A 103088-nucleotide genomic window follows, 5' to 3' on the forward strand; every position below is an offset into this window, starting at 1 on the left:
TGCCTCCATCAATTTTAGTCGCGTTTGTTGCTCCCCCCAACACTGGGTGACAACTGGGTGACCAGATTTAGGGGTCAAAAATGACCGGAATTCTCCTTTAATTGTCAGTGCAAGCTATTTTTAGAACGGCAGAGCAGAGCCGTGAGCTGCTCAGAGCTACGACGGGAACACGCATCGGCGGTTTTGCATGAATTTCCCTCTAAAACAACTCTGTGTGGTAACGTTGTGTTATTATCTCATAGCGTGGTGAATGTGCAGCTCACAACTTGTCCACCAGAGCGTTGTGGAATTGTTGGATTGTGTATTTGATGAGTTTGATGAGGGACACCAAGAAATCCCATAATGAACCTCTGTAGCGTAGCTCTGAGCAGCTCACGGCTCTGCTCCGCTGTTCTAAAAATAGCTTGCACCGAGAATTAAAGGTAACAAACCTACTGCAATCAATAAACATTGTTAAGATAAATTAAGAAAGGAGGAGGAAAGAGAAGCTACACTGAGATGGTTTTTCTCATGGGTCGACCCTTCAAAATAAAAGACCCACCACCAGTCTCCACTGTGCTGCCTCTGATCTGTGTGTGTGTGTGGATGTGTGAGTGTTTCTGAACTCTGCTGTTGAAGGTTGAACTCTCGTCTGTCTCCAGTTTTCTGTAGGTGGTCACATGACGAAACCCCGAGTCTGAACGTCTCGACCTGAACCTCGACCTGTGAGTAATGTAAAGGAAAGAGAAACGCTTCTTTCACCTCTTCACACGAAAGGTGACGGTGTTCTCAGATTTACACTCCCACTCTATATCACACACACACACACACACACACACCGACGGACCACGCTTCGTCTCCCACACTCTCGTAATTCACCGGCTGCTCTCTGAAACCTTCCTGGAACAAAAAAACAAGAAAGAAAAAAAAAGAGGCAGAAATCGCAGGTTGAAGGTCAAACAATCCACACTGGATGATGTTTCTTCCCTCTGTGAAAGTCTGAGTGCTTCTTCTCACCACAAAATGCTCTCACCACTTCCATTTGCCTGTTTTTTTCTTCTTTTCTTTTATTTTCTTTCCTTTTCTTTTTTTTAATGATTATCATTATCCCTGCTTTCACTCTACATAACACTTCATCCAGTTTCCAGGAGGGAAAACAAAGCTCCAGCTGAAGAACCTCTCCACTCGTGGATCATCGTCAAAGCTCTGTATGCAAATTACATGTGTTTCCATGTAGACATCATCATCATATCATAACATGACGATATTGATTTGTTTGATATTATAATCAAAATAGTCCAAATGTGTGCAATAATTAAGATTCCAGATATCACAATATGATTTATCATGTGTTGTGCTGCCTTCATTTCTTCTTATATAGTAAATATTTGGTAATTTGCTAATTACGTTATAATTACATTATGATAATGTCAGGAAATAGCCAAGAAATAACGGTCAATTTCGTCATGTTTCGTCATTTCATAAAGGAAAAGATTACACATGCTTTGCATTTTTTGGGAAAGGCCAGAATTTCCACCAAGTCTTTGCGATTGACCGATATTTCTGGGCTACTTCTATGTAATCAATCGTGATTTCTTGTCTATATTTCTCGACATTACTATGAAATTGACCGTTTTTTCTAGGCTATTTCTAGACATTATGACGTAATTACTTGTTATTTCTTGGCTTTATCACGTAATTAGCGACCTGTAAATTAAAGGGTTACCAAATATTTTAACTCTTTCGCGACCATTGACGAGTAAACTCGTCAAAACCGTTTTTTTTACAGATTACAATAATAGACACTCTGAGGTACCCTGTGTGTGAATATGGTAGTCCTCTGATATGTAAAACTGTTTTAAACTAAAATCAAAACATAATGTTTTTTATAAACTGTGTGATCTTGGTTTTGTTTGAGTAGTCGTTCTCCTTGAATGCTGCTCTGGGGACAGCGTGCAGCGCTGTGCAGCTGTCGGCTACAGTGTTGCGACTTTCTCGCTGAATCTGGCGACTTTCCAAACCCTCTTGGCGACTTTTGACAAAAGCGACCGACGACAAATCTGGCGACTTTTTCCGGTGCTGTTACAAACGTTTCTGGTTTGGACACTCGGATCTGAAAGCCCGTTATCACGGCTGTTTTCACGGCGCTGTGCAGCGGAGCGGGCGCTGAACAGCGGGTGCTGTGACCGGCCGCCCCCGCCCCAGAGCACTCATCGCCGGCCAGTCACACAGCAGTGTCACGGAGCTTCTGCGCTGCAGCCAGAGACCCACACCGCTGCACCGCTGCTCTCCAGGCTGCCACACCCCCCAGATATGCCTACAAATATATTTATTTAGCCGTAGAAATGATTTGGGAGACATGTCACACTGCAGAGTAGCGGTAAAATGAGCAGATTGCCACTTGACACAAAAGTGCGTTTTTCTCTGAAACTAGAGCGGGAGCTCCGTTTTTGGAGAAACCCAGCTCTCTTCTTCTACTTCGTCCTCACGAACGAAACGGCGGAAAAACTCGCCGTTTTTTCGAGGAGCACGTTGTAAAGTCACTCTTCAACCACGTGAAAACCGTTTGTTTCTAGGTGATGTACAGAGTTCGGTTCGACGTGAGATAAAAGGTAAACAAGTAGCCAAAAACATGTGGTCCTGAGCGGATGTGCTGAGGAATTAGTGTGGTCGCGAAAGAGTTAAAGGGATAGTTCAACATTTTGGCAAATTGGCCCATTGCCATAATCCCTATAGTCATAGCAGTAGGTTCGTTACCTTTAATTGTCGGTGCAAGCTGTTTTTAGAACGGCGGAGCAGAGCCGTGAGCTGCTCAGAGCTACGCTACGGAGGCTCATGGGGTTTCTTGGTTTCCCTCATCAAACTCATCAAATACACAATCCAACAACTCCACAACACTCTGGTGGACAAGTTGTGACCTGCACATTCACCACGCTATGAGATAATAACACAACGTTACCACACAGAGTTGTTTTAGAGGGAAATACAGAGACTGCTTGATGAAAAACTGTCGGTTTTGCATGTATTTCCCTCTAAAACAAATCTGTCTGGTAACGTTGTGTTATTATCTCATAGCGTGGTGAATGTGCAGGTCACAACTTGTCCACCAGAGCGTTGTGGAGTTGTTGGATTGTGTATTTGATGAGTTTGATGAGGGAAACCAAGAAATCCCATAGTGAGCCTCCGTAGCGTAGCTCTGAGCAGCTCACGGCTCTGCTCCGCCGTTCTAAAAACAGCTTGCACCGTCAATTAAAGGTAACAAACCTACTGCTATGACTATAGGGATTATGGCAATGGGCCAATTTGCCAAAATGTTGAACTATCCCTTTAATATACAGTATATTTTCTTTCTTTTTTTTTAATGATTATCATTATCCCTGCTTTCACTTTACATAACACTTCATCCAGTTTCCAGGAGGGAAAACGAAGCTCCAGCTGAAGAAGCTCTCCACTCGTGGATCATCGTCAAAGCTTTGTATGCAAATTAAATTGAGTGTTTCCATGTGGACGTGTGTGTGTGTGTGTGTGTGTGTGTGTGTGTGTTTGCTCATATAGTCACATGTCACAGTGTTAATGATCATTAGTGAGGTTTTTATATTCTATATCCACCTTGTGTTCCCTAAAGGACGCAGCTGTTCTGATCATTTATTTATGTTATGTGCTCATGATTTTCTTTTCACCTCACGCCTCAGGCTATATATGCAGCTACTTATGTGCTTGTGTGTGTGTGTGTGTGTGTGTGTGCTGACATGGCCATGGCTGCTCAACTAAGCACGACATATCACGGCAGCTTTAATGACATAAACTTGAGAAACGTTCCAGAGGTTTTTTCGTCCCCGACTTCTTCTCCAAACTCTTGAAAAACAGCAACAAAAACGACGATAAACGAAGTCGTATAAATGTAAATTTTTTTGTTCTTTCCACCTATATAAACAAATAAAAAAATCCATCCAATAATAAACTGTGATACAACTTGAGATGATTAAAGAAAAAAAAGTTTCCTCTGAACATAATCGATGGCACCAACACTTGGGTATAATGAAGGTCGGAGTCGTTGTTGTTCACTCCATTATCTCTGATTGATTATCAGTTTATCAGCTGCAGCATCTTCAGGAGAATATCCTCCAATAAAAGCAGCTCATTAACTTCTTTATCCTGATAATGCAGCAGAGGAGGAGGAGGAAGACGAGGAGGAGGAGGAGGAAGACTTTAAGACTTTAGTTTTAGAGCTATAGGTGATGTCTTCAAACCGCCGACAGCCAACAACCTCCAACTAAAGGTGGTCAAACATCCAAACATCCATCAGCAGGTAGAGTTCTTCCCTCAGGTGTCTCAGGTCAGATAGGAAACACTCCATGTCCTGATCCAACCTTCATGTCTCCAACCAGCTGGAAGAACCTCTGACTGAAGACATCCAGGAAGTGTCTTCATCACCTTTTGGGTTGTGTGTTAGACCACCACTTGTCAGGAGTCACTCAGGCTCAAAAGGTTCTTATGAAAGTAAATCAAAGAGTGTGTTTTTTGGCCAGAGTTATCAAGTTTTCTGGATGAAAAAAACATGTAGACTCTAATCCAGCCATATTTTTGATTATGCCTGTGGCTCATGGTACCATGGCCTTACAATGAACCTTAAACACCGACTTCAAACTTTACAAAATAAGGCAATAAGGATTGGATGGTTAAAAGTACAAGATCGAGTCTCTCTGCTACAGCTGTGTAACGTCCACAGGATCGTTCTTGAACATGTTCCTAACTACTTCATTAATTACTTTAATCGGGTTTCTGAGGTCCATACGCACTCTACCGGGGCAGTTTGACAGATTTTGTGCCCCCAAGAGTATGGGGTAATGTGGGAAAAGAATCTTTTCTGTACGTCCATCTTGTGGAATCGCTTACCCAGAACTCTTAAGTCTGTTAGCAGGACAGAAATGTTTAAAAAGGAACTGAAAAAATGGCTCAGACACCAATCATAGTTCATTTACTGTATGTATGTATGTAAATCTCTTGGACACTGTGATTTGTGATACTGTTTGTAGGGACCACAATGGAAATAAGCCCTGTGGCTTTATTGTGTTATCCCGACCTTCTGTTTTAACTATGGTGCAGAAATGTATCATGTTTTATAAGAAAGTGTCAAATAAAATCAACCAATCAAACCTGTGTAAATCACCATAAGTTGGTCCTTTAGAAGTGATCTCATTGGCTCCATCACGACCCAGAGGTGATTAGTCAACGAACTGAGAACTTCACTTTCTGGTACATCCTGGTCACAGAAGATCCGTCTTTCTCCAGATCCTCAGGTGTTCCCAGGTCAGACAGGAAACACTCCATGTCCTGGTCTAACCTCTGAGGCCTCCTACCAGCTGGACACATCCAGAAGACCGCAGATGGAAGGTGTCCAGGTCCTGGTACTCGTCAGCTGTCTGGAGAACTTCATCTTCCATCCATTCGTCCATCCATCCAGCAGTTAAGTTCAAGTAAGTTCTCCTAGATGTTTCTCCTTTTCCATTTTCCACTTTCCACATCCTTTGTCTGACCCACTCCATCTTAAACAAAGGCACCAACCTTTTGAAGCAAATATTCTCTACTCAGAGGTCGTGGTCACAGGACATCTACTCATAAATCGAGAACTTCACCTTCTGGTCCAATCTGAATCCATCTGTCCTGAGGTCAGGTCAAAGTAGATCCTAGATGTCTTTCTCCAGATCCTGATGTGTTTCCCAGGTCAGACAGGAAACACTCCATGTCCTGGTCTAACCTCTGAGGCCTCCTATAAGACTTGGACACATTCAGAAGACCTCAGATGGAAGGTGTCCAGGTCCTGGTACTCGTCAGCTGTCTTGAGTCTGAACCACCTCAACTGGTCATTAAGGTCATTTTCAGTCAAAAGGAAGAGCAACTGGTGGACTGAGAACTTAATCTTCCATCCTTCCAGCCACCTGTCCAACCAGAAGTAGGTTCAAGTAAGTTCTCCCAGATGTTCCTCCTTTTCCTTAACAACATTTTCCAGATCTTGTATCTGAACCGCCTCAATTTCAACAAAGGCACCAACCTCTAGAAGAGATCCTTCTCTACCCAGAGGACGTGGTCACAGGAGAGAACTTCACTTTCTGGTCCAACCTAAATCCATTTATCCATCTAGTCATCGATCTTCTGCTGCTTCTTATCTGAGGTCGAGCTCCATCAGGTCAAGTAAAGTATCTGGACTTCAGTCTACAACCTCCTGCAGCTTCTTCTGAAGGACACTGAGACGTTCCTCAGACCTGACGGGAGATGATGATGAATGTTCTGGTGGTAAAACCTGTTCTGTTCTTCCTTCACTTCCTCCATCTGTGTTGTGTTTACTGTCTGGAATCAGACTGTGAATCAATCAGACAAACATAATGTGGAGCTGCAGCTTGTTCATCTTTTCTGATCCATCGTTTAAAGGGATAGTTCACCCAAAATTGAAATTTCACTCATTATTTACTCACCCTCATGTGGACTAAGGGCTGGGAGAAGTTTTAGAGTCCTCCGTGGCTTCTCTGAGTTATTTAAATTAAATAAGTCTATATTTCAAGCTTGTTCGAGCGGAAGCTCCTCTTCCCAGTTCATCCAAATTTGACGAACCGGGAAGAGGAGCTTCGAGAAGCAATTCCGCTACAAAACAAGCTTGAAATATAGACTTATTTAATTTTTTTCGGGACAATTTCGCATTTCGGGGCTTCAATACAAGATGGACATTACAGACAAGCACTATGGAGGTATGTTTTTTGGTGTGTATCTTTGTTACGAAGACAGTTGGTATCCATTTGCAACCGTTATATGGACATGCACTGCTACGCCGAGACCCCCTGTAACTCAGAGAAGCCACGGAGGACTCTGAAACTTCTCCCAGCCCTTAGTCCACATGAGGGGGAGGAGATAATGAGTGAAATTTCAATTTTGGGTGAACGATCCCTTTAAATGACGTCCTGTTTCTTTCATCTGTCGTTCCTGCACCGATCAGACTAGATGGTCTATTTACCCACAAACACAGTGGTATGAACACACTCAGACAGATGTTCACAGATGTTAAAGCCGAGTGTGTGTGTGTCTGTGTGTGGCCGACTTTTCCTGTGGCCTTGTGTGTTCTCGTGAACGAGGTGAGAAACCACAGAGCTGGTGCTAATGTGCTGCGTGCATGAATAAATGAGACTGAAGAGCAGCTGAATTAATGATGAACAGCAGCGTCCTCACACACACACACACACACACACACACACACACACATACACACGCACACACACACACACACACACACACACCGCTATCATAGAGACATCATCGATCACACGTTACATTGCACTGTAATCAATGAGCAACATGTGATGGCTCATACAGATGTGCAGCCTTTCCTCCATGAACATCTGTCCACTGGTTTCAGTTCGATGAGTCGGGTTCAAACCTGCGATCAGGACCGTGCGAGCGAGTTCCTCTGACTGAAACCAGTTCAGCTCATGAATAAAGCAGCGTGTGAAACGTCCCAGTGTGTGAATCATTGTTCCTTATTAAAACCCAGTGAGTCCCAGTGAGAGAAAGTCGAGTTAATGCAGGTTTTAAGGGTTTGTTGCTATTAGCGACGGTGGCTGCTGGTTGCCATCAGGTGTTGTAACCTCCAGGTGTTGTAACCTCCAGGTGAACCAGATGATGTCACGTGTCACAGATGACATCATCACGGAGGAAACTGAGCCATCTAGTATATTTTTCATTTTTAATGCATGGCCAAATGTGCACAAAACACACACAGTCAGCAGCATCCAATCAGACGGCAGAACAGCTGTGACCTCACACCTCAGCAGACATCACATCCATTATTCAGATTTAATATAAAATCACAACTGGAACCAGAGCTCCATCCCAGTTCACTCCCAGTTCAGATACAACCACATTTCTCACTGTAACTGTTCAACTCTGGACACATTCATTTATAATAAAACTTTAAATTATATCAAATTTTTATTGAAAACACATTCTGAGCAGATTAAACATTAAAACATGTGAATCACTGGAGCTCTGAACTTCAGTGTTACACCTGCACTTTATACATGTGAAATAATAAAATGCTATATGATCATTACATCATCATATCATAAAGAAATATTGATTTGTTTGATATTATAATCAAAACAGTCCAAATTTGTACAATAATTAGGGCTCCAGATCTATCACAATATGATTTATCATGTGTTGTGCTGCCTTCATTTCTTCTTATATGGTAAATATTTGGTAATTTGCTAATTACGTTATAATTACATGATAATGTAAAGAAATAGCCAAGAAATAATGATTTATTGCGTAGTAATGTCAGGAAATAGCCTAGAAATAACGGTCAATTTCGTCATGTTTCGTCATTTCATAAAGGAAAAGATAACACATGCTTTGAATTTTTTGGGAAAGGCCAGAATCTTGCGATTGACCGATATTTCTGGGCTATTTCTATGCAATCAATTGTTATTTCTTGGCTATATTTGTCGACATTACTATGAAATTGACTGTTTTTTCTAGGCTATTGGCTAGGCTATCTAGACATTATGATGCAATTACTTGTTATTTCTTGGCTTTATCACGTAAATAGCGACCTGTAAATTAAAGGGTTACCAAATATTTTATTATCGTTTTCTATTCATAGTGAAGCAAATTATACTTTTCAACATCCAGATGTAACTAAACACAAACCAGTGTTTTCATTTAGTTTCTTTTTAAAACACCAGATTCAGAATAAAGTGACGTCATGTTGATTTTCCAACGACATTGTTTCGGTTTGAGTCGTGTGAATCTGATTCGCTCCGTGTTCACACTCACGTCACAGAGTGTGTGTGACTTCAGTTAACACAACAGAATAAAACCATCAACCTCTTTCTCAGATTATTTCTATAATCTTCAATTTAATATAAAAAAACGATGCGAGAGATGCACTTTGATGATTATGTACATACCTGAAACACATGGCACAGTAAAAAGGCAAAACACACACACACAGACACACAATAGCTGTTGTTAAAAGGGCAGAGGGGACACACACACTCGTACACACACACACACTTATGAGAGCTTTACAATCAGCGTGCGGCCGTAACCAGGATCTATGAAGCTTGTATGTGTGTATGTGTGTGTGAGAGTGTGTAGATCATGTGTGGTCACTGTGCGTCCATTCGCTGCCATCCTCACATATAAAGCTACTTTATGGAGTGTGAGACGCTACACACACACACACACACACACACACACACACACACAGAGACACACTAACGCTGAGGGAGGTTCAGAGCAGTATAACGGCTCTTTCAGACTCATATTCCTGCTGCAGCTGAGAAAAGCAGTGAAATGTGCAAATGCATGACGAAATAAAGCAACGTGAGAAATGATCAGAAATATCCATTCATTACTGAGAGTGCTGACCCAGCGCACACACACACACACACACACACACACACACACACACACACACACACACACACACACACACACACACACACACACACACACACACACACACACACACACACACACACACAGGCGCACACAGTGAGCACAGCCACTGAGGAATAGATTCAATCTCCCTTTATCTCTGCTCAGCCCTCTCCGCCGTTATCTTTCCTCATCTCTACAATCTATTCCTCTCCTCTCCTCCGCTTCGTCTGCCTGAGTTATTCTTTCATCACGACGCTCATTGATAAGGTGCTGCAATATTATAACGTTTCCCTCCTCCTCGTCCTCAGTGTTTCTCATCGGGCTGTTTAACTGTTTAACCAACGATCATCGTGCATGGCCGCGGCTCCAGAGCTGCTACTGCTGCTGCTGAAATCACAGAAACACAGCGCACAACCACCACAGAGACACAAAAGGATGCACACAGACACACAGTTATGTAAAAGTGACCACAAAGAGGAGCTCCACTTATTCAAAAGAGATGCAAAGTGACGACAAAATATGGAAAATGACAACAAAGAGATGCCAGATGATGCAAAGAAGATGCAACGTGACGACTAAAAACTTAACAAAGTGAAGGAAAAAGGAAAAACAAAGAAGCTCAATTACTCAAGGAAAATGCAAAATAACCTGAAAAACTAACAAAATGATTGGAAATGATGCAAAGTCACTACATATCTACAAGAAACACAATAAGGTATACACAATTACAACAAACTGACCACAGAAAGGAGTTACATTATGCAAAAACAATGTAAAAATGATGACAAAACCTCACAAAAATAATGTACAGATGCAAAACATCCATCAAAATGACAAGCCTGCAACACAAAATGTTGATAAAAATCTACATAGTGATTCAAAAAGATGCAAAATGAACTGCCAAATACTCAAAGCACCGACAATACATTAAAAATGACAACAAAGAGATGCCGGGTGACACAATAAAGATGCACATCAATGACAAAACATCACAAAAAAAGTGCAAAAACAGGATGTTAAATGCAGAACGACCAGAAAAACTGACAAAATTATGGAAAATTATGCAAGTCCACATGTTTCTGTGATGATGGAGACACAAAAAGATGCGCACAATTACGCAAATGGAACAAACTGACCAAAAAGACGAGATAAACTTAGCAAAAAAAGATGCAAAAAAGATGACGAAAACTTACAAAACAACCTAAAGAGATGCAAAACATCCACAAAAATATGTGAAATGTTGAGAAAAGATGAAAAATGACAACAGAGAGATGCCAGGTGATACAAAACTAAACAAAATGATGGAAAAAAAGATGTTAAATTGTACAAAGAAAATGTGGAATGAGTAAAATGATGGAAAATTATGCAAAGTAACTACAAATTCATGCATGGACGGACAAACATGATGGACAAACATGCAAAACGATGAAAAATTAGATGTGAAATTGTGCAAGAAAAATGTGAAACACAAAATTAGGGAAAATTACTCAAAGAAGGCCGACGGAAATCTACAAAAGGATGCAAAATGACACCAAACTGACGACAAAAACCGAAAACTACTGAGGAAAAAAAGAAGTTACACAACCACAGAGACAGAAAAATGCCAACAAAACATCTAAAAAAGATGCAAAATAACAACAAACAGAGGAAAAATCACCACAAATCGATGAGAACACAGAGAAAGAGTCAACACTCAGACTCTCTCTGATATCTGAAGGTCCAGTGGACGAGCTGCGTTTCTCTGCAGGATTATATGTTTCATAATAATCTCTTCAAAATGGAAAAAAAAAAGAAAGAAAAAAATTGAAAAATCAATTTTCTGTAGCAGCATAAATTCCCCCCCATGCAGCAGCAGCAGCATCTCCCCTCCTCCTCCCCCTCTCCCTCTACCTCCCTCTCGGCCGTAATGGATGTGAACACAATGCAAAGGAAAATGGAGGGAGCCACAGCGGCGCCGTCGACCATTTCCATTTAATTACCTCTGCGTTTTTTTTTGAGTGAAGGGTACAAGCTGGCATTTTCAGCTGCGGCGCTGCATTCAAAGACAGCTTCATTGTGCTCCGGCTTTTCTCCGTCCGTCCAAAAGGTGAGAGCGTGATGATTAGAGGTTGGAGGCGACCTGCTGTCGGCCGCAGCTGCCTCCACACTCACCGGGGCCTTTGTGTTGCTCCGTGTAAACACTCATCACTGTGATCTGACTGTTCAACCGACCGTCACCCAGGGCGACCGGTACCGATGCTGACTCGCAGGTTTCCTCCAAAACTGTCGCAGTTATTACATCATCCATCACTATCGAGGCGTTTCTGTGAAAACATCTGGATGAAACTATAACAGAAATGTCAGATTTGGTTTGAGGTTTGACTGGTCCTCCTTTAATGACATCATCACATTGCGCCCCCTTCTTCTTCTTACAGTTTTTCTCGATTGCTAAGACACATTTCTTGAAAGCTGCTCTCGTTTTCTCTAAACTGTGAACACAAACCCCAATTTTCAAGCTACATTCACAAAACCTCAGACTCTTCTTGCAAAACCAAACGTTCACCTCAAAACAGTTCAATCTGTGCCAAGTCAATCAAAATTAAAACCACTACTGAGCAGTCACTAAACACTACATAGAAAAATAGAAAACACAACGCTCAGGACATGAAGCTGTAGAGATAAATGTTTATTGTTCACTGTAGCTACAGTAAATGCATGTTGCAAAACCAAAAACCTGTGCATTTAGCACTTCTCTCCTTCCCTTTCTTTCACCGTCCTCCTTCCCTCACCATGTCATTTAATTTCATCCCCTTTTCCTTCCTTCTTTTTTCTTCCCAGTTCATCTCTCCCTCCCTCATCCTCTCTTCCTTCACTCTGTCGTCTCTCACCTTCTCCTCTTCCTCTCCTCCTCCTCTCCCTCCAGAAATGCATGTTGCAAAACAAAAAATCTGTGCATTTAGCACTTGTAGGTACTACTGTAAAGTAAAACCAGAAATCCTGTGCATTTTACATGTAGCACTTGTACAGTACAAAAACAAACCGAAATCTTGTGTTTTAGAGGTAAATTCATGCAAAACTTCTGATGCACGTTGCCTTCAGGGACAGTTTTTCATCAACAGTCTCTGTATTTCCCTCTAAAACAACTCTGTGTGGTAACGTTGTGTTATTATCTCATAGCGTGGTGAATGTGCAGCTCACAACTTGTCCACCAGAGCGTTGTGGAGTTGTTGGATTGTGTATTTGATGAGTTTGATGAGGGAAACCAAGAAATCCCATAATGAGCCTCCGTGGCTCTGAGCAGCTCACGGCTCTGCTCCGCCGTTCTAAAAACAGCTTGCACCGACAATTAAAGGTAACGAACCTACTGCTATGACTATAGGGATTATGGCAATGGGCCAATTTGCCAAAATGTTGAACTATCCCTTTAAGTTGCTATACAAACAAAAAAGGCTAGTCCCAAAAAAAAACTCACGATAGCTCATATCGACGGCCTTTCAGGGATGCAAACAAAACTAGATTCTCCACTTTGTTCATGTTAGCAAAGACGGTTTAGAGCAGTGAAGTAGCTTTGATGCTAGCTCCTAGCGCCGCTGTTTTCTGTCTTCTCCCTCCCACAACAACACAACTTTTCTCTTCTTGGGGTAAATGAAACCAGCCCAAATGGGGTCGTGAAATGACACCTGTCAATCATCTACACTTGGAAAATGAATGTGAGCAGATTTGATGCATAAAATCAGCTCATTCAGAGATATCCTGTGTTTTTCTTATAACTATCTAATACTGTTGCCACTTCAGGTTTCACTAAGACTAACAACCTTTTGTATTTTATTTAGAGAATAATTGTAGCCTATCATCTTTTGTTGTATAAAGCAGGGAGGCCTTAACCTTGCTAGCCTATTTATACCAGCCATCACTTTGTGTGTGTGTTATTAAACTATATTTAGGGTTATACTTTAACAGTGGCATAAAAAAGAAGAAGCAAAAGACAATTAAATCATTAGTGGAGACCTGAACTCTCCTCATTTTCTCCAGCTTCAGTTTCACACACAGAGAAGTTTCTGGTGGAGCAGCAGAATCTGCTGAGACGGAGGTTTTGTCGTCTGTGCACACAGACACACACAGACACACACAGACACACAACAAGCTGCTGGATGAGACTTCAGCATATTTACATTTCCACAATGTAAACCAACTATAATGAAAAGTTGCATCCAGCATCGAAAACTCACTGAAGCCAAAAGACAAACAACTTCTTCTACTTCCTGTTTGTTGAAGAAGTTTAATAAATCTGCTCACACAGACGTTAACTTAGCACCGATGTGGTTCTGTCCTCCGCTCCGTCGGCCAATCAGATGTCTCTATTCTGCGGTCTGAGGACACGATGAAGCTCATGTGTTGTTAAACTGAATTTGTGTTTGTGAAGTTACAGTGTTTTGACCCTTCAAGGCCGCCGTAGTGAACGGTTTGTGGCTGAGCAGCAGTTTGGGAAACAGAACAACAGTTACATGAGTCACAGAGAGAGAGAGAGAGAGAGAGAGGGAGGATCGATAACATGATGCCTGACGGGGAGGAGGAGGAGGAGGAGGAGGAGGAGGAGGAGGAGGAGGAGGAGGAGGAGGAGGAAGAGGAGGAAGAGGAGGAGGAAGAGGAGGAGGAGGAGGAACAGAGAGGAGGAGGAGGAGGAGGAAGAGGAGGAGGAGGAAGAAGAGGAGGAGGTTTGCACACTTCACTCTCACCCTCGGACATGAGTCAGTCATCATTATATTGGTGACGGGTGAGGAGGAAGACTGGAGCACGAAGGTTGGAGAGGAAGAAGAGAAAGGAGGAGGAGGAGGAGGAGGAGGAGGAGGAGAACAGATGAAGGGGAAGGAGGAGGAGAAGATGAAGAGTAAGAAGAGGGAAAAGAAAAAGAGGAAGGAGGAGAAGAACAGAAAAAGAGGAGGAGGAAAAAGAAGAAGAAGGAGAAAGCAGAGGAGGAGAAGGAGGAGGAGAAGAACAGAAAAAAAGAAGGAGAAGGAGAAAGAGGAGGAGGAGGAGAAGGAGGAGAAGATGAAGAGGAAGGAGGAAGAGCAGAAGAACAGAAAAAGAAGAGGAGGAAAAAGGAGAAAGAGGAGGAGGAGAAGAAGGAGGAGGAGGAGAAGAACAGAAAAAGAAGAGGAGGAAAAAGAAGAAGGAGAAGATGAGAAGATGAAGAGTAAGAAAAAGGAGGAGGAGGAGAACAGAAAAAGAAGGAGAAGAAAGATGAGGAGAAGGAGGAGGAGGAGAAGAACAGAAAAAGAAGAGGACGACGAAAGAAGAGAAGAAGAAGAGGAAGAAGGAGGAGGAGGAGATTTTTTATTTTTTATTTTTACAACCACACTTTATTTACCAATCACAGGACATTATCAGCTGTTCCTTCTACCCAACTACAGACTCATCTATTTATTTACAACCCACACCAATAAACACACATACATACATCAACACAAACAACCCCACATCAATCAATCAACCCATAAATAAATAAATAGATACTCTGTCAGTTTTTCAGCACACTGGTAAAAGCAAGTTCATTGTTTGACACAGCACACATGACATTATTGTGGCACCAAATGTCAGAGAAGCTTCCCAGGTCTCCCATCAATCTATAAAATGTGAACTCCAGTCTGATCCTACAGCGGACGTTAGAGCGCCACACTGCGGACGCCTCTACACCTGCCTGGTCTTCCATTTTATTTCTCCTGGAGATGTAGATTGCCATTTTCGCCTCCCCCACGATAAAATTTAACAGCTGCCACATTGCCCTATTTTCTTTTCTATATCCCGCCCCATAAATAAACACTGCAGTTGTAAAAGTCTGACTAAAAAGGCTAAAAACACTTGTCAATAGAGTAAAAAACGCAGAGAGCCGCCCACACTCGCTAAAGATGTGGAACGTCGTCTGCCTCACTCCACAATAAGGGCACTGGTTGGACACAGCAGCATTAATAACAGATGTAAACGAATTAGACGCAATAGCACCATGGAGAACCCTCCACTGTAGGTCTCCAGTCCTCTTTTTCAGGGGGGGCTTGTACAGGACTCTCCACTGTGGCGACGCCCCTCCAAACCTGTCAGCCCATGCACATGGTGCTCTGCCCCCCAGAGTTTTCTTATTTAGAGCTTGCACACAAGCTCTGTAAAGAGTCTTTCTATGGACTGTGTGCAGGCTGAAGGCGGCCCCTCTCACCAGAGGACCCTCCTGATCAGTCTGTGGGCTGAGCTGGATCCCAGGGGGGGGGTCTGTAGGGTCCGGCTCCTCCCCTCTGCCAAATTCCCTAAGGAGCTGTTTCTCTGTCAGTGTCAGTTTTTCCCTCCAGAGCTGCAACAACCTCTGGACCATCCTGCGGGACTGGAGGCCCAACACACGCCCCACGCTCTCCGAGTCCATCAGGGCGGGCCCTGCAGCGTGGACCAAGCTCTGCAGGTCCACCGTCCTGGCCCGGCGCAGCGCCGCCGTCAGCCCAGGCGTAGCTGCACTGGAGATGTCCAGCCTGGCTCCATGAATCAGCGGCTCTTTCAGTAGCCAGAACAGAGAGCTAGAGCTTTCCTTTTCCCTGCTGCTCTTAAAGAAAGCCCACACCTTAAAAATACTCTGATAAAAAGGAGGAACCCCGTTAAAATTTAGAAATTTTAAATCAGTAAAAAACAGAGCAGCATCCAGTCCCAGATTACTCACCCCTCTGAAGATGCCGCTGGCCACTCCCCTCCACACCAAGTCTGCTGGACCAGCTATGTACCTCTGAAGGAACAGCAGCCTAAACGCTGCCGTCCTGCTGGCCAGGTGGATGAGGCCCTGCCCCCCCTCCTCTCTCGGTAAAAACAACACCCCCTGTGGCACCCAATGTAAGCCGTCCCAAAAAAAATTTACAATTTTCTCCTGGATCTTTGTTAAGAGCCCACTGGGTGGGTCCAGGCAGGACAGGCGGTGCCACAGTAGAGATGCACACAGGTTGTTTAAAACCAGGACTCTTCCTCTGTAGGACATCTGTGGCAGTAGCCACTTCCATTTCTTCATCTTGTCACCGATTTTCTCCTCTACTCCCTCCCAATTTTTTTGTTCCATGGCCTTACCTCCAAGGAAGACGCCGAGGTATTTTAAGCCCTCCCTCTTCCAGGCCAGGTTCTGGGGGAGTGTTGGGAGGCCATTAGGCCACTTCCCAACTGCAACTGCCTCGCTTTTAGACCAGTTTACTCTTGCAGCGGACAGGTTTCTGTACTTGTCCGTCAACTCGATTAACATGTTGACATCATCCTGATTTTTAACTGCCACGATAAGGTCATCTGCGTAAGCAGATAAAACAATGTTGCTGCTAAAACCTGGTAAAAACAGTCCTTCAACACTGCTGCGTATCCTTGAGAGGAGGGGTTCGAGGGAGAGTGCATAGAGCATCCCGGACAGGGAACAGCCCTGCCGGACACCTCTATGCACCCTGAAAGGAGCACACAGACTGCCGTTGAACTTCAGTAGACTCTCAATGTCTGTATACAGCACACGGATCATGGCAATGAAACCAGGGCTGAACCCAAACCTCTCCATCACCCTCCAGATGAAGTTGTGTTCAACCCGGTCAAAAGCCTTCTCCTGGTCTAGCGAAATGAGACCAGTATTACAGTCCAATGAGCTGGAGAGCTCCAAAACGTCCCTAATTAGGTAGATGTTATCTACCATAGACCTGCCTGGTACGCAGTAGGTCTGGTCCCGGTGGATGACCTGCTCCATGGCTCCCCTTAGTCTGGAGGCCAAGGCTTTGGACAGAATCTTATAATCCACGCACAACAACGACACAGGGCGCCAATTTTTTATCTCCTGCAGGTTTCCCTTCTTGGGGAGAAGGGTCACCACCGCCCTGCGGCAGGAGAGGGGGAGGGAACCACAGGCCAGACTCTCGTTCAACACGTGCAGCAAATCAGAGCCCAGGATGTCCCAGTACTCTTTGTAGAACTCTACAGTGAGTCCATCAATACCTGGCGCTTTCCTACCCTGCATGCCCTGCAGGGCGGCTGCCAGCTCCTCCAGTTGGAGCGCTGTGCTCAGCTGACCACTAGTGCCCTCCGACACCTGTGGCAGCTCCGCACAAAACTCTCCTTCCAACTCTATGTTTTCCTCGTACTCTGACGAGTAAAGCGAGGAGAAAAACTGCACGGCCCTGTTCCTGATCTGCCCTGGTTCCCTCAACTCCTGCCCTGTGTCAGAATGAAGTGCGTGGATTATCTTCCTCTGTCCTCGCTTCTTCTCCAGACCAAAAAAGAAGCCAGAGGGAGCATCTATCTCGGTGATGTTCTGAACCCGGGACCGGACCAGCGCACCCTGTACCTTAGCATCCAGCAGGTTGGCTAAAGCCATCTTTTTGGTGTTGAGGACCTCAATATGGCCTCGATTTCCTGTGGAATAGCTAAATGCTTCCAATTCCACTATTTCACTCTCCAGGTCCTTAACAGATCTACACATGTGCTGTGTGACATTGAGAGTGTACTGCTGACAAAGAAGCTTTATCTGCACTTTCCCATGGTCCCACCACTGCCTAAGACAATCAAACTCATTTTTTCTCTCTCTAAAACCACACCAAAAATAACTTAACACCTCTTTAAAACCTTTATCTAAAACCAAAGCAGAATCAAAATGCCAGTACGCACTCTTTGGTACAACATCCTTAAAAAACACATCACACAACACCAAAGCATGATCCGTAAAACCGACTGGCACTATCCTACATTCTTTAACCACATTAAAATGGTGCTTAAAACAATACAACCTATCCAGCCTGGCTAGAGAGACCCCCCCCTCTCTCAGGTGGGACCAGGTGTACTGACGACAGTCTGTGTGCATCCTCCTCCACACATCCACCAAGCCATGGGAGTGGACCAGCTGCTTCAGGGTGTGCTGGGAACCTGGATGCGGCTCTGCATGATTGCGATCTAAAAGATCAGCCTCTGTACAGTTAAAATCCCCGCCCAAAAATAAAAAATCCTCCGAGCTGCAGCAGTTAAGTGTGGAATTCACTGTCGTAAAAAAGCTCTTTCTCTCATTTCCATTGTTTGGCGCATAAATATTTATAAAAACCAGGGTAAAAGTATCAAATTTGGCTCTGACTAGAAGGCACCTCCCCTTTACCACCTCCTCCACCTCTACGGAGGAAGGAATGAACCTCCTAGAGAGGAGGATGCCCACACCAGCACTCAGTGTGGTGTGGTGGCTTAGCACCACCTGCCCCTCCCATTCTTTCTCCCAGTGCCCCTCATTACCCTGGTCACTATGAACCTCTTGCAAAAATAACACATCAATACGTTTACTCCTTGCTGTGTCCAACACAAGTGCCCTCTTTCTCACCTCCCGCGCTCCATTCACATTCAGCGTTCCTACTCTAAAACCATTCATATGGGAGATAAAGGAAAAGTAAAAAATACAAAAAATAATAAAAAATGGGAACACAAAACGCATCATCATACTCAAAGATGTAGTTGTTTTCTGACTTTTAACATATGTTTTCTTAACCTAAAGATTTCTTGATCAGTTAAGTCAGATGATGCTCTGTGCTTTATGACGTGCTTGGCCGTCAGGAAAAAGGTAAACTTGTCAGGGAAATGTTGATCAAAGTTGAGGTTTTTAACACCTTTTGTTCTCTGCAGAAAACTCTTAACCATCTGAGATGTGTAAAGTTCTTTCACCTGACCACCAGTGACTGTCTGCGTCTGTGAGAGGGCGAGGTCACTGCCGTCTGACATGGAGGTTTCACTGTCGCTGCTGTCTACATCCGCAGCAGCCGCCACACCAACCTCCAGCCGTACAGCCTTCGCTCCTCCCTCCCCCTGTGCCGTGATTTTACGTTTACTGTTCCTACGAGACGCCACTGGCCTCCAGCCTGATGCTCCTGCACACACCCTCAGGAGGAGAAGAACAGAAAAAGAAGAGGAGGAAAAAGAAGATGAGGAGGAAGAAGAATCTGGATCCAACTGATCTGAGTTCAGTTTCTCTCTGAGTTCACAAAATCATCTGCAATAGAAAAATAATGCAAATTTAAACCAAACACTGTTACAGAAACATGAGAGAAGTGTGTTTACACGACCTGAGTGACCTCACACTGATCAATCTGCTGATTAATCAGTTATTGATTCATTATTTAGCTCATTTTTCATATAAAAACACTAAAAACTCACATTATCATTTATTGCTGCTGCTACAACAACGACTCTTGTACTGTTAATGAAAACATCCCTCAACGCTGCTGCTCACTTTATATTATTAATGTTAGTTTCTAAATGTTTAATTGATTATATCTTCTTTTTTTTTCATTGTTCACACGTCTAGATTAACAAGAAATAATCAATAAATTACATTATTATAACATTATAAACACACCCACACAAAAAAGAGCTCCGGGCAAAACTTCACCTTCAGGGAATAAAGAGACATTTTCAGTTTTTTTTACCTCAGCTGATCGATAATTTAAAGACAGATAAATATTGATCAAAGCCTCAACAGTTCTGCTGATAAAAACATTTTTATTTTATTATTTTGACCTACGACCCACAGTTTGATGTTGGTGAGGCCTTTGAGAGTTTCTGACAATGTTTCTCACTGTTTTTGGTTCAAGTTTAATAAAGTTACGTTTGAATAAAGCAGCAGGTTTATCCATTATTGAACCACAACGGGAACAAATCTCCTCAGAACAAATACAAAATTTACAATCAATGAATTAATAAACTGAATTGAAGTGAAACTTTTAAACCTCCTCTTCCTGAGCCTTAAAACCAGCCGTCAGGACTTCCTGTCACTTTGTGATGTCACAACTAAGCCCCGCCTCCTCACCACCTGGACCCACCATCCATCCAACAACTTGCAGGATTTTTAGTTTCTCTGAGTGTTTTATTCTGAAATATGCTATATATTATTTTTATTGGATCACTTTAGAAAACAGTCAGCCAATCAGAAGAGAGGCTCAGAGCCTCCTCCTCTCTTCTGATTGGCTGACACCGACCTGTTGTTACTAGAGCTCCAGAGAGAAGCTGAGAGAGGAGAGGAGATGGAAAACTACACTGACATGGTTTTTAGATCTTCTCATGGATCAGCCCTTCAAAATAAAAGCATAAGATATGGAGCTTTTGGTTAAACTTGAATTTACAGGCTGTTAACTACGTGACAATTTCAAGAAATTATATGAATGGGAGCGGATTGAAGTTCTGCTGCTTAGGCTGTTTCCATCCCTCAAAGCCACAGACAGCGTCAGATGGAGACTCAAACATGCACCCAGAAGTTTATTTACTTCAAGCAAGTCGACATGTTTGTAAAACTAGATCTAATTCAAAGTCTCGCGCGAGACCCAAGTTGATGCTCGGTGTGTTCAGGTGCAGTGGGAAGCTCCCGTTTGTGTCATAAACACAGGAATATCAACTCTTGACTTGCTTCAAGTGTACATTTTTTCCCACAGACAGCGTCGGATGGCGACTCAAACATGCGCTGAGAAGTTTTTTTTACTTGAAGCAATTCAAGAGTTGATATTCCTGTGTTTATGACACAAACGGGAGCTTCCCACTGCACCTGAACACACCGAGCGTCAACTTGGGTCTCGGCTCCGCCAGACTTTGAATTAGATCTAGTTTTACAAACATGTCGGCTTGTTGAAGTAAATAAACTTCTGGCTGCATGTTTGAGTCGCCACCTGACGCTGTCTGTGGCTTTGAGGGATGGAAACAGCCTAAGCAGCAGAACTTCAATCCGCTCCCATTCATCGCTGCAGTGGCGACGCGGGGACAGACACAACTACCGCAAAACAGGAGAAATTAAACTGAAAATCTTCAGATTCCTTCTTTTAGACCTAAAATGTTAGGAACATACAGCCCAGAGTTGAATTTTCCCGAAATTGTCCTTTAAGACTTTTCTGTTTAGCTGTGCATTTCCATCTATTGCTGTTTACTTTTAATATGTTGTGTATGTTATGATGTCCTATATGTAAAGCACTCCGAACTGCTTCTGCATGATATGGTGCTATACTGTATAAATACATTTGAATTGAACTGAATTGAAATTGAATTTCCCTGGTTTCAGGTTTGTCTTCTGGTCTCAGCAGCAGCAGCAGCAGCTCGTTGGAGATTCAGCTGCTTCCTTCCCTCCTCTGTCCTCCCATGGCTCAGATCAGACCAGGTTTAACGGGGCCTCTCCTGGGGGGGGGGGTGTGGGGGGGCACGGCGAGCGGCCCACTGATTGCTACAGTATTATCTCTGCACTGAAACGTCCTGAACGGGGCCGAGCTGAGCCCTGAGGGAAGCCCCACGCCGTTTTATCATTATACATTTCCTATTAACTCTTCAGCAGCTGAAGTTTAAAGGGATAGTTCACCCAAAATTGAAATTTCCTCATTCCTCATGTGGACTAAGGGCTGGGAGAAGTTTCAGAGTCCTCTGTGGCTTCTCTGAGTTACAGGGGGTCTCAGCGTAGCAGTGAATGTCCATATAACGGTTGCAAATGGATACCAACTGTCTTCGTAACAAAAAGACACACCAAAAAACATCCAAATACCTCCATGCTACTCGTATGTAATGTCCGTCTTGTATTGAAGCCCCAAAATGCGAAATTGTCCCAAAAAAATTTCAATAAGTCTACATTTCAAGCTTGTTTGTAGCGGTTTGCGCAAATCGTGCGAGATTTGGACGAACCAGGAAGAGGAGCTTCGAGAAGCTTCCGCTACAAACAAGCTTGAAAAAGAGACTTATTAAATTTTTTTCGGGACAATTTCTCATGTTGGGGCTTCAATACAAGACGTACATTACGTACGAGCAGCATGGAGGTATTTGGATGTTTGTTGGTGTGTCTTTTTGTTACGAAGACAGTTGGTATCCATTTGCAACCGTCATATGGACATGCACTGCTACGCCGAGACCCCCTGTAACTCAGAGAAGCCACGGAGGACTCTGAAACTTCTCCCAGCCCTTAGTCCACATGAGGGGGAGGAGATCATGAGTGCAATTTCAATTTTGGGTGAACTAATAACTATCCCTTTAAAGCTACGATATATACGTATATATATTATATATATATAAAACACAGGTGACATCTGGTCTCCCCAGGTAACAGCTGCTGAATCATTAATGCTGAGTCGGAGCTGAGGGGTCTCCACAGTCCCACTAGTCACTGATCCCTCTGAATACTGCATGTCCACATCCTCACTTTTATTCTCATTTACCTCATTTATATTCTCCCCTCTGCACTCGTCCTGTCCCACATCCATCCTGCATCTGCACACACCGGATCTACTATAGCTACAGTCGCCATGACAACACAACTAACACACACTAACACACACTAACACAAACCTATAGATATAATATACAGTAGTACTTTGATTTGAGGGTGGAAACTTTTCCCAACTGCACATAAAAAAAAACTTTCCTCACATATACTTTTCCTCCTCTTCCTCCTCCCCTTCTTCTTCCTCCTCCTCTTCCTCCTCCCCTTCTTCTTCCTCCTCCTCTTCCTCCTCCCCTTCTTCTTCCTCCTCCTCTTCTTCCTCCTCCCCCTCCCCGTCTTCCTCTCCCTCCTTTTCCTCTTCCTCCTCCTCCTCTTCTTCCTCCTCCCCTTCTTCCTCCTCTTCTTCTTCCTCCTCCCCCTCTCTCCTCCTCTTCTTCCTCCTCCCCCTCCTCGTCTTCCTCTCCCTCCTTTTCCTCTTCTTCCTCCTCTTCTTCTTCCTCTCTCCTCCTCCTCCTCCTCCTCCTCCTCTTCCTCCTCTTCTTCCTCCTCCTCCTCTTCCTCCTCCTCCTCTTCTTCCTCCTCCACCTCCCCCTCTTCCTCTCCCTCCTTTTCCTCTTCCTCCTCCACCTCCCCCTCTTCCTCTTCCTCTCCCTCCTTTTCCTCTTCCTCCTCCTCCCCTTCTTCCTCCTCTTCTTCTTCCTCCTCCCCCTCTGTCCTCCTCTTCCTCTTCCTCCCACTCTCTCTTCCTCTTCTTCCTCCTTTTCCTCCTCCCCTTCTTCCTCTCTCCTCCTCCTCTTCCTCCTCCCTCCTCCTCCTCTTCCTCTCCCTCCCCCTCCTCCACTCTCCTCCTCCCCCTCTTCCTCCTTTTCCTCCTCTTCTTCTTCCTCCTCCTCTTCCTCCTCCCTCCTCCTCTCCTTCCTCCCCTTCCTCCTCCTCCCCTTCTTCCTCCTCCTCCTCGTCTTCTTCTTCCTCCTCCCCCTCTCTCCTCCTCTTCCTCTTCCTCCTCCCCTTCCTCTCTCCTCCCCTTCTTCCTCCTCCTCCTCTTCTTCCTCCTCCTCCCCCTCTCTCCTCATCTTCCTCCTCTTCCTCCTTTTCCTCCTCCCCTTCCTCTCTACTCCCCTTCTTCCTCCTCTTCTCTCCTCCTCTTCCTCTTCTTCCTCTTCCTCCCCCTCTCTCTTCCTCCTGCTCCTCCCCCTCTCTCCTCCTCTTATTCTTCCTCCCCTTCTTCCTCCTCTTCTTCCTCCTCCCTCCCCTTCTTCCTCCTCCTCTTCATCCTCCTCTTCCTCTCCCTCCTTTACCTCTTCCTCCTCCCCTTCTTCCTTCTACCTCTCTCCTCCTCCCCCTCTCCTCCTCATCCTCCTCCTCTTCCTCTCTCCTCCCCTTCTTCCTCCTCTTCTTCTTCCTCTCTCCTCCTCCTCTTCCTCCTCCTCCTCTTCTGCACTCGTCGTGTCCCACATCCATTCTGCACACACCGGATCTACTATAGCTACAGTCGCCATGGAAACACAACTAACACACACTAACACAAACCTATAGATATAATAATGTAGCACTTTGATTTGACGCTGGAAACTTTTCCCAACTGCACATAAAAAACAAACTTTCCTCACATATTAATATTTATCAAATCTTATATAGCTACAGTACAGTGACTCCTCTTCCATTATCTCCTGCTTTCATTAACCTCGTCTGGGGGGGGGGGGAAAAAAGAGATGCAATGTGACAAAGAGACAATAGGAGAAGTGGTGATGGAGGAGCGGAGTGTAAAACTCTGTCGAAAGCCAAACTTAATAAGCCTCCATTAATATTAATATACGTTGAGCTGCAGCCGACGCCTCCACAGCCACTTATTATTGTATATGAGGAGAGGACAGATGGAGGAACTCAACTCCAGCTGCTTCAGTCTGCCTCCTTCACCTGGACTCTGTGTGTGTCTATCAGTAAAAAAACCAAGTGGCTGCAGTGTTGTGTGTGTGTGTGACAACTGTGCAAACACAATAAAATAAAAAAAACACACATCCAGAGGATCCAAACGCTCCTCAACGAGCTGCGTGTCCTCAACCAGGTTCATCTGCAAACAATAAAACCACCATCATCATCACCATCACACTGCAAAAACTCAAATGAATAAAATACCAAGAATATTTGTCTTATTTCTAGTCAAAATGTCATTTCTAGTCAAAACAAATCTCATTATAAGAAACATCACATAAAAAGTAGCTTGTTTTTAGACAGTTTTTATTTCAGATTTTCACTTGAAATAAGTAGAAAAATCTGATAGTGGAGCAAGTTTTTCTTCCTTATTACAAGCACAAAAAACTTCACTCCTTCACTGGCAGATTTTTCTACTTATTTCAAGTGAAATTTGTTTGAAACAAATGAAAATGATCTAAAAACAAGTTGATTTTTAGGTGATGAGTCTTATTTTAAGTGGAAAGAGATTAGTTTTGACTAGAAATGAGACATTTTGACAAGAAAAAGGACAAATATTCTTGGAAAGATGTTGAGTTTTTGCAGTGCAGCGGACCAATGTCTGATCACAACGATCCTGTTTCATTTCACACTGAACAGAATTAACTTCTCTCTGCAGCAGCTGCTCTCTCTCTCACACACACACATACACACACCCAGAACTGTAATAAATGTGTGTATATATCACTCCATTGGGCCTAAAGCAGGAGTGATGGTGCCGTATATGACGCCTTTATAACCGTATATCACACACACTCGCAGCCTCTGGTGATATGAAGAATGAAGGATGATGATATGCATGAGATATATATTCTACAATTTGAATATGAACCTTATTAAAATGTCTATATGATGATATTTTACATAGATTTTGCCAACTCAAAGTATTAAATATACATTTCTTTATGCTTATGTATTTTTGTATCATTAATTTTTAAACATATCAGTGGATAAAAACTATTTTTATGTAACATATATCCATATGTTACACTTATAATAGGTTTAATGTTATATGTTTTATCCTACATATACCATAAATGTCATATTTAAAAGTATATGTACAACGTAAAAACATCCTCCGGATAAATGACGATACACTGCAAAAACTCAAAATTGTACCACGAATATTTGTCTTATTTCTAGTCAAAACAATCTCATTCTACTTAAAATAAGACTCATCACATCAAAAGTAGCTTGTTTTTAGACACTTTTTACGTCTTACAAGCTGATTTTCACTTAATCTGATAGTGGAGCAAGTTTTTCTTTCTTATTACAAACACAAAAAAACGATTTTTCTACTTATTTCAAGTGAAAATTTGTTTGAAACAAGTGAAAATGATCTAAACACAAGTACATTTTTAGGTGATGAGTCTTATTTTAAGTGGAAAGAGATTAGTTTTGACTAGAAATGAGACATTTTGACGAGAAATAAGACAAATATTCTTGGAAAGATTTTGCAGTGTATGCGTTTATAACATGTATGAAAATTCTAACATTTGTATATATTCACATTAAAATATCTATATGATTATGTTTATATGCATAAGATTATTATTTTTTTCATTTATTAAAACAGCATGCATTTAAAATGTCTATATCCTTCGAACCTTTTAACATATAATATAAACAATATTATACATTTACATATTTGTATGGACTAGATTTAGTGTCATGTTGGTGTCTAAAATTTGTTTTTTATATGCACATACATTATACATTATGATTGATATTCATAGGCCCCTCCCCCTTTCTGCCAGCTGATTTTACTTCCTGGTTCAGGAGCCAATAGGAGACGATGACATCATGAAACACCGGCTCAGTTTTGTCACAAAAAAAAGAAAAAGAAAAAGAAAAGAAAAGAAAAGAAAAGAAAAGGCCAGATTTACTGTTGCAGCAGTGCAGACTCATAACTTCTAGTAAAGTGCGTGAGTAACGTGACAGGAAATAAAAACTATTATTGGAGCGATAATCCAGCTCTCAGTTAAATATTTCCACGGAGGATAAACACGCCGTTTTGAGTCAGATTGACCTCATCATCTTCATCATCATCCTCCTCCTCCTCCTCCTCCTCCTCCTCCTCCTCCTCCTCCTCCTCCTCCTCCTCCTCCTCCTTGGCAGCAGCAGCAGAGTCTTTACACCAGCGTCACTTCTCTCTTTTTATCTGCTTCACATTTTCACAGCGGATGAAAAACAGCAACAATAACTCGTGCAGCTTCAGAGCTCTGGCTCAGATTAAAAGGGATAGTTCACCCAAAATTCAAATTTCTCAACTCATTATCTCCTCCCCCTCATGTGGACTAAGGGCTGGGAGAAGTTTCAGAGTCCTCCGTGGCTTCTCTGAGTTACAGGGGGTCTCGGCGTAGCAGTGCATGTCCATATAACGGTTGCAAATGGATACCAACTGTCTTCGTAACAAAAAGACACACCAAAAAACATCCAAATACCTCCATGCTGCTCGTATGTAATGTCCGTCTTGTATTGAAGCCCCGACATGAGAAATTGTTCCGCCGGGACAGAGGAGAGAGGAGTGAGGAGAGAGGAAAGAGGAGTAAGGACAGAGGAGAGAGGAGTGAGGACAGAGGAAAGAGGAAAGAAGAGAGAGGAAAGAGGAGAGAGGAAAGAGGAGAGAGGAGAGAGGAAAGAGGAGTGAGGAGAGAGGAGAGAGGAGAGAGGAAAGAGGAAAGAGGAGTGAGGAGAGAGGAGAGTTTTGCAGGAAGAGCAGTGAACTGAGACACTGGAAGCTTCCGCTACAAACAAGCTTGAAATATAGACTTACATAATTTTTTTCTGAACAATTTCTCATGTCGGGGCTTCAATACAAGACGGACATTACATACGAGCAGCATGGAGGTATTTGGATGTTTTTTGGTGTGTCTTTTTGTTACGAAGACAGTTGGTATCCATTGACAACCGTCATATGGACATGCACTGCTACGCCGAGACCCCCTGTAACTCAGAGAAGCCACGGAGGACTCTGAAACTTCTCCCAGGCCTTATTAGTCCACATGAGTTTGAGAATTTTCAATTTTGGGTGAACTATCCCCTTTATAACCAGGAGGACGAGGAGCCGTGGTGACGACGCTGGTACAAAAAAAACAATTACAACACCGAAAGAAAAGAAAAGAAACTCCCCTGAGATGCAGCTGAACTCCTGATCCAGGTTCGTCTCTAATTGGCTTCCTGTGTTCTGCAGCTGCTCGACACATGAGCCGAGTGTTTATCAGGTTATTACTGTTTGACTGTTTGACTGTTTGACTGTTTGAGGCCGAAGCTCTAACTCTAACTCACCGCCGGCCGGCCGCTCGCCCCGACCGACTGACTCTCCCCAAACTTGGAGTGAAGGTGTTTAACAGAGGGATGAATAACGAGCTGCAGCTTCTTCAGAGACACTGAGTCTGCTCTGTGCACTGCAAAAAATCTAAAATCTTACCAAGAATATTTGTCTTATTTTTAGTCAAAGTGTCATTTCTAGTCCAAACTAATCTCATTCTATTTAAAATAAGACTCATCACATTAAAAAGCAGCTTGTTTTTAGACACTTTTTCCTTCTTTCAAGCAGATTTTCACTTAAAATAATCTGATAGTGGAGCAAGTTTTTCTTTCTTATTACAAGCACAAAAAACTTGCTTTCACTGGCAGATTTTTCTACTTATTTAAAGTGAAAATGTGTTTGAAACAAGTGAAAATTTTCTAAAAACAAGTTAATTTTTAGGTGATGAGTCTTATTTTAAGTGGAAAGAGATTAGTTTTGACTAGAAATTTGACATTTTGACAAGAATTGACAATATTCTTGGAAAGATTTTGAGTTTTTGCAGTGTGTCAAACCAGCACTTCGCTCATTATCATCATCAGTGTTTCATCTCTAAACGTTTCTCACTCTGTTGTGTCACAAAACATTAACAAAAAGCTCAAGTGGCTGAAATCATGTACATTTAAAGGGATAGTTCAACATTTAGTCAAATTGTGCCCATTGCCCATAATCCCTATAGTCATAGCAGTAGGTTCGTTTTTACCTTTAATTGTCGGTGCAAGCTATTTTTTAGAACGGTGGAGCAGAGCCGTGAGCTGCTCAGAGCTACGCTACGGAGGCTCATTATGGGATTTCTTGGTTTCAAACTCATCAAACTCATCAAATACACAATCCAACAACTCCACAACGCTCTGGTGGACAAGTTGTGAGCTGCACATTCACCACACTATGACATAATAACACAACGTTACCACACAGAGTTGTTTTAGAGGGAAATTCAGAGACTGTTGATGAAAAACTGTCCCTGAAGGCAACGTGCATCAGTGGTTTTGCATGAATTTACCTCTAAAACAACTCTGTCTGGTAACGTTGTGTTATAGGACGAATCTCCTTGTTGTTTACAATTACTTCCGGGTAGAAAACCAGCATGAGAACAATAGAGACGGACGAGAGTTTCGCTATATCTAATTTTTCATGTCACTATATCACCGTTTAGACTAATCTGATGTTTGTAAAGTCTATAAAACCAATGATTGGAAAAACATTACTATTTATGTGTGCACATTCTTGTAATTAGTCATGGTTATCAGAGATTAGCCGGGCTAACGGTTAGCTACCTGTTTAACTTTAATAACTCAGTGACTCAATAAACGCTCCATGAAAAAATATTTTCTCCAGCGGATATCTGAGTTCCAACATGACTTAGCTAACTGAAGTAGTTTCACAGGGCTCTCAAGTCTCACGCATTTGGCGTGTGACACACGCATTCCCACCCGTTCACACGCTCACACGCCACACATTGTATTTCTCACGCATTTAAATTACCACGGTGACGTCCATCAAGTTGCACCGCTTTAACAGTGGAACAGATTTGAGGGCGCACTGATCACACGAGAGAGGTGAAGAGACAACAACACTGTTACCTGTTGTAGCCTACTGTCCTCAGCCGACACTGATCACTGCCTGAAGAGTTTGAAAGCAGCCTCTTAACTTCATGAACGCAGCTCAAACCGCACAGCGACCAAGCTTTGATAAACACACAGATCCGCGCCGATTTACAGTAGGCTATACTCCCGTATTTGAGCCGGTCGCTACCGCAGCTTAATAAAAAAAAAACAAAAAAAAAAACGCTCGGAGCTGAGAATAGCGGAGTTTCCTGATCAGCTGACATGTGGTCAAGACGTCTACAGACCTGTCACAGCGCATCTCATCTCATTATTAGGACTTCACCCTCAGAGCTCTGTCTTCAGACTGTCCTGACCTGTCCCTGAACATCACACAGAGACAACATGGAGCTGTGAGTTTTATTAATGTTTACATCAGGCTGAGTTCAACAAATCAGTTTATGCTACTATCATCATAGTGTAGTGGCAGGAAAGACCATTTAATCTGTATGTATCAAATATTGTGTTGGTCAAGAACAAGTTCAACTTAAAGTCAGAGGAAAATAAGCGTGTTTTTACTGTTCCTAAATGTAAAAATGGGTCACATTGGACCCTCAACATTATTTAAAGGTTAAATAACATGTTACTTAAACATTTTTCATTGTGCTGTGCTCTAAGAATAAACTAACAAATACTAGTATAGAGTCCTGTATAAGTGTCCAAAATAAGTGATTTGAGGGCATCCTCCAAAAAAATTTTGTGCGCGCTGCGCACGCGATAGCACATCCACATTCACTGTGCCCCCTCCAATTTTTGGGTTGCATGGCGCCCCTGGTTAACTTATTCCAGTCATAAATCATAAATCATAAATATTTTTGTTTGAATGAATTTATGCGTCATTTGTCAGACATTCATCCCCACTTCAACCAAATCCCCGCTGCCGCTGGTAAAATCTCACTCTGAACTCACTTCAAAACTTGAGAGCCCTGGTTTCATGTCATGTCCCACAACGGGAGGGTTTTAACAGCTGACGTCCTGCTGTTAGCTAAGTTACCGCTGTTAGCTTAGCTACCGCCGTTAGCTTAGCTACCGTTAGCTGTCCCTGTCAGCTGAGTCACTGATGCTTTCTAGACACCGTGATTCCCCCCAAACTGAATAAATACAACACATAGCAACACAAAACACACACACAGAAATAGTAATGTTTCTTCAATCATTTCAGATTAACAAGTTATCATGACAGTCCTTAGTTGTAATGTTACATAATGTTACATGGTTATCTCATAGCGTGGTGAATGTGCAGGTCACAACTTGTCCACCAGAGCGTTGTGGAGTTGTTGGGTTGTGTATTTGATGATGAGTTTGCCTCATTTGCAGCTTCTGTATCATAACCGACGCCTCATGTGCTCGATCTCCTGCTGCACACACACATAAAAACACATAAAAACACACATTCAGATGCACTAAATCACTGATTTTATCTTTTTATTATCGTGACTCACACCGAGTCGCAGCGTCTGGGGCTCGAGACTGTACCACGACCATCACCACGGCGACGACGTTCACATCCCATAAACTACAGAGGTCAGAGGTCACGGCGCGGTCGGCCATGTCTACAGGTCCAGCATCGATTTAGACATGAACTTAATCACCTGTAAAGAGACCGGTGTGTGTGTGTGTGTGTGTGTGTGTGTGTGTGTGTGTGTGTGTGTGTGTGTGTGTGTGTGTGTGTGTGTGAGTTATTGTGCGTCCTCTGCTCCACTGTGAGATCACCGAGGTCGAATCACCGTCCGGAGACTTCGGATTAAACTCCAGCGTCACCGTCACCGTCTGGCAGCGTGTGTGTGTGTGTGTGTGTGTGTGTGTGTGTGTGTGTGTGTGTGTGTCAGGTCAACATCTACACACACTGATGTGTCTTGTCTCAGTGTCTAAGGGAGTGAAGGAGGCGGAGCCTGGAGCAGCGGAGGCAGCTGATTGGCTGCCTGGAGGCTGCAGTGATCGGCAGGTAGCTCCGCCCCCCCTCACCGTTCACACTGATGATGTCATAGAACTTCACTTCCTGTTGCTGCAGAACAAGTTTCTTGTGTGTTTGCTCCTCCTCTTCCTCCCTGTCTGCCTCCTCCTCATCATCATCTCTCCTTTTCTTCCTTCTCTTCCTCCTTCTTCCTCCTCCTCTTCCCCCTCCTCCTCTTTCTCCTCCTCCACTCTCTTCTTCCTCCTCCTCTTCTTCCTCCTCCTTTTCTTCCTCTTCCTCTCTCTTCTGTTTCCTCCTCCCCCTCTTCCTCCTCCTCCTCTTCTTCCCCATCCTCCCCTTCTTCCTCCTCCTCCTCTCTCCCTCCTTTTCTTCCTCCTCCTCCTCTCTTCCTCCTCCTCCTCTCTCCCTCCTTTTCTTCCTCCTCCTCCTCTCTTCCTCCTCCTCCTCTCTCCTCTTCCTCCCCCCTCTTCCTCCTCTCTCCTCTTCCTCCCCCACTCTCCTCCTCCTCCCCCTCCTCCCTTCTTCCTCCTCTTCTTCTTCCTCTCTCCTCCTCCCCCTCTTCCTCTCCCTCTCTCCTCCTCTTCCTCCGCTTCTTCCTCCTCTCCTCCTTTTCTTCCTCCTCCTCTTCTTCCTCCTCCTCTTTCTCCTCCCCCTCTTCTTCCTCTTCCTCCTCTCTAATCTTCTTCCTCTCTCCTCTTCTTCCTCCTCCCCCTCTTCCTCCTCCTCCTCTTCCCCCTCTTCCTCCTCCTCCTCTCTTTCTCCTTCTCCTCCCCCCTCTTCCTCTCCCTCCTTTTCCTCCCCCTCTCTCCTCCTTTTCTTCCTCCTCCCCCTCTCTCCTCCTTTTCCTCCTCCCCCTTCTTCTTCCTCTTCCTACTCATCTCTCCTCTTCTTCCTCTCTCCTCCTCGTCCTCTCTCCTCCTCTTCCTTCTCCCCCTCTTCCACCTCCTCCCCCTTCCTCCTCTCTCCTCCTCCTCTTCCTCCTCCTTTTCTTCCTCCTCCGCTCTCCTCTCCCTCCTCTTCTTCCTCCTCCTCCTCCTCCTCCTCCTCCTCCTCCTCCCCCTCCTCTTCCTCCTCTTCCATCATGTGTGATTTCCCTCTGTGTGAAAGCTTTCAGAGTCTTTTATTTTGTTACTTCCTGTTGTTTCTGAAAGCTTCTCACTGGGGGGGCAGAAATCCCCTCCCCCCACCCCCCCCAACCCAACTCTGGTTTTCAAAAGGTTGCCAATCAAAAGCCGCCCTGTTTGGAGTTGCCACGGTAACAGATGCCACCAGAGAGAGAGAGAGAGGAGAGAAGACATGAACATGTGTGAACGTTATTGTTCTGTATAGTTTCAAATTAATAAACTTTTTGCATCGCACGCTGTTTTTACTCGTCGACGGCGGTTATCTGCGTTATCGAGGTCATCGACGACACCTCGCTTCCTGTGGATGTTGTGATGCTGCTCAACTCAACTCACTTTAATCTTGTTCATCTTCTCTTCCGAGTGAGATTGATGTCATGGGAACAGCAGATCAATATCCGTGTTCCCCTGGGGAGGGAGATTAATGTGGGACCGGGAGCCGCTTGAAAGCCCGTTAAGTAGAACACTTCCTCCCCCAAGGAGATCATTCACTTCTTAATTAGCCGCTAATGGGACAGAAAGTGACATAATGTGTGCGTGTGTCGTGTGTGTGTGTGTGTGTGTGTGTGTGTGTGTGTGTGTGTGTGTGTGTGTGTGTGTGTGTGTGTGTGTGTGTGTGTGTGTGTGTGTGTGTGTGTGTGTGTGTTTGTGTCATATCAGCGTTTAATAAGATGGAGAATCCGTGTACGGTGTCTCCAGTGGGCCACAAAGCAGCGCCGCTCTCGGAGAACCGTGAATTAATGACGCCGGTTTTTCTTCTTCGCAACTCGACTGGTAAAATGATGATGATGATGATGTTAGCGACATCACAACATCTACTGTTTAACCGACGCTCACAAACTCCTCTAGTCACAATAATCTACCTCATCAACGTCCATCACTGTCTCTGATACCTGACTGTTACAGCTGTGATCCAGATGTGCAGCTCTGCCTTCACAGTTTCATTTTTTACAGTCTCTGTCTGTAGTTGTCATTCACTTTCACTGTCTGCCAGCGGAGGCAACCAATCCAATGAGGACACACACTGGCAACCGACAAAGATGGCCGCGCCCTACAGCTAAAAAACTAATGAAAAATGCGAAACTAAACTAAAATTTTCTCCTTAATGTTTACGTTACATGCGTTAGTTTGACCATTTTTATAAGTACACTGGGAATCAGTTTAATGAACTGTATTTATTTGGATGGCTGTGTCATGTCCTCTTTAAAGGTCAGAGTGTAACATAAACCATGACATCATCAGCAAAGTGACGGTGGCCTCTGAGGACAAAACAACTAGTTTACCAGGACTGTGACGACTGGGAGTATTTCAGGAGCGATGAGGTGAAGATCTAAACGATTTTACCACATGTCTGCTGTTTCCTCCTCCTTCTACTTTGTTGGTTTATTTATGAACGTGAAACTCTTGAAACGTGCTCTCTGGTTGGCTCGATTGTCCCTTCAGGCTGCTGAACAAACATGGCGGCGCAAGATGGCGACGCTCTCTAAAGCAAGACCCTTGTTAGCCTATATGTAGATATAAAAGAGGAAGCAACGAAAACCAAACTCGTTCCTACCCGCACAGGAAAGTTACATACATACATAACATTTCTACCACTTCAGTGAGTTTATAAACATTATTTTAAGATCGAAAAACTACAAAATGGGGCTTTAAAGGAGAATTCCGGTCATTTTTGACCCCTAAATCGTCTTCCTGATGGTCACCCAGTGTTGGTTGGAGCAAAAAACGCGACTAAAATTGATGCAGGCAAACCAGAGTTACAACCTTTTGTATCCAATATGTTTCCTGACCATAGCCCCCCCCAACAGATGGCTGAACTTTACTCAGTATATAAATATAAATACACTCTAGATATTTGCTTTGTGTTTGGACTAAACACTTCAACAAAAATAAAAATAATTTGCCCTCACCCAGACCCACAAGAGGACGTTACACAACGGTGTTGACTCCATATGTAAATCATCAATACCGCTTCCTATTTTTACACCGGGGGGGGGGGGGGGGTCTGATTCTAATTCTGCCCTGCGCTCACCTGCGTAACCCACGGTTACCAAACTGCTTCCTGTGGAAGTGAAGTGGCCCACTCACACTCACACACATACACATACAGTACTCCACAGTGTGGATGTGACTCATGTGCTTACACAACGGAGAGTCTTTAGTGTGTGAAGTGAAACTGGATGAAAAAGGATCGAGGCCCCGTCTTCCGGCCTGAGTCTCCAGTTGTTCAAAGGTATTCTGATCGGATTTTGGATAACGGGTCGGATCAAATCTTGAAAACGGTTTTTTTCAAAACCAAAAACGGATTCTGAGATCGGATTGGATCACGTAATCCGATCTGTGTTGTTCAAAACTTTTCAGTAGGATCGGATTAACTTTGATCCAAAAGAACAGGATTATTCTGATCCCAGCAGTCGGGAGGATTCAGGAACAAAATGTGATTTAAATTTAATTCAAACAGGTCAACAAACAGTATTTATAATGTAGTATATATACATTTATTGATTTATATTTTGCACCTAATTTTTAAACCATAACAGTGATTAGTAAATAACTTTTGTATATTCTACAACTGAAAAACTTCAACTAATCGTAAAAGTACGATTTACATTAACAATCTCTGTAATTTTACAGTCCAAGTCTTTAAAGTTTTCCGTTTTCTCAGAAAGAGTTTTTCAGACTCAGACTCTGAGCTAGAAATCTCCACTTCAGCAGCACTTACAGACACCAAACCTTCCACTTTGATCCCTTTCTATATTCTGAAGGTTTTTACAGAGGGGATTGTTGATATATTATTCACAGCCTCATTTATACAACATTTTATTACTAAAAACAGGGCGAAATTTGTTTTTTTTTAGGGCTGGTGACAGTATTTTCTCATTTATAGAGTGATAAAAAGCGATATCCAAAATCCCCTCTGTAAAAACTTCTGACTTTTAATATGTCAACAAAATAAAACAAGAATTTTGAAAGTAGCTTTATCCATTGTTCACATTTCTGTTCTGGAAATGCACTGCAAAATCTTTCCAAGAATATGTGTCTTATTTCTTGTCAAAACTAATCTCTTTTCTCTTAAAATAAGACTCATCACCTAAAAATTAACTTGTTTTTAGATAATTTTCACTTGTTTCAAACTAATTTTCACTTGAAATAAGTAGAAAAATCTGCCAGTGAAAGCAGGTTTTTTATGCTTGTAATAAGAAAGAAAAACTTGCTCCACTATCAGATTTTTCTACTTATTTCAAGTGAAAATCTGCTTGAAAGAAGTAAAAAGTGTCTAAAAACAAGTTAATTTTTAATGTGATGAGTCTTATTTTAAGTAGATTGAGATTTGTTTTGACTAGAAATAAGACAAATATTCTTGGTAAGATTTTGAGTTTTTGCAGTGTGTATGCAAATTAGCGCATATTTCATTAGATATTGCCTCATTTACATATTTAAACATAACATTTGACAAAACTTGTAATACAAAAAATATTTGTCTTAATGTAAGTGATGAACTTGGGAAGTTTCATGGTGATATGTAGTTTTTTTTTATTTTTTGTTTTTTTAACCCTATTCACCTGTAGTGTCTCCCCTTTAAAGGGATAGTTCAACATTTTTGAAAATTGGCCCATCGCCATGATCCCCCTAGTAATAGCAGTAGGTTCGTTACCTTCAATTGTTGGTCCAAGCTGCTTTTAGATCGGGGGAGAAGAATACCGAGCGGCGCAGCTACACTACGGAGGCTAATGGAATTTCTTGGTTTTGCTCATCAAACTCAGCAAATACACAACCAAAAAACTCAAAAACGCTGTGGTGGACAAGTTGTGACCTGCACATTCACCACGCTATGAGATAATAGCGGAAAGTTAAGAGAAGTGAAGCAAATACTCGGAACTACTTTCTTCAGTGAACCACTGGTCGGAGGGACACAGTGTGCGCACCTCAGCCAGTGCCGTAGTATACGGACGTATCTGCAGTAAACAGGCGCTTTTGAAATCACTCCGCCGAGCAGCCGTCTAGAGTGTAAAGTCCGACTTTGCCTCTAAAACAACTCCATCTCGCAACTTTCCGCTATTATCTCATAGCGTGGTGAATGTGCAGGTCACAACTTGTCCACCACAGCGTTTTTGAGTTTTTTGGTTGTGTATTTGCTGAGTTTGATGAGCAAAACCAAGAAATTCCATTAGCCTCCGTAGTGTAGCTGCGCCGCTCGGTATTCTTCTCCTCCGTTCTAAAAGCAGCTTGGACCAACAATTAAAGGTAACGAACCTACTGCTATTACTAGGGGGATCATGGCGATGGGCCAATTTTCAAAAATGTTGAACTATCCCTTTAACCTTTTTGAACAACTGGCCCTGCTGCTGTTGCCATGTAACAGATGTTCATCCAGATGTTGTGTCTCTGCTGCAGCAGGTAAAACATCTCATCTGCCAATAAAAACAGCTCTGATTTGTAGTAACGATAATAACAGCGCGGCGCCGGCTCCTCTCTGCTGCTGCCAATGCATATTAATCTGTGGAAGTGTGTGTGTGTGTGTGTGTGTGTGTGTGTGTGTGTGTGTGTGTGTGTGTGTGTGTGTGTGTGTGTGTGTGTGTGTGTGTGTGAGACAGACTGTGTCCATTTGGATGAGTTATTCAGCTTCATATGAATCCCTCAGTTTCCAGCATTTATTATGATATGAGCTCCAGATTTCCTGCGAGCGTCTAAATCAGGTTAAAGCAGACCCGCAGGTTAATTGCGGATGACATCATCGCTCGTTAGACGTGTAACGACATCGTCTGCTGACACTTTATACACCACAACTTCATCATCCTCCATCCTTCATCCTTCCTCCTCGTCCAGACAGTGGAGGGGGGTCGTGACCCCGAGCAGCTGAGGCTCGGCCATGCAGGGCCGTTGCTAGGAATTCTGGGCCCCCTTAAAGAATACTAAAGTGGGCCCCTCCCCCTAACTTTTCCAGTTTTTTTTCTTAGACTACGTATGTATTATCATTTTTTATTTAGCCTTCTTTGTTTTGATGCTAATGCAGCATTACACTGCAAAAACTCAAGTATCTTAGCAAGAATATTTGTCTTATTTCTAGTCAAAACAAATCTCATTATACTTAAAATAAGACTCATCATATTAAAAGTAGCTTGTTTTTAGACACTTTTACTTTTACTCCTTTCAAGCAGATTTTCACTTGGAATAAGTAGAAAAAATCTGATAGTGAAACAAGTTTTTCTTCCTTAGTACAAGCACAAAAAACTTACTTTCACTGGCAGATTTTTCTACTTATTTCAAGTGAAAATTTGTTTGAAACAAGTGAAAATGATCTAAAAACAAGTTAATTTTTAGGTAATGAGTCTTATTTTAAGTGTAAAGAGATTCGTATTGACTAGAAATGAGACATTTGGACAAGAAATAAGACAAATATTCTTGGAAAGATGTTGAGTTTTTACAGTGTACTATGAGTATTAGTCAGGGTCTTATGCAGAATAAATCAGTCATACAAAGATTAGACTACTGGGGTTTTTTATGGGCCCCACTGGGCGCTGGGCCCCTAGAGTTATCATCACCTTTCTCCCCTATACAACGGCCCTGGGCTCGGCTGAAAGTCAACACCGACCGCTCAACTCGACCAGAAACAACTTTTTTTTTTTTTTCAATAAATCTTTATTGACAGAAATATAATCAATACAAAGGCAGTTATTATTAATGTACCTTCGAACAAACAATTGAACAACAGCCAGGGGGTAGGCTATAGGCTATTAAATAAATACAGAGAATAAAGAGCACAAATCATACGTTTTCATAGCTTTCTTATTATTCGAGTCACAGATACTTTGCATGTATTGTTCCGTTTCCCTTTGGGATGCCACAAAACAGAGTTTAGAGTGACTAAATTTAGCTTTGTGTATGTGATATTTCCCTAATATTAGGCTATTATCAAGTTTATGACATACAGTTCTTACTTTTGAGACCAGAAACAACATCTCCAAGAAACAACGATGACTGTGATGTCACAGAGAGCAGAGGATCATGGGAAGTGGATTTATCTTGTGTAAATACAGTCTGTTTAGCCTCTCTTTGTTTACATCTCTATCTCTTAATTAGCTATTAGCCACTTCCTGTTTGGATGTGAAGATTAGTGTCACAAAAAAATGTAAAAAACAAGAGACTTCTCAGGAAGTTCTGGCTCTGATCTGTAAAGTCTCAGGACGTGTTGTTAAAAAGCTGCGTTAAAGCCGCAGTGTGTAACATATTTAGCTTTTTATTATCAAAAATCAATCATGTCTTTCATAAATCCGTATTTCACTGAAGGTGAATCACAGCTGCATACAAATGAAAGCTTTCTGGTACCTTAGAATGAGTTGTTACAAGTCGTTACAAATACATAAGTGGGCGACGCACCGAACCGAGGCGGCCATGTTGCATCGTGACCGTAGGTAACCACGGAAACTGAGCGGAGCTGTGGGCTCGGCCTGTTAAAACTGTCACCACTGTGTAGTGTGAGGAAGGACGGAGGCACTGCTGTTGCATTCAGGTGCAGTCAGGCAGACGGCCGTCAGCAAACCAACCGGATGTCATTTTACTCCACCAGAGAAAGACGGTAAAACGTGGGTCAGGTAAACAATACCACATCGCCATCAAAATCAAATCAAATCAAATAAACTTTATTTGTCCCGGGAGGGAAATTTGTCTTGAGCATAATAGAGCTGCTTTGTACTTGTAAAACATACATACACAATACATACGTACATTACAGTAGCAACACTGGCACACATATCCAAGAGAGAAAAGAGAGAAAAAAAAGAGAAAGTGCGGGGAGTGCAATAAATAGTTTAAAATACTCATAAAACAAGTTCAAATAAAAAACATACTAAAAAACTAGAAGAGAACAAAGGATGTTAATTAAAGCCAGCAGGTGAACAGGCAAACCGGATGTAATAGATATGATTGGCTGATTGATTGGTTGATTGGGACCATGACAACATATTGTCACGCCTGTATTGTTTTGCCTCGTGCTAGCGGACCACTTGTTTACATAGACGCTTGTTTATCCTGTTACATGCAGCGTCTGTTGTCTGTCTGACGTCTGCCCCATTTCACCTGAATGCAACATCAAGAATACGTTCAGATATGCAACCGCACCGCTAGATGGGGGGAATTCCATAGACTGTAAAAAGAATGGACGTAGCACCCGTGACGTCACCCATTGGTTTGGGGGAGTCTGTTTTGTGCCGCTACTACGGGGGTTTGAGCCGCGCCATGTTGGATTCTACTTGCCATATTTGGAGCGGTGCGGCCGTTGGCCGGCCGAGAGCCCGCCCACTGGCCTCGAAGCAGCGGTCTCCGGACCTGTCACTCAACGGTTCTGCGCCCTAATTGGCCATCATTTTAAACCTAATAACAGTAAAACGGTAGAGTTTAAAAAAATTCACCCCCCTCAGAGTGTGTGCGGGGGTAGAAACTATCGGTTGAGACCAAAAAAATAAAATGTACCAGGCTGTAAATATGTTTTTTTAAGCTGTAAAATCGGCTATTTTAACATGGGGCTCGATTGGAGTTGCTCCCTTCTGACACCAGCCGCCAGAGGAAGAAGAGGGGATTGCAGTTTTTTGAACGCGGAAGTGAGCTTCACTTCTCAGACAACTGCCCCCTTGGGGAATTCCTACATACTATACCTTTAAATAAAAGTTTCTATAGATGAAGGAAAAAAAGAAAAAAGCAGCCAGGACTTAATCTAATTCCGTCAGCGACCTGGAAAAGACGACGGAAACAAAACAACAATCATCAGTATGTGAATGTAATTTACAGCAGCAGAGATTCTGTATGTGCAGCAGTCGTTGTGTATAATCATCACACACAATTTCCTGCTGCTGCTGCTGCTGCGTTTATAGACACGACAACAGAAAGACGGAAACGTCAGTGGAAATGAGACGGAGCGTAAAGATTCTCTCTGTCCCTGAACTCACCACCGCAAATTACAGGGAACATCAGGATAGTAGATGTGGTTTACTTTGAATGTTTAACTCATTTCCTCTCACCTGAGACAGAAAAACATGTTGTAAATGTTCAGTATGTGGAAAAAGGTTAAATGTAAATCCAAATATTAAATGTAAATGTCAAATGTTGAATCTAAATGAGTCGCCGGGTGTAAAAGCTAAATAAATGTTTATAAAATGCACAAATGACACACAGTATTTCATTTTAGAGTTAAGATTTGGTTTTAATAGAGACTATAAATAATAATAATGACCATGTTTTTCTGTTTCAAGTGACAGGAAATGAAGCTAAATATTAAAAATACATCAGCTATAAAACTCATCCATCCAAATCCCATAATATTAATCAAACTAAATATCACATGTTGAGATGATGTATGGTTTTACAGAATCAGTCTGAGCTTCTTTGCTTTTTTAAGAGTTTGTGTTTCTGTTCAGTGATTGGTTTATGCTGCATCACAGAGTGGAAAAACACTTGCTCAACTACAAACGCTACAAACTCTCAAAAAGCCGTCAAGTTATCATCATTGTAACATAATTCAAAAGTACAAACTTTTGACCTTTACTGGTTTTTAATCCAAGTCAACTTTTAAATCAACTCGACCATGCACCCATCATCAATCATAAATTTAAACATTGGCTCACAATCCACTGCTTTGTAATCTTGTTAGTGTTGCGTCTTAAAGGGATAGTTCAACATTCTGGCAAATTGGCCCATTGCCATAATCCCTATAGTCATAGCAGTAGGTTCGTTACCTTTAATTGTCGGTGCAAGCTGTTTTTAGAACGGCGGAGCAGAGCCGTGAGCTGCTCAGAGCTACGCTACGGAGGCTCATTATGGGATTTCTTGGTTTTTCCCTCATCAAACTCATCAAATACACAATCCAACAACTCCACAACGCTCTGGTGGACAAGTTGTGACCTGCACATTCACCACGCTATGAGATAATAACACAACATTACCACACAGAGTTGTTTTAGAGGGAAATACGGAGAGAAAACGAACACACTTTCACTCGAAAATAGAATTTTGCACAAAGTTTGGGCTACATCGTCTGATAGATGAGTTATAATGTTAGGACCCATAGTGGACTCAAAATCAATTTTCTTTTCTGAATACCTTTAAATAAATAAACTTATCATGAAGCTGCATTCCTGGGCAGCAGGTGACAGATCTGAGAACAGTCCCTGTGCAGCAGCAGGAGAATGAGCAGGTTGAGTTCAGTGTTTTTGTGCTGATTATTGCAAATTAAAACATCTGGAAGCTTCTTTAACCTCTTCATGCAGAGGCCATTTTTGGCCATTTCCATCTGTTATTGTATCACTGCAATTAAAGCTTTATAACTACAGAAGTACTAATCCCACAGCTATGGGTTATGGCTTAAATGAAAGAAAACCCTTGTCCCTTTAAATCTATATCTATAAAATATTGAATTCAGTCTGGATTTACAAACGTGACCTCAGAGCGGAGCAGCGTCTTCTTCAGCCTCTCTGGAGCTGAACTGAAGATCATGGGATCAGAAGCCGGAGCAGGAGATCTAATCGAGCTCTGAGGTCACAGAATAACTGAATTACTAATCACAGTTATTCCAATAAATCTGTTTTTCTTTTCTTTTTTCTTTTTTTGAAGTCTGAAGTTTCCTGGATCAGAGTTGTCCTGCAGCGCTGCGATGCCTTGGAGCGTAGGAGGGAAACTTCAGACTCTCGGTGGAGGATAGAGAGAGACTTGTTGAAGTGCACGGACACACTCGACCTTCAGCGGCTCTTCTTCACTGAGATCTGTTACTTCTCCTCTCTGCAGCATTAATCATCAAACACCATTAATTTATCTCGTTGGCCTCCGTTTGTGAACTTTCTTTCTTTTTTGGCCTGTTTCCATTTCCTCCCACCTCATTCATCATCTCCACCAACAACACTGCAACACTCGCTCCTCCACTTTATGTCCATTCAACTTCTTTTTTTATTTTTTTATCTGTTTTTGGAGCTGATGGAGCATTGGAGGGGAGAAGTGAGTGTGGAGAACAGGTGCATTCAGGTGCAGTCGGGAATATGGACACACACAAACATGCAAACACACATGCACACTTTATATCTTCCCCCGTGTTATTAATGCTAATGTTTTTGGAGACTCATCACAGGATCTGGATCACTTTCATCATTAGCAACAAATGTTTTCTGTCCAAGCAATTAGCTCCGTCCCTGAATGTTGCATCTCGCTAATTAATTTGGCAGCTGAGCGTTTGTTCGTGCAGGCAGCGAACACAACACGGCCGGGTCCAGATGGCAGAGCGAGCTAGAACTGTAACACAACTTCTCTGGTTGGTTTCTCATTAGAGGCGTTTGATTCGCTGTCGTGTGACGCCAGTTGAGACTCTGAGTGACTTAGCTATCCCCGGTTGATGACAGAAGTTGGATTTTAATTTTAATTTTATTTAACGAGGCTCAGTCTGATTCAGTTTTGTTTTTACAAATTAGATTTTTTATTGTTTTATTATTTTTGCTCTTTATTGCATTCATCCGTCTGCTGCTGTAACACTGGAAATGTTTGTCCATCGGGGAACAAAGAGAGCATCCTATCTTATCTTATCTTATCTTATCTTATCTTATCTTATCTTATCTTATCTTAATTAACCTTAAAATGCAGCATCCACAAACCCAAACTTTAACTTTTATCACACAATAACAGAAGAAGGAGCTTGTGGGTAGAAAACAGCACTACCTCCTCCTGTCTCATCAGAGTCACATGTCCATTTGTTCACCTGTTATGACCTTTAAAGGGATTGTTCAACATTTTTGGCAAATTGTCCCATTGCCATAATCCCTATAGTCATAGCAGTAGGTTCGTTACCTTTAATTGTCGGTGCAAGCTATTTTTAGAACAGCGGAGCAGAGCCGTGAGCTGCTCAGAGCTACGCTACGTAGGCTCGTGGGATTTCTTGGTTTCCCTCATTAAACTCATCAAATACACAATCCAACAACTCCACAACGCTCTGGTGGACAAGTTGTGAGCTGCACATTCACCACGCTATGAGATAATAACACAACGTTACCACACAGAGTTGTTTTAGAGGGAAATTCATGCAAAACCGCTGATGTGCGTTGCCTTCAGGGACAGTTTTTCATCAACAGTCTCTGTATTTCCCTCTACAACAACTCTGTCTGGTAACGTTGTGTTATTATCTCATAGCGTGAATGTGCAGCTCACAACTTGTCCACCAGAGCGTTGTGGAGTTGTTGGATTGTGTATTTGATGAGTTTGATGAGGGAAACCAAGAAATCCCATAATGAGCCTCCGTAGCGTAGCTCTGAGCAGCTCACGGCTCTGCTCCACCGTTCTAAAAATAGCTTGCACCGACAATTAAAGGTAACAAACCTACTCCTAAAACTTGGCCAATTTGCCAAAATGTTGAACTATCCCTTTAATTATCACTTCCTGGCATAAATATAACAGGGGGAAACATAAAATACATAAAAACACATCAATTAAATTGTGCTTAAAGGAAAATTCAAAATGCAAATGTCTCAATAATATCTAATTTTAAGAAAAGAGAAAAAGTTCTCCAACACCAACCGTCCTGTCTGTCTCTCATTAAAGGTGAAAACCGCTCTAAACAAGATTCAAACTCGCTGCCGACTGATCTGTGACACGTTGCTCTGAATAATGCAACACACACATGTACCTGAGTTTTCCCTCAGTGCCCAGATGTGGAGGTTCACAGCTGGAGCCCCTCGGCCTCCTCACATCACATTAAAAACTAAACCTGCACACAACACGCTGCATTCACTGACACTATAGGGCTCTAAAAAAAACGTTAATTGATTTTGCCAACACGTGAACTGACTGAACCGCCGCCGACTAATAAAAAACGAAGCTGCTGCAAATTCTGACTGATGGCGGCGACCTCAAACGCCTCTCAGATCACAACAGAGTCAATCACAAACACAGAAGTGAAGCTGAGGCGTTCAAAGAAAAACCGAGTTTGAATTCACTGCTCATCATAAAAAACATGAGATGGAGTAAAGGAGGAGGAAGAGGAGGAGGAGGAGGAGGAACTTTGCTTGTTTTCACTTTTCATTAGCTGCTCTATTATCAGAGACAGAGCACATTAATCAACATTACTGTAAACGCTGATGAAGACGGGACAATTAGAACCAGAGCAGCAGCAGGAAAAAGCTGGAGGAGGAAGAAAAAAAGACTTTAAAAATAACACACAAACAGCAGAGATAAATTAACCACAGTTAGCAGGAGGCTAAACTATTAGCAACATCCAACAACATAACATATATAACATACACTGTGTGTTTCCTGAGAGACTCTACCTGCACAACCAAACACAGAGATGCTCATGTTGCACATTAAAACATACAACAAATATGTAAAAATTCTATATGCATAAAAATGGGAGCAATTGCATTTTTTTTTCTTACATATATATCTTTACGCCATACAAATAATATGTTTATATAACAGACACATGATACAGAACAGAACAGATACAATCCCAGCATGTTATTCTGTATCAAAATTCTTCATAGAGATTTTAACATTTAACATATATCCTCATATATTCATGCCACATGGACAACCAAACACAGAGATGCTCATGTCACCAGGGCCGTTGTAATAGGGGAGAAAGGTGATGATAACTCTAGGGGCCCAGCGCCCAGTGGGGCCCATAAAAAACCCCAGTAGTCTAATCTTTGTATGACTGATTTATTCTGCGTAAGACCCTGACTAATACTCATAGTAGGCTACACTGTAAAAACTCAACATCTTTCCAAGAATATTTGTCTTATTTCTTGTCCAAATGTCTCATTTCTAGTCAAAACTAATCTCTTTCCACTTAAAATAAGACCCCTAAACCTAAATAACCTAAAAATTAACTCTTTTTTGATCATTTTCACTTGTTTCAAACAAATTTTCACTTGAAATAAGTAGAAAAATCTGCCAGTGAAAGCAAGTTTTTTGCGCTTGTAATAAGGAAGAAAAACTTGTTCCACTATCAGATTTGTTCTACTTATTCCAAGTGAAAATTTGTTTTAAAGGAGTAAAAAGTGTCAAAAAACAAGCTACTTTTTAATATGATGTGTCTTATTTTAAGTATAATGAGATTTGTTTTGACTAGAAATTCAATTTTAACTAGAAATAAGACAAATATTCTTGTTAAGATTTTGAGTTTTTGCAGTGTAATGCTCATATGTAACGCTGCATTAGCATCAAAACAAAGTAAAAAAAAGAAAAAAAAGATAATACATACGTAGTCTAAGAAAGAAGGGGAAAAGTCAGCGGGCAGGGGCCCACTTTAGTATTCTTTCAGTGGGCCCAGAATTCCTAGCAGTGGCCCTGGCCGCCACTAATCGTCCCATAGATGAGTCATAACGAAGGCGCCGTCTTGGTTGATGTTGCACTTCAGTGGTTTGAACTCAGAACGGTTTCTGGTCGGAGCAGTTTCCTGCTTTGGCGACTTGTTGTTGTCGTCGTCTGTGATCATACAAACACATAAATCTTTATCAGCAACATACGACGTTGTGAACCTGATATGAGGTCGACCACGCAGACTCGGCTCGGCTCCAGTCGTCTTCAGTTTACCTAAAGTTTCCTCAGAGTTTCTCCGTCTGTTTCTTCATGAGCTACTTGCTTGTTTCACTGATTTCATTTGTCTTCTTATTAAACACAGTTTTTATGGTCTGTGGGCCGAGGCCAAAAGACTCTGAGTGCTTCTATGCTAATAATAAAACCAAGAGAAACGGCCGATCGCGCCTCTTCACCACTGAAAATGTCCTGATATTTATCATGGATTTCAATTTACGCTATGAGACAGTTTTTTATTGGCCTTTTTCTTTCTTCTTTTTCTTTTACAGCGGCTGAAAAATGAAGGACTTTATAAGAGCAGCAGCGGTCTGTAAAGAAACTTGAAACGACCTATTTCAGTGGCATTAAAACAATAGAGATGCTCTGCTTAAAGGTTACAGTACAACACACTGCATCTGACATGTGGCGTCCTGCACATCAGCTGCTCCACTTTTCAGCCTCTGCAGGTAAATCAGTCTGAGTCACGACGGTTCGGCTGAAAACAGGTCAGTTAACAGAGGAGGAGGGTTAAATAATTCAGCGGGTTGGTTGGTTGGTGGTTCTCTGATCATCCGTGATCTTTATGTGGTCATGTGTGATCTCCTCACGCAGGTCAAACCACCGTGACCTGCTGATGTTTTCTGCTATTTTCAGCTCAGCTCTTGTTCTGTCATGGGTCATGTTGTTATCCAGCTGAGATCGCCGTGTTGCTGCACTCTGGTGTCAACGCAGCAGCCAATAAACTGTTGATCTTTAAACAACACTCTGTAATCTACTGAATAATACAAACATGGTGTTTACACTAACATTTTTTTTTTGGCCCCTAGAGATGTGGTGTTAGTCAGAAGAACCTCTGTAAACAGGATGAGTAAAAAGCTGTCGTTCATTTTGGACACACAGTTGTTCGCCTGGTTAATTAAACCTGCAACAACTGGTTGTTTTCTAAAAAAGTAAAAACAAGCACCACACTGACATAGCCCACAGTTTAAAGGTGTACAGAAATGGCCGTTTGTCCTGTTTGTCGCGCCGAGTTGTCACGAGCTGCAACACGAGTTTACCCGAGTGAGGAAAACGAATTTGATTGGTCGTTATCGAGCGGGCGGGATATTCAAAGCTTGGGGCGAGCCCGAGCTCCGTGTGTGTGTGCGTGTCTCAGACGTTTGAATGACGGATGACGGATCCAATATCAGTGGCTGGTGAATCGTGTACAGGCTGACGTATAATCCGTGCGCCTGCATTATCCAATGCGGAAAAAAAAATACACACTTTCAGCCCGGATTTACTCAAAAATAGAATTTTGCACAAAGTTTGGCCTACATCGTCTGAAAGATGAGTTATTACATTAATTTTATGACCCAAAGTGGGCTCAAATTCAATTTTCTTTTCTGTACACCTTTAACAGTTGTAAAAATTAAAGCAGAGTTGTGTGTCACTTTTCTTTCTTTCCTGAGAGTTTTATCTTATTTTAAAAGTGGATAAGACAACAAAGATCTTTAACTAAATATGTTAACTACTTAAAAACAATCCTCGTCCTCTTTACATAGCATGCCGTTCAGGAGGTGGGGCTAAGCACTGGGCCGGCTTGTCTCATAATAAAAAGGATTTCTGCATTTGCTCCACAGGCACGACTACACCATTGGCAACATTTTATGTAGGCTACAGATAGTTATGTCTCCCCTGGACCTATTTATTGCATATTTCAGTTGTTCCATTATTACTGCTGTATTTGCGATAGTGCTACTCTAAATATATATTTTTGAAAGCTAAAGAAGCATTTTATGTAAAATATAACTTCTTGAACATGTGGAAAAAATAATTTAATTGAACTGTATTTTTACATTACTATACTCCCATTTATTTCATTTTTCTGCTTCATTTTAATTTGATTTAAATCGTAGAAGGTGCTTTTATTTTTATTTTATTTTTTTATATTGCTCTGATCTGTCTTTTATTTTTTTATTTTTTTAAATCAACAGCTTTATTTAAAGCAGAAGTGAGTGATCCGGTCGTTTTCGCTAATGCTGCGTTCCAGGCAGGCTTTTGAAATAATAAATTACAGCTTCAAGTCACAACTTACGACTTTGTAGCGTTCCAGGCAACCCACTCGTGTTTTTCCGACCTGTTTTACCGGTGAAAGTCACTATAACGGCCACTCGTAACTTCCGACCCGTGAAATCGTACCAGTACGTCTTTTTGTACAGTCTATGTACCAGATCGAACTGGTACGACTTCACAGGTCGGAAAAAAAAGAGTTTCCTTGAACGCACCATAACAGTCCTTGTCCCTACGTCGCCACATTCACGGCGTCCCTTGGCTGCACACACAGCCCTGCATGCCGTTCTCTCTCCTCATTGGATAAAAACTGTAGGATACGATAAATGTTTTCTCCTCGACTCAGAGCAGAGCAGAGGGACTGACAGACCCGTGATTCAGACCAAACACTCTATGTAAGTGATTGCTGTCGGAAGATATAACTATTTAAGACTTATATTAACACAAATATATCACTTACTTCTGCTTTAAAAGAAGTTGACAAGTACAAATAGTTTACAGGGAACAGTATACAATGAAAATACAAAGAACATGTGCCAGGGGTGATGTTCATTATACAACAAGGTTATACATATTACAAAGGTCTATGGTTTTAATAGCCTTTTCATTTGCTGATTTGGTGATTAGCTTAAAATAAAGTTCAATTTCTTTTTGAAAAACATAAAAGCAAGGGGTTTTCTTAGAAAATTTACTTTTATGAATATGACATTTTGCAAAAAATAAAAACAGATTTACTAAAAAGAAACATTTTCCTTCTTTCTTGGGATAATTATGGAAACCAAACACAACATTTTCCCAAAGTAAAATAAAATCTATTGTAAAAGAGTCAATAATAAATTTGAGAAGGAGCTTTTATTTTATGAACCGGAAACAGGAAGACAACCGGAAACACGCGCCGATGACGTCTCAGTAGGAAAACAAAAACAAACCTCCGTCTGGTCTGTCCGAAACTCACTGTTGTTGTTGTTGTGTTTTTTGCTTTGTCTGTCTCGTTTCCCGCCGTTAAAAAACCTCAGTGTCGGTTCGACTCGACGTGTTCATGGTGAGTTTTCACTTTTCACCAACTGTCGAGGTGAAATAAAAACTAACGGCTGCTGTTTTTTATCCGATGCTAACGTGCTAGCTGCTAGCTGACGCAGCTAACGTAGCTAACGTAGCTAACGCAGCTAACGTAGCTAACGCAGCTAACGTAGCTAACGCAGCTAACGTAGCTAACGTTACCTCGGTGTTGCTCAACCAACTGATGTGTTTGTCTTGTCTTGTTTCTCTCCGTCTCAGGTCGTCGCTGCAGGCCGGGGGAAGGCTGTAGTTGTCCGGTATCAGTCATGGCTCAGCAGAGAGGAGTCAACAGCCTCCAGTTCAACCAGGACCAGAGTAAGAACCGAGGCAGCAGCGGCAGCAGCGGAGCGACGAGCGGAGACAAGCCGGAGGATGAGCGTCTCTGCTCGGTCACTTCAGCTGTGGAGGCCGCGACAGACTGTCAGGAAGTTAAAATAAAACTGGGATATTAGCGGTTTTTAATAATACATTTACTGTTATCATGATTATTGTTATTGCTCATGGGCTGAAAGACAGTTGAGTTTACATTAGGGTATAAATAATCTATCTATCTATCTATCTATCTATCTATCTATCTATCTATCTATCTGCATACATAGAGACAGAGATAGATAGATAGATAGATAGATAGATAGATAGCTGTTTTTAATACGGTACTTGAACTATTATCATGATTATTGTTACTGATAATGGGCTGAAGGACAAGTTAATTTACATTAGGGCATAAGTATCTATCTATCTGTCTCTCTGAGACAAAGACGGTTGTTTTTCTCTGATTAAAGTATAGATAGATAGATAGATAGATAGATAGATAGACTTATTGTCATTGCAAAACACAGCAACATTTCGTTTGTAGCACCACATCAATAATAAACCTTGGTTTGTATTTGCACCTTTAATGCAAGAAGTGTTTCATGAAAACATAAAAAGAAAATAATAACACTGATCTAGAATGAAAAAACAATGTTGGTGTGAAATGAAATGTAGTGATAGTAAAGTGATAAACTAGATGTTGAAATAAAGAATTTAATTAAAAACAGGATGAGTTAACTTACAAGAAACTTACAAACACAATCCAACGGCCACAAAAACAAGTATCAGTAAAAAAGATGAAGTAAGAAATAAACAGAAAGAAGTGTTTTTATTATTATTATTAGAAACTGTATTACTGTTGTCCTCAAGAGAAGGAAATTAAAAAGTTTTGTTCTCACTGTATTGAAGTTGAAAATATTTTAATATAATAACAAGTTAATTCAAGTGTGAACATTATCATTAGTTTCAGTCTTGTGTCTGATATTGTTGCTGCAGCTTTAAAGTCTTTTAATTTAAACTTTAATAAACCAGTGAGCTCTGAGTTGTCGCGCTACATTAACATTGTCTTGTAGGATTTATTGCTCACAAAAAAAACATTTATTTCATATGTTTATGTCTTTCTTCTCCACCAATCACAAGGCTGTTTCTGCTGCGCTATGGAGACGGGCGTCAGGATCTATAACGTGGAGCCTCTGATGGAGAAGGGTCACCTGGGTGAGACAACGCTGCTGCTCATCTACACACACACACACACTGTCATTAAGGCGATCAATTTAGAGATTTTGGGCTATTTTTCTTCCTTAACATGTCTTCTTTCAGAAAAGTCAAGAGAAATGGTAGAAAATCCACAGTGAGGTTTTTATTTTACTTCATTTAGTCTCTTTGGTACACTACAGGTGAATAGGGTAAAAAAAATTAACTAACAGATATCACCATGAAACTTCCCAAGTTTATCACTGACATTAAGACAAATATTTCTTGTATTACAGGTTTTGTCAAATTTTATGTTTAAATATGTAAATGAGGCAATAACTGATGAAATATGCACTAATTTGCATACATTTCCAGAACCGAAATCTGAACAATGGATAAAGCTACTTTCAAAATTCTTGTTTTATTTTGTTGACAGAAGTTTTTACAGAGGAGGATTCTGGATATCTCTTTGTATCACTCTGTAAATGAGAAAATACTGTCACCAGCCCTAAAAAAAAAATCAAATTTCGCCCTGTTTTTAGGAATAAAATGTTGTATAAATGAGGCTGTGAATGATATATCAACAATCCCCTCTGTAAAAACCTTCAGAATATAGAAAGGGATCAAAGTGGAAGGTTTGGTGTCTGTAAGTGCTGCTGAAGTGGAGATTTCTAGCTCAGAGTCTGAGTCTGAAAAACTCTTTCTGAGAAAACGGCCTTTAAGTAAATGTATTTAATAGTTCCTAATAGTTAGTAGTAATTGTGTGTGTGTGTGTGTGTGTGTGTTCAGACCACGAGCAGGTGGGCAGCGTGGCCTCCTGTTCGATGCTGCATCGCTCCAACCTGCTGGCCGTCGTCGGAGGAGGAGTCAACCCCAAGTTCTCAGAGATCTCAGGTGAGTCAGAAGTAGGGTTGCAAAGGGGTGGAAAATTTCCAGTAAATTTCCACTAAATTTCCAGAAACTTTCCATGGGAAGTTAAGCAGGGGAATTTTGGAAATAGAATAGAATAGAATAGAATAGAATAGAAGCCTTTATTTGTCATTATACTCGCGGTATAACGAAATTAGAGCCCCCCTTCAGTGCAAAAATATTCCAAATTGGAAACTTTCCATGGGAATTTATGGGAATTAACTGGAAATTGGGGGTAATTTAAACAAACTATATCATATCCAAACATAAATGTACATATTTAGTTTTGTCATAAGCAGACATCCATACAAAAGAATACAATTAAAAAACATGACATTTCAATAGATTTATTTGTGAGTAAAACTTTATGAAGTTTTAATTCTTGTATGAACAATCAATTCTTTTACTGAACAACAAAAACATGAATGTTGAGTAAAATATTACTCCCCCCCCCCCCCCCTCATGTGTGTGTCTGTGTGTGTGTATGTCGTGTCGTTCTCCTTCAGTTCTGATCTGGGACGACGCTCGAGAGTCACGAGACCCCAAAGACAAACTGGTCCTGGAGTTCACCTTCACTAAACCTGTTCTGGCCGTTCGCATGAGGCACGACAAGTGAGTTCACCGTCTCACACACACACACACACACACACACACACACACACACATACACACGCTTCTCCTGTAGTTTGTGATTCTTTTGTGATCAAGTTTTTTTATTGGATTTTTCATTTTTTGTTGAATCAAACTGAGATGTGGCCGGTAGAACATGAGCAAAAAACAACAAATAACAAATAATAGATATAATAGAAAAGCAAAAAGAGAAGTATTACTGGTAGAGACACTGTGAACAGTAATAGAAATTATAAATCGACACTTAAACATAACTACTTCTATGTCCCTATGTAAACAAACAAAAGTACAAGTGCTTCAGATATTAGTGGCACGGTGAGGTGTTAGAAAGAAAAAGTAAAAATAAATAGAAAGATAAATCTAAGATGTAAAAGTGTGTTTGTTTTCTCAGGATCATCATCGTGCTGAAGAACAGGATCTATGTTTACAGTTTCCCCGACAACCCCGTCAAACTGTTTGAGTTCGACACCAGAGACAACCCCAAAGGTGAAGAGTCCCTCTCTTCTTCTTCTTCTTCTTCTTCTTCTTTTTATTCTCCTTCTTCTCCTTATTTCAGTCCATCATGAACTTCTGTTCAACCAAAATCTAAAACAGATTCTGTTTAATGTGAGAAAAACAGGAAAAATCTACAGCTCTGGAAAAAATGAAGAGACCACTTCAGAGTTTCCCTGGTTTTACTATTTCTAGGTGTGTGTTTGAGTGAAATTAAATTAACTTAAAATTTAACTTGTTTTATTCTATTAACTACTCACAACATTTCTCCCAAAATGAAAATAAAAACGTGTCATTCAGAGCAGTTATTGGCAGAAAATGACTTAAGTCTTTTCAGACCTTGAATAATAATATATATATATATATATATATATATATATATATATATATATATATATATATATATATATATATATATATATATATATATATATATATATATATATATATATAATTCATTCCTGAAACAACACAACACAAATATTTTAAGGGGATAGTTCAATATTTTGGTGAATGTGCAGGTCACAACTTGTCCACCAGAGCGTTGTGGAGTTGTTGGATTGTGTATTTGATGAGTTTGATGAGGGAAACCAAGAAATCCCATAATGAGCCTCCGTAGCGTAGCTCTGAGCAGCTCACGGCTCTGCTCCGCCGTTCTAAAAATAGCTTGCACCGACAATTAAAGGTAATGAACCTACTGCTATGACTATAGGGATTATGGCAATGGGCCAGTTTGCCAAAATGTTGAACTATCCCTTTAACGTAAAAATAGTTTATAAATCAGTTTTGGTGATGATAAAGTCAATGTTTAATCTCAACAGTGGTTTTTATAATCTATCAAATCAGTGTCTCATTAAGTAAAGTTGTGTTGTGTTTGTGTTGGTCTCTTCATTTTTTCCGTGGTTGTTTATATTTGATTTATATTTTTGCATTAAAACATCAGGTGATCAATGCATTGACAACTGATAACAGGTGTGTAACTGTGTCTCTTTCCTGCAGGTCTGTGTGATCTGTGTCCCAGTCTGGAGAAGCAGCTGCTGGTGTTTCCAGGTCACAAGTGTGGCAGCCTGCAGCTCGTCGTACGTCACAACACAAACACACAAACAGAAACACAATAAAAGTTGATCAGAGTTTTTGGTAACACTTTACTTGACTTGATTATAACCAGACTTATAATGAGTTATAATGCAGTTATAACACTGTATAACTATAGTTATAAACACTCATAAATGATCATAATGCTTTATAACAATAATCATAACACACTATAAACCATTTTATCATGACTTATAAGGTCAGGTAATATGATATGTTATAATTGTTAGTAACTGGCTGACAATGCCCACATCGATAATGCATTATTAATATAGTTATAATGTGTTATAATTGGCTTATAAACGTGTATAACTATCATTATAAACACTCATTAATTATCATAAGGCTTTATAACAATAAGCATAACACATTATAGAGCATTATAACTCTTATTATAATACTAAGACCTTATAAGCCATTATAAAATGCTCTATTATGCTTATTGTTATAAAGCCTTATGATAATTAATGAGTGTTTATATTATAATGATAGTTATACACGTTTATAAGCCAATTATAATACATTATAACTATATTTATAATGTATTATCGATGTGGGCATTGTCAGCAAGTTACTGACAATTATAACGTTTTATAACACCTGACCTTATAAGTCACAATAAATGCTTTATAGTTTGTGATGATTATTGTTATAAAGCATTATGATAATTTATGAGTGTTTATAATTATAGTTATACACGTTTATAAGCCAATTATAACTCATTATAAGTCTGGTTATAATGTGTTATAGAGATAGGCGTCAAGTAAAGTGTTACCGAGTTTTTAATTTCCTGTTTCAACTCCGACTCTTGTTTCCTTCAGGATTTGTCCAACACCAAACCGGGAACGTCTTCCGCTCCGTTCACCATCAACGCTCACCAGAGTGAGATCGCCTGCGTGGCACTGAACCAGCCGGGCAGCGTGGCGGCCTCGGCCTCGCGCAAAGGGACGCTGATCCGCCTGTTCGATACCACGACCAGAGACAAGCTGGTGGAGCTGCGCCGAGGAACCGACCCGGCCACGCTCTACTGGTACAGCAGGCTTTTATTGTGAAGGAGCAGCAGCAGAACACACAGCAGGCTTGTATTGTGAAGGAGCAGCAGCAGAACAGAACACACAGCAGGCTTTTATTGTGAAGGAGCAGCAGCAGAACAGAACACACAGCAGGCTTTTATTGTGAAGGAGCAGCAGCAGCACACACAGCAGGCTTTTATTGTGAAGGAGCAGCAGCAACAGAACACACAGCAGGCTTTTATTGTGAAGGAGCAGCAGAACACAACACACAGCAGGCTTTTATTGTGAAGGAGCAGCAGAACACAACACACAGCAGGCTTTTATTGTGAAGGAGCAGCAGCAGCAGAGCACACAGCAGGCTTTTATTGTGAAGGAGCAGCAGCAATAGAACACACAGCAGGCTTTTATTGTGAAGGAGCAGGGTATTCCATCAATGTCGCTAAGAACATCCAGACTATGGTGTAATCTTGAAGCTTGAATTAGCGAGAACTCCAAACCTAGCCCCGACCCGTTCCATCAAACGAGATCAGCTGGCTTCACTTGACGCTAATTCAAGCCTCACCTGGTCCAAACCCACATCAGTCGAGTGCCGAACATATCATAAGATGGCCGAAAGCAAAGGGAACGAATGCACCGAAGCTTCTCTACAGCTACGAAACGCTGCTTATGGAGATTTATGATGAATATAAGGACTCTACAAGAAGAAAAGGAAACACTGCTCTAAATGGATCGTCTGTTAAAACAATGATTAAACTATTAAAATGACTCTGTATAGTAAAAGCTGCAGCTACTGACACCCTGAGTGAGGGAGGTGGTCAGGTGAACGGCCTGCTGGGTAACTTTACACAGCAGCTCGTTAACCACGTCCCCAGTGTCCCTACCTACCTACTATTATACAAAAGGAAATCAGAAATAAAGGTGTAAAAGTCCAAAAAGATACTTTAATCCCCTCATCTAAGGGACAAAGTGAATATAGATAGTCACACCTATTAGCAATTCATTTAGCCTAAGACCTAAATAAATTCACTTTTATTTTAACAAGTGATATTTATCACATTTATCAACTATTTCATATGGTTCATCACATATTTCAGAATTGACTGTAGAAAATCATATTTACCAAATCCATCAATTCAAGGAGATGAAGTAATAGTGAATAGCTGTTTTAAATGCCTCAGTTTCATTTTATTATTTTTTTTATTAGTTTTTAATTAATTTTGTCTTTTTAAATTGTTTAATACGCTTTTTTTTTATATGAATTTCATTATTTTATCTTATCATTTTATCATTACCTAGCTACATGACGGTGAGTGTGTAAAAACACCAGCAGAACAGTCTTTTGGACATTTTTTGACCATAAATGTAATTAATCTTCACCATAATCCTGCTCCAGACCAGCAGCATCAGTCACCATGGTTACAAGGTTGGCATTCGTGTTAACCACTTTGATGGAACGGAAAGTCGGAGCTTAGCTCGAAGTGTCAGGCTTAGCCAGAACCATGTTTCCATGGTTACCGAGGTGGAGCTAATCTTAGCCACGTTGATGGAACTGAACTCTCACTCAAATAAGCGAGACTCGGCCATTTAAGCCAGACTTTGAGCTAAGCGAGCTTGATGGAATTGACCGAAGTAGGAAGTAGTGTTGATCAGGTGTTAATAACGTCTTCTTCTCCTCCTCCTGCTCCTCCTCCTCCTCCTCAGCATCAACTTCAGCCATGACTCCTCCTTCCTCTGCGCCTCCAGTGATAAAGGAACCGTCCACATCTTCGCCCTCAAAGACACGAAGCTGAACCGGCGCTCAGCGTGAGTAGTTAAGCCCCGCCCACTTTACACCGTCACTTCTACACCGACACACTGTTGGTACAACTGGATTAAACTAGCTCTTACTCTTCCTCCTCTTCTTCCTCTTCCTCCTCCTCCTCTATCTCTTCCTCTTCTTCCTCCTCATATTTTTCTTTCTCCTCCTTCTCCTCCTCTTCCTCTCTTCCTCTTCTTCTCCTCTTCCCCTCTTCTTCCTCCTCCTATTTTTCTTTCTCCTCCTCTCTCCTCTTCCTCCTCCTCCTCCTCCTCCTCCTCCTCCTCCTCCTCCTCCGTCTTTCCTCCTCTCTCCTCTTCCTCATCTTCTTCTCCTCCTCTCCTCTGCCTCTTCCTCCTATTTTTCTTTCTCCTCCTCATCCCTCCTCTTCTCTCCTCCTCTTCTCCTGCTCCTCCTCCCTCCTCTTCTTTTCCTCCCCCACTTCTTCTTCATCCTCTCTCCTCTCCTCCTCCCCCTCCTCTCTCCCCCCCCCCCCTCTCCTCCTCCTCCCCCCTCCTCCTCCCCCCCCCCCCCCCCCCCTCCTCCTCCTCAGTCTGGCCCGTGTGGGGAAGGTGGGCCCTGTGATTGGTCAGTACGTGGACAGTCAGTGGTCGTTGGCCAGTTTCACGGTTCCCGCCGAGTGCGCCTGCATCTGTGCGTTTGGAAAGAACACGTCCAAGAACGTCAACTCAGTCATCGGTGAGGACACACACACACACACACACACACACACACACACACACACACACACACACACACACACACACACACACACACACACTAGGGTTGGGAGAAAAAATCGATTCGCATAAATATCGCAATATCTTTTCTGACGATTTTTAAATCGATTTTTTTTTTCAAAAATCTTTTTTTTTTTTTTTTTTTTTTTTTTAAATATTGTGCAATGTGCATTTGTTAGCCTTTTTTACATAGAGAGAGTACAGGTTTTGAAAAGGGTTTAAGTTCACTTTATAATGGAGTATGTTCATTTATAGGCTCCTACAGTATTTGTGTGCAGATAAATGTTAAAAATGCAGACTACAAATTGAGAGAATCGGCAATATCGTAGAATCGCAATTTACATTGAATCGCCATCCAAAAAATCGTAGAAGAATCGAATCAGGAGAAAAGCATATCGTCCCAGCCCTAACACACACACACACTCCTCGTCCTCCTCTTCCTCCTCCTGATACGTTTCCATCCCTCTCTTCTCCTGCAGCGATCTGTGTGGACGGGACTTTTCATAAATACGTCTTCACCCCCGACGGAAACTGCAACCGAGAGGCCTTCGACGTTTATCTGGACATTTGTGACGACGACGACTTCTGAAGAGGAGGAGGAGGAGGAGGAGGAGGAGGAGGAGGAGGAGGAGGAGGAGGAGGAAGAGGAGGAGGAGGAGGAGGAAGAGGAAGAGTTGATGATGATGATGAGTTGGAGACGTGTGGACGAACACAGACTCGATGATGTGTTTGTATCCGTTGTTTCTCTCTCTCGTCGTGTAGCAGAGAGGATGTAAATACAGTTTCCTGTCGGCCCTGTGGCCCCCAATGCATCATGTGTGTTTTTATTTCTGTAAAAGACACAAATCAACAGAAACAAAAAGGAAGAAAGGTAGAAAAACGATCAATAATCAATATCGCGAGGAGGTTCATGTCACTTCCTGTTTGTCAGACTGAAAATAAAAACGTTTTTTTGTTAAATCTGATTCACTTGTCGTTTGTTCGAACTAAAATCTGCTTCATTTATCGTAGCTGAATTAAAATTAAAATTAAAAACACATTTTTCCCTGTAGTTCATTTCCCTATGGGCCGAACCGCTGGATGTTCCCGTGCAGATGTTGCTCCAGATGTGTCCTGTCCCACTCTTTATTATTAAAATGTTGCCGACTCGTTCTGTCACTTTGACATTTTCTGCTCTTCTACATTTTGGTTTTACAGCCTCTTGTCATTTCACTGAGTGCGACGCCGGTTGAATTGAATGTCACGACCGTTGAGTCACCTGATTAAAACCGACCTGCAAAAACAATATGACACATTGTTACTGTAATGAGGCATGAGGCGTTCACTGTCAGGGGGGCGCAGTAGGAAACTGCAGCTCGTTCAAATCCTATGTTGTAATGGACTTTTTATCTCATAAGTTCATTTTTTTAAATCATAATTTTCACTTTTACTTCACAATTACAACTCTATTCTTCATAATTTTGACATCTCAACTCACAATTCTCACTTTCAACAACATCATATGTCATTATCACATCATATTCTAATATAATTTGACTTCTCATGACCAAGGCTAAAGTTTAATCTTAATAGTTTTTTTCTCTTCTGACTGAGTCACCTGATTAAAAACAACATTAATAAGTCGTGAGGCGTTCACTGTCAGGGGGGCGCAATAGGAAACCCCAGCTCGTTCAAATCACATGAAACGTCATCTTTTAGTGCATTTTTTTAACAGATGTGGATTTAATTGAAGAAAGTTGCTGCCAGTAAAAGAAAAAAAAGACACAGGTTTATGTATTTTGTTCTTTTTCCTCATAATTTTGACATCTCATCTCATAATTATCACTTTCAACATCATAATTTTCACTTTTTATGCCATTATCAAATAATATTCTAATATATTTTGACTTCTCATGCCTAGGGCTAAAGTCTAATCTTAATAGATTTGTCTCTTTTCTGACTGTGAGTCACCTGATTAAAAAAAACCTGCAAAAAATATGATAGCCTACACTGTTAATAAGTCGTGAGGCGTTCACTGTCAGGGGGGCGCAATAGGAAACTTAAACGTCTTCAAATCACATGAAACATCATCTTTTTGTGCATTTTTCTGCCAGTAAAAGAAAAAAAAAACAGACCCAGCATTATGTATTTTATGTTGTAATTAACTTTTTTTCTCATAACTTCATCATTCATCATTCATTTTTACCATAGTTTTCACTTTATTTCACAATTACAACCTTTTTCCTCATAATGATCATATTCAACATCATGATTTTCACTTTTTATGTCATTATCACATCATATTCTAATATATTTTGACTTCTCATGCCTAGGGCTAAAGTCTAATCTTAATAGATTTTTCTCTTTTCTGACTGTGAGTCACCTGATTAAAAACAACCTGCAAAAAATATTATACACTATTAATAAGGCATGAGGCGTTCACTGTCAGGGGGGCGCAATAGGAAACTCCAGTTCGTTCAAATCACATGAAACGTCATCTTTTTGTGCATTTTTCTGCCAGTAAAAGAAAAAAAATACGCATCATTATGTATTTTATGTTGTAATTAACTTTTTATCACATAACTTCATTTTTTTAAATCATAATTTTCACTTTATTTCACAATTACAACCATTTTCCTCATAATTTTGACTTCACACGTCATTATCACATCATAGTCTAATATATTTTGACTTCTCATGGCCAAGGCTAAAGTTTAATCTTCATAGTTGTTTCTCTTTTCTGACTTCGAGTCACCTGATTAAAAACAACCTGCAAAAAATATGATACACTATTAATGAGGCATGAGGCGTTCACTGTCAGGGGGTCGCAATGGGAAACTCCAGCCTGTTCAAATCACATGAATCTTTTTGTGCATTTTTTAAAAGAACTTCATCATTTTTTACCATAATTTTCACTTTATTTCACAATTACAACCCTTTTCCTCATAATTTTAACATCTCATCTCATAATTATCACTTTCAACATCATAATTCTGACTTCATATGTCATTATCACATCATCTTCTAATATATTTTGACTTCTCATGTCTAAGGCTAAAGTTTAATCTTCATAATTTTTTCTCTTTTCTGACTGTGAGTCACACTATTAATAAGTCGTGAGGCGTTCACTGTCAGGGGGGCGCAATAGGAATCTCCAGCTCGTTCAAATCACATGAAACATCATCTTTTTGTGCAATTATTTATTTAACTGATGTGAATTTAATGGAAGAAAACTGCTGCCAGTAAAAGAACTTCATAATTTTATACGATAATTTTCACTTTATTTCACAATTACAACCTTTTTCCTCATAATTGTAACACAATTCATCTCATAATTATCACTTTTAACATCATAATTTTCACTTTTTCTGTCATTATCACATTATTACTCTACTATAATTTCACTTCTCATGGCCAAGGCTTAAATTTGAATCATATTTTTTTCTCTTTTTTGGCAGAAATGAGCTTCAATACAATTTCCAAAAAATATTCAGGCATCAAGATGAAGATGTTGCTCGTTAGCTCGTTGTTATTGTCCATTATCTGTGACACAAACAAACTGCGGAGCCTCTGATCCGACGCCTTTAGAGTCAAACATCCTGAGTCTTTGTCCTGCTGCACTAATGAGCTGCAACACACACACACACACACACACACACACACCTGGTCCATTCACCTCCCTGTCATCAAAGACACAAGATTAAAGACACAAACACAAAGAGACTCTGTTGTTCAGTCTCAGGTCACAAACACCGAGGAAACTAATGAACTCTTAACGAGCAACGACGAGTTAACGAGTTCACATCCAACAGGAACAAATCACCACATTCCACCTGTTTCTAAATAGGGGAGAGTGGGGTAAGATGAGCCAGTGGGTAAGTTGACCCACCCCTTGTTTCTAGGAAACTATAGGAAAAAATGAGCATGTGACCAAGTATTAGGGAGGCAGGCATCATTTCATGGAGTCTATGGAGGTTAGAACCATGTGAGTAAAGTGGTTTAACATTTATGACCAAAAAATCATTTTTCACTCTCGAGAGTGAATTTTGTCGATCATAAGTTTCATGAGAATTGTGTTTAGACCAAAAGAGATGATTGCAAATTTGTTTTATACATGGGTTGTGGTATCTATGAGCTACAACATGAGGTAGTAAACCTAGCATGAAACTGCACCATTTTAGCTGTGAGAGCAATAAACCCAAGCTAAGGTAGCTGTGGGGTAAGTTGATCCATTTGGCCAGGGGTAAGTTGAGCCACCTATCCTATACACTTAATGAATATATTTTGGCTGTAAATGTCCAAATGATAAAATCAAGATTCTGTATGTTTGTGATTACAGTAAGTATGTTCCTATAAACAGGAAAAGTTGTTTATAGTGAGGTCAAACTTTACTTTCAAAGAAAAATCTCTGGGATTCTTCCCAAGATGCGACGTAATTGCAAAACTCCCCAAATCTCAGTGAGTTGGTGGCTCAGCAGGAAGTCCCTGCAGTTTGTGTTCACCTGTAACCTGGACAGATGAAATATTAAGTAAAGGGGGAGGTAGGAGATGGATGGAAGGAAAGAAGGGGGGGTGGATCAATTTACTCCACTCCTATGGTCACAAGACCACTTTTTTTGAACATGCTATATTTTAAAAACAGTTACACTCATTCTGTTAATTTGTAGGGATGCAAAACATCCTGAAATATATGCAGATGTGTTAGTTAGCAACAAAACTATAATTGTCTTGATGTAGTGATCCTGAATACAAAAAGTGGCTCAACTTACCCCACTCTCCCCTAATTAAACTTTGTTTTTTCTCTTCACTGGATTTAATCAATTAATGATGAGAAGGTGAAATGAAATGAGACGAATCTGTGTCGTCTTTATTCCAGGTGACTGAACTCAGCTCCACCTGTCTCGCAGCAGCTTGATGCTTTTATTGTGAAAAGCCCAGTTGTTGTGCAGCAGGTTTCATTAAGACTCAGAGTGAAGCTTCATTTCCTGTTGTTGTTTCCCGCGTCGCTCAGAGTTAATCACTGGTTTGACTCGTCAAAACAACATCATTAATAAACCTGGTGGTTTCTCTCCTCTGGAACAAACTGCAGGTGGATTATTGATGCTGCGGCGCCACCTGCTGCTCATTCACTGCGTCCACATCCACTTATTATAAAACTTACCAACACAATAAACTCTTCTTGTTCCTCTTTTAATTGTTTTTAATGAAACTTTCTGTACAGTTCAGTTCTCCAATCATCCTATTGGACAGTTTAGAGCCACAACTAATTATTATGGTTTATTATTAATCAGTCATATTTTACTTCCATAATCAATAATAACAATTAGAAGTAACTCAACACGTTTTTTCCGAATACGTTACATAATAAATCTTCTTCTCCCAGCCCTTAGTCCACATGAGGGGGAGTAGATAATGACTGAAATATCAATTTTGAGTGAACTATCCTTTTAACTTAACTTAAAGTAACTCAACACGTTTTTTCAAATGTTACATAATAAATAGATATAAAGACAATTTTAAGTGTTTATTAATGTTTAATATTTGTTAACAGTTGCATGAAGACCTGATATATCACAGTTGTATATTCATTTGTTAACAAATACATAATAAAAACTTAGAAACCTTTATTATTATATTAGAATCAGGGCCGTTGCTAGGAATTCTGGGCCCCCTGAAAGAATACTAAAGTAGGCCCCTGACTTTTGCACTTTTTTTCTTAGACTACGTACGTATTATCATTTTTTATTTAGCCTACTTTATTTTGATGCTAATGCAGCATTACTATGAGTATTAGTCAGGGTCTTATACAGAATAAATCAGTCATACAAAGATTAGACTACTGGGGTGTTTTGTGGGCCCTACTGGGTGTTGGGCCCCTAGAATTATCATCACCTTTCTCCCCTATACAACGGCCCTGCTTATAATGTCTTATAAACATTATTAATGTAACTTATGTCCAGTTTAAGTGTAATTATTCTTTTATAAACTGCCCAGCTGATACAATCTTAGAAAACTGAGTCGACAAAAAACAAAAACTCTTGTGAATATTTCAAAATGACTCATTGATTGATCAATTAACAGCTTATTCTGGTACAAGTTATCTTTTATTTTCACACAGGAAGTACAAAGTTCCCTCCCTCCACTTAAAACAGCGGGTTTCCCTTCTTCCTGTTTTCACCTGCAGGATTTATGACATCACAACTAGTTTGTAGCCAATCAGAGCCCAGGATGAAACTTATAGTAAATTACATAGTAAATTTACAAATTCTTATTCAAAGTTGTTACATAAATCAAATTAAACAGAGACGTTTCAGTAAATAAAAACTTCTTCTCGGCTCCAGATGAACGAGACAAACTCAAACAGGAAGTGGCTGTTCCAGCTGCCGGTCGTCTCCACGGTGACGCGGCTGCAGGTGTCTCTCACCTCACCTGAGACAACGAGTCCACGGATCAGAGATAAGAGTCCTGGATGAATCGTCTGTGGAGCTTCACTGGGAAACGGGAGGTCCGAACATCTCCATGGTTTCCATGACGAGGGACAGATGATCCAGGAACGAGTTCACGGACACTCGGAGGATTCGAGCTTCGTCTGCGCTCCACTTCCTGAGACAGAGACAGAGATTAGAGGAGACATGGACAATAAAGTCAACTTAACTTTACTTTTCTTAAAGGGATAGTAGCATTTTTTAAAGTGGAGTTGTATGATCTCCAAATAGCCCCTAAGTACTTTAATTGCAGTAGAAGACTCTCTGCACTCCTCCCGTTAGCAACGCCAGCCCATAATAGCCCTGCCCAGAGATTTACAACATACAGTGTTGTGAACAGACCCAAAGAAACGGCCTATTTTCACGGCTTAAAAGAGGTTTTACCTGAAAAAAAATACACAGTTCCATTGTTCGCTATAATATAATTTTTTCCAGCCGCTCAAAGTGCAGGAAAAACACAGTTTTTATTTGGACCTAACCAACTGCTGATCGGCGGGCGCTAACCCTGGGCGGAGGGATACGTGAGTTGGTTAGGTCCAAATAAAAACTGCGTTTTTCCTGCACTTTGAAGGGCTGGAAAAAATTATATTATAGTGAACAATGGAACTGTGTATTTCTTTTCAGGTAAAACCTCTTTTAGGCCGTGAAAATAGGCCGTTTCTTTGGGTCTTTCTTCTTTTTCTTTGAGTCTTCTACTGCAATTAAAGTACTTAGGGGCTATTTGTAGATCATACAACCCCACTTTAAAAAAAATGATACTATCCCCTTAAAGTAACTCAACACGTTTTTTCAAATGTTACATAATAAATAGATATAAAGACAATTCTTAGTGTTTATTCATGTTTAATATTTGTTAACAGACCTGATATATCACAATTTTGTTTTCATTTGTTAACAAATACATGAATAAACACGTAAAGACCTTTATTATTATATTTTACTGTCTTATAAACATTATTAATGTAACTTATGTCCAGTTAAAGTGTTATTATTATTTTATAAACTGTCCATCTGATAAAATATTAGAAAACTGAGTCGACAAAAAAACAAAAACTCATGCAGGGACAGAGTCTCTGTGTCTGTGTGTGTCTTTGTGTGTCTCTTACACCGACAGCGTGCAGCCCGACAGCGTCAGCTCTTTACTGATGCCGCCTTTCCTCGGCTCCCGGTCCGGGGACAGAGAGCGCAGAGCGATGTCCGCCTCCCGGGACGACGGGAACGGGACGTCCAGAGAGCTGCAGGACCGGGTCAAGGACGACAAAAAACATCTTTCTTTTTTCTTTTTTTTAAGTATTAATGTGTGTGGTTTATTTATTTCTCTTTTTTTAATTTCATCTGGTATATTTTTTGTTCTTTTTAATGTCTTGTGTGTGTAAAGGTGATTGTTGAGACCTGTCAAAGACTCATTTGACAGATTCAGCTTTATTCCTCTAGGGCAGTGGTTCTCAAACTTTTTCACATCAAGGACCCCTAAACTGACACAAATTAGACCACGGGCCGCCCCATTGGACAACATTTTGAATCAAACACCAGAAATACACAAATATTTGTTCTTAGACTGAATATTGTTACTTTTTTTAGTCACTGTAGGTTCAAATTACAGCCAGTGGCATGAAGTTTTGGAAAAAAATGTCAAGAAATTTCCCTTTAAGCCTTTCAAGGACCCCTAGGGGTCCACGGACCCTACTTTGAGAACCACTGCTCTAGGGGACTTCAAATTACAGTCTGTGGAGGTCTGCACATCTACTAAACTAGCTTTATTCTTTTTCACATTTTTGTAGTTTGCATTTATCATCTTAATGTTTGTGTTTAGTCTCTTGTTGTACGTTCAGTTAGTCTGTAACTTTGTGTTTGCTGCTGCCTACCTGGTAGCTACAGATCTCTCTTGTAAATGAGATTTTACCTGTATAAATAAAGGTTAATAAATAAAAATGAAAAATAATTTCTGTTACCCTTTGGTTTCAGACAAATAAAGTTTATATTCTATTCTTGCAGTTGTTTTCTGGATCAATCTTTGATCTGAAATTCTGAAAATCAAGAAAACTTTCCCAAAATCTGCAGTAAAGTTTCCTGATTTGCTCTTTTGAAACTCAAAGATCTTCAGTTCAAAACAAGAGAAATGTTCATATCTGAGATTTTATCATTTATTTTATAGAAAATAACTAAAGACAGGCTTTTATTTCAATGACTAATCAATTATTTGACCAATTTCCATAACCATTTCTATGTGATAAATAACAGTTTTCCAGCCTGCTGTTTGATGTGAACATTAATTAAAGCTCACAGTCTCTTACTGCAGGATTTTATTCATCCTAAAGCTGCCACGTGATTGGCTAATTACTTGTATAAATAATCAGATGTTTCTAATAAAGTTCTCTCTATCCATTCACTCCTGTTTATTTCTGCAGAACTTCACTGATAATTCACATGTTTTTACATTTTCTCCACTATCACAGTGATTAAGAGACAGTTTCTGACTATTTCTGATAAAAACAGAAACAGGAAGTGTTCACAGCTCCATCTGCTCTCTTCATGTTCCTGAACATAAACAAACAGGTTAAAAACACACGTGAGTTTATCTGCAGCTCGAGAGAAACCGCAGGAAACTTCAGCTCCTGTTGAACCGTTTCAGTCTCTGTCGGTGTTTTATGAATTAAAGTCGAAACAGAAAATATAAATGTAACTTTCTGACATAAATAAAGCTCAAACATTAAAACCCGCCGCTCGTTTTAAAGGATACAACTCCAGTTTTCCTGTTTGGTGGTTTGTTTCTCCGCCTGTCGCCGCCATGATGCTTGTTTTCCTTGACGGGACCGAACCGGAAGTCGACGACGTTCTTCTTCCTGTGCGTGATGACGCACTTCCGCCACCTAGTGGCGGAGCGCGGTAATACACGGTAATACAACAGGGGAAATACAGCTAGAAATGTAAAATAAATCTTCTTTACTTCAATGTTGTTTTTATATATATATATATATATATATATATATATATATATATATATATATATATATATATATATATATATATATATATATATATATATATATATATATATATAGATTATTTTTAAATATAAATATACATGGTAAGCATAAACTCTTTGTATACTCTTTATATATATATATATATATATATATATATATATTTTCCCCCTGGCACAACAGTATTGTTCTGTACATAAATGTTAATAAAGTTAAAAAAATAAAAAACAAATCCCTAATCAAAAAAAAAAAGAAAAGAAATGTAAAATAAGTTTTTTTCCCCACAAACTTTATTGTAAATTTCAAATACTTATATAGATAGAGAATGTGAAGCTGACGTCACGCCGCTTTGCGTTGGGGAACGACGGCGCCATCTTTGGAGGAACGCAAACGTAAACAGAGTGTGGGGACTGGATTCAAGACCCAGATTTACTCCCTCCACTGACTTATCCAGACATCGTGAACTATCTCGTTTTTGGTATTAGTGCATAAACTACTGTGGCATTTTTTTACGCAGCAGTAACTGTCCCACCATGATTACTTTTAAGCGACTTTGGGGAACTTTTTTTAGGGAGACGAGCAAGTGTTTACATCCGCGATCCTCCAAAGATGGCGCCCAACGTCCCACGGCGTGACGTAACTTCACATTCTCTATAGGCTCTCAATAGGAACATATATTGCATTCTTTTTTCTTTTTCTTTTTTCACAAGGCTTCAATTTTTATAAACAAAACCTGCAAGGCTTTATATAGCCTAACAGAAAATAAATAGCTACATAAGAAAATAAAAAAATAAAAAATGTAAACACAAATCAGGCACTTTATTTCACTGAGACTCTTTATAGTTCAACATATTGCATTCATTGCATTGCAGTTCAATTTTTACATGTTCGTTCATTAATAATATTAATAATTATTAACTGAAGTGTTTGTTTAACTAAGTCTTAAACCACACTACTGTAAGAGTGGATACGGTATTTGCTGAAAATTATAACTATGTTCATCAGATCTGACATTTTTGAGGAGAAATGTAAACTAAGATCAAATCAGAGCAGGGCAGTGATGTAGACAGAGGTGGGGAAGAATTTAGATTATTTATTTTATTAAAATGAACAATGTCACAATGTAAAAACATTATTTTAGGAGTAAAAGTCATGATTTCTAATTCTTATCAGTAGGTAAATATATAATTATGAAGCACCAAAAGTAAAATGAAAAGGGTTCTCATTCACCCATAGTCTGATGTAATGTTATCTTTTGCACAGAATAATAGGCCTATAATTTGAAACAGTTATTGAAATATTCCCTAATAATTGGACCCATATTGTTTATTTTCAGTCTTTCCACTCTCTTTACAAAAACAAGTTTAATTTCAGACCTGTCTGGGCTTCTCGTTGCTTTTCTGTTGCATCATCTGAATTCTGCATCTCATTAAAAACACATAACGTAAATCACATTGTTTTTCAGATGATAGCCTATTTTTTGCAGCTCTTTTAGACTTTCAGAATAAAAGAATGGAGTGACTTTTATTTTGTAGTAGCTAGTAGTGCTGTCAAACTCAGCTGTGCCTCCATCCTCTCAGGCTCAGTCTCACTCTCACACACTCTCTGTCTCTGTTTCATTCATCGCTGTTGTAGCTCTTCTCTTTATCAGGACGATGACATCGACTCTAAGTGTCTGTTAATGAATTTCTTCTAATTATTGATCACTTTATTAATCTCTGCGCTCTCCGATCTGATCGATCCACATCAGCCCAGAGCGTTAGGGGGCTGCTCTGCTTCTCCAGCTGGTCCAGCAGCGGATTGACGGTCGGTCCGGTCCCTCGCACTGAACAAGTGAGTAGCTACATGATCGATCTGTGATTATTGATGAAAGAAAAAATCCAACTGATGCTCTCAGTTGGATTTTTTCTTCTTTTTTTAATGGATCTTTAATGGGACAAATTTAGCCCAGAGTTCAGAACAGGACTGAGATGAGATCAGAAAACCTCAAACACAAGAGCTGCATTGATCACCATGAACAATCTGGAAAATCGACTTATTTATCATTGAAAAGTGAAATCAGTCCGTGTAGAGGCTGACTGTTACATCATTAGATGTTTATGACTCGTGCATTAATGTGTCAGCAGCTTTTTACTGGTGTAATTAGAGCTTTAATTATTGAAAGTAGCCTACAGATTTTCCCTACTGTCTCCATTAACTCAGCTGATTTACACTGATTTTGTAGGTAAAAATAAAATAAAAACTGTCTTCAGTGCAATAAAAATATAATATTTCCCTCTGAGATGTGTTCAGTGGTTCATGAAAAGAAAAAATACACAAGTTTCTCAACAGCACTTGAGTTAATTGGGAATGTAGAGGTAATAAATGTGTGAATAAATTACACTGTGAGTGGGTCACTTAATGACTCCAGAGGAGAACAGGGAAATAATGCCGATGTTGCAGTGAAATTAACTGAAGTATCGTCAGGACTGTTGTTGTTTCTGGGGGAGGAAACATTAGACGACAGAATACAAAGGGCTTAAAGGGATAGTTCACCCAAAATTGAAATTTTTCATTATCTACTCACCCTCGTGTCAACTAAGGGCTGGGAGAAGTTTCAGAGTCCTCCGTGGCTTCTCTGAGTTACAGGGGGTCTCGGCGTATAGCAGTGCATGTCAATATGACGTTTGCAAATGGATACCAACTGTCTTCGTAACAAAAAGACACACCAAATAACATCCAAATACCTCCATGGTGCTCGTATGTAATGTCCGTCTTGTATTGAAGCCCCGAAATGCAAAATTGTCCTGAAAAAAATTAAATAAGTCTATATTTCAAGCTTGTTTGAAGCGGAAGCTCCACTCCCCGGTTCGTCAAATTTGGATGAACTGGGAAGAGGAGCTTCGAGAAGCTTCCGCTACAAACAAGCTTGAAAAATAGACTTATTTGATTTTTTTTCGGAACAATTTCGCATTTCGGGGCTTCAATACAAGACGGACATTACATACGAGCAGCATGGAGGTATTTGGATGTTTTTTGGTGTGTCTTTTTGTTACGAAGACAGTTGGTATCCATTCACAACCGTTATATGGACATGCACTGCTACGCCGAGACCCCCTGTAACTCAGAGAAATTTCAATTTTGGGTGAACTATCCCTTTAACACTGTCACATTCACATTCACAGGTCATTCATCTCCAAGAGGAACTACTTTTTTTCTGCACATGTATATTTCCTGAGTCTTCACCCTCACCCTCCTTCGTCTCGTCTTGTGTTCATTGCAGTGTCCAAAAACGGCGGCACGCTGCGGGACCTGCAGCTGGCCCTGCAGCTGAAGATCGAGGAGCTGCGGCAGAGAGACGCCCTCATCGACGAGCTGGAGCTGGAGCTCGACACCAAGGACGATCTGATCCGACAGCTGCAGATCGAGCTGGACAGACACCGCCGCACCTCGCAGATCACAGTCGGCTCTGCAGACACCGCCAGCACAGGTGTGTCGGCGCAATTATACCTCATCTGCCAAGTTCAAGTGGTAGCAAGAGTGTCAGAGAGGTGGTGGGGGGTGGAGGGGTGTTACAGCTTTTACACCTGCTAACTGGTGTAAAACACAGATCACAGAGTCAGGACACGACTCGTGGCTTTAAGTTGATGCTTTTAGACACTGAGAAAACAAGTGTAGAATAAAGGATCAGTTTGTTATTCAAAGGTAAGATAAGGTAAGGTAAAGTAGGGTAAGGTAGGGTAAGTAAGGTAAGGTAAGTTAAGGTAGAGTAAGGTAGGTAAGGTAAGATAAGGTAAGTAAGGTAAGGTAAGGTAGGTAAGGTGTAAGGTAAGGTAAGGTAAAGTAAGGCAAGGTAGGGTAAGTAAGGTAAGGTAAGTAAGTTAGGGTAAGGTAAGTAAGATATGGTAAGGTAAGGTAGGGTAAGGTAGGTAAAGTAAGGTAAGGTAGGGTAAGGTAAGGTAAAGTAAGATAAGGTAAGGTAGGGTAAGTAAGGTAAGGTAGGGTAAGTAAGGTAAGGTAGGGTAAGATAGGTAAGGTAAGGTACGGTAGGTGAGATAAGGTAAGGTAAGATAAGATAAGGTAGGGTAACGTAAGGTATGGTAGGGTAAGATAAGATAAGGTAATCTTTATTTATCGCCAAGGGGCAAATTGTAGTTCCGCAACAACCACCAATGCACACAGTTGAACGACAATGACAAATAAACAAAGACAAAGGTGACATAGGTGGGTGATCTGTTCCACTTAGAGTCACGGTTCCTCCAGTGAAACAATCAGAAAGCAGCTGGTGTCCATCAAACCTGTCTTTACACTTTAGATTGAAACAAACATCCAATTATCACAATCAAAGCGATTCAGTCCCAGGTTTGATCCACATCAACTCTTAGTCTGTCAGTATATGCACCATTGAAGTAGACTCAACCATGTTGGATTGTCCATCCTGTATCTTGTGGTCCTCGTCTTGAAGAAGGACCCAAAATCCATCCCAATCGTCCATCCATTGTCTTCCTCTTCTCCACGGTCGTTGTGGTGAAGTCAGATCTCTCAGACTTTGTCCCAACCGTCACCTCTCGTCATGAACTTTAGACAATGGACAACAGGAACCAGTAGATGTGGTTCAGGTATCTGGTTGGGACACGTTCTGGGCACCTTTAGTAGGAGTTCTTCCAATCTTGTCCAACTGGTAGAAGACCCAGAACATGCTGAAGACATCTAGTCTGGGATCGCTTCAAGATCCTCAAGGAAGAGCTAGAAGGTGTTGATGTAGAGAGGAACTGCTGGACTACTCTGGATGGGTAGATGAAGAACAAGTAGCATCCTCTTTATATTTGCAAAGCTAGAGAGAACTAAAATGATAAATTGTAGAATTATCTGACGACCAAGCATCGTTACAAACATCTGGATGTGTCTGGTCTGTCTGGTTGTCTGTAGAAGGAGCAGCGGTCCAATCACCAGGGACGCCTGATGAACCCCAGCGGACCAAGAGACAGGCCATCTCCGCCGAGCCCACGGTGCTGGACCCCTCGCAGCTCACCGACGTGACCCTCACCAGCTACTGCAAGTCCAAAGAGTGAGTATATACAGACACTACACACAGACACACACTCACACAGCGGTTGTGATGTTTTTCTGACCCATCGGTGTGTTTGCAGGTCCAGGGAGCTGATCCAGAGAGCTCTGCTGGACAACGACTTCATGAAACACCTGGAACACGGACAGGTAACAGAAAACATCATTTATAACCATTGATCTGTGTTTTTTTTTTATGAACACAACTCATTTTGTTGTGCAGATCCTCACCATCATGGACTGTATGCACCCGACCAGCATCTCCAAAGGCTGCTGCGTGATCCAGGAGGGAGATGACGGCTCCACCGTCTACGTTCTGGAGGGTAAGTCAACCAGCCCTGTGATTGGTCGCTACCTCAACAATTATATATGGTCAAACGAACTGAAAAAGACCAAATCTTCATGCTCGATGATCTGGAACCAAGAAAATCCTCCTCCTCATTATCCTTTGCACTTTCCATTTTAAACGTTTAATAGATGGCAGAACTGCCATTTTTTGGTCTTTAAGTCGTTTTCAATTAATTCAAGCTAACACATAATTAGTCCTTACTGATTAAAAAACAGCCTGCAGCCATGTGATTCTATACGTTTCTCTCATATAGTTTCATGTTACTGAGAAATGAGAGTTGAGATTCTGGTGTGACTGATCTTTTTAATGGCTGAAACGCTATCACAAGCCAACAGGTGAGTCCTCAGACAGACTCCTAATTCACTGTGTCCAATGGAAGCTGCATTCAAAGACTGATTATGTCAGAATTAAGTAACTTAAGGAACTAAACTGTCATTTTTCCAAGTGTTCCTTTAAATGCATCTTTCTTGGCAGCAAAGGATCTAGGTTGGATCATCCATGGGTCAATGTAGCCTATCCCAAGATTCATTGGACTCCGGTAATGAAGACAAATATGGACAGAGAGAGAGACAATTTAGAGAGACATTAAAGTATTGAGCTTAAAGCAGAAGTCAGCGATCCGGTGGTTTTGTCTAACTTCTTGTCAGCAGATGGAGTTACCAGTCCCCGCCCTCGTCCCTACGTCACCACATTCACGCGCATCCCTTGGCTGCACACACAGAGAGGACCGCCCCTTTATGCCGTTCTCTCTCCTCATTGGATACAGGTTGTAGGATACAAGGAACGTTTTCTCTTGGGCTTACAGCAGAGCAGAGTGACTGACAGACCCGTGTTTCAGACCAAACACTCTATAGAAGTGATTGCTGTCGAAAGATATAACTATTTAAGACTTATATTAACACAAAAATATTGCTTACTTCTGCTTTAAAGGGATAGTTACAAGACAGAGTTGTTTTAGAGGCAAATGCAGAGACAGCTTGCCGAAAAACTGGCCCAGATGGCAATGTGCATCAGCGGTTTTGCATGAATTTCCCTCTAAAACAACTCTGTGTGGTAACGTTGTGTTATTATCTCATAGTGTGGTGAATGTGCAGGTCACAACTTGTCCACCAGAGCGTTGTGGAGTTGTTGGATTGTGTATTTGATGAGTTTGATGAGGGGAAACCAAGAAATCCCATGAGCCTCCGTAGCGTAGCTCTGAGCAGCTCACGGCTCTGCTCCGCCGTTCTAAAAATAGCTTGCACCGACAATTAAAGGTAACAAACCTACTGCTATGACTATAGGGATTATGGCAATGGGCCAATTTGCCAAAATGTTGAACTATCCCTTTAAGCTTACACCTGTTAAAATCAGGAGCCTCAAAACTTCACATTTTTATGAATAGCAGTTTGTGAATAGAAGTTTGTGACTCACCAAAAATGACAGAACTGAGCTCAGAGCTGCTGCTGCTGCACTGTCGCCATCTTGGCTCTATCTGACTCCGCCCCCTAATTTCCTGCTGATCCCAAAAAGAGGAGGAGCCTGTGTGGAGCTGGTTACTGTTGGTTACTGTTTATATAAAGTTGAACATTTGAACATGTCATTAACACTCTGTTAATAAAGTTTATTAAATTGTTGCTCCACATTAATACCTCAGCGACGGCGCTAATGGCCACACACACACACAGATCTCCACCGCCACTATTTATTTATCTGGGGTCTGGACTGTTCAGCTCGGTGGGACCAGACTAATCTGAGTGTGTGTGTATGTGTGTGTGTGTGTGTGTGTGTGTGTGTGTGTGGGGTGTTGAGTTGGACTGATACAGACCGACAGCCCATTTATCTGAGCGCCGGCAGCAGCAGATTACAAACCAGCCGGAGTAAACAGGTTCATCAGAGACGTGGCGTCGTGACACAAAGTAAAAAAAAATAAAATAAAAAAACAGCAGGAAGAAACGGAGCATGAGGAAACTTTGTCCAGTTCAGCCACATGTTCCTGACACGTTCACTTGCTCATCGTAAAAAAATCCACTTCACTCTCAAGGACAAGTCGCTCTTTCACACACTCACAGTGGAAAACAACGCTGCTGCTGCTGCTGCTGCTGCTGTCGACACAAGAGGCGTTTAAACTCACATTGTTCAGTTTAGTCTCTCATCATGTGCTCTGAATGCAGCTCTGGTCTTAAAGCTGTGTCTTTATAATGGGTTTCTGCTCAGCCGGTGTCAGTGTGGATGTTAGCGCATGGATTAGTGTCAGTAACAACGAGTCTCTGTTTGAACCTTTGCCCCATTCACTCCAATGAGAAAGAGCCTCTTAAAAGACAATCCCGGGCAAATTCAACTCTGGGATGTATTTTCCTAACATTTTAGGTCTAAAAGAAGGAATCTGAAGATTTTCAGTTTAATGTCTCCTGTTTTGTGGTAGTTGTGTCTGTCCCTGCATCACCACGGCAGCGATGAATGGGAGCGGATGCAAGTTCCGCTGCTTAGGCTGTTTACATCCCTCAAAGCCGCAATTTTTTTCCACAGACAGCGTCAGATGGAGACTCAAACATGCAGCCAGAAGTTTATTTACTTCAAGCAAGCGACATGTTTGTAAAACTAGATCTAATTCAAAGTCTCCCGGAGTCTCACGCGAGACCCAAGTTGCTGTGCACGGTGTGTTCAGGTGCAGTGGGAAAGCTCCCGTTTGTGTCATAAACACAGGAATATCGACTCTTGACTTATTGCTTCAAGTAAAAAAAACTTCTCAGTGCATGTTTGAGTCGCCACCTGACGCTGTCTGTGGGAAAAAATGTACACTTCAAGCAAGTCAAGAGTTGATATTCCTGTGTTTAGCGGTAGCTCCCACTGCACCTGAACACACCGCAACTTGGGCAAATTGCGGCTTTGAGGGATGTAAACAGCCTAAGCAGCGGAACTTGCATCCGCTCCCATTCATTGCTGCCGTGGCGATGCGGGGACAGACACAACTACCACAAAACAGGAGCAATTAAACTGAAAATCTTAAGATTCCTTCTTTTAGACCTAAAATGTTAGGAAAATACAGCCCCCGAGTTGAATTTGCCCGGAATTGTACTTTAACATATGACTGTTACCTCAACAACGACTGGACGGATTTGTATGAGACTTTCTACAAACATTCATGGTCCTCAGATGACGAATCCCCCTGACTCTGTAGATCCTCTGATGTTCCTCAAGTGTTAAATAAACATCGTAGTTTCATGTTAATACTCAAGTTCCTGAGCAAATCTGTTAAAACTCAGCTGCGGTTTGTTTTGTCCCAGTTCCTGATGATGATGCATATTGTTAAATAAGTGGTACATGTTTACGACTACACAACGAGTGATGAAAATGTGAATTCTTAAAAGAAAAACATACTTTGATATACTTGTCAGCTGGGATCAACTCTAACTCTGCACGGATAAGCCGTACGAACACCTGATGTATGATGATCTATTTTGAACCACCTTATTTTCTATTCCTCTAACTCATCCTAATTTCCCACTGGGATCAATTAAATATCTGATTCTGATTCTGGGGAAAAGTGTAGGCCTTAATCCTTTACTTGCAGAAAACTTTACAAAGCCATATTTCATATTTTTGCAGAGGTGAAATATTCCTAAACTCTTCCTCAGACTCTTATCTTGGTCTGATCGGATCCATGTGGCTCTTGTTGCTTTTTTATTTAGTTGCAGAACTTAGTATATAGTCGTAGCAGTAGGTTTGTTACCTTTAATTGTCGGTGCAAGCTGTTTTTAGAACGGCGGAGCAGAGCCGTGAGCTGCTCAGAGCTACGCTACGGAGGCTCATTATGGGATTTCTTGGTTTCCCTCATCAAACTCATCAAATACACAATCCAACAACTCCACAACCCTCTGGTGGACAAGTTGTGACCTGCACATTCACCACGCTATGAGATAATAACACAACGTTATCAGACAGAGTTGTTTTAGAGGGAAATACAGAGATGAAAAACTGTCCCTGAAGGCAACGCGCAACAGCGGTTTTGCATGAATTTCCCTCTAAAACAACTCTGTCTGGTAACGTTGTGTTATTATGTCATAGCGTGATGAATGTGCAGGTCACAACTTGTCCACCAGAGCGTTGTGGAGTTGTTGGATTGTGTATTTGATGAGTTTGATGATGAGGGAAACCAAGAAATCCCATGAGTCTCCTCTGTAGCGTAGCTCTGAGCAGCTCACGGCTCTGCTCCGCCGTTCTAAAAATAGCTTGCACTGACGATTAAAGGTAACAAACCTATACTGCTAAAACTGTAGGGATTATGGCAATGGGCCAATTTGCTCAAAATGTTGAACTATTCCTTTAAATGAAAGCTGAACTGTTGCTGTCTCCTCAGAGGGGAAGGTGGAGGTGACCAAACAGGGGAAGAAGCTCTGCACCATCGGCCAGGGGAAGGTGTTTGGAGAACTGGCCATCCTGTACAACTGCACCCGCACGGCCACAGTAACAGGTACACACACACACACACACAGCACACACTCACACACACACACACACACACATGACTACACACTGACTGCACTCTGCCGTGTCCTCCCAAACAGGTCGATTTATTTCAGAGCAATTTGATGTCCTGATTCAGTGTGGGAACGTCTCATTCAGGGCTTCGACTCGTTCACCTGCTCCACACATAAACACATTATCATTACAGAGTAAGAGCAGTGTGTCAGCAGCAGCAGCAGCGAGGCCCTGAACACATCACAGAGGCTGCAGGTCCATTAAAGCTGCTGCTGCTACTGCTGCCGCTGCTGCTGCTGCTGCTGCTGCTGCTGCTGCTGCTGCTCAAATGAACTGGATTCATTCTGTGGAAATGTTGGAACGTTTTTAATGGTTCAGCAGCAGCAGCGACAGCAGCGTTTAGTCGCCGGGATGAAGGTCGACCGCAAACATCAGGCTGCTCACTTCATTTTCTCCTCTGATTGAATGAATGAATGAACTGTCTGAAAGTCAGGACACACACACACACAACCTTTTGTGCCACCTCTTACTATGCTGCTGCAGTTGAGCTGAGATGTTTTTTATATTTGAGTTTCAGAAAGAGAAAACTTAGATCTGCCATCAATAAATAACTCAATATAGTATGCTCTATATTATATTATATTAAACATATTCCAGTATAATCGGAATATTAGATTAATTCATTCTGATTCATGAAATGTCTGCAGACTTTTCACAATAAAAGCCCCTGGGTTCCCATCCCCGAAAATTCCAAAGGCTTTTAATTTGAAATAATTACAAGAAATGACAACAGTTTACCTTGAATCAGGTGAAATGATTTTTTTTTAAATATATTTCGGTTTCAGAAAGAGAAAACTTACATCTTTTATCAATAAATAACTCAATAGTATGGTCTATATTACATTATATTATATTGTAGCCTACAGTATTACATTATATTATATTATATTAAACATATTCCAGTATAATCTGAACATTAGATTAATTCAGTCCGATCCACTTTGCTTTGTCGACTGTTGTTGCACATGAAATGTCTGCAGACTTTTCACAATAAAAGCCCCTGGGTTCCCATCCCCGAAAATTCCAAAGGCTTTTAGTTTGAAATAATTACAAGAAATGTTGAGTTTCTATTCACAGATTAACAGGATCAATATTTCAATATTAGCAGATTCACCTGTGTGTTGACATCGACATTACACAGCCTGTGTGTTTTTAGCCGACTGTATATAATTTACAGATGATCTGTTCTTCATCTGAGTCGAGGATGAGTCATAAAATATTTAATGAGAAGAGAAAAAAAAGTGATTTAAATAGAAAAAACTCATTATCTTTCAGAGATAATGAACAATTAGCACATAGAACCAGATTAGAGCCGAGAAACTTTAGTTTTTGCCGCCGTTGGAGACACTTCAGTCACTTCTCATCGCTTCTCTGTCGACGTGGCAACACTTCCTGTTTACACTCCCAGGCTGTTAGAAGAGAAGACTATCTAACTGTTTTATCAGTGTGTGTGTGTGTGTGTGTGTGTGTGTGTGTGTGTGTGTGTGTGTGTGTGTGTGTGTGTGTGTGTGTGTGTGACTTTGATGTCCTGGAGGGATGCCTAGACGCTGAATGATAAAACTGTGTTTTTGGGTACATGTGACTAAAAATGTGTTTACAGCGTCTTGTTGCTGCAGTGTGTGTGTGTGTGTGTGTGTGTGTGTGTGTGTGTGTGTGTGTGTGTGTGTGTGTGTGTGTGTGTGTGTGTGTGTGTGTGCTCACCTCTTCTCCTCTCGGTCTGCTGCTCCTCCTCGTCAGCGTCCTTGTGTCCGTGTCATTCAGGCGAGAAGATAAAAACGTCTTTATGAGCAGCTGAAGAATCAGACTCAGATTCTCCATCACATTCCTTAATTGTATCTTATTTGAAGCTTCAAAGCCGCAATAATGAATGTTTTAATTTGAATAACTCGTCAAATTAAAAGTTGTTATATGAAGGACGTTGGAAGAAGCAAAAAAGGTGTAACCTAAAAGAGATAAAGATAAAGGTAGATGTTTGTGTTAAAGCTCCATACAGTATAAAGGTAGATGTTTGTATTAAAGCTCCATACAGTATAAAGGTAGATGTTTGTATTAAAGCTCCATACAGTATAAAGGTAGATGTTTGTATTAAAGCTCCATACAGTATAAAGGTAGATGTTTGTGTTAAAGCTCCATACAGTATAAAGGTAGATGTTTGTATTAAAGCTCCATACAGTATAAAGGTAGATGTTTGTGTTAAAGCTCCATACAGTATAAAGGTAGATGTTTGTGTTAAAGCTCCATACAGTATAAAGGTAGATGTTTGTGTTAAAGCTCCATACAGTATAAAGGTAGATGTTTGTGTTAAAGCTCCATACAGTATAAAGGTAGATGTTTGTGTTAAAGCTCCATACAGTATAAAGGTAGATGTTTGTGTTAAAGCTCCATACAGTATAAAGGTAGATGTTTGTGTTAAAGCTCCATACAGTATAAAGGTAGATGTTTGTGTTAAAGCTCCATACAGTATAAAGGTAGATGTTTGTGTTAAAGCTCCATACAGTATAAAGGTAGATGTCCATGTGTAGTGTGATTATAAAGCAGCTCTAGGTTCTATATTAATACTGTGAAAGTATCAAAGCCTCAGTCCACAGAGAAATGCACACAGCCTGTATTCAGAAACTGAACCTTTAAAAACCAGCCGTCAGGACTTCCTGTCACTTTGTGATGTCACAACTAAGCCCCGCCCCCTCACCACCTGGACAACACCACCATCCAACAACTTTGCAGGATTTTTAGTTTCTCTGAGTGTTTTATTCTGAAATCTGCTCTGTTTTTTTTTATTGTAACACTTTAGAAAACAGTCAGCCAATCAGAAGAGAGTCTCAGAGCCTCCTCCTCTCTTCTGATTGGCTGACACCGACCTGTTGTTACTAGAGCTCCAGAGAGAAGCTGAGAGAGAGAGGAGATGGAAAACTACACTGAGATGGTTTTTAGAGCTTCTCATGGATCAGCCCTTCAAAATAAAACACAGAAGTAGAAGAAAATATTGATTTTGATTATCTGACTTTGAATCTTGTTGAGAAATAAACAATTATGTATTTCTGTTGCAGTTGTAAAACTACAGCATTCACAAAGCAAGGAATTGAAAAGTTGTACAAGTATGTCTCAGTTTAAGAAAATGTTTAAAAAAGAAAAGATAAGTATCTACAAAAAAGAAGAGGGAGAAAGAGAAAAAAAGGGGAAAAAAAGAAAAGATAGATAGACAAGTGTCCGCTGCTATTTTGTTTGTTTTCTTGTCACTACTATGTTTCATCATCTTTAATAATTTGAAACAGAGAATAATATTGGTGTTGAAGTAAGCCAATGTAGTTATAAGTTTTCTTCATCCTGCTCCTTTTCATTCATGGTGACAATGTGTACATTATGTAAATATGTGCAACCATGTGAAGAATGTATACCATGAATGGAATAAATGAAAATGAATGAATGAATGAATTACTTCGATACTAAAGACAGAAAAAGAATGAAAATGTGACGTGATGTGATATGATGTTTCACAGGCTGAGTGGATGTGTAGAGCGTGAACCACAGTGCATCGTGGGTAATGAAAACAGTGGAGGAGTAAGTAGTGTGGCGGGTCATGAGAAGCCTAATGGTTTTACATGTAAATAAACATGACGGATGGAGGACGATGTGATGCCTGACGTTGCCGTAGCAACACGGAGACTCGTATAGAGGTCAGTCATGGAGGAGCGGCTCAGTGTGTCAACCTGTCGTCTGTTCAGAGTCAGAGAAGAGAAACACGAGGACGTGACAGGAGGAAGATTAAACCTCTGACGGAGACAGAGAGAGAGGACAGTTATTTAAAAACTGATCATCAATCAATCGTTTATGGCCACACAGACACCAGAGTGTGTGTGTGTGTGTGTGTGTGTGTGTGTGTGTATGTATAGCTGTCTTTGTGAGGACCATGGTTATGATGAGGACGTCTCTGCTTTGTGAGGACGTTTTGTCTGATCTGCTCTATTACAAAGAACATTTTAGTTTCACACTGTTATATATTATGTTATTATATTATGTTTTCAGGCCCGGCCCCTGGCATAAACCCTCTATGTGGTTGTTTAGGGCCACAGCCGTTAGGTGGGGGGCCACATGATCAGAAAGGTACTGGGGTTCATCAAGTCATTTAAACATCCTGAGGTCTGCACGTGCAGCTATGAGCTTTATATGTAATGTGAAGTCAATATTCAGCTTCTTTTATCTCACATTTGAGACATTTCTCAATACATCTGTATTCAGTTTTAACCAGTGATTTGGTGTTTGCGCTTAGAGTGCAGGGCCACAAACAAAAACCTTGTTTAGGGGACACCAACATCCTATGGCCGGCCCTGTATGTTATATATTATTCATAATAATATTTCTTATTTATACAGAACTTTTCTAAACCTACGTTCATATTACTTATAAAAGAACCAAATCATAATCTACATTAGGCTATATCCAGGCTCTTTACATGATGAGGTCATGACCTGCCAAACCAACAGGGAGGAAAAACTTTAATAAGTAATAATTAAGTAATAATTATAATTTCTTTGCACAGTTAAAATAAACAGTAATCGGTATATTACTGCTGTTCATGGTCTCTGTCTGTGCTGCTCTGTTAGTTTCTCTCTATAATAAAGTCAAAGGTCACAAACTCAACCTAATGATATACAGTATATAAAGCAAAAATGAAAAACAGCACGCACATCCAAACACCCATGTCGGGCGGGTGCTGGACCAATGCAAGCAAAGCAGGAAACAAAAAGAAGGGGTCCGGGGGTGCACTGATTGTGCAGCAGTTTTACTCGTACACATATTAAACATAGTACACAGAGTGGTATATACAAAAATATAATTAATACAAAAATATATAGGCTACATAGATAATGATATAGCCTATATACATTATAATTTGGTGCTGTAAAAATAGAGATGATCTTGAACTGAACATAGTCCTAAGAACCAATGGCTGACACTGTAAAAACAAAACAAAAAAGAAACTAAATAGTCAAAAATGTCTGTCCAATTGATTCAATAGGGAAGATACACATCAGAAATCAACCATGGATACAAAAAAAAAAGTCAGCAGAAAATAATAATAAAAACTGTAAGCGCCCAATATTCAGAAAACAAGAGTTTAAACATATTTTAGGAGCAATGTCTGGTTTAAGTTGTTTTTAAAAGCAGATGGAGTCAGTGATATTTATTTTTACAGTGTCACTGAGCTGCTCTGGAAACTAAAACCAAAACTAAAAACTTGTGCGTTTCACTTCACATCTCTGTCCCTGTCGATCTAAGATGCTTGAAAAAACATGATGATTAAAACAGAGTCTTCATCAGCAGAGGAGGAGAAGTTAAACCTCCATCTCTCCATCTTTCTCTCCATCTCTGTGTGTGTTCAGCTCTGACCGACATCAAGCTGTGGGCCATCGACCGTCAGGGTTTCCAGACCATCATGATGAGGACTGGACTCATCAAACACTCACAGTACACGGACTTCCTCCGCAGGTACAAGACCAAGACCACAGAGTCACAGTCACATGACCATGACCTCCTCTCCTCACTTCCTCCATCCTTCCTTCTTTCCTTCCTTCCTTTCTCCCTTCCTTCTTTCCCTTGCTTCTTTCCTTCCCTTGCTTCTTTCCTTCCTTACTTCTTATTCATTCCTCTTTTGATCCAGTTGACCTTGTCTGTTCCCTCCCTCCATCTTTCCTTCCTTCTTTCCTCCCATCGTTTCCTTTGTCCTTCCTTCCTTCCTTCCTTCCTTCCTTCCTTCCTTCCTTCCTTCCTTCCTTCCTTCCTTCCTTCCTTCCTTCCTTCTATCCATTTATCCTTCCTTCCTTCTTTCCCCTTGTCCCTCCTGCTTTCCTTCCTTCCTTCCTTCCTTCCTTCCTTCCTTCCTTCCTTCCTTCCTTCCTTCCTTCCTTCCTTCCTTCCTTCCTTCTATCCCTTTATCCTTCTTTCCCTTCTTCCTTCTTTTTTGACCCAATCTGTTCCCTCCCTCCATCTATCTTTCCTTCCCTTTTCCCTTCCTTCTTTCCCCTCATCGTTCCCTTCGTCCTTCCTTCCCTCCTTCTTTCCTTCTTTTCCTTCGTCCTTCCTGCCTTCCTTCCTTCTATCCCTTTATCCTTCATTCCTTCCTTCCTTCCATTTGTCCTTACTTCTTCCTTCTTTTTTGACCCAATCTGTTCCCTCCCTCCATCTATCTTTCCTTCCTTTTTCCCTTCCTTCTTTCCTCCCATAGTTCCCTTTGTCCTGCCTTCCTTCCTTCTTTCCCTTCGTCCTTCCTTCCTTCCTTCCTCCCTTCCTTCTATCCCTTTATCCTTCCTTCCTTCCTTCCTTCCTTCTATCCCTTCTTTCTTTCCCTTCATCCTTCCTTCCTTCCTTCCTTGACCCAGGAGGACAACAGGAGTGTTAAACACTGACTCTCTCTCTCTCTCTCTCTCTCTCTCTCTCTCTCTCTCTCTCTCCGTCAGCGTTCCCTCCTTCCAGTCTCTTCCCGAGGACGTCCTCAGTAAACTGGCCGACGTTCTGGAGGAGGTGAAGACGACTTCACAAACACTCGTCCACTTTCTTTCTGTCTCTTGTCTCTTGGTCTGAAGCCCGAACTCATCTCATCTCATCTCATCCCCCTCTCCCTCTCTCATCCCTCTCTCTCCGTCTCTCTCTCAGACTCATTACAGTGACGGTGATTACATTATCCGTCAGGGAGCCACCGGAGACACATTCTTCATCATCAGCGAAGGACAGGTGAGGACAAACGATGACAGGAGGAGGAGGAGGAGGAGGAGGAGGAGGAGGGGGAGGAGGAGGAGGAGGAGGAGGAGGAGGAGGAGGAGGAGGAGGGGGAGGAGGAGGAGGAGGAGGAGGAGGAGGAGGAGGAAGAGGAGGAGGGAGAGGAGGAGGAGGAGGAGGAGGAGGAGGAGGGGGAGGAGGAGGGGGAGGAGGAGGGAGGAGAGAGAGGAGGAGGGGGAGAGAGGAGGAGGAGGAGGAAGAGAGAGGAGGAGGAGGAGAGAGAGAGAGGAGGAGGAGGAGGAGGTGGAGGAGGAGGAGGGAGAGAGAGGAGGAGGAGGAGGAACAGAGAAGAGGAAGAGGAGGAATGAGAGATGGAGGAGGAGGAGGAGGAGGAAGAGGAGAGAGATGGAGGAGGAGGAGGGGGAGGAGGAGGAGGAGGGAGAGAGAGGAGGAGGAGGAGGGGGAGAGAGGAGGAGGAGGAGGAAGAGGAGGAGGAGGGAGAGAGAGGAGGAGGAACAGAGAAGAGGAGGAGGAGGAAGGAGAGAGGAGGAGGAGGAGGGAGAGAGAGGAGGAGGAGAGAGGAGGAGGAGGAACAGAGAAGAGGAGGAGGAGGATGAAGAGGAGGAGAGAGGAGGAGGAGGGAGAGAGAGGAGGAGGAGGGAGAGAGAGGAGGAGGAGGAACAGAGAAGAGGAGGAGGAGGATGAAGAGGAGGAGAGAGGAGGAGGAGGAAGGAGAGAAAGGAGGAGGAAGAGGAACAGAGAGGAGGAGGGAGAGAGTGGAGGAGAAGAGAAGAGGAGGAAGAGGAGGAGGAGGAAGAGAGAGGAAGGAGGAGGAACATAGAAGAGGAGGAAGAGGAGGAGGAGGAAGGAGAGAGAAGAGTAGGAGGAGAGAAGAGGAGGAAGAGGAGGAGAGAGATGGAGGGAGAGAGAGGAGGGGAAGAGGGACAGAGAGGAGGAGGAGGAAGGAGAGATGGAGGAAGAGGAGGAGGAGGAAGAGGAGAGAGGAACAGAGAAGAGGAGGAGGAGGAGGAGAGAAGAGGAGGAGGTGGGACAGAGAGGAGGAAGGAGAGAGACGAGGGAGGTGATCTGAGCTGATGATGTCGTCGTCTCTAAGAGCAGAGAGAACAATCAGAGCTCCTCTTCCTCTCTGACCTCTGAGGTCACCGGTTACTTTGTTCACTTTTAGCCCATTAACTTCAACCGGCTGCAGGTCACCGACCCCCGGTGATTCAGAGAGACCGTAACCAGGGCAACCATAGAAAACCAGTAAACAACACGGGAGCTTTTCATCTTCCTCTTCTTCCCTGAATCATATACAAAATGTAGGTGAACACTGAGTCTGAGCCAAGAGGACGAGATTACACTGTAAAAACTCAACATCTTTCCAAGAATATTTGTCTTATTTCTTGTCAAAATGTCTCATTTCTAGTCAGAACAAATCTCTTTCCACTTAAAATAAGACTCATCACCTAAAAAATTACTTGTTTTCATTTCATTTTCTTGTAATAAGAAAGAAAAACTTGTTCCACTATCAGATTCTTCTACTTATTTCAAGTGAAAATATTGGAAGAAGTAAAAAGTGTCTTAAGACAAGCTACTTTTTACATGATGAGTCTTATTTTGATGATGATGAGATTTGTTTTGGCTAGAAATGACATTTTGACTAAAAAATAAGACAAAAATGTCTCATTTCTACTCAGAAATAATCTCTTTCCACTTTAAATAAGACTCATCACCTAAAGATTGACTTTTTTTTTTTAGATCATTTTCACTTGAAATAAGTAGAAAAATCTGCCAGTGAAAGGAATTTTTTTGTGCTTGTAATAAGGAGGAAAAACTTGCTCCACTATCAGATTTTTCTACTAATTTCAAATGAAAATAGACTTAAAATAAGTAAAAAAGTGTCTAAAAACAAACTACTTTTTTATGTATAGGCCTAACTATGTATGTATATGTATAAATGTACATATTTTAAGTATAATGAGATTTGTTTTGACTAGAAATAAGACAAATATTCTTGGTAAGATATTGAGTTTTTGCAGTGTAGTGTTGTTAAAGGTTTATATTAGATGAGACGATATTAGAGTTTTCATATTCATCATAATATAATGTCTCTGTGTTCTCTGAGCTCGGAGCTTCTTCTCCTTCTTTCTAAAGCTGCTTCATGAGGAAAACACATGCAGGCGATAAATCCTGCCGGTACGAACACACAGAGACAAATATATGAGGGGGATAACGATGATGAATCTCCCTCTGGTGTCTGCTGCTGCTGCTGGTCCAGGGTCAGTGTGTGTCTCTGTGTGTGTGTGTGTGTGTGTGTGTGTGTGTGTGTGTGTGTGTGTGTGTGTGTGTGTGTGTGTGTGTGTGTGTGTGTGTGTGTGTGTGTGTGACAGTTTCTTCTCTTATGAAACTTGTTTCCTGGAAGAAACAAACTCGGTTCATCTCAGTTCACCGTGATTCAAAATCAATTTCCAGGGTTTTAACTCGCCCTCGGAGAGACGATCCATCATCATCGCAGAGACACAGAGCAGCTTTGTTTCACTGGTCTGGGATCAGTCAGGACGGATCACGGCCACACGGAGCAACGTGATGTCGTTGGTTTGTGTTGTCAGGACTGATTTAAAGGCGACACACCTCTCTCTGTCTCTGTCTCTCTACAGGTGAGAGTCTCTCAGCAGCAGGCGGCCGGCGAGGAGCAGCTCGCCGTGACGACGCTCAGTAAAGGCGACTGGTTCGGAGAGCAGGCGCTGAAAGGGTTAAGACACGACCACACCGTTCACCTATATCTCATATCTCAAATACTCACTATATAAAATGTATTGCTTATCAATTTAACAGTCAATTAAAGAGAAAGTTCAACATTTTTGGCAAATTGGCCCATTGCCATAATCCCTATATTCATAGCAGGTTCGTTACCTTTAATTGTCGGTGCAAGCTGTTTTTAGAACGGCGGAGCAGAGCCGTGAGCTGCTCAGAGCTACGCTACAGAGGCTCATTATGGGATTTCTTGGTTTCCCTCATCATCAAACTCATCAAATACACAATCCAACAACTCCACAACGCTCTGGTGGACAAGTTGTGAGCTGCACGTTCACCACACTATGAGATAATAACACAACGTTACCACACAGAGTTGTTTTAGAGGTAAATACAGAGACTGCTTGATGAAAAACTGTCCCTGAAGGCAACGTGCATCAGAGGTTTTGCATGAATTTCCCTCTAAAACAACTCTGAGTGGTAACGTTGTGTTATTATCTCATAGCGTGGTGAATGTGCAGCTCACAACTTGTCCACCAGAGCGTTGTGGAGTTGTTGGATTGTGTATTTGATGAGTTTGATGAGGGAAAAAAAACAAGAAATCCCATGAGCCTCCTATAGCGTAGCTCTGAGCAGCTCACGGCTCTGCTCCGCCGTTCTAAAAATAGCTTGCACCGACAATTAAAGGTAACAAACCTACTGCTACGACTATAGGGATCATGGCAATGGGCCAATTTTCCAAAATGTTGAACTATCCCTTTAAGCTTTTCAGTAATTTATTCAGCAAAAACATCAAACATGGTAGGAGTCATGTTATAATAATAACCCTACAACTATAATTCTTTAGCTCCGCCTACTTACATATTTGGATTGGCTGCTTTTATTGACATGATAAATAAATAAATATAATAAAACAACAGGTTCTAATGAGAAATGTTGCTTAAGTGAAACTTTCTAATAATAATAATAATAATATATATATAAAAGAATAATAACTTTTATGTTGTTTTTAGCTCCTTCAGTCTGATCATTGTTTCAAATAAAGTAAATCCAGGGCAAAAAGTGGAGAATTAAAATGTTTATCTGGACGAGCTAAAAGCTAAAGAGCCACATAAAAGACAAACTGATGTTTCCTCATCATTAGAACAAAAAGCGCTCTGATCTGATCTGATCTCCGACCTCTGTGTTGTCGCGGCCTCGAACATTTCTGAGGGTTTTATTTTTTTGTATGTTGAACCTGCTGCTGAAGGGAATTAATGGACTCGGTCACTGTTTCCACGGTAACGTTAACAAGGTGAAACATCGTCATTCAGAAACCAACGACCTGCATGAACTCATTATTAGTTAATAATATGAACGTTAAGATCTTTATATTCAGGCTGATTCATCTCATCATAAAATGTGAGTTTGTGTGTTTTTGTGTGACCAAAGTGAACAAAGTGTGTGTGTGTGACAAAGTGTGTGTGTGTGTGTGTGTGTCTCTGTTGCAGGGAGGACGTGCGGACGGCGAGCGTCACGGCCGTGGGTGATGTCACATGTCTGGTCATCGACAGAGAGTCAGTGTTTCTCTGTGTTCACCACAAATATACTGATTTGACACGGTGGCGTTAGAGTTTTTAAAGGAGCCTCGTCTGTTTGTTTGTTTGTTTGTTTGTGTCTCAGGTCGTTCAAGCAGCTGATTGGAGGACTGGAGGACGTCAACAACAAACAGCTCGACAGCGACGAGGTCAAAGCCAGGTGAGTGTGTGTGTGGTTAAAGGATTTACATTGACACTTCCTGTCATCACTCTGGATAGTTCAACATTTTGTCAAATTGTCCCATCACCATAATCCCTATAGTCATAGCAGTAGGTTCGTTACCTTTTAATTGTCGGTGCAAGCTATTTTTAGAACGGCGGAGCAGAGCCGTGAGCTGCTCAGAGCTACGCTATATACGGAGGCTCATTATGGGATTTCTTAATTGGTTTCCCTCATCAAACTCATCAAATACACAATCCAACAACTCCACAACGCTCTGGTGGACAAGTTGTGACCTGCACATTCACCACGCTATGAGATAACAACACAACGTTACCACACAGAGTTGTTTTAGAGGGAAATTCATGCAAAACAGCTGATGCGTGTTGCCTTCAGGGACAGTTTTTCATCAAGCAGTCACTGCATTTACCTCAGTTTATTTATTTCTCATGTTTTATTGTGTTTTTTATCTTAAGTATTTTTGCTTTTTTTGTATGTTTTATGGTCTTTATTTTACTTTACAGCACCTTGGAAACCTTTGTGTTTTTTTAAATTGTGCTTTATAAATAAAATGGATTGGATTGAATAATGAACAGATAAGAAACAGATCAGGTTTGTTACTGTTGAGGAAGAGACTCATCAGAATTTATCAGTTGATCGATCAACTGATCTGATGTACGATGGAATATTAGGGCCACATTGACAAATAAAAAAAATCACAAACTTCAAGAATAAAGTCGTAAATTTAAGACTTTATTCTAGTAATGTTATGTCTTTTTTCTCGTATGAAATGTACTACTTTATTCTCGTAAATTTATGACTTTATTCTCAAAGTCTGTGTTTTGTTTTGTTTTTTCTCAATGTGGCCCTAATACTCCATCGTACTGATGGGACCGTATTGTCAAAAAACTAAACAGCATCTACAAAGGTGAATATAACACAAGTTAATTTTGTGTCCAAAAAATAGTGGCATCTACAATATAAACATACATATTTGTATAAAAACTAGACATAAATGGCAATATATGATTCTAATATGTGATTTTTTTTTACACATACCTGAACACATGTTATATTTGCATGTGGGTTGATTTAGTCGCTGGTTTGTCACGACTTGTTGAGAGGAAACAAACAGCTCCAGTCGTTGTTAGTCCTGTAATTATCTTCATCATCATCACCTCACGGCTCCTCTCGTCTCTCAGCAATAAACAAACTCTCATTATCTTTTTTGTTTTTATTTCACAGCAGAGACAAACTGAAGCCTCTTAGTCTCTGCTGCTTCACTCACTTCACTTCACTTCACTTCACTCAGCGTCCAGATGTTCTGCAGCTGGGTCGCTCAGTTGAGAAACAACATGGAGACTGAGATGCTTCTCTGTCTCTCTGTCTCTCTGTCTCTCTGTCTCTGCAGGCTTCAGGCCGAGGCCGACTTCTTCTCCAGCGTCTCACTCTGTGATTTCAACATCATCTGCACGCTGGGGATGGGAGGCTTCAGCCGCGTGGAGCTGGTGGGTGGAGGGTTGTCTGCTGCATCAGAAGAGATGCTTTGAGCCTGGTTACACTGCAAAAACTCAAAATCTTTCCAAGAATATTTGTCTTATTTCTTGTCAAAATGTCTCATTTCTAGTCAAAACTAATCTGGTTTCACTTAAAATAAGACTCATGACCTAAGAATTAACTTGTTTTTAGATCATTTTAACTTGTTTCAAACAAATTTTCACTTGAAATAAGTAGAAAAATCTGCCAGTGAAAGCAAGTTTTTTGTGCTTGTAATAAGAAAGAAAAACTTGCTCCACTATCAGATTTTTCTACTTATTTCAAGTGAAAATCTGCTTGAAAAAGTAAAAAGTGTCTAAAAACAAGCTACTTTTTAATGTGATGAGTCTTATTTGAAGTAGAATTAGATTTATTTTGACTAGAAATGAGACATTTTGACTAGAAATAAGACAAATATTCTTGGTGAGATTTTGAATTTTTGCAGGTTATAGCAACAATTGCTCATTTCCGCCTGTAGTCCCTGGCAAAGTGGGAGCAGATACAGTATTAAAATCATTGAAATAGGACATAATAAAAGTGACATAATGACCATAATATTTAAAAAAAATGACAGAATACACTAATAAAAGCAGGGAACAAGAGCGCCAAATCAAGTGCACAATAGGGATCAACAGCACATACACTCTCTTACTCTCATCACACATTCAAACACAAACACATACAATACACAGATAACTATGAGGGGCCGTACAAGCCATAATTCATTCTTTCACTCTCACACACATACATTCTCCTTTCACATAGATATATTTTCACTCTCACACACATACATACGTACTTCTAGTATGAAAATGTATAAATATGAGAGTGAAAATATATGTATGTGTGAGTGAAAATATATGCATGTGTAAGGAGAATGTATGTGTGTGTGAGTGAAAGAATGAATTATGGCTTGTAAGGCCCCTCATAGACATTGCACTGACTCATGACCACACATGAAAAAGAAGAGCTGCCAAACTGAGTTCTATGTTGAGGAATACTATCACCCCTCGTAACAGATCTAGTTAGACGTGGTGTGTTTTCACAGTGTGTGTGTGTGTGCACTGCAAAAATTCAAAATCTTACCAAGAATATTTGTCTTATTTCTAGTCAAAATGTCATTTCTAGTCCAAATAAATCTAATTATACTTAAAATAAGACTCATCACATTAAAAAGTAGCTTGTTTTTAGACACTTTTTTTTTTTTACTTTTTTTCAAGCAAATTTTCCACTTTAAATAAGTAGAAAAATCTACTTATTCCAATTGAAAATTAGTTTGAAACAAGTGAAAACTGTCTAAAAACAAGTTAATTTTTAGGTGATGAGTCTTATTTTAAGTGGAAAGAGATTAGTTTTGACTAAAATTGAGACATTTTGACAAGATATAAGACAAATATTCTTGGAAAGATGTTGAGTTTTTGCAGTGTGTGTTTTCAGGTGCATCTGAAGAACGACCACGGCCGCTCGTTCGCCCTCAAAGTCCTGAAGAAGCGCCACATCGTGGACATGAGCCAGCAGGGACACATCCTGTCGGAGCGCCGCATCATGATGGAGGCTCACAGCCCCTTCATCATCAGGTCTCTCTGCTCCTCCGTGTGTGTCACAGCTGTAACTTAACTCACTCAGGTGGGATTACATTAATACAGGTGCACCAAGAGGAGCTTAATTAGCATTTTGGTTTTTAATTAACACCTGGGTAAGTCTGAGCTCACTGAGCAGGATGAGGATGTGACACCGAGAGAAGCAGCAGATCCAAGATGTTTCAACACGTAAACACAGATGACATGATAATTACATGTTAATCACAAGCTGGTAGAGTTACGTAAATACATATATGGGTCAGTGACACGTGAACATTTGTTTTAAATAAATGAAAATAGATTATAACTGCTTTAAAAAATAAAATGTACATTTTGTATTCATGTTGGTTTTATGTCATTTGAACCATTTTTTAACATAAAGACTGAATGAACTGAAAATGTCAAATGGTGTAACCACAAAAGAATGATAAATATTAAATATTTTATCCACCTATAGTGGATGTACAGTAAGTCTTATAAAAGTATACTTTCTTGTGAAAATATTAAATTGAAATAGATTGTTTTGTATTTTTTGCTGTGTTTCTATAAAAACACCTCTCTTTTTTTCTAAATTATGTGACAAATTATGAAAAATTCTCAAGAAATATAGTGTTGCATTGGTGAATCACATTTATTCCACATTTTTTCCTGTATGTAGTCAAATTTTAATGGAAAAAATATCCAGTTACACCACTTGACATTGCATTATGTCATTGATCCATATATCCCAACATGCTACAGTTTAGCATTTAGCATCCTCCTCTAAATGAGAACCAAAGGAACAAACAAAAAGTCCCCATGAGGTGTTGTTGTAAAATCCACAGTGCAGCTGCTGTGGGAAATAAAACATCACTGTTGTTGTGGACTGACTTGTTGTGGCTCTTGGTCGCTGCAGGTTGTACCGGACCTTCAGAGACTCTAAGTTCCTGTACATGCTGCTGGAGGCCTGTCTGGGAGGAGAGCTGTGGACGGTGCTGAGGGACAGGTCGGTGCACAGAGGTTTTGATTGACAGGTCTGAGCCCCGGTGGTTCGTTCATCCATGACACCTGCTTTCTTCTTCTGTTCCAGGGGTTCGTTCGATGACGGCACCACTCGGTTTTACACGGGCTGCGTCGTCGAGGCTCTGGCCTTCCTCCACACCAGAGGGATCATCTACCGAGACCTCAAACCTGAGAACATCATCCTGGACCACCGAGGATACGCCAAGCTGGTGCTCGCCACAGCGTTAAATTGATACATCCGATAACACGATGCAGCAGTTTGACAAAGAGCACACACTCACCACCGTGTGTTTCTGCGCCTCAGGTCGACTTCGGCTTCGCCAAGAAAGTGGGTCTGGGTAAGAAGACGTGGACGTTCTGTGGGACCCCCGAGTACGTGGCCCCTGAGATCATCCTGAACAAGGGCCACGACAGCTCGGCAGACTGCTGGTCTCTGGGAATACTGGTGTTCGAGCTGCTCAGTGGCAGGTAGGACAAGATCTGCACTTTATACCTGAGTCAGGATGGAAACTAAACAAGTAAAGACCCAACGTATGGTTCGTCCACCAGACAAGGTGTCGTTCTGTCCCTGAGACAACCAGAGACAAATCTACAGTACGTTGTTCAACCCAAAATTCAGTGTTCACCGGAGTTATGTCGCTAATTTGGAGCTTCATCCTCTCCCATAGTTCACCACAAAAGAAACAAACCAAACCAGATAGCAAAAGATGTTGGATCAACGTTAAATTATGGTCAGAAAGGTTGATTATTTTTGGTTAAGGTTGAAAAATCAGCAGTTGATCAACATTCTGAAAATTTAATGTTGAAAATATGAATCACACTGAATGGCGGTTGAGATTTTCGATTGAAACATGCTGTTTCAATGCGCTGAACTGGGTGAGACCAATGTTATTTGGAGGCGTGTAGCACAGCTGCTGTGACATGTTTGTGCTTCAGATATTAAGTCATCAAATGATGTTAAACTGTGTCAAGATAGCCTTGCTAGAATTTGCTAACAAGTGAGGCAGGCCAATTTTACCTAAGGCCTATTAACTAACAACAGAGATGTTCACAAGTCTGTTGTTGCAAGTCTCAACTCTCTAAAAAAGTAAGTCCTGTCTCTTTTGGGTGTAATGAGCCTTTTATCATCTGCTGCTATCTGGTCTGTTAAGAATACTGCACAGCTACATGAAGAAATTCAAAGCATTTATCACTCCTTTATTAGCATATAGTATCAGTACTACTGTTATTTGTTATATGATATGCAGGTTATTGCAATGCAATATGAAGAAACCACACAACGAACGCTTTCCTTTAAATGAAGCTGTATTCTGAATCAAGGCCAGTTTTTTTTTTCTTTTTTTGCTTTGTTGAATTCAGAAAACCTGTAGATGAACCACATGGAAAATGATTTAAGATGTTAATTATAGAAGGTAATAAGATCTGGAGGATATGGCTGACATGTTTATGTGTAGCAGAACTCATCTGGAACCACATGTTACTGAGAGAAGAACTGTTTTTGTTGTCGTTGTTTTTTTATTAGTTCCTTATGTCGTCAACTCATGGCACGTGCACTTCCACTCGTGCCTTGAGTCATACAACAAGTCAACAAATTACACAGGAGGACTTAGTTTACAGTAGATATGTGCCAGTTATGCAGCCGTCCTCATGAAGGAAGGTCAGACAACAAACTTACACGGACGTCTGCATGTGTGTCACCTGTAAGGACGGTGCTGTGCTCTCCACCTGTAACTCACCTGTAAACCGACCGAGCAGTTAGAGGAGCTCAGCTGTTCCTCTCTCTTTAGCCTGGTGTGGTGGATGTGGCCCTGCACAGCTGTAGCAGCATGTGTGTGTTTTATAAAGGTCAAGAAAATAATGATTGTTCATGAGTCCCAAAACACGAGTCCAAGTCAAGTCTTAAGTCTCTGTGTGTGCGACGCCTCGAGTCCGAGTCGCAAACTCAAGTCCCCATCTCTGACTAACAAGCAAAAAGACTATTTTAGCTAACAAGTAAGGCAAGTTAATTGTTAACAAATGCTACAAGCGAACACACAGAACATGCTATTAGCTACCAAGCAGCACAGGATTATTTCAACTAACAATCGAGGCAAGTTAACTGGAGCTAACGAGCAAGACGGGCCAGACTGAGCTAACTAAGTAAAACGGGGAGCATACGTCAGTCCAACCGCCCAAAAGTCCGACCGCTCATTTCTCCGACTAGCCATTAATCCAAGTTATTCTACAGTGTTACAGTTAGGTTTAGGTTTAGGGTTAGGGCTACTTAAGTCGGAGAATTGGGAGGTCAGACTAATGGACACAAAAATAAAGAAATGCATGGTCAGAGTCGGAGAAATAGATAGTCAGACAGACGTCATGTGCCCAGTAAAACAAGTCAACTTAAGCAAAATTTAGCGGGCGCATGACGTCTGTCCGACTACCCATTTCTCCGACCATACATTTCTTTATTTTTGCGTCCATTAGTCGGACCTCCCACTTCTCCGACTTAAGTAGCCCTAACCCTTAACCTTACCCTAAACCTAACCTTAACATTGTAGAATGGGTAGTCGGAGAAATGAGCCGTCAGACTTTTGGGCAGTTGGACTGATGTATGCTCCCCAAATGTAGCTAACCGGCCAGGCTAGGCTAGGTTTCTGGGAGACATGTAGAGGACAGAGAGACGAACATGTTGTGGCCACATTGGTGTCTGCTCAGCTGTAACTAACTATTGTATCTGACACAGCATTGACAGATCCAGGAAGTTGTAAACAGAGCAGGAAACCTTGAGGTCTTTAAATATTGATTTTCTGGGACAGTCGCTCAAAGCAAAAAAAAAAAACACAATCCGGACAAAACACAGAGACACTATACAACATCTGCACTTTCCAGAGAGCCACATCTGTTGTGTATCCGCTACAGAACCGCACAGCAGACCTCTAACACACGTGCAGCATCCTTCTCCTCATTGATCTGTTTCTTCTCTGCTGCAGTAACTCAGGGACTCAAACACAATAGAATCTCATCAGCTGCATATTTTTTCCCCACATCTCTGTATTTTCATGGCCACAGTGACAAACTGCAGCTGTCACACAACACAGTGTGTTGCTGAGGCTGAGTGATGCCTCCAGATGTTGTGATGCTGCTGCAGCTGTGGCAGAATGACTCTGGACACTAAAGATGCTGCGTCTGAGAGGACGAATGTTTCCTCCTTAACCTGGAAATGTGATTTTTAATTAACTGTGTAATGAAGTCAGAGGTGAGGAGCTAAATTACACTGCAAAAACTCAAAATCTTTCCAAGAATATTTGTCTTGTTTCTTGTAAAACTGTCTAATTTCTAGTCAAAACTAATCTCTTTCCACTTTAAATAAGACTCATCACCTAAAAATTAACTTGTTTTTAGATCATTTTAACTTGTTTCAAACTAATTTTCGCTTGAAATAAGTAGAGAAATCTGCCAGTTTTTGTGCTTGTAATAAGAAAGAAAAACTTGCTCCACTGTCAGATTTTTCTGCTTATTTCAAATGAAAATAGACTTGAAATAAGTTGTTGAAGTTGTTTATTTATAGTAGGATAAGCCCCTTGAGTTGTAACAAGTAAAAAGTGTCTACATTTTTATGTATAACTATGTATGTATATATTTTAGGTATAATGAGATTTGTTTTGACTAGAAATGTCATTTTGACTAGAAATAAGACAAATATTCTTGGTAAGATATTGAGTTTTTGCAGTGTAGCTCCAGTCCTGTTTGATTAAATGAGATTGTTGATATTTTATCTCTCTTTCTCTCTCTCTCCAGTCCTCCGTTCTCCGGCTCTGATCCCATGAAGACCTACAACATCATCCTGAGAGGCATCGACATGATCGAGTTTCCTAAGAAGATCACCAAGAGCGCCGCCAACCTCATCAAACGGCTCTGCAGGTTCTCACAGCCCCTTCAAAACACGTGTTCTTTCAGTCCCACATGTCAAACTTCTTCATACTGTATGTTACAGTGACATTAATAAACATCACCAGCTTTCATCGTGATGTAAAAATGTGAGAATGTTGATATTTATAGCACTAGGAACATTAAATGTGTTAGGAAATGTGCTACCATGATGCTAAGAAGTGATAATGAGTGGCATAACTCCTGTATAACCTCCTTAGAGACATTCAAACTTATATTAATCAATAAATGGGTTATGATTAAGCAAACAATCAGTAAAAAATATCACTAAAGTATAAAATCTACAAAGAACTTTCATTTTGTGTTGATTTTGGCGACCCCTATGGACAAAAGCGGTAGTGTTTTACCAGAATGAAGACCGGAGGTTTAAGAGTTACACTATTTAGAAACCTTATCTTCCCAATGATAGTCTAATTTGCTGTTGTAGGTAAAACCGAGACATCAGCAGAAACCAGATACTTTTGCATATCCAGTTAAAAGGTCTGTGTAGTTGCTTTAAAGGGATAGTTTTACCTTTTTAGCAAATTGGCCCATTGCCATAATCCCTATAGTCATAGCAGTAGGTTCGTTACCTTTAATTGTCGGTGCAAGCTATTTTTAGAACGGCGGAGCAGAGCCGTGAGCTGCTCAGAGCTACGCTACGGAGGCTCATGGGATTTCTTGGTTTCCCTCATCAAACTCATCAAATACACAATCCAACAACTCCACAACGCTCTGGTGACCTGCACATTCACCACGCTATGAGATAATAACACAACGTTACCACACAGAGTTGTTTTAGAGGGAAATATAGAGACTGCTTGATGAAAAACTGTCCCTGAAGGCAACGTGCATCAGTGGTTTTGCATGAATTTCCCTCTAAAACAACTCTGTGTGGTAACGTTGTGTTATTATCTCATAGCGTGGTGAATGTGCAGGTCACAACTTGTCCACCAGAGCGTTGTGGAGTTGTTGGATTGTGTATTTGATGAGTTTGATGAGGGAAACCAAGAAATCCCATAATGAGCCTCCGTAGCGTAGCTCTGAGCAAGGTAACAAACCTACTGCTATGACTATAGGGATTATGGCAATGGGCCAATTTGCCAAAATGTTGAACTATTCCTGTAATATAATTTAGCTACTTATCTTTCATGGATGCTTGCTATTATAACACACAGTACAGGAGGTTGTTCAGGGATAACTGCTTGTGTTTGTGTGTTTGTGTGTTTGCTTCAGGGACAACCCGTCAGAGCGACTGGGCAATCAGAAGAACGGCGTGAAGGACATCCAGAAACACAAGTGAGGCAGTAACAGATGCTTTTCATGTGGTTTGTTTCACACTCTCTCTCTCTATCTATCTATCTGTGTGTAGCTACTTTCTGTGGCAGATGAAACTGTTGTCATGGCAGCACGTCCTTATATTATCTTTCAGGTGGTTTGAGGGCTTCAACTGGGACGGTCTCCGCCAGGGAACCATCGACTCTCCGTTCACCCCCACAGTGGGTGTCCTTCATCCTCCACAGTCTGTCAGCTGCAACATACATGAGAGAAAAGCTGGGAAAACTGATTGTGTGTGTGTGTTTGTGTGTGTGTGTCTCCATCAGGTGGACGGGCCCCTCGACAACAGCAACTTTGACCATTTCCCAGACGACAGTGACGACCCTCCTCCTGACGAAGAGTCCGGGTGGGACCAGGAGTTTTAGGATAGAGGACGAGGTGATGAACAAAGAGCGGGAGCAGGAAGTGAAGCCATAGAGAAGTCAAATAAAAGGACAGAACAAGACATTAACAATATCAAACATGGTGCACACCGAGCAGATCGACACAACATGATGAACACCTTTTACTCATTTCATTTATTTGTTTATTTGTAACGGGACTCTGCGTATTCATGAACATCCAAAATGTAAATACACCAGATTTAGCTCTAGGGTCATTTCCATTTGTAGTCCCACCACTGTTGGATTAACATCGGCTACGTACACAGCAAAGTATGTTCAAACAACACAAACAATGAGCACATTGGCCTTATATCTTTCCTCAGAATATAGCCTAAATAATAACGGGCTCCATGATGTGACAGAGCAGCGTTGATTCTTTAGTCTATTTTCCACATAATTTTTTAGCCACCAAAAGCACTGAATTGATTCAAGTCACCAATAAACTGTGGCTAATCTGCTAACAATCAAGGCAAGCTAAATCTAGCTAACAAGCTAACAAGCCTATAGCTAAAATTAGCCTGCTAATTACTTGAAAGCAAAAACTAGCTTACAAACAACAAAAAAGTAAAAAAAAAAAAAAAAAAAAAAGAAGGTAAAAAAGTAGCCTAACAAAAGCTAGTTTTTGCTTTCAAGTAATTAGCAGGCTAATTTTAGCTATAGGCTAGTTTTTTGCTAACAAGAAAGGCTAAGAAATGCAACTTGTTAGCATTAGCTAATAAGTCATGCAGGCTAAATTTAACTGAAAAAGGAGGGAAAATAAGTTTAGCTAATAGGTGGGCTAATGTGAGACAGAGTTATTTTACATTATAGACAGACATCAGTCTACACTGCAAAAACTCAAAATCTTTCCAAGAATATTCGTCTTATTTCTTGTCAAAATGTCTCATTTCTGGTCAAAACTAATCTCTTTCCACTTAAAATAAGACTCATCACCTAAAAATATACTTGTTTTTATTTATTTTCACTTGTTTCAAACAAATTTTCACTTGAAATAAGTAGAAAAATCTGCCAGTGAAAGCACGTTTTTGTGCTTGAAAGAAAAACTGTGAAAATAGATAGTAGGCCTAGTGAAAATCTGCTTGAAAGAAGTAAAAAGTATCTAAAAACAAGCTACTTTTTAATGTGATGAGTCTTATTTTAAGTAGAATGAGATTTGTTTTAACTAGAAATGACATTTTGACGAGAAATAAGACAAATATTCTTGGTAAGATTTTGAGTTTTTGCAGTGTAACTTTACAAAAGATGCTAAACATGTCTCATTAACATATTAAACATCATGTTAAAACTCTGGTGCTGAAACTCGACATAAAGAAAATGTAGGTGTTTTATCGGTAACACATAATTAGAATAAACCATGAATCAACATCTAATCACATGATGTTTGATAATCTTCTGAAAAGTCCATGGGAAACTTTAGAAAACACAACAGTTATCAGATTAAATGAATCTTTTCTTATCATGGTGATGATGATGAATCATTGTTGTGACCTGACCGTGTCCCCGTGAGAACAGGAGCTTCGACAGTGTTGTGGTTTGTTGTTGTTGGGTTTTTTTTTTTTTTGCACTAAAACCACACGAGGGTTTTTAGATTGAAGCTGTATTTTAGTCGTTATAGTTTGGTTTCCCGGTTGTCTGAGTGACAGTCGACCGGTCGGTGGATGTGCCCTCAGGCTGCTGCCTCCTTCATGGCTCCCTCTGTTTGTGTTGTACACTTCAGTGTGGAGGTGGTTTTACATTTTTCAGCTTTTCTGTGGCGTGTTAGCTGAAAGAAACCCACTCTGAGAATAGCAGCTCTGCACGGACAACAACCACCAACACGCCCTCGCTGCTGTCTCACTGTGTCGGCTGCAGCGCTTGTTTGTGTGTGTGATGCTTTCAAATGAATCAGGGAATTAATTACTTGACTTAACTTAAAGCACAGAGTGAATATTTCGACACTTTAACGAGCCTCAGATTTTTCCTTATAGGGATAGTTCAACATTTTTGGCAAATTGGCCCATTGCCATAATCCCTATAGTCATAGCAGTAGGTTCGTTACCTTTAATTGTCGGTGCAAGCTATTTTTAGAACGGCGGAGCAGAGCCGTGAGCTGCTCAGAGCTACGCTGTCACGATTTCTTGGTTTCCCTCATCAAAGTCATCAAATACACAATCCAACAACTCCACAACGCTCTGGTGGACAAGTTGTGACCTGCACATTCACCACGCTATGAGATAATAACACAACGTTACCACACAGAGTTGTTTTAGAGGGAAATGCAGAGACTGCTTGATGAAAAACTGTCCCTGAAGGCAACGTGCATCAGCGGTTTTGCATGAATTTCCCTCTAAAACAACTCTGTGTGGTAACGTTGTGTTATTATCTCATAGCGTGGTGAATGTGCAGGTCACAACTTGTCCACCAGAGCGTTGTGGAGTTGTTGGATTGTGTATTTGATGAGTTTGATGAGGGAAACCAAGAAATCCCATAATGAGCCTCCGTAGCGTAGCTCTGAGCAGCTCACGGCTCTGCTCCGCCGTTCTAAAAATAGCTTGCACCGACAATTAAAGGTAACAAACCTACTGCTATGACTATAGGGATTATGGCAATGGGCCAATTCGCCAAAATGTTGAACTATCCATTTATGTGATCACTTTTTCCCACAAGCGCAGGTCTGGGGAGGTGTGTGTGTGTGTGTGTGTGTGTGTGTGTGTGTGTGTGTGTGTGTGTGTGTGTGTGTGTGTGTTGTTAAGAGGTGGGAGATGTTTATCAGTGTCTCTTGACCTCGGGGGCTAATGGAGTCGGCGAGGTTCAGTGCTTCTTGTGGTTGAACTGGGCCGTGATGGAAACACGGTCGTCTCCACTAACGACTCTCTCACACTTTCCTGGTGACTGACGCAGAGATAAGACACACACACACACACACACACACACACACACACACACACACACACACACACACACACACACACACACATTTTTCCACATCTTCATCAGCAGCAGCAGCTCGTCTGCACCTCATGACTCCGTCACACCAGGATCACAAGACATTACACAACTTTAATGATGTGAAGTTACTTAATTTATTTTAAATAATTCACCATATGGGAAAATAGTTTCTACAATCATTGACTAAGACTTAAATTCATACTTTAAAAGTCCAAATATCTAATTAAACCTACATTATAGTGTGTTGCAGAGTACGCATGTCTTTGTATATGCAGATTGTTGCTGTTATTTTGTTTAATTATTAACATTTTTTGGTTTATTTATATTCAATTGTAACTTTTCTTTATGTAATAAATGTTTTGTAACACTTCACTGTAAGCCTCAGTAACAGGTTTATGTGTATTAACAATATACAAGTTTAATAAATGGTTAATAAGGCACCATAATGGGCTTATACACAGATAAACACAGATTGAACTGGCTATTCATAAACCAACTGTTGAGTTATGTAAGTGCCATAACAATAAGACCTTAATTGAAATGTGTTACCAATAGTTTTCTAATGTTTTTATGTTTTATTATGTGTCATCAAAGACTTCCTGCAGCATACTAAGTCTATTTAAAACGTCATATTGATTTATTTTGTGTGTCCATTCATCAGTGTTTTGTCTCTGTGTGTTTAAAACAAATCTCCTTCAGGATATATATAATAAAGTTGAGGTTGAAAACTGGTTTCACAGCCTGTGCCTGACTCTTAACTCAGAGAGCATGAGGGCGTTTGGAGGCCGGTGGTTTGGTTTGGTTTGGTTTGGTTTGGTTTGGTTTGGTTTCCTGGGGGATGATGAGCTGAAACAACCAGAATAACCTTCACTGAGAGAGAGAGAGAGAGAGAGAGAGAGAGAGAGAGAGAGAGAGAGAGAGAGAGAGAGAGAGAGAGAGAGTGAGAGCACGAGAGACAGAGGATGAAGAAGAACAACACACAACTTTACACTGTCAAAGAAAAGTGTTGCATTCAGGCGCCGTTCGGAAGGAGCCGTTCGCTCTTCATCACTCCTCAGAAAAACCCTGAATAGCAACATTTACAACACAAAGAGACGAGAGGCTGTGACTCATCCGAGGTTCATGAAGTTCATCCTGTTCTTCACAGAGAGGAGCTCAGAGCGGCTGTCGCTTATATCACACATTAATGCCGTTTATTCATATCATATCAGTTTAATATGCATGTGTTATGTATTTGCATGTATAATTTCATATTTAAAATGTAAATCTATTATTTGAAGCTGATTAAAAAATAATAATAACAACAGAACTTTCAGTTTGCTGAAAAATTCTTGATGTAGGCTAATTGAAATAGTTTTTTTGAAAAGTTCATTTTCACAGCAGGTTAATGATTATTACCCATCATGCACCAGCACCACATTCACTAATAAAATAAACTTTATATATGAACTTCAACAAAACTTGTCTACTCATTTCATAGCCTATTTATCTAAAGTTGGAGTTAATTTAATCCTGGATTAACAAGTCAAGATTTAACTCGTTGAGTTTATTTTAGCCTGGATTAATTAATTAATTACTGCAGCAGCTGATGAGGTTTCAAATCAATCAAAAAGTAAATGAATTTGCTTACAGGTACTCAAGTTATCCTATCTGATTTTGACTCTTTTACTGTGAAAGGACTAACAACAGGAAGTACTCTTATTGTGAAATTGTGGCCCTCATTGAACCACAGGAAGTAGTTTTACTCTGACACGTTGATCTGAGAAGCAGTAAATCAGTGTTTTAGTTGATCAGGACTCTTGTAATGTAACTTATAATGTAAGTATTTTTACTTTTACTCTGGTAAACAGCAGCAGTAGCCTATAGCCAGAGTAGCTAGGTTATCTCTGCAGGTTGTCAGGGGCGACCCCGTGACCCCGCCCCCTCCTGTGTCCGTCACTGATGGGCTGTTTGAGCTCCACTGAGCCGGACACACAGTTTCCTGCTGCTGCTATTTATAGAAAGTTAGTTGAATGATTATTAGAGGAGAACGGGGTTTGGTTGTTGTCACACTCATCATAACTCACCAACCAGAGGGTGATGATGTCACACAACAGAGTTCAGCTACATAATCCTTTCTGTTCTGTACACACTGAAACTGTGACCCATTTGTTTTGGCTCTGCCCTATTGTGCAAAAACTATGGAGTGATATTTGTAATTTTGTTGCTATCAACGTTGATTGATTGGTGATTTTATTTTGTTTTGGAGGAATGTTCTGTTTGGGCTCCCTGACCTAAAAAAAAAGCCAACATAACTTTTATTATCAACCTTATTATTTTAATGGCAAAATTTCATATTCACAAATGTAAGTTAATTTAAAAAAAAAACCTTCCTTTATTGCTCTTAGCGGTGAGCTCAAGCAATACATAACCTCCATCAAATTCTCAAGCAACCAGAAAGCGATTAAGACTATCAATATATGTGAAAACTTGAACATTTTTTTGTAAAAAAA

The 103088-nt window shown here is 40.9% G+C and overlaps 3 protein-coding genes across 3 annotated transcripts; 2 read left to right on the forward strand and 1 right to left on the reverse strand.

The window, feature by feature from the left end:
- Positions 1 to 49019: 49019 nt before the first annotated feature.
- wdr45 (WD repeat domain 45) lies at positions 49020 to 58003 on the forward strand. The gene is made up of 11 exons (XM_083983311.1): positions 49020 to 49154; positions 49391 to 49486; positions 50624 to 50698; positions 51467 to 51571; positions 52093 to 52198; positions 52608 to 52702; positions 53708 to 53787; positions 54625 to 54833; positions 56518 to 56619; positions 57165 to 57310; positions 57831 to 58003. Exons 2-11 carry the CDS (start codon positions 49438 to 49440, stop codon positions 57938 to 57940), a joined length of 1077 nt encoding a protein of 358 aa, XP_083839437.1. The 5' UTR covers positions 49020 to 49154; positions 49391 to 49437; the 3' UTR covers positions 57941 to 58003.
- A 5182-nt stretch (positions 58004 to 63185) lies between these two features.
- On the reverse strand, positions 63186 to 66612 carry lage3 (L antigen family member 3). The gene is made up of 3 exons (XM_083983160.1): positions 66556 to 66612; positions 64922 to 65050; positions 63186 to 63933 (listed from the first exon to the last, which is right to left on the reverse strand). The coding sequence occupies exons 1-3, from the start codon at positions 66603 to 66605 to the stop codon at positions 63819 to 63821; spliced, it is 294 nt and encodes a 97-aa protein (XP_083839286.1). The 5' UTR covers positions 66606 to 66612; the 3' UTR covers positions 63186 to 63818.
- Positions 66613 to 66667: 55 nt separating this feature from the next.
- On the forward strand, positions 66668 to 97650 carry LOC310994982 (cGMP-dependent protein kinase 1-like; the record flags this gene model as incomplete). Its single annotated transcript, XM_083983912.1, has 21 exons — positions 66668 to 66711; positions 69964 to 70268; positions 71708 to 71846; positions 71929 to 71995; positions 72069 to 72168; positions 76534 to 76647; positions 82097 to 82202; positions 83171 to 83234; positions 83367 to 83444; positions 86090 to 86184; positions 87677 to 87742; positions 87849 to 87923; positions 89335 to 89431; positions 90897 to 91036; positions 91935 to 92024; positions 92109 to 92250; positions 92346 to 92509; positions 95819 to 95941; positions 97184 to 97246; positions 97380 to 97446; positions 97552 to 97650. The coding sequence occupies 21 exons, from the start codon at positions 66668 to 66670 to the stop codon at positions 97648 to 97650; spliced, it is 2238 nt and encodes a 745-aa protein (XP_083840038.1).
- Between the last annotated feature and the right edge of the window lie 5438 nt (positions 97651 to 103088).

The sequence above is a fragment of the Trachurus trachurus genome, assembly GCF_905171665.1.
Source record: "Trachurus trachurus genome assembly, chromosome: 12".
NCBI classification, from domain to species: domain Eukaryota; kingdom Metazoa; phylum Chordata; class Actinopteri; order Carangiformes; family Carangidae; genus Trachurus; species Trachurus trachurus.

Coding starts and splice junctions, on each gene's coding strand:
- wdr45 (XM_083983311.1), top strand. CDS start 49,438: ATGGCTCAGCAGAGAGGAGTCAACAGCCTCCAGTTCAACCAGGACCAG. Junction 49,487..50,623: donor CCAGTTCAACCAGGACCAGA/GTAAGAACCGAG, acceptor ACCAATCACAAG/GCTGTTTCTGCTGCGCTATG. Junction 53,788..54,624: donor GTGGCAGCCTGCAGCTCGTC/GTACGTCACAAC, acceptor TGTTTCCTTCAG/GATTTGTCCAACACCAAACC.
- lage3 (XM_083983160.1), bottom strand. CDS start 66,605: ATGGCGGCGACAGGCGGAGAAACAAACCACCAAACAGGAAAACTGGAG. Junction 65,051..66,555: donor CAAACAGGAAAACTGGAGTT/GTATCCTTTAAA, acceptor CCGGTCCTGCAG/CTCTCTGGACGTCCCGTTCC. Junction 63,934..64,921: donor TCGGGCTGCACGCTGTCGGT/GTAAGAGACACA, acceptor TCTCTGTCTCAG/GAAGTGGAGCGCAGACGAAG.